This window comes from Schistocerca americana, chromosome 5 (assembly GCF_021461395.2).
Source record: "Schistocerca americana isolate TAMUIC-IGC-003095 chromosome 5, iqSchAmer2.1, whole genome shotgun sequence".
Taxonomy (NCBI): Eukaryota; Metazoa; Arthropoda; class Insecta; order Orthoptera; family Acrididae; genus Schistocerca; species Schistocerca americana.
Genome location: NC_060123.1, coordinates 462,647,647 through 462,791,825, shown reverse-complemented (window position 1 = coordinate 462,791,825; position 144,179 = coordinate 462,647,647). Strand labels below are relative to the sequence as shown.

At 41.8% G+C, this 144,179-nt stretch overlaps 1 protein-coding gene across 1 annotated transcript; it reads left to right on the top strand.

Moving 5' to 3' along the window:
* The first annotated feature begins 25,037 nt into the window (after window positions 1-25,037).
* On the top strand, window positions 25,038-126,183 carry LOC124616434 (probable cytochrome P450 304a1). Its single transcript, XM_047144741.1, has 9 exons — window positions 25,038-25,119; window positions 37,039-37,290; window positions 42,290-42,453; window positions 55,968-56,258; window positions 59,581-59,698; window positions 74,699-74,879; window positions 93,966-94,083; window positions 105,728-105,869; window positions 125,146-126,183. Exons 2-9 carry the CDS (start codon window positions 37,125-37,127, stop codon window positions 125,316-125,318), a joined length of 1,353 nt encoding a protein of 450 aa, XP_047000697.1. The 5' UTR covers window positions 25,038-25,119; window positions 37,039-37,124; the 3' UTR covers window positions 125,319-126,183.
* Window positions 126,184-144,179: the final 17,996 nt, after the last annotated feature.

The following is a 144,179-nucleotide window of genomic DNA, read 5'->3' as shown; positions in this document are numbered from 1 at the left end:
TCTCATCCCTTTCTCTGTCCATTTCCTCCTTCCTCTCTGCCTCTTCATTTCCACTTCCCCCACCTCTACGCCTATCTCTCCCTCGCCGGCTTCTGCCCATCACCTTCTCTTTCCCCCTCTCTCCATCTTATCAAACTCACCCTAATAGGAGGCTGATGGTTCTTATCCCTACAGTACTTGTTTCCAGATTGTAACTAATATGTGTACTAAATTTGATTGAAATCATTCCAGTGGTTTAGAATGAGCTTTTCACCCGTGGATTTTCCGCATACGGATATGTGAAATATATTTCATATATATTTAACGTATTTCACGCGTATTTGCACACACATTTCTCCTATTGTCTACTGAATTACACTTTGCAGGTTTCTTTTCACGCAGCTCTATATTTATGACGTCTTATCTCCTGAACTACACTATGTGATGGAAAGTATCCGGACACCTGGCTGAAAATGACTTACTTGTTCGTGGCGCCCTCCGTCAGTAATTCTGGAATTCAGTATGGTGTTGCCCCACCCTTAGCCTTGATGACAGCTTCAACTCGCGCTTGCATAAATTCACTCAGGTTGTGGAAGGTTTCTTGGGGAATGGCAGTCCATTCTTCACGGAGTGCTGCACTGAGGAGAGGTATCGATGTCGGTCGGTGAGGCCTGGCACCAAGTCGGCATTCCAAAACATCCCAAAGGTGTTCTAAGGGATTCAGGTCAGGACTCTGTGCAGGCGAGTCCATTACCGGGATGTTATTGTCGTGGAACCACTTCGCCACAGACCATGCATTATGAACCGGTGCTCGATCTTGTTGAAAGATGCAGTCGACATCCCCGAATGGGAAGCAGTTAGGTGCTTAAAACATCACTGTAGAGCTGTGCTGTGGTAGTGCCACGCAAAACAACAAGGGGTGCAAGCCCCTCCATAAAAAACACGACCACACTATAACACAACAGCCTCCGAATTTTACTGTTGGCACTACACGCGCTGGCAGATGACATTCGCCGGGAATTTGCCATACCCACACCCTGCCACCGGATGGTCACATTCTGTACCGTGATTCTTCACTTCATACAACGGTTTTCCACTGTTCAGTCGTCCAATGTTTACGCTCCTCACACCAAGCGAGGCGTCATTTGGCATTTACCGGCGTGTTGTGTGGCTTATGAGCAGCCGCTCGACCATGAAATCCAAATTTTCTCACCTCCCGCCAAACTGTCATAGCACTTGCAGTCTATTCTGATGCAGTTTGGAACTCCTTGCGATGGTCTGGATAGGTGTCTGCCTATTACACATTACGACCCTCTTCAACTTTCGGCCGTCTGTCAGTCAAGAGACGAGGTCGGACGTATGCTTTTGTGCTGTACGTGTCCCTTCACGTTTCCACTTCACTGTCACATCGGGAACAGAGGGCCTAGGGATGTTTAGGAGTGTGGAAATGTCGCGTAGAGGCGTGTGACGCAAGTGACACCCAGTCACCTGCCCACTTTCGAAATCCGTGAGTTCCGCGGAGCGCCCCATTCTGCTCTCTCACGATATCTAATGACTACTGAGGTCGTTGATATGGAGTATCTGGCAGTAGGTGGCAGCAAAAAGCACCTAATATGAAAAACTATGTTTTTGGTGGTGTCCGGATACTTTCGATCACATAGTGTATATGCTGTAGAATGATATAATTTTGCAGGTACGTCCTGTGGTACAAGTGCCTACTGCCTCTAAATGGTGTTGTGAATAAAGGTAGTAGTAGATAAGTAATAAATTAAAACGTTATGCATGATGCGGCAGTTGCGGACGTACCCTGTGTTTATGATGCTGCACGGAGTGGTCGCGTGGTTTGAGGCGCCATGTCACGGATTGCGCCACCCCTCCTGCCGGCTTTTCGAGTCCTCCTTCGGGCATGGGTGTGTGTGTTGTTCTCAGCGTAAGGTAGTTTAAGTTAGTTTAAGTAGTGTGTAAGTCTAGGGACTCATGACCCCAGCAGTTTGGTCTCTTGGGAATTCACACACATTTGAACATTCGTGTTTATGACGTCATATCTCCTGAAATAAGTAATTGTTTGGTACATCCAGTGGTGTGTGTGAGCACTGTCTGCAAAAAGTGTCACGAATGTAGTTAATTATAAGGAAATAATAAGAGTCATGCTTCAGGTGGCATTTTTACTCAATGAAGCGCGAAAAGATAGTAACGACAAATCTTTTTCGTTTTATAATTTTGTGGGGGTTGTCAGCGAAAAAACTTTCGTGAAAGTTAGAAATTACTTGTTAAGTTTGTTGCATGTCTCTAAGTACTGTCATACTCAAATACTGGATGCTTAAAGTAGGGATAGTCTCGAGTCGTGAGCAACAATGTTTTTGCACACCCACTCGAGTCCTTTCCATAGGTGGTCGATTCTTACCCTCCACAGCGATCCTTTACAGACAGTAAACGATTTTTGTATCAACTTTGGTTGAAAACGGTCCAGTGGCTTAAGAGACGTGGAACATACATACATACATACAAATATACATAATTACATTCATATTGATAATTCTATGGATTTAGAGTTGTTTAAATTAGTCATTGGCTGTTTTTCGAACAACTAATGTAAACAACAATAAATGTAATACAAACGTGAACAGCCGCCTGAAGATTAACTTGTCGGTTCGAAACTAGTAACAGCACTATTTGTGTAAATAAATATTACTATTAACAGTGGCTGGTTGCTGTTTCCTTCTTCGCAAGAATCAGCTTACTTTATTTACACAACCATGGTCTCCAAAATGTCAGTTTTCGACTCACCGCCAGGAAGAAAGTGCCGTTAACACTGAGGCGCTACATTTTGTTTGTGATAATACATTACAAAATGCGGCTTTAAGATTTTACTACCACATCACGATATTACTGATCTTGATCTTCCGTCGCCGTTATCAGAAAAAGGCGACAACGCTACAGTAAACAGGTACGATGGCGAATAAGGAAAACACGTCGCTCTCTCAACGTGTTGTTTTCGGTTGTGAGTATACAACTATGTGGTTCAGCTTATCCTCGTGCTATATAGTGCAGTGCCTTGTTATCCATAATCATAAACACCCCTGGAAGTGGAAAACAGAGGTAGATGTACAGAAAGTGGACAGATTGGGGTGAAAAAGAGCCCATATTCAAAGTTATCCGAAAGAACAGACACCACGCGGAATCCGCAGCTGTGAAATATTATATGTAAAGTGAAGAGGATCACTGCTGTAAGCTGCAGCAAGACATTACGCGGAATCAGCGGCGACGAGCGAAAGAGTGTACTGGACCTGTCTTTCGGGATCTCTTGCTGAGCACACAGGTGCGTTAACCACTTCGCCATCTGGGACACAGAGTTATCGCAACTGCGCGGATTATCTCTGCACGCCTCACAGCCGATTCACATTCCTACCGGGTGCAACCTATACGCAGTCCCTGTCCATTTTACTCACTGTTCGTTGCTCTGAGATTCCCACAGGATATCGGACGTATTCGTACATCCGCACTGAAGAAAGTGGATGCGTTGCGCATCTAGGCATGTCAATTATACATGAATACGTGGTATCTGTTCTTTCGGACATGTCCACTTTCGAATCCATTTTCTTCAGTACGGATGCACAAATACGTCCGACCACCTGTGGGAAACTCAGAGTAGCGAGCAGTGAGAAAAATGGACAGGGACAGCGGATAGGTGGCGCTCAGTGAGAATGTGGATCGGCCGTGAGGCATGCTGAGATAGTCCGTGCAGTTGTGGTAACCCTGTGTTCCGGATGTCGCAGTGGTTAAAGCACCTGCCTAGTAAGCAGGACATCCTCTGTTCGAATCCCAGTCCGATGCACAATTTTGCTCGTCGTCGCTGATTCCGCGTAATGTCCCGCTGTAGCTGACACCAGTGATCGCCTTCAATTTACATATATTGCACATGTTGACAGCAAAAAAACAGAATGAGGTAATTTTACCTTCACAGAAAGCAATATTTCGGGCGAGAATAGTAGTATGGTAATCAGTAAGAGGAGTAAAATACGTTTTGGCAGCATCTAAGAAAGCAAAAGAAACCGGGGACAAAATTAAAACTCCTAGAAAACAAAAGCGTTCTAGGCAAGTACTTTCTCAAAGTGACTTCGATAAAACTCTTACTGGAACATAATTTTTGCAGTACTATGAGCAGAAAAAGAAAATCTCAGCGTTGAGAAAGCTGCTTATATTTAAAAAAAAAAAAAAACTGAGATGAATGTTCAGGGGAGAAGGGGAACATTTCAGAAGAGTTTGACAGAGATGAGACTTAGTTTAAAAAATGTAAAAATAAGAGAGCTGTCCTAACAGAACGTTCAGACATTGTTCTAAAGCGTGCGGTACACTTAAAAGCAATTAGAAATAATGAAAACGGGCCAAATAAACCAGTGGAATTCACGGATAAAGCGTTGGTGCATGTGCGTTATATTGGCAGCATGAAGAAGTTCCCGAAGTAATGCTGGTACTAATGCAGACGAAAGAGCTCTCATAAAGGGAACAGAGTTAGTTTGTGATTCGAAATCCAAGTCCCAGGATTATCACGACGTCATGAATGGGGATAATTATCACAAATGGTTAGAAGGGAAAGTGATTCCTAACATCCCAACTGGTAGTATTGTTTTTCTTAATAAAACTGTTCAGACAAATAAATCTCCCGTTGCTGCAACTCGCAAAAAGGACATCGCTGAGTGACTGATTCAGAACGAAAACAGTTCTAAACCGAGCTTAACAGGAAATGAGCTGTTAAAAATTGTGCGTTGTAATAAGCCAAAACCTGTTTTCAAAGCATATACAGTTTTAAAGCGTAAGGGATAAACTGTTCAGAGGCTTCCACCATAACATTGTGATCTGAAAGCAATAGAGGTAACTTGGAATACAATGAAACAAAAAATTGCAGAAAAATATTTCTTCAATTAATTTAACTTCCGTAAAAAAAAACCATGGAGTTTTTATCTAAGATTACCGAACATGAGTAGTTGAAAGCTTTTGATCATGTACAAGCAACTGGTAATGAATATCAGGATGCGTTAGTGGAAGAAGTAATTGGGTATGTTGATCTGGAGAGTGATGATGAATATGTAGAGCATGACGGTGACATTGAAATGAAAAGCGACACAGCAGATGAAACTGGAACGGATGCCTCTGCAACAAATACAGCAAACGAAATACATGGTATCTACCCTTTGCGAGATGGGCCATGCATTTCATAACTCTTATCACCAATTGTAACGCAGTTTTCATGTCATAATTGTAGTTCTACCACGCTTCTACACCCTGAATGACACGCGGATTCCTGATAAACCGACCGAAGCACAGCCACTCACTTGCAATAAAAGTGGAGTCGACTAATAGTTAAAAGAACTGTAGTCAACAAAAAACATTTCTCGTGCACTTTAAATTTTGGAACTACAGAGCGGAGCTCAGCTTGGCACAAAGACCGTACACATGCAACTAGCACATGTTTGAAAGACTTTCTCCATGGTATGGATTAAGGCTAAGGCCATGCAACAGAGTACTTGGAACACATTAACACTGAAAGAGCAATTTATGGGAAAATAACACCTAGAATGTTTTCCATTTCGACTCATCAGATGTTGAGTCCTGCCGACGGAATGATCATCATTGTCAGAAACATTAGGCGGAACTGGGCTGTACAGCACTAAAGTCTAGGGACGAAGGGGACGCAGGAGTATCATAGTTAACTGTGGACAACGGGCACCATGAATCAAGAGATACATTTCAATCATGAGTTTTTTTAATAAAATGAAACTATATGCTTCCAGAGACGTGTTCAAGTCTCAAAGGACTACGGTGTATATAAGCAGACTGGAGCGACGAATGAAAATTCCGATGCTGGCCTTGGTACAAATTTTCATTCGTCTGCATATATACATCATGACTGTTTATTTGAAGTTTAAACAGGCACTATGAATCGAGAAGTCGCAGGTGTGTTGATCCTGCGTATGGAATTCCCTGCTCAACAAGTTTCTATAGACAAACGTAGTCGCATTTACGCAACACACCAGAATGTTATGCAGTTGCTTCAAAGAAGATGAATGACAGGGAACATATTTTTGTGTACATTTCCTAATAGAAATACGGAGTTTCATGGCATGTGGCAAAGTAGTTTTGTATGTTATCAATTTAGCGATATTTTAGAGGCGCTCAGTGGTGTATCTATAATACAATGTGGAATTTTGTATTCAATTATCATTTCAGTAGAAAAGTCTACCCTGAAAATGTAATTTGATTGCTATTCACATTTCAGATGTTATTGGAGTTATTGTGGTTTTTCATGTTTCGTCTAGTAAACGTTAAGTATACTAAAAATACTAGCATCACAGTAGACATCTTTCAGCCTAGAAAAAGTAACGTGCTGTGACAAGCTGGAGCTTTTTAAGTGCTAAAGATATTTTACAAGGTGTTTCTCAGAGTAGCCCGATCCTTTTTCAAATTATTATAGGCTTTACCGGGAATAATTCTCTTTTGTCCCAATCTTAATATCTCGGAGTAGCACTTGCAACATGCGTGCTCAATTATTTGATGGTGTATTCCAATCTCTGTCTTGTTCTACAGTTTTTCCCCGCTGCAGCTTCCTCAAGTAACATGGACGTTATTACGTGATGTCTTAACAGATCTCCTATCATTCTATCCCTTATTCTTGTCAGTATTTTCCATATATTTCTTTCCTAGCCGATTCTGTAAAGAACCTCCTTCTTTCTTACGTTATAATTCCACCTAATTTTCAACATTCTTCTTTAGCATCACACCTCAAATGCTTCGATTCTCTTCTGTTCTTGTTTCTCCACAGTTCAAGTTTTACTACCATACAATGCTGTACTCCACATGTACAGTCGTGCTCAAAAGTATCCGAACGACCTGAATTGCATTTCGCCTGATTCGCATACAACCCTCATAACGCAGCTCTCTGGCAGGTCCTCTAATCGCTCCTCGGTACAGTCGTTTGACTATTGAAAATGGATCCAACAAATCACCACTAGAAAACTTGCTCTGTATCGCAATAACTCAAGAGTGAAGTAATACCACGATACAACAAATATCAGGGAACACCTAACCACAGATAAGACTGTCCCTAATGCTTGTAAGCTCACATTTATTACAATAAATGACATACCTGAAATGTTACCACTCTCATTATTACGTCAGATAGATAACGCACGTAGCAAGTTCATCGTATTCATGATTTCTTCTTCAAAGTAACATATCGAACTTATTTTTTAACACAAAATTACATTAAAAATTTAACTTTTTCACGAGCTGCTAGTTGAGAATATGTATGAACTTCAAATGATACGGCGAACCGTCTCGTTCTGCATATGGATTCAAACCCACGTCATGTAGACTAAGCAAAGATTTAGTGACTGACGGAAACTAACAGTCATTCCTGACTAGGCATACAGAGAGTGATATACCTCGATTTTAGACAATATCAGTTAGGAAATATCAACTTTAAATTACATAACGTAAACATTTTTGACGGACGCGAATTCCTACCCAGCATCTATTGTCCCTGTTAACGAACTACAAGAGACATTAAATATTGCTTCTTCACAAGTAACTTACTTGAAATGCCGTGAGGTACAGCATTGTGTTGGACAGGGATTCTAACCCAGAACCTAATCGAATTGTTATCGAAGCACAATCACTGTGACATATCGCATTTTATCGGCAGTAGCAAGATGTTGAAACTGAAGTGACGAGACAAACCATTAATTTTTTCCTTCCCACGACTCCAACCCGCCACCTATCGCTGTTATATTCTAGAGAAAACGAACGTTAAATATGGGTTTGTTACACCAGTAGCGACACGTGAGCATTTTTGAACTAGAAATAATATGACGAAGAGTTCAGTGCTGGCTGGTGATCGAACCCCACACATATCGTTGTTGACTAAACACAAAGAGACGTCAGCTACCGAATTTTTCTCTGCCAGCAGCTCGGAATAACATCCTTGAACTTACAGTGATCTCGCAAATAGTTCTGTGTCTCACTGGGAGTCAAAACCGTCAGATATCGTTAGTGATGACAACGAATGAAAATACATTAGAACCAAAATTATTATCCACCAGCAGATAGGTGTACTCATGCTAGAGCTTGGGCGTCAAAGACATCAAGAAACAATGCACTGCCATATATATGGACCGAATCCGCAAAATACTGCAGACACCCCACCCGACAATTAAGAAAACGTTATTCAACAGGTTAGCCCCAACGAGCAAAAAGGCCCCATTCGATGTTGGTCGCATCAGCGCTCAACTCGATCACGTCCGGACTTACTACCTGGAAATGAGCTATATTCAAGATACTTCACAGCTGCTTAACACCAGAAGGACCTATTACCACCTCACGAGACACCATAGGCAAAACGCAATGGAAGCGAAATATCCAGCGGTCAGCTGGAGTAACGTCTGGAAAAACATTAACAATCCCATCCTCCACTCCAAAGTAGTGTCCACATGGTATGACATTGTAAACGAGAAGGTCCCCACAGGTGAAAAGCTGCACAATATCAAAATGAAGCCGAGTCCATACTGCGATCATTGCCATACTGTAGATACCTTGGCACACATTCTCATTTGCCGAGACCAATACCACATACGGAACTGGACCAGAAAAAAACTCGCAATAATTACTAGAACTACAGACACTGCCATAACACTTAAAGATGTACTTCAACCAGAATGGAATTTCTTTCCTGCAACAAAGCACAATAGCTACACTTGGATTGTTTTGCATATTTTGCATTTACGAATACGGATGCGAGTATAGACGAGTACATACAGTATATAATGGAAGAGCACCACAACCTTAAAACGAGTCGAAAATACAAAGTTTTGTTTCAAAATTTCTTACTTCACACTTTGCCATAATGAAGCGGCAATTTTTGGTTGATGCACAACACTACAGCGAGTCGATACTAATTTTGCTTCATTATAGTTAAGTTGGCATTTATTTATTTTTGTAGTACGGCAGTCAAAGTGTCTCAGGAAAACTAATTTTGCCAGAAGCTGTAACATAAAACAAATCAGAAGTGCTTGCTTGATTTCGTGTTCTTCTGTTTCATGGGTATTGGACAGTTTGTCACGGAAAGAAGATTTATTTCCGTTTTTTTATATATTATTAAAAAAGAGAGAGAGAGAGAGTAGGTTAAGTTAGGGTGAAAGTGGTGGTGGCAACAGATTGTTTCTTTTTTTATGTTAGATAGGATTTTGGGGGTGATAAGGGTGATAGGGCCAACGCCTGAAGTGGAAGAGGTCTAGGGGAAAAAATAGCTCTGTGGCAACGTGCTACCTGAGAGAAAGCGTCTGTTACGGTTTGCGTTTCCAGTCTTTCTGACTGTAACGTAAAAAACTGAAAAAAGGGGTAATCGTCGAGAATGCTGAACATACAGTCGCGTGTTCGCGTCTAAGTGTATTTTTTTTTTACCACGTCTGGCCACTAGTCAAAAGTTACGAGTCTGGAAAAAAAATAAAAATAAAAAAAAACTTTAATTGTAGTGCACCGTAGACTAAATGCCGCGAGTTCGAATATATTCACTGCTACATTTTTTAAAACGCAATTCTGCTGTCTGCTGAAGTTATCAATCTAATGGAACTTTGAACATAATTCATTTCACTTCTCAACCCGAAATAGTCGCATGTGTAAAATGTGCCAACTACTGCGACATTTCGTTCTTTTCAGGTTTAATAGACGGCCAGGCAGCAGATGCATCTCGAAACTTTTGTATTATGTATGGGGAGAGCGCATCGTGCCAAAATACGTCAGAAAGTATTTTCTACATTAGCTGTCATGTGGTAGTGGCATTTTATCCTCCTTTAAACCTTGTTTGACAGCTTTAACTCAGGACAAGTTCCTACATGTAATCAATAAACTGCATGTGCATTGTCAGACTGTTATAGATAACATCAGAAAATTCGGATATATCGTTGATGAATAGTTTCTCTCTCATGTCTACAATTATTTAAACAAGACTAAAAGAAACCCTATGAAAATTTGAGGTGCATTATAAGAAATGAAATAAAACTACCCATGAAAACCTTACGACGAAAGTCTGTTTTGATAAACCTGAGTATCTGTGCACAAGCGTGCCTCTACCAGACCGAATTATTAAAATACTACTCACTTAGATTTCGATTGGGTCTGCGTTTAATTGGTATACCGTGTCGCACTCAAGAGGTATGCAAATGTAGCATTTCATAAATAAAGTTCTGTATTCCAAGAATCCCAAAATCTGCTTGTCAGCAACTGAAAGAGCCATTACCAGTTGTGCAGCATTGTAAGTTTTTCACAATTGCACTACGAGCCGAAAGTATTTTCTTGAGTTTTCCTTATCGATGTTTGATCTGACTGCTTGTAGCTCTTTCACAGAAGGGATAAAAACGTCACAGTCAGCGAAACTTGAACTGCGAACCAGAACAGACGCTTATTTACAGATCAGCATGTTACCACAGAGCTAGAGAAGTGGTGTGGATCTAAAATTCCTGTTACGAGGCCAGTAGTGACTAGAACTCGTAAATCGCTATTTAAAGAACAAGATTAGTTTGGATTTCCACGTGCAGTGACTTTCCTGGGCCGAAAAACGTAAATTTACAAACTTTTGTTACACCTCAAGCGATAATAACTCTGATTATTCAATGGAAATGAAAGGAAAAATCAAGTGAACTTTGAGGCCTAATTCCGCGCACACCAGGAACTAACTCGTCGATCACATAGTTGCCAAACATACCTTGCCTTGTTGTCAAATCTCGGTTACAGTACCAGCAGCAAGAAGACGAACCGATGTGTTCCTACAGAGGGCTGGGAAGTGACCATAGCTGGTATCTCAAAGACGCGGCTGGCACTGCCTGGAATACGTAATGGGTCTGATTCGCACTTCTGTAACTAGGTTTAGGGACTGGAACGCAGTTACTAATAATACTCAGAACTGACTGTAAACTAAGCATCATAAATCAGTAACAGTAAATAGTTGTTTTTATATTTCTTTCGTAAGTGTACTCAAAACTAAGAAACTCATTCATGGAAGTTTTCGTGCCTGGCCGGTGGTCGAGCACAACAAGAAATAAAAATAAAAATCAATGTCTGTGTGTGTGTGTGTGTGTGTGAAGAGAGAGAGAGAGAGAGAGACAGTGAGAGAGAGAGAGAGAAATATAAAAAAAAGAATGGGAGAGAGAGTAAATGGAATGCAAAGAAATCTTTCATTAAAATGTAAAATGACACGTTCCATATCATTACGAAATGTCACATTCATGATGTATGGAACAAATATTAACCGAATCAAATCCAATATAATCATATTGCTGACTAGCCATGAAGAGTCATGAATTACAGAAATTTTCGCCAATATCAGTAACCAAATCTAAACTTGAAAATAAAAGACCACGAAAGATGTCTGATATACCTCCATTCAGAAGTTACAAAGTGAGCATGCATTTAAAGACGAGGCGCATGATGTGAGGTTCTGTGATGGAGATCCGAACCCAACACATTATCGGATTGTTAACTAAATAAAATCAAATCTTATGTATCGGTTTTGCTTACCAGCTGCTAGGTGCTGGAGTCTATAATAAGGATAGAAGATTTTGTGCATGAGAGACAATCAAACCGCACAACTACCGTCCTTCTTTATCTTCCACGAATATAGCTTAAGTATGAATTGGTTACTCACCAACAGTAAGATGTGTGCATGTCTGACCAGAAATAACGACACCTATTGCGAATGTTGGCAACACATGAACACGCATTAAAAATGCATGTTAATTTTCACGAGCAGGCAGGTGTGCACGTGATAGGGCTTGAAATGAAATTATAAATATTTTTGTACTGGATCAGTATTCAGACTCATATACTTACCTTTGGAGGATACCTAGAGATTGCAGTCTTGGGAAAAGGAACGAAATGATTGAACTATACTGTTGCGAGCGATTCAGATCCTCGAGGCAGGAGACACGAATTCAAATCACAGTCTACCACCAAATTTTTCAACGTCTGTAAATCTATCAAGTACAAGTAAAATAAGTGCCCTGTTCCTTTAAATGGCTATTGGTTCATCAAATAAAATAAAACTTTTTAATGTAAGTAAGTTTACACTGGCGATAGTATTTCTGTCTACCATGACATTCGCCTGTGTCATTACCCAACGTAAACCGGCTCTGCCCAGTTGGTAATGAAGGAACGCGATGTTTAATGCGGATTCTGAATTATAACGATTTTCTCTTGAGGTTAGCAGAGGTAAAGTATTGCACGCATTGCACCTCTGATAGTTCGTTCCACCAGACCATTGTGGCCACATTTCCCAGCCCCAGGAATGTGTTGTAACGGATCATATGTTTAGCTTACAAAAATAGCCACGGTGGAAAAAATGCGAGTCTATTAAATGGTTAAGTAGAAGCAAGATTCTGACGTGGAGATTAATCTATTCTCATGTCAGCAGGATGTAAAGACTCTTCTAGGTATCACAGCCTGATGTGAAGCCATTTGAAATTTTCACTAATTCAGCAAATGTCGTAGTTCGAGTAAATCCACTGTGAAGTGTGAAGTTACCGGATAATTCGATTATTGCCGTCATTATTGCTATCATTTTCTTCATACCGCTACTGGAACATATGTGCTTGAACCTCATTTAATGCCTTTTGGTCATTATAGAAATAGTTGCCCAAGAACAGGTTCTTTCCCTGTCTACGGAACTCTTTTCATGTTAATATCAAACATCAGCAATTACTCGTAGATTACATTAAAACTGAAGTAATTCATGAAGTCGTCACTTGATAACAAAAACGCGCTGTCTTCCTTCATTTACTTGCGCCTGTAAATGGCTGTCGAATACTGCTAAACCGAAAGCCAAGGGATCTTACTGCCGCCAGGTATATGTCGCTGACAGTTCTTAGATATGATTTGGTCGACGTGACCTTTTTCAAGTTGTGTATGACAGAGAATGTTTTAGAAGATCAATTGTTTACCTTTACAATAAACAGAAAGATTTTCATTCTAAGCTATCCAAGTTCAAAATATTCGCAAAATTAGCTCAAATTTAATATTCACTTCTATAATGTAGGAAAGTATTTCACAGTTGCAAAACCGTCATCCGACTCATTGTCCTTACATTTAGTCGCTGACCATAAATTCTAGCTCAGTGTGACACCAGTTTAAGTAACCTAATGTAGCAAGGACTGTTTGCCAGTGCTCTTTCTCACCGGAAAATACGCAACTTACCCATTGGGCCCGTAAGTACACTGTAACAGTAATTTCTGTGTGTATGCAATACATACGGATTGTAGAATTTAGTGGTGCTGTCTCTCCCACTTCTGTGGACAATATGCCTCATCTAACCGGGCTCTTTATCATTACAGGCCCTGGGCAGTGCAACATCATACTGACAACAGTAATGTGCTTTTACTGACAACCTCACTGTTCGTTTTACATCATTTTGTAATCATTTAAATAAAACAACATGACCTTCCAGTGTACGTTTTTTCTCATAAGACGCATAATGGCAATGAAGGTTGTGGCATCAAAGAGAGACCATTTATGTTGTTTAATTCTTCTCCTTTTCTGTTTATGCCAACTTCAAGTCACTACATTCAGTTCTCTTTATTTTGGTGCATGGACGCGCAATTTTTAATGCCAATCAGAAGTCACAGTGGTGGCTACATGGCGACAAAGTGATAAATAGCAAGACTACGAGTACGAAGGGCTCGGCTTCGATCCCTGGCCAGTCCCACAAATTTTATCTCCCATTTTACACTCATTTCCCTTCAGGCAATGTTTGTTGATCTGAAAAGTGGTGAGCTGCACTGTGGTCCGAAAGCCACGTTAAATTGTAGGTTCCCCTATTAACTGTATTGGCAAGTCAACTCAAAGGTCCGAGGAGAGCAACGGCATACCACCTCCAACCGGACCGTGCATATTAAAGCCCTGTTCACCATGCGTTATGAGGCTCAGCGACCAATGTCATGATGAGAGTGGCTTGCTGGCAGCAGTGTGTCCGTAGCCCCGTGCCACCACCAGTATCTCGTGTCGCAAAGACTCAATGGGTCGTTAGATCGAACCGTGGCTTGGATCAGCGTGTGCGAGCTTTTTTTCTGATTTATTTTATGGAGCTGCGAATTTCCAGAAAAAATTCTATAAAGAAATTGGAAGAAAACCTTTACGCATCAAGTCCTCATGGTAGCTCGATACTGCAAGTTGTGTTAATCGTCATAGATTTCGGCTTTCTGACTGCCAAGCTGCTTCACAATACAAGCATCTCTGAAGAAATTCGAATCGACCATCAACGATACGAATTTCAATATTGTTCTTCACTTAAGACTCACATGCCAGGGTGATAAGTATGAAGAAAATGAACCTCTTGATTACTATAGGGCCTCTATGCTAAATTTCCACAGTAGCAATAAGGAACTCTCTGCAGACATTTGGTAACAGCGGCTCTAGCAACACTTTTTCTCTGGGTAGCTTCAAATATGGGCAATTTTGTGGCCTTAAATACAGTTGAATATTTTAAATATCACTTTTGAACAGCGTTCACTTCTCCATTAATTAATGTATGGACCTCAAAACAAGCAATTTGCCTGAGTAGCTATAGAGCACGTTCTGCAAGATATTGACACAATGTTTCGCATCCATTTACCATGCGGAATAAAAGAAAAAACCCAAACACATTACATTGCATTTACTCTCTGTGCCTTGACTAACACATATGAATCCATGACAAAAATAAATTATTTGAAGAATCTCCTGTGAAAGGGAAAAGAACAGGATGTGACGCTTTAATTATAGCACACTGGATCAGGAACAATGAAATTAATTCTTTGCCACTTTGATCTATTGCATGAAATACTCATCAAATAAAAACGGTTTTGTGCCTCCGTTGCCATCAAGTGTGAAACACAAATCATAGACAGATTTTATGGGTCATCACTGAACAACATTAAAGCATGTTACACCGTCAAGAGTGAGGAGTGGAGCAGATGCTGTCGGCAGAAGGCGAGGCAGCGCAGTGCCTCAGCCCCCTCCGGTAGGCAGCAAACAGGTCCCAGAGAACTCAGACGCATGCGCTGTTCAGAGGCACATGGCTGGCAAAAGAAATCTCTCCCTAAAATAATGTTGAACAAAACTATTATTACCAATGTGGCAGAAAGCAAAATATATTGTAGATTCGCTTGAATTACACTTATAGCTTCAGCACCGAGAGGAAAGGGGCGATAAAAGTTTTGTCGATGTGTGATTTCTGTTGCCAGATGTCGTATTAGCTAGTCTCCTGTTTTACCTCAAGACTACGGTCGTAGTCAAGACTGATGTACTCAGACTGCAGTCAAGACTTCCTCTGGGAAGTGCTGTAGTCTACAATGTTGCCAGACTGAGCATATTGGTGGACATTCTGAGGGGACCACGACTGTGTTGTCCACCTTACATGAACGACTCGACGGTCAATTTTTTTGGTCTAAGACTGTATCTACAACACATATTGCAAGCTGAAGACCCAGAAGAATTAAAAAAACAAAATTAGTTTATGAGAGCAACGTTAACAATAGTGTTCAAAGTATTCACAGCATTGTATATGTGTGTGTAAACGCCTTCCAATGCCCACTCAAGCAAGACAAGGATACACGGTCTAGCATCAGTATTATAAATACGCCTCAGTTTCTGAATGAACTAAGTCTTGATTGTAATCATTTTGAATATTTGTAGTACTGTCCCCATTGGTGTTAAACTCGTTTTCAACCAATGATTCCCACAGCTACAAGAACACTACTTGTGATACCTCTTACACAAAATACTTACGCAGTGCTATCAGACGAAAAGATTGGCCCGACACAAACTGTGGGAAGTTTGTTTTACAACCTTCGTACCTGGATAAAGAGCTTTTCTTAATTGAGATATCTGTGAACGTTCCTGCATAAGACAATTTAAGAAGAAACTAAATTCCTTCAGCTACGCCAATGTTTAAAGAAATCGTCTTAACGGCACTAAATCGTGGTTTGTGAATCGTTTACCGGCCGTACTCTGCCGCATTTCGCTGGTTGGAAGGGGAAAAGCTTACTGACAACTTTCACAGAAGGAAAAGGGGGACGAAATGTCTCCCACTGGATGGTCATGTTGTTTTATTTAAATGATTATAAAATGATGTAAAACGAACAGTGAGGTTGTGAGTAAATGCACATTACTGTTGTCAGTATGATGTTGCACTGCCCAGGGCCTGTAATGATAAAGAGCCCGGTTAGATGAGGCATATTGTCCACAGAAGTGGGAGAGACAGCACCACTAAATTCTACAATCCGTATGTATTGCATACACACAGAAATTACTGTTACAGTGTACTTACGGGCCCAATGGGTAAGTTGCGTATTTTCCGGTGAGAAAGAGCACTGGCAAACAGTCCTTGCTACATTAGGTTACTTAAACTGGTGTCACACTGAGCTAGAATTTATGGTCAGCGACTAAATGTAAGGACAATGAGTCGGATGACGGTTTTGCAACTGTGAAATACTTTCCTACATTATAGAAGTGAATATTAAATTTGAGCTAATTTTGCGAATATTTTGAACTTGGATAGCTTAGAATGAAAATCTTTCTGTTTATTGTAAAGGTAAACAATTGATCTTCTAAAACATTCTCTGTCATACACAACTTGAAAAAGGTCACGTCGACCAAATCATATCTAAGAACTGTCAGCGACATATACCTGGCGGCAGTAAGATCCCTTGGCTTTCGGTTTAGCAGTATTCGACAGCCATTTACAGGCGCAAGTAAATGAAGGAAGACAGCGCGTTTTTGTTATCAAGTGACGACTTCATGAATTACTTCAGTTTTAATGTAATCTACGAGTAATTGCTGATGTTTGATATTAACATGAAAAGAGTTCCGTAGACAGGGAAAGAACCTGTTCTTGGGCAACTATTTCTATAATGACCAAAAGGCATTAAATGAGGTTCAAGCACATATGTTCCAGTAGCGGTATGAAGAAAATGATAGCAATAATGACGGCAATAATCGAATTATCCGGTAACTTCACACTTCACAGTGGATTTACTCGAACTACGACATTTGCTGAATTAGTGAAAATTTCAAATGGCTTCACATCAGGCTGTGATACCTAGAAGAGTCTTTACATCCTGCTGACATGAGAATAGATTAATCTCCACGTCAGAATCTTGCTTCTACTTAACCATTTAATAGACTCGCATTTTTTCCACCGTGGCTATTTTTGTAAGCTAAACATATGATCCGTTACAACACATTCCTGGGGCTGGGAAATGTGGCCACAATGGTCTGGTGGAACGAACTATCAGAGGTGCAATGCGTGCAATACTTTACCTCTGCTAACCTCAAGAGAAAATCGTTATAATTCAGAATCCGCATTAAACATCGCGTTCCTTCATTACCAACTGGGCAGAGCCGGTTTACGTTGGGTAATGACACAGGCGAATGTCATGGTAGACAGAAATACTATCGCCAGTGTAAACTTACTTACATTAAAAAGTTTTATTTTATTTGATGAACCAATAGCCATTTAAAGGAACAGGGCACTTATTTTACTTGTACTTGATAGATTTACAGACGTTGAAAAATTTGGTGGTAGACTGTGATTTGAATTCGTGTCTCCTGCCTCGAGGATCTGAATCGCTCGCAACAGTATAGTTCAATCATTTCGTTCCTTTTCCCAAGACTGCAATCTCTAGGTATCCTCCAAAGGTAAGTATATGAGTCTGAATACTGATCCAGTACAAAAATATTTATAATTTCATTTCAAGCCCTATCACGTGCACACCTGCCTGCTCGTGAAAATTAACATGCATTTTTAATGCGTGTTCATGTGTTGCCAACATTCGCAATAGGTGTCGTTATTTCTGGTCAGACATGCACACATCTTACTGTTGGTGAGTAACCAATTCATACTTAAGCTATATTCGTGGAAGATAAAGAAGGACGGTAGTTGTGCGGTTTGATTGTCTCTCATGCACAAAATCTTCTATCCTTATTATAGACTCCAGCACCTAGCAGCTGGTAAGCAAAACCGATACATAAGATTTGATTTTATTTAGTTAACAATCCGATAATGTGTTGGGTTCGGATCTCCATCACAGAACCTCACATCATGCGCCTCGTCTTTAAATGCATGCTCACTTTGTAACTTCTGAATGGAGGTATATCAGACATCTTTCGTGGTCTTTTATTTTCAAGTTTAGATTTGGTTACTGATATTGGCGAAAATTTCTGTAATTCATGACTCTTCATGGCTAGTCAGCAATATGATTATATTAGATTTGATTCGGTTAATATTTGTTCCATACATCATGAATGTGACATTTCGTAATGATATGGAACGTGTCATTTTACATTTTAATGAAAGATTTCTTTGCATTCCATTTACTCTCTCTCCCATTCTTTTTTTTATATTTCTCTCTCTCTCTCTCACTGTCTCTCTCTCTCTCTCTCTCTTCACACACACACACACACACACAGACATTGATTTTTATTTTTATTTCTTGTTGTGCTCGACCACCGGCCAGGCACGAAAACTTCCATGAATGAGTTTCTTAGTTTTGAGTACACTTACGAAAGAAATATAAAAACAACTATGACAGTTACTGATTTATGATGCTTAGTTTACAGTCAGTTCTGAGTATTATTAGTAACTGCGCTCCAGTCCCTAAACCTAGTTACAGAAGTGCGAATCAGACCCATTACGTATTCCAGGCAGTGCCAGCCGCGTCTTTGAGATACCAGCTATGGTCACTTCCCAGCCCGCTGTACGATCACATCGGTTCGTCTTCTTGCTGCTGGTACTGTAACCGAGATTTGACAACAAGGCAAGGTATGTTTGGCAACTATTATGAATCAATGGCCAGGCCATAAAATATATCTACCGCGACGACCCTACACACGTTCTTGAGTTCTGGTGTTATCTCTAATAGTTAATTCCTGGTGTGCGCGGAATTAGGCCTCAAAGTTCACTTGATTTTTCCTTTCATTTCCATTGAATAATCAGAGTTATTATCGCTTGAGGTGTAACAAAAGTTTGTAAATTTACGTTTTTCGGCCCAGGAAAGTCGTTGCACGTGGAAATCCAAACTAATCTTGTTCTTTAAATAGCGATTTACGAGTTCTAGTCACTACTGGCCTCGTAACAGGAATTTTAGATCCATACCACTTCTCTAGCACTGTGGTAACATGCTGATCTGTAAATAAGCGTCTGTTCTGGTTCGCAGTTCAAGTTTCGCTGACTGTGACGTTTTTATCCCTTCTGTGAAAGAGCTACAAGCAGTCAGACCAAACATCGATAAGGAAAACGCAAGAAAATACTTTCGGCTCATAGTGCAATTGTGAAAAACTTACAATGCTGCACAACTGGTAATGGCTCTTTCAGTTGCTGACAAGCAGATTTTGGGATTCTTGGAATACAGAACTTTATTTATGAAATGCTACATTTGCATACCTCTTGAGTGCGACACGGTATACCAATTAAACGCAGACCCAATCGAAATCTAAGTGAGTAGTATTTTAATAATTCGGTCTGGTAGAGGCACGCTTGTGCACAGATACTCAGGTTTAACAAAACAGACTTTCGTCGTAAGGTTTTCATGGGTAGTTTTATTTCATTTCTTATAATGCACCTCAAATTTTCATAGGGTTTCTTTTAGTCTTGTTTAAACAATTGTAGACATGAGAGAGAAACTATTCATCAACGATATATCCGAATTTTCTGATGTTATCTATAACAGTCTGACAATGCACATGCAGTTTATTGATTACATGTAGGAACTTGTCCTGAGTTAAAGCTGTCAAACAAGGTTTAAAGGAGGATAAAATGCCACTACCACATGACAGCTAATGTAGAAAATACTTTCTGACGTATTTTGGCACGATGCGCTCTCCCCATACATAATACAAAAGTTTCGAGATGCATCTGCTGCCTGGCCGTCTATTAAACCTGAAAAGAACGAAATGTCGCAGTAGTTGGCACATTTTACACATGCGACTATTTCGGGTTGAGAAGTGAAATGAATTATGTTCAAAGTTCCATTAGATTGATAACTTCAGCAGACAGCAGAATTGCGTTTTAAAAAATGTAGCAGTGAATGTATTTGAACTTGCGACACTTAGTCTACGGTGCACTACACTTACCATTACACTACTAGTTGAACCGTAACTGAGGCAGCTCCAGGAGTCAAGAACAATTCCTGCAGAACATCCGCATTCCACAGTGTTGTGAGATAATGCATATGGCCGGATGTAGACTTCTAAGAGACAGACAGTTACAGGTTGTTTTTTTTTGCACTGCATGACGTTTTAAACAAACAGGTAGCGCAATAGAGTAGCTCAAGTAGAAAGGAACATTTCTGCATCCTACGCTGTTGGTAGTTCTGTGTAGGTGGCAGTTACATGATTTTATTTCGGTGATTACAAAATGGAGTGGAATGTATGCACTGGGTAGCCGAGGCAAGTAGTTCATGGCAATTTGGTCAACCAAGTAAATGAAAGTACTGAACATGCTGCAAACCACTACAGGAAGCCTGTGTGTCAGAATTCTCGTCCAATGTTGCGCAACGGCGTTGCAGTAAAAAATGATCTACGGAGAAGAGGATTTGGTGGTTTTTTGCATTGCTGATTGATTCATATACCCCTGGCTTGGGTTCGATTCCAGCATCCGCCCTTAATTTTGGTATGGAGAGACAGATTCTATTCTTTTCTGGCTACGACAAATGAAGAACGTATAATGCATTGTGGTCTGAAATTCACATAAACATGATATTCCTTCTCTACCAAGTAGACATTAGGTTAAACCACAACAAAGTCAGGAGTGGCGTCATGTAGAAACTCTATCACCAGTAACCTTTCTTAGTTATTTATTTCTAGTGACGAAACAAACGCTATGTAGGATCACAGAACACTTATTCATCTTATATTTGAGTTTCTGTATGTCGATAAAATTGGTTCTGAGCTGGGTATGCAACTCAGACCGCCCTTAACGCGAAATGTGATCCCTTCGTGACAATACAGCTCGGTTACAATTGTTGTTTGTTCAAAACTGTAGATTCCTCAACATCTCCACATATTGCTCTTGAAAGGGTTGGAATCCTGGCCCGGCACTAAAGTTTTCATTATGTATTATCAAGCGCTAGCATGAGAACACCTATCTGCTGGTGGATAATAATTTTGGTTCTAATGTATTTTCACTCGTTGTCAACACTAACGATGTCTGACGATTTTGACTCCCAGTGAGAGACAGAGCTATTTGCGAGATCACTGTAAGTTCAAGGATGTTATCCGAGCTGCTGGCGGAGAAAAATTCGGTAGCTGACGTCTCTTTGTGTCTAGTCAACAACGATATGTGTGGGGTTCGATCACCAGCCAGCACTGAACTCTTCGTCATATTATTTCTAGTTCATAAATGCTCACGTGTCGCTACTGGTGTAACAAACCCATATTTAACGTTCGTTTTCTCTAGAATATAACAGCGATAGGTACCGGGTTGGAGTCGTGGGAAGGAAAAAATTAATGTTTTGTCTCGTCACTTCAGTTTCAACATCTTGCTACTGCCGATAAAATGCGATATGTCACAGTGATTGTGCTTCGATAACAATTCGATTAGGTTCTTGGTTAGAATCCTTGTCCAACACCATGCTGTACCTCACGGCATTTCAAGTAAGTTACTTGTGAAGAAGCAATATTTAATATCTTTTGTAGTTCGTTAACAGGGACAATAGATGCTGGGTAGGAATTCGCGTCCGTTAAAAATGTTTACGTTATGTAATTTAAAGTTGATGTTTCCTAACTGATACTGTCTAAAATCGAGGTATATCACTCTCTGTATGCCTAGTCAGGAATGACTGTTAGTTTCCGTCAGTCACTAAATCTTTGCTTAGTCTGCATGACGTGGGTTTGAATCCATATGCAGAACGAGACGGTTCGCCGTATCATTTGAAGTTCATACATATTCTCAACTAGCAGCTCGTGAAAAAGTTAAATTTTTAATGTAATTTTGTGTTAAAAAATAAGTTCGATATGTTACTTTGAAGAGGAAATAATGAATACAACGAACTATCTGTGATAAGGTGTTCCCTGATATTTGTAGTATCGTGGTATTGAGTTATTGCTATACAGAGCAATGTTTTCTAGTGGTGTTTTGTTGGAACCATTTTCAATAGTCAAACGACTGTACCGAGGAGCGATTAGATGACCTGCTAGACAGTTGCGTTATGAGGGTTGTATGCAAATCAGGCGAAATGCAATTCAGGTCGTTCGGATATTTTTGAGCACGACTGTACATCCTCAGATATTTCTTCTCAAATGATGGCCTATGTTTGGTACTAGTAGACTCTTCATGACCAGGATTGCCTTTTAGCCAGCGCTAATATGCTTTTTCTGTCCTCCTTGCTCCGTCCACCATGGATCATTTTACTATCTAGGTAGCAGAATTTCTTAACTTCGTCTGCTTCGTGATCCCAAATTCTGAGGTTAAGTTTCTCGCTGTTCTCATTTCTGCTACTTTTCGTTACTTTCGTCTTTCTTCGATTTACTCTCAGTCCATACTCTGCACTCGTTAGACCATTCCATTCAACACATCCAGTAATTCTTCTTCACTTTCAACGAGGATAGCAATGTTATCAGAGAATCTAATCATTGATACCCCTTGAACTTGAACTTTGAAACCTCTCTTGAAACTATATCTTTGAATTCCCACGTTTCTGTTCAGTTGTAGGCACGCACACAATGAACGACAGTCGTTAAATCTGCCGGCCGGAGTGGCCGTGCGGTTCTAGGCGCTACAGTCTGGAGCTGAGCGAGCGCTACGGTCGCAGGTTCGAATCCTGCCTCGGGCATGGATGTGTGTGATGTCCTTAGGTTAGTTAGGTTTAAGTAGCTCTAAGTTCTAGGGGACTGATGACCACAGATGTTAAGTCCCATAGTGTTCAGAGCCATTTGAACCATTTTTTTCGTTAAATCTCTATATGAGCGTCAAATTTTTCCGACTTACTTATCGTGGACAATTTGATAAACACATATGCAAGGGAGTAACAAGTTGTCTGACTCTACTTGGAACGTACGCTCTCTGAGTTTTAAAAATAAACCTCTTTGTGATGTACAACGCCTCTCTTGTAGCGTCTGCCACTGGAGTTTGATGACAACACACGTGCTTATTAAGAAAACCCGTCACGAAACGCGCCTCTCTTCACTTGCACCTTCTCTGTTTATTCTGTTAATCCTAATTGCTAAGAATCCGAGACGACGAGGAGTGCTAAAACGAATATGGAGTCTGCAAGTTACTGCCTTCGGGCATAAATTACGATTATTTAAAAAAAAATCATCAGATGAACCTCAGTTTGACATTTATCTTTGATACAGGTTTTAACTGACGACCAGATCATTTACATATGCCCAAACAGGATAGGGAGCCCAGCAAGCGGTCTATCATCATCTGGTGACGGAGTCTGTGTCGACAGGGTATCGGGGCTGTATTGTAATCATAACAGCACTAGACTTTCTCTACGATATCTGTGCTGAACTTTGTTTATTACGCAAGTGCTCTTGAAGTGCCGCCTCTAATTTCACATGAGATTAAGCCGCAACGGACTCAGAATTTCTACTACTGACAAGGTGCTGAGAATACATGCTTTTCTTGTTTCACAATACGTCTCAGAGAATTAAGAATTTTTCTTCAACGTAATAAAACATTCCACCTGTCATGCTCCGTGTGGCAAGCGAAACATTTTTCTTGAATGACGATGCTGAATAAGTAATCTTTCATTAAAATCTTTTCTTTTAATGCAATCAGATTACTAGCTTTTTACAATGAGTACTCTCAGAAGTGTTGTATTAAATAATTTTCGGGTAAAATTTGTGAACTGTTACTAATACTTAGTTGCGAAGGACTTCTTCTTGTAAACAGCGTAATTTATTTCCAATTTCACTTCGTTTCTTTCAGTGGTGTTATAGTAGGCCCACCAATCCTATCAGCTGGTGATCGTTAGCTATCAACGATCAGATTTTTCGGATTAGAATCAGGTTATGAAAAGGACAAACGGCTAAAGAGCTTACTATTCCCTCTAATTGTACTTGGATTTTTCTTCCATATTTCCATAGGTTTACTGTTTATTTACCAGCCAGACTTCATTTTCGAGAGAGAGATACAATGAATCAGGTGTCGACACACTGCAAGCTGAATCTCGCCGCACTCGGTCGTTGGTAATAGGTAAATGTACCGACCTCTTCAGTATGTCTTGTTCTCTGTCTTTTGATGTCAGATGAAACTAAGGTCCCACCAGAGAGATAACTGTTCAAGTGAGTTTTTAATCGACCGTAAAATACGCAGAGGCAAAAAACTCCAACGCTACAGTAAATCACGAAACCATACAGATTGATTTAGGTCGCAGGCATAGGAGTGTAATATGTCATAGAGAACCACAAGCAGTTGAAAGCGAAGTTAGTAGGAAGAGCTCCCGTATATTCTGGCTAGAAATCATGCAACAAAAGTCACTCGTGGAGCAAAACCTACCTTTTATAGAATAAACTGGCACATATCGAGCAGATTTCAGAAACAACAACACCCCGGATATCGCTAGAATTTTCAGACACTACCGGTACCTTAGTGTATACTGTCATCCGAAACTACGCTTCAAAATGTCCTGTTGGAAACGGCTTACAGCAACAAGAACAGGACGTCAGCTCCCGCCGAAACACTTTTAATTTCTTCTAAATTGTGAAGCTACGCAGTCGAAATTTAATTTCGATTAGACTTCACAATCCGACCCCGACTACGTCACCGCCCACGAAATAGGGAAAAAGGTGGCTCATCCAGTTTCTAAAGAACTTAGACAGTTTCATAGCCTGTGAAAAGGTCTGCGTCAGCCAAAGTGGTACATTTCTCGTATTTAAGAGGTTCTGCACATACGTCGCGAGTCATTTGTGGAGGGCGCGGTTGTTGCGCGTTACGTATGTAAGCGAGATGGTGGGGAGCTATCTCGCGCGCCTACTCTCAATAAGAGCACATCGCCGCTGCAAGCTGGGGAGTCAAAATGGTACTCTTCGCCGTGGTGTTGGCAGCGCTGGCGCTGGGACTTTTCCTGAGCCTGTTGTGAGCCGAGTGCTCCAAGCCTGCCAACTTCCCGCCGGGTGAGTAAATGAAAGAGGAGAACGCGCCCAGGTGCAATGTTTCTCTGCAGTCGTAAGGAATCTGCTGAAAAGATAACCTTTCACAATTCTCTGACGAATTGGCTGATGTTGTCACTCGTTCAACTGTTCGTCATGCGTAAAGACCTGCAAATCGAAATAACACGCGTAAGACTGGTTCCCAAATACGTAATTGCAGACATTCTATCGCTGTTGTTCTTCATATACATAAACGATTTGTCGCATAAGGTGAGAATCAATCTGCAGCTTTTTGCTAATGACACTGACGTGTATGGGAAAGTGCTGTCGCTGGGTGACTTTAGGGGGATATAGAATAACTTGCGCAGAATATCTCTTTGGTGTGATTAATGTCAGCTTCCTCTAACTCTGGAAAATTGTAGGTTAATATAGATGAATAGGCAAAGCATTCCTCTAATGTTCGAAAGCAATGTTAGTGTCAGTACGCAGTTCACTTGCGCATGGTGCAGTTGTTTACCTCAAGTCTCAGTCCGATAATGCTTGTCGAAGTGCACGGTACTACAGTGTTGTTCGTGAACAACGAATACAATTTTGTATAGTGAAAATGATACGGATCTTCGCACATGCAAAGTATGCTGACATGGTGTTTGTCTATGGGTTGTCCAATGGGAATTCCAGAGCTGCTGTGCGAGTATACCAAGAACTATTTCCGAATCGCAGATTGCCAGATAGCAAGGTGTTTAGCAGGGTGTTTCACCGATTGCGTGAGCGTGGTCCGCTTCCGAGCTTAAATGTTGTCTCTGAATGTCCCGTACAACAAACTCTTAATGAAGTTGAGAACATTCTTCAAGTAGTGGAACGCAGCCCTTCTACTAGCTCTAGAAGAATTGCTGCCCAACTTGGTATTCCACAAACACGAGTCATACGCACAGTACATGAGCACGGTCCGTATCCCTTTCATCAAAAAAAATGTTCAAATGTGTGTGAATTCCAAACTGCTGAGGTCATCGGTCCCTATACTTATACACTACTTAAACTAAACTATACTAAGAACAACACACCCACCCATGCCCGAGGGAGGACTCGAACTTCCGGTGGGAGGGACCGCGCAGTCCGTCACTTTCATCGGCAGTGTGAACAACATCTGCATGAATGAGATGCTGAGGCCCAGCTTGAATTCTGTCAATGGATCATTGCCAATGAGCGATTAATTCCACGTATTCTGTTCACTGATGAGTCAACATTTTCCCGCAACGGAATCAACACCACGCGCAACTTTCATGTATGGGCAATTGAAAATGTGCGCGCTACTGTGGAAACGACCTTTCAACGACGTTTCTCAGTCAACGTGTGGTGCGGTATTATTGATGACCAACTCATCGGTCCAGTTGTTTTAGATAACCGTCTTACTGGGACAAGGTATCTTGAGTTTTTACAAAATGTGTTACCAGAATACGTGGAGAATATCCCCTTGGCAACAAGAGCTCGTATGTACTTTCAGCATGACGGAGCTCCTACACATTCCGTATTGCCAGTGACACAGTATCCCAACACAACGTATCCTGGTCGTTGGATCGGCCGCCGTGGAGTCATTGGTTCAAAATGGCTCTGAGCACTATGGGACTTAACTTCTGAGGTCATCACCCCTAGAACTTAGAACTACTTAAACTGTAAGCCATGCATTACTAGACTCTGACGCACAAGTCGTGTGGTATGTGGCTGTCAACAGGAGGTATGTTACACACCCGAACACCTTTGCAAGATCCACCAGGTGATTTCACCCACTTACCCGACAAGCCGTCAGGTGGATACCACCGACGAAAGACTGTCTCAGCTGTGGGTAACTTGTGCGCGAGATTTTAGCCAGTGGCCGGACGAATGCAGTATTATGAATCAATGGCCAGGCCATAAAATATATCTACCGCGACGACCCTACACACGTTCTTGAGTTCTGGTGTTATCTCTAATAGTCCCAGCACCAAGTCATTATGGTCAAATACACTCCTGGAAATGGAAAAAAGAACACATTGACACCGGTGTGTCAGACCCACCATACTTGCTCCGGACACTGCGAGAGGGCTGTACAAGCAATGATCACACGCACGGCACAGCGGACACACCAGGAACCGCGGTGTTGGCCGTCGAATGGCGCTAGCTGCGCAGCATTTGTGCACCGCCCCCGTCAGTGTCAGCCAGTTTGCCGTGGCATACGGAGCTCCATCGCAGTCTTTAACACTGGTAGCATGCCGCGACAGCGTGGACGTGAACCGTATGTGCAGTTGACGGACTTTGAGCGAGGGCGTACAGTGGGCATGCGGGAGGCCGGGTGGACGTACCGCCGAATTGCTCAACACGTGGGGCGTGAGGTCTCCACAGTACATCGATGTTGTCGCCAGTGGTCGGCGGAAGGTGCACGTGCCCGTCGACCTGGGACCGGACCGCAGCGACGCACGGATGCACGCCAAGACCGTAGGATCCTACGCAGTGCCGTAGGGGACCGCACCGCCACTTCCCAGCAAATTAGGGACACTGTTGCTCCTGGGGTATCGGCGAGGACCATTCGCAACCGTCTCCATGAAGCTGGGCTACGGTCCCGCACACCGTTAGGCCGTCTTCCGCTCACGCCCCAACATCGTGCAGCCCGCCTCCAGTGGTGTCGCGACAGGCGTGAATGGAGGGACGAATGGAGACGTGTCGTCTTCAGCGATGAGAGTCGCTTCTGCCTTGGTGCCAATGATGGTCGTATGCGTGTTTGGCGCCGTGCAGGTGTGCGCCACAATCGGGACTGCATACGACCGAGGCACACAGGGCCAACACCCGGCATCATGGTGTGGGGAGCGATCTCCTACACTGGCCGTACAACACTGGTGATCGTCGAGGGGACACTGAATAGTGCACGGTACATCCAAACCGTCATCGAACCCATCGTTCTACCATTCCTAGACCGGCAAGGGAACTTGCTGTTCCAACAGGACAATGCACGTCCGCATGTATCCCGTGCCACCCAACGTGCTCTAGAAGGTTTAAGTCAACTACCCTGGCCAGCATGATCTCCGAATCTGTCCCCCATTGAGCATGTTTGGGACTGGATGAAGCGTCGTCTCACGCGGTCTGCACGTCCAGCACGAACGCTGGTCCAACTGAGGCGCCAGGTGGAAATGGCATGGCAAGCCGTTCCACAGGACTACATCCAGCATCTCTACGATCGTCTCCATGGGAGAATAGCAGCCTGCATTGCTGCGGAAGGTGGATATACACTGTACTAGTGCCGACATTGTGCATGCTCTGTTGCCTGTGTCTATGTGCCTGTGGTTCTGTCAGTGTGATCATGTGATGTATCTGACCCCAGGAATGTGTCAATAAAGTTTCCCCTTCCTGGGACAATGAGTTCACGGTGTTCTTATTTCAATTTCCAGGAGTGTAGTTCAAATGGCTCTGAGCACTATGGGACTTAACATCTGAGGTCATCAGTCTCCTAGAACTTAGAACTACTTAAACCTAACTAACCTAAGGACGTCACACACATCCATGCCCGAGGCAGGATTCGAACCTGCTACCGTAGTGGTCACGCGGTTCCAGACTATAGCGCCTAGAATCGCTCGGCCACCCCGGCCGGCGTGGAGTCATTGCTTGGCCACCGAGGTCACCCGATCTTACCACATTCGATTACTGTTTGTGGGGGTGGCTGAAGAGCGATGTCTACAAGTGGAGAGTGGACACAAGAGAGGAACTTCTTGCTCGTATTTTACATGCTTGTTCCCAGGTAAAAGAATGCAAAACTGAGCTCCGATCGGCGACACAACACCTGTATACAAGAGCAGCAACACGCATTGAAGTTGACGGTGGACTGTTTGAACATCTTCTGTGAGGAAACGTACACAATTAAACAAACCATGACATAACAGTATCTTAATTTACCGACACCCGCACCTTTCCCGTTCCTAGCTGTTTTCATTGGTTTACCATGAGACGGTTAAGAAAAGCGCATATGTTTATTAGAAGTTTTTTGTTCAGAATCACCAATAGTATCACCCGTTAAAGCATGTACCTTTCCTACTGAGTCACCCTGTATTTAAAAATATTTGTGGCTACAAAACCTGAAAAATAATCAGTCAATTAACTTGAAATTTTGACAAAACGTTGCATTCAAATACGTGTGGTTTTTATACACCTATTTTATAAATGTATATAGTATATAAACAAATATATAATATATAAAGCGAAATGTGGAAATGTTCTAGACAGTTTTACTTAATATTTTACCCGATACTCGAACGAACTTTAAGACAGACAGTAGTCTATGTATTTTATAATATATAAATATGCACGTAATATATAAAGTGGATGATGTGTTGCTAAAAATCTGAAAAAGTGCTTGATCGACTTATTACAAATTTTTACACGGTACTCTAATAAACGATTTGCAAAAATCTCTAAAAGTTCGTGACAGGTTTATTTCAAATTTTAAACGATACTGTATTACGCATTCGGACTCAGAAACTGAATTTGCAATAACAATAAACAAGGCTCAAGGTCAGAGAGAGAGGGAAGAGGAGACGGAGAGAGGGGTGGGAGGAAACTGACACAGAAAGCGGGAAGGAGGTGCTTGCTGGAGGAGATGGAATGAGATAGGGGAGAGAGAGGATGGACAGAGAGAGGGGAGAGGAGGCGAAGTACAAAGAGAGGGGGGTTGACAAAGAGAAGGGGAGGCCGTGGAGAGGAGATCCATTTAACCACACTCAGTCACAGCGACGTGTGGCCAGGTACAGCTAGTAAACTATACATGTTTCTTTGGCAATTTGAGAGGGAAGTGTTTCTGTGTTTTTTCGCTTATTGGCGGTTAAGTATATTCCTGTCTTTTTATGTAGAGGCTATTGGTGGAAGTTGTTAGGAGTCAGTTGGAGGCTGTACAGAATGGGTGAACGTAATGCATTACAACGGTAGAACCTTGAAGTCTTTCAATGCAGTTGGATTCCTAGAGGACTTTGATCATGGATATTGAATTAATGAAAAGACTAACCTTGTTTCGCAAGTGAAAGGGAGTTTACTAACCCTTATTTTGATTGATCTGATAGTCTACCAGAGCAGATAATTAATCTGAACCTGCCATAAAAATTTCATACTAAATCCACGGTGTAGTGCCTATGTAACTTCCCTTTCTATGTAAAGAATGACAGTGCTGGAAAAACTCTTACGTTATTTGATTTTCGGGTGTAGTACATATGTAACTTCCCCTTTTTATGTAATGAATGACAGTGCTGGAGAAACGTTATTTGATTTTCAAATAGCTGAGCAAAACTCAACGTACTCAGACAGTTCTCTCTTTACTTATTCTGATCATCACTAAACTGACACACAATATTTTTAGCGCAACGCAATCTGACTTTCAATAATCCCTACAAAAGAATGGTCCTGACTAACAGTAACCTATACCTCTCATGAATCACTTACAAAAATCTTCCTTACTCGAACTACTGTAATACAGCGAGGACCAATGCTGCCAGCTAAATTAAAGATTCTAACTACTGAAGGCGTTAACTACTGATAGGCATAGTTAGCAAATGAAAGATTTTGATAGAGAACAAACAATGTATTTACCTTAATAGTGTTCCAAAGTCATAATATATATATATCAGTTCATGACATACAGTCTTACAAATTTCCTTTCTCTGACGAACACACGTCCAGATCGTCCACTCATAGTAACCTCTCAAAACTCGGGCATCTCTCTCCCCACATCCACCACTGCTGGCGGCTCACCTCCAACTGCCCAACGCTACACACTGTTCACATCCAACTGCCCAACACTACACAAGCGAATATTCCAACAATAAGTCCAACCAGCCACTGACTGCATACAGCGCAGTCAGCGATTTTCATACAGAGCACTACGTGGCTTTACCAAAAAAAAAAAAAAAACCTAAACAGCCTACTTACACATACCGTAATTTGGCTCGGGTGCCACGCGTCGCCAAGAGTGCGTCGATTCTGGCTGCGAACCTGAGAGTGATTTGCTGGGCGCCACGGAAGCTTCGACGGCAGACGAAAGGAACGTTTCACAATCTGTCGGGAAGTTTCAAAACATTGCACACACTCCACTGCAAAGTGAAAATTTTGTTCTGCAAGGTTTAAAATGTGCTTGGGTTTATTTGTCCTGGTATGGGATGCCAGTTATAACGTAAGGTTACTTTGTTAATCTGTCTGTGACTTTTTAAGTGTCAATTTTAACCATTTATTTGAGAAACAGATTTTTTTATCTTTTGCTCATATGATGTCATCTGTCTGTTATGCAATGCCATTGAAAGAATCTGCTACGTGTACACTTCTAATTCTGGTCACTGAAATTCCCGAGTATTTCGTTTTAAAGAGATACTCCACAACAAATGCATATAATCTGCTCTGCGTTACCTTTAAGATGAGAGCGAAATCACTTGGAGTTCGCCTATCTTTCCTTGAAATTATTTCGAATGAAAGTGATTAAAAGAAATGATAGGCCTATAATTATTTCTTTTGAGTAATCACTTATTGTCTTCAGTTTGTAGTTTTTCGCACCAACTGCTATCATACCTCCTTACCATAGTATGCACCACATCACTTCACTCTGTCCTCCACTTTTATACCACAAAACTTGCTCGGCAATTTCCTTATTTAACAGTAACTACTACCTTATGGGCTCAGTATTCTGTCTCAAACTGTTACGTGTCTCAATATTTCTGCAGCGCTCTCACATCATTCGCCGTCTTTACTCTCATGCCCAACCCTTTCGACGTCCGAGGCTGCCCTCTTAACATTTGTGACGCTACCGACAGTGTCGTGATGTTCCCTCCCCAGTGGGTTAGCATCATTACGTCGCACGTTCTGGTTTCCTCCCATTGCAAGACATAACTTCATGTAAGGTGCAGACGACTTCAGTGTACTTCTAAACAAATTCTTAGGTGCTTTTCCTCATCAAACCTCAACAGTAAATAGGGTTAATTCAGGGTTGATTTATTTATTTATACAGTAGTTTTAGTTATTGAGCAGTTAGTAAAAATGTGAGTTTCTCACCAAACATATTTTACACAATTTATGAATATTTAACAACAATTCGATGGTTACGGTCAAACTACATTCGTTATTTTGTACAAACCCGTATTTGGCGTGGAACTGCCACTTTCATAATCCTGTCATTTATGTTCCCATTCATAATTAGCTTTCACGTGCAGAGAATTCGATTCTCACAATGATATTACAGACTTAACTCAGCGCCCTCAGTCGCAGACGGTCTTTAGTAGAGATAGACAACACTCAAGTGTAAAGCAACAACCGGGCAGATTACCCATCATTATCTACAGTGTTCGACGGATGCTGCAGACGCGCAAAAATAATACAGTTGAATAGAACATAAATTACGAGAAATAAACACAGAGTACAGAATCAAAGTTCCAGTTTCAAACCCCTGTAGAAAGAGAAGCACTGTTCAGAATGACGTCAAATTTGATTAGCATCTTATTGCCGCAAGGGGAAACGTAATGGGAAAAAAATATTAACGAAAATTTTAGCAACAGATGGCGCTGTAGGCGGCTTAACGTAAATAGGGTCGGCTACAAATGAAAGACAAATCGCAATACGACTGGTGTGGTTTGAGTTGCACATTACATTATCAGTACTGTTCAATGTATATGACTGCACAAGTTCGGAAGTCAACATTTGTGGCACTGTTGGTTACGTAAGCACATCCACCACGGCAAGATCGTACCACATCGGATGGGAAAATTATGTTTTTAACTGTCCTGAGGCCAAAAATCGCATAGAAAGCAAAATAACTTCGGTTTTTAATTGTCCTGGGGAAACAAAACCGCATAAAAAGCAAAATGACGTCGGTTTCTAATTATAGTGAGACCTTCGCAAGAGGATTGGGTTGCTTGGGGAAGGAGACCAGACAGCGAGGTCATCGGTCTCATCAAATTAGGGAAGGATGGGGAAGGAAGTCGGCCGTGCCCTTTCAAAGGAACCATCCCGGCATTTGCCTGGAGCGATTTAGGGAAATCACGAAAAACCTAAATCAGGATAGCCGGACGCGGGATTGAACCGTCGTCCTCCCGAATCCTTCGCAAGACATGTTCAAATTGTTGTCTACTGTTTTCTGCTAGAAGTTTAAATCGAGGATCGGCATGTTTCAGAACAGATAGAAGTCTCTCGGGTGTCGCATTCAGAATGCGTTGGGCAAGGAGTGCCTTCAGTTCAGCAACACTCGTAATTGGAGCAGTCGATAAACGACAACGCCATCTGCAAACAACCGAAGACAGCTGCTCAGATTGTCTCCCAATCGTTTATTTAGATAAGGAACAGCAAAGAGCCTTTAACACTACCTTGGGGAACGCCGGAAATCGCTTCTGTTTTACTCGATGACTTTCCGTCACTTACTACTAACTGTGACCTCTCTGACAGGAAATCACAAATCCAGTCTCATAACTGAGACGATATTCAATAAGCACGCAATTTCACTACGAACCGGTTGTGTGGTACAGTGTCAAAAGGCTGCCGGGAGTCCAGAAATACGGAATCGACCTGAAATCCCTTGTCAATAGCAGTCAACACTCCATGTTAATAAAGAGCTAGTTGTGTTTCACAGGAACGATGTAGCTCTCATTTCTATTTTGTGTCTTTCCATGTAGAGATTTTTTTCAGCAGTTCAGATTAACTAGGTACCTCAATGTCGCTTTTATAAATCTGAAACAGTAAGTGGCAAATCTTGTTTGTGGCTGTATGGCTTTCCACTGGATTCTGCTTGAAGATATTTGCGCCACTATATGCCATAAAGGGAATGCTGAGGATCATCATCTGTGGAAAGTTTGTGTGAAAGAATATTGCCTATACATGAAAATCGACATTTTGTCACATTTTTGAATATGCGTCCACTGTTACGACCCATGTCCAGCAAAACAAGTTGATATATGAAAAAGCATGTACTATTTAAAAAAATGTTGTAAACAAAGGAACAAGCAAAGATAATCTTTCTTACAGCCTTCTAGACTAATCTGCAGTTCGTTTCGATTGTGTGAACGAAAATTTAACGTGCAAAAAATTTCTAGCGTAGGGAAGGTATGAATCACAGCGTAGAATGAGGGAGCAAGGCAAGCGCAGACGCCCAAACAAATTTTTTTAAAACATATTTTTAGCCAGAATTCTATTATGAAACTTTGTGATGTTACTCTTAAAGAATCAGTCTAATAAATTATGCAGTATAAAAATTCGAATTTTCAATTTCGCCCTACATCTGCCCTTAAGGCACAGTGCAAAGCGCACAGACGAACTTTAAACAAATGTAGTTTCCTCATGAATTATTGTAAGAACCTAATTACACCCACAGACATGGCAATTGATAAACATTTTCTTTAAATAGATAAAATTATGTATTTTTATTTCAGAAAATACCCAAAGTTCTAGTTCATTGTTTATATTCTTATTACACTCATCATTTTTTCCCCTCTTTTGGAAGGCTGGAATGACCCTGGTGAGCAGAAGACTCTAATAGAGTTTACCAATGACAGTACAGGTAACAGGAACCACACGACTCCTCTCCTCGAAAAAATACTGCCCTACGATAAACGATACGTCAACACACACAGCACAGTCACTTTTGCAGAATAAAGTAGTAGCGGTTGGTGTAGGCGCGGATTTTCCGTTGCCCATATTCTGCAGTTCTGGCTATTGGCACGGGATCGCTTCGACGGTGCGAGAGCGTTACGGAGATGCTAAACAAATTCCAGTTGCAGACGCCAGAAGAGAGGCGTTGTGTATCATAGAGAAGTTTGCTATTGAAATTCGGAGATAGTACATTTTGGGTAGAGTCGAACAACATATTACTTACTCCTACATACGTCCCACAAAATGACCACAACGACAAAACTCGAAAAATCAGCCCTAATACGGAGATTTACCGAAGTAATTTTCCCACGCGCCATTCGCAAATGGAACGAGGGAAGTGGGATCGGATAACGTTACCAGACGTAACCTCTGTCAGACGCCGTCAGATGGCTTGCCGAGTATAGATAGAGATGTGTAAGAACCTGTTCCCAATACAGAAATGAATTCAGTCTCTACTCTGTTTCCCTAGAAAATTCTAACAGTACAGCTTAAGTGCTCGTGATCCTAACAGAATGAATACCGGTATAATAGGAGTTCCTTTACGGCTGGAATCGTAAAAACGAACTTTCATTTTTTTTGTGCTGATGGCGCAGCTACTCCGGACGGACCAGTAGCTCAGATAATTGATTTAAGTGTATGAAGACGTAGTTTCCATGCAGGAGTGATCTAAAGTCTTGTTGAACTGCATTTCTCGGTTTGTTGTTCAATTTGTGGTTATGTGATGTTTGAGATTTTCTGGCTTCTCTGTTTGACACTGCTTCTAATAAAAAGGATGAATAAAGATTAGAAGATAGTGTCCCGTCGACGGCAATATTATTAAAAACGGATCACAATCCCGGATGAGAGAAGTAAATCGGCCGTGTACTTTTCAATGCCGCTAACCCGGCCTTCGCCTTAAGTTATTTAGAGAAATCATGAGAGCCCTACATGAGGCCGAGGGGATTTGAACATCTGTTCTGCTGAATATGTGCCCAGCGCTTTACTAACGGGCCACCTCGCTCGGTCACTTGTATTGAGATAGGGACCTCATTCACGGACGAACAAGTTGAGTCAATATCACTATTTAGCCCACCTGTCCCGGCCAGAGAGATCAACAGAACATTATGCCACATACATAACACGAGCTCTTATCGCTGTGGCAAGGTTCCTTCTACAAGTTGAACTGTAAGACAGTGTCACGCCATGACCCAGTTTGAAGCGCGAGAGTGACGGAATTTTCAGGTATACTGACGCCGATTGTCGTGTCGCTCCTAATAATATTGACGATACATTGATTTGTACATTGTGAAGCTTAAAGCTATTGAAAGCCAGCGAGAGACTCCAAAATACTGAGTCAGAGACACAATGCAGAGACCCTCCGAATTGCAGACGCTCTGGGCAGCTGTCCTAGGGAAGAAGTTTCACTTCAGAGAATTAAATGGTAACTCCGTCCACCACCTAGACACTGTTGTAAGGCGTCACAGTGGAATATAATCACAAAAAGTCACATCTTAGCAGAGGCAGCAAGTTCGATACTTGCCCCTGAGAACCGCAACGTCAGTGGGTTTACGCAGGTTAGATTGTTACAGTAGCGGTCCTCACTCACGACAGGCTTCAGGACGGGGTCAACTGATGTAAAACAGTGTTGTTGCTGGCCGCAAGAGGAAGGGCAGTGTCGTTTAGCTTTCAGCTGAACGCTGTTACTACTAAACTTGCAGTTTGTTAATGTAAACAGCAGAAACATCGCTTACCTACCGTTCAGGACAAGGGGAGGAACTGAATATGGTTGGCCAGTTGCGCCTTGGAGGTGTAGAGCCAGTCATCAGATTGGATGAAGCCTGTAAAGCGCCCGTGGATTGGTGAGCGAACTCGTGTCGCTCACAGCCTCGAATAAGCCCCCGACCAATCTACTTCTCTTGGAGTGCCACTCTCATAGTTCGTACTTTGCAATGCTGTTAGTGACTGATTTCTGTTGGCTCTCACCACTCAGACATAATTTCGTTGTGCAATCAGTTGCATCTTTTGCTTTTTCTAATGTTTAGAATTAGCCTTCAGTGCAGTAGTTAGTCTGATAGCAGTTAAATAGGGTTAATCAGACCTCTGAGATCCTTGAACATCCTGCTGCGAGCATCCTATCGAATCCCAAAATCTCCACTGTGACGGATGTTGGCGCTGATACAAGCAACCAACCTACCTTCACTAGAAGGTTGTGTTTCTGCATTTGCTCTTAACCGCTCGGAAATTGCAGACTGACCTAGAACCATCTGTCTTCCCTCTGTCCTGTGTTAGGAAATGACAAGTGAGGCTAACAACACTTACTGACATCTTCTACAGGTCCAGCGTGGCGGCTTCCGGTATGGGGAAATTACCTGCAGCTGCGGCTGGAAAACTTCAAGTTCCCGTACCGGGCACTGGACGCCATGGCGCGGCGCTACCACACCAAGCTGCTCGGCTTCTACTTCGGGCCGTACCCGACCGTGGTGGCTTGCGACTACGACGCGGTCAAGGAGGTGCTGGCCAACCCACACATACAGGGGCGCGCCAGCAACGTCGCCATCAGGGACCGGGCCTACGGCAAGGATCTCGGTAGGTTTCACTGCCCTCTACACTGCGTATAAATCAGAGTGATTCGCAGAGAATACGAAACGAACAGTGGGTGAAACGATTACATTTTTAAATTAATTTCAGTAAGACATTAACCCTAAATTAATTGTTACAGCCAACCACGCGTCAGAATTTATTGGTTGCACTTGTACATCTTAATTTGTACACTGATGTCAAAAAATTATAACCACGTGCTTAACAGCATTTTAGTCCATCAGCTGGCCCACCTTTGGATCAAAATATAGCAGCGATTCTACGTGGCACGCATTCAACAACTCCTTGGTTGGTTCCCGAAGGTTTCGAGTGGTTGTTATTAAAGTGCAGCTACTTACAGCGATCCAATGTGGGGTGTAATTATTGTATGACAGAGAAACTTGGTAGATATTCTAATGCATTAATGAAGGACATATTTACACTGAAAAAAATTCCTATTTTGGCCACCAGGTGTAAATCTGGCGCTGTGAATGCAAGAAAGATGTATAGAAATGTTTCCATATATAATGGATTAGGAGTAGCACATGGGCAGAAAAGGTCAAACATGGGAGAAAGTCATAATGTTGATTTTCTTACTAACCGCCACTTACGCAGTTTGTTCAGTAGGAGCACTAGAGACGTCGACGAGATGCTTTACAGCGCCAGATTTATACCTGGTGGCAAAAATTGGAACTAGATTTTTTCCAGTGTAGATCTGTTTCGCATTAATGTCTTCGCGTTCGAAAGTCTAGCATATTTCGCTACCGTACCATAATTACAGCCCAGCGTGTCAGATGTGTTCTATCGTGTTCAGATCAGACAAAGTTGGTGGCCAAACCTCTACGTGAGTTCCTTATCATGCTTCTGAAGTCACTGTCGCTGGGTTATGGCTTATTACCATGCTGTTGGGTGCCACCATTGTTGAGGAATACAAACAGAAAGCCATAAAGGTGATCCGCAATAATTTTCTCGTAGTCCGCACCTTTCATGGTGTCTTCGGTTACTAGCCCCGGTGAACGTCCACCACAGAATATGCGTATACTGCCCCATCTGGCAACATCCGTGAATGTGTTTATGTTTAGAACAGCCATTCGCCTGAACGATGGCGAATCCGAACACCACTTTCGACCTGACATGACAAGAAACGTGGTTTGTCCGACCAGGCAGAACGTTTTCATTGATCCACTGTCCAATTTCGAAGATCCCGTGTCCAATGGAACTGTAATTGATGATGTCGTTGGGTCATTTTGGGAACACATATGAGTCGTCTGTTGTGGAGCTCCATGTTCAACAGTGTACAATGAACGGTGTGAGCCGAAACACTGGGGCCTGCGCTAGTACTGTAGTCTGCCGTCAGATTTTCCACACATCGCCGCCTGTCCAGCTTTACAGAGCGAGGAAGCCTCCGTGCTCCACGATCTCTGATGATGTGTGGACACCCAAAATCTTGTCACTTAATCGCCGTCACCTTCCTCGGCTGTACGTCGGTAATACAGCATTAGTCCTTCATCCACTTTCCACAGACGCTCACGACAGTAGCTTGTGAACAGAGGACCATCTTCGCTGTTCCCTAGGTGCTTTTTCCCAGGCGCCGGATCATAACAATACTCCCGTTTGTCAAAGTCACTTATGTCAGTCGATTTACCATCTTGAGGTCCATGTGGTTACTAGAATGATTGCCGATTCGCCTCTGCTCTATAAATGTATTTTCCTTGCCGCGTCATGTACACGCGACGCCTACACGCCACAGATACTGTAAGGGGGCCAGTCATAGAAGGGATGAACCCTGTGGTTAACGAAACCGGGCAGACCGGTATTTTAGGTTACAACCAAAGTCCAAACAGACAACAATAAGGAAAAATTGAATAAAAGAAGCTTCATATACACTAAATAGGGATAAAGCTAAGAGTAGTATCAATTTATTTCATCAAAATATCACGGATAAAAAAAAAAAAAAAAGAAGATGAACTGTTAATGTGTTTCGATTATCTCAAAAACAAGAATGGGACTGATATACTTTGTCTGTCCGAACGCCATGTAACAGTGGCGATGGAAAATGACAGTATAAATGGGTATAATTAGCATCTTACACTTGCAGATCTAGCAACGATAAAGGAGGAGTTGCCATTTACACAAAACAAGGGTATAAACACAAAACTGTAGAAGTAAGCAAATTTTGTGTAGATCAGCATTTTGAAGTTTATGCGTGTGAACTACAGCTAGATAATGTAGTGCTGATATTAGCAACAGTGTACAGATCCCCATTAGGAGATTGGGAGCGATCCATAAAACAGTTTGATTCTCTATAATGCTGTCTGTCAGACAAAAAGAAGAAGTTATTAATCTGTGGTGATTTCAATGCAAACTTTCTAAGTAATTGTGATAGGAAAACTGAACTACATGTGTTATTAATGACATATAAGTTAGAATCAGTGATCAATTTCCCTACATGTATAGGTCAAGACAGTAGTACTCTGATAGATAATGCATTTGTACAGCAAGAGGATGTAAAGCTAACACATGCCTTTCCTGTGATAAAGGGACTATCAGACCATGATCCACAATTGATTAACTTACAAAAACTAGCAGGGTGTGCTGTTCAGAAACCTTTAAGTAAAAGTGTAAGGCTGATCAACTCTGTGTCTACAAAGCACTTCAGAGAAAGTTCAAGAAATGTTATTTGGGGGGATGTATATAATGAGCCAAATGTTAATGATAAATGCAACATATTTCTTGATCAGTTTATATCACTTTTTGAACATTGTTACGATAAAATAATTATTAAATGTAACACCAAACAGTTTTAAAAGAAACCTAGGATTACTAGAGATATTAAAACGTCTTCAGAAAGAAAAAGAAAATTGTATGAGATAGCAAGTATTAGTAAAGATGCAGAAGTAATTGTAGTTTATAAAAATTACTGTAACAAATTGAGAAAAGCTGTCAGAAAATCAAAAAATATGTATATTAGAGATGAAATTAACAACTCAGGCAATAAAATCGTATCAATATGGAATGTTGTGAGAAAAGAGATAGGAAAGGTAACAACTGGGGTAGGTAGTATTACTATTAAAGAGAATGAGACGATAATAACCAGCAATACACAAGCAACTAAAGTATTTAACAACCATTTCTTAGGTGTAGGTGAAAAAAGCAGTGTAGTTCGAAAGAAAAAGCTAATCAGTACAAGGAAGCGTCAGTTTTAAGAAATCCTTGTCAGACTAATTTTCATCTAACAACATCTTGTGAAGTAAGGAGACTCATTAAATCTTTGAAAAATAAATGTTCTGTTGGACTAGATGACATCTCTAACAAAATATTAAAACAAGGTAGAGGAGTTACACCTGTTTTTCTGTGTCACATCTGTAATGCATCACTAACTCAAGGTATTTTCTCAGACATGTTAAAATATGCCTTTGTCCATCCTCTCTAAAAAAAAGGAGACACCACAGATGTCAATAATTACTGACAGTAAGCTTGCTTACAGCATTTTCAAAAATCCTTGGGAAAGTAATGTACTCAAGAGTGGTTAGCCATCTCAACAGTAATGGGATACTTAGTAAATCGCAGTTTGTATTTAAAAAATGCTGTTCTACTGAAATAGCAACATGCAATTTCACTGCCCACATAATAGAGTCTTTAAATAGTAAAATTTCACCAATACGAATTTTCTCTGACTTATTTATAGCTTTTGACTGTGTGAACCCTGACATTATGTTACATAAATTACAATTCTATGGTATAAATGGAACAGCATATGAGTGGTTTAAGTCATATCTACAGAACAAGAAGCGAAAAGTTTCTTTATACGGATTAAGTGATTTAAGGAAGTTTCCCACTTCATATAACTGGGGTGACATTATATTAGGTGTTCCACAGGGTTCAATCATGGGTCTCCTTCTGTTCTTGATATATGTGAATGACCTCCCTTCTTATCTGAAACAAGGAGCTAAAATGACACTGTTTGCTGATGATACAAGCATAATTATTAATCCAGTAAATGAAACTCCAATTGAAAATGATACAAATAATGTCTTTGGAAAAGCTATTGATTGGTTTTCTGTGAATCGGCTTGCTCCAAACTTTGAAAAAACACAGTACATACAATTTTCAACAGCAGGGAGTACTGTTCCTTCAATAAATGTAACACATCAACAGAAGTCAGTAGTCAGGATAGAGCACGCTAAGTTTTTGGGTGTACATATATATGAGAATCTTAATCCGAAAATTCATCTTTTGGATCTCCTAAAGCAACTAGGTTCAGTAACTTTTCCAATCAGAATAATTTCTAATTTTGAGGATATAGAAATTAGCAAACTGACATACTTTGCATACTTTCACTCTCTGATGTCATACAGAATAATGTTTTGGTTTTACTCAACGCTTAGGTACAAAGTATTCACTGCTCAAAAGATAGTGATTAGAATAATGTGTGGGCCTCATAGTCGCACATCTTGTAGGCATCTGATGAAATGGTTAGGAATTATTACAACAACTTCACAGTACATTTACTCAGCAATGTAATTTATTCTCAACAACAAGGGCCAGTTTACAAACAACAGTGACATTCATGGTTATAATGGCAGAAGAAAGAAAGACGTACACTATCCTCTACTTAACCTATCTTGATTCTGCTGCTGTAATACTTCTCGATAAATTACCAGATGAAATAAAATGTCTGACAGACAGTAGTAATAGTTTCAAAAATAAATTGACGTCATATCTCCTTGACAACTCCTTCTATACCATAGATGAATTCTTGAATAAGAATAAATAAATCTATATTCATAATATAGGAATTTTGTGCCATTTAAAGGAATGGGGTAGGTAAAAAAAGAATACACTTGATACGTCCCACATCATAACGGTTTCCGTGAGACTGATGAATGGAACACGTAACTAACTAAGTAACTGACATTCAGTTTCACGGTGGACTGTGGTCATAATGTTTTGGTTGTTAGTGTAGTTACAAAAAAGTGTGAAAACAATGTCGTCTGTACTTTTACAGGAGTGTTCTTCGTAGATGGAGGGCTGTGGAAGGAACAACGCCGCTTTAGCCTTCGGTATCTGCGCGATTTCGGCTTCGGACGTCGTTCTAAACAACTGGAAGCTGAAATAGAAGCTGAAGTGAAGGATTTGCTTGAAATGATCCGCGGTGAACGAGAGGGGGAGGTAAGATTTCGAGGACTAATAAATCCCGTAAACAAAGTTAATGTCTCCAAATTAAAATCTGTTAAACGACAGTCAATGAGAGATTTTGTGTGATAACTTGGAGATAAATTGATAATGCTTATTACTAAGGTAATCAGGAAGAGGAAACACGGTTGGCTTGGACACTGGATGTGAAGAGACTGTTTACTGATGGACGCTATGGGAGGAACGGTGAGTGGAAGAACAAGAAGTGATTGTAGAAGATACCAGATGATGGATAGCATAATGATAGAAAAAAATTATGACAAAACAAAGAGGGTAGCAAATGATAGGACTGCATTGACAGCTGCAAGTGAAGACTTGCTCTAGGGCAGAGCAATGATAATAACGATGAAGATGATAATGATGAGCACTAAGGAGCGCAGCAGTTCGGTCGTTTCACTATTGTGACGTATGTGTGAGTACAGACATCTGGCCGTGGTACACGTCGTTGCGTCCGCACGTACAGAGAGATTCCTTGAGGTCGCTGGTCAGCATCGTCATATTTTGACTGAGTGATGTATCTGCCGCTCTCCACCCATCCCGTCGCTCCGTCTTATCCCCTGCCCTCTAGGGCTTTGCGGATAATGCAACAACTGTAATGGATCAGAAGTCGGCCCAGTAACAACAGTTCGCGAAATATAGTTACAAAAAAGGAGAAGCTCCTGTAATGAACAATTTTATTGTTAAGTCCCACGTTTTGATGAGCTTATGCAAATGGTGATAGATTTTTACATGACTCTAAATGAAAAAATGTTAATTACATGTTAACTATGTATAGTGACCTTCTCGTATAGCGTAACACGTAGCATGCTATCTTGCAAGACAGAGAGATACCCCAGACCCGAATCGAATGCATGCAACGGATTAACGACCATGGGCTGGTACACCGGCCAGCATGAGTTTGGTTTTTAGATGGTTTCCTGCGCTCGTTTAGGCAAATTTTGGGCTAGTTCCAAGATTCCACCGCCGTTAAAATGCACACGAATAGATAAAAAACCATGAACTATCTGATGTAAGAAAATATTATTAGATATTTGTTATTAAAATATGATGATTGATTGCAATTTGGTGTTGTAATGCAGATTGTCTCAAAATCAGATGTGGCTCTCTCACGACGTGCGCTCTTGCACACATAAAAATTATTAAGCATCAGATTGGGAAAGGGAAGCAACATATAGTTGCTTGGCTCCTTTTCCTGTTTAGAAAGTGCCGCGGATCATTGTGGAACAGCGAGGCTTTGTGCGAGCGATGTGCGATTTGAGAAGTGTAAGTTTGCTAAGAAATTTCCGGACATCAGTCGCACTGAAAATGTACCTAAGGGCCAGTTTAAAACTGAGTTTGAAGAATACTACGAGGGGGGAGTATAAGTAGTATGTTAACGTCGGCCTAAACTGTTCTGTCCACACAATGACACGTCGGACACGACTGGCATATATATATATATATATATATATATATATATATATATATATATATATATATATATATATATATATCACACATACTATTCTCACATGCAACAAAATAACAGTATTCATCAATAGATTTAAACAAATTACAAATCTTGTAATGACGCCTATGTAATGGTGCGCCAATATTATACAGAAGACAAAAAGAGAGTGATATCGTCCGGCAGCGGACGATGGGTTGCGCACTTGTGTTTGTAATATTCAAATGTCTTCAGAGCCTGCCTTTAATATCGATGTTTTTACATGCGCACTGAATTAGACTATAGTTTCTTTGGCGCGTCACTAGCGCTGGACTCATTTCTCCCTGTAAATTGTCAAAATACATCATTACAATGCTTAGTTAAATATTATACATTGGCAAATAGATGGCTCTTGGCCTCTTTCATTACACAAATCAGTGTTTTATGTGACGAGATGTGGCGGTGTGAAAATACAACATCTCAACTTACAAGAAGTTATGCAAATTAGTCATAAAATGATGTCCAAACAGGTATCGATAGAAAATGGAAAATCGTTAACTTCGGCGGCCGTTGGATGAGTGATTGACGCTGCAGCGCAATTTCACACTGCAGCTGGCAGGGACAGCAAACAGGGGACATGTCGATACCAGGGCATGAAGTTTTTACGAGTTTCATTCCGTGTCCTGAGTAGGACAGTAACTACGCCTGGCAGACAGTCGCGTGAACAATATAAGCATATGTCAGCACTTGAGAGAAAACGTGTAGTTGGGCTGAAAGAAGCCGGTTGAAGTAATTGGCGAATCACTCGACGTTTGAGTGGGAACAATCCCATTATTGACGATGGGAATGGGTGAACGACGGCCGAACACAGCATAAAGAAGTAAACGGTCGGCCTAGAGAGATGGCAGAACGTGAGGGCCGAGTAATCGCGAGAGAGGCACTCAGAGTCCCAGACTCATCATTATCATTGATGTGACTGGTGCTTCAGTGACAGTAACGACCATTAATAGGCGCGTCACAGAAATGGGGCTGAGCGCCTTGAGACGACTACGATGGACTTCTGTACGCCAACAAGCCGTTTGCAGTGGTGGCGGGCATATTCGACCTGCAATCTCACTGAATGGAATAGAATTGTCTTCAGAGATGAGTCCCACTTTGGACTGAGCTCCGATGACCAGTGAAGGAGTGTCCTGAGATGCCCAGACAGCGGTGGGATACCAAGAGATACAGGCCTAACTATCGCCATACGGCACGACAGCCACGAGTGACGGGGTGTCATTTCATTTCATAGCAGGATCCCTTTGGCCGTCATCTGCGACGTGCTTACAGCACAGCGGTACGCCGCCCAAATTCTGGGTCCCGTTTTGTTGCCCTTCATGGCGAACCATCCTTGGCTTACATTTCAGCAAGATAATGCCCACCTACACACTGCTTATCTTCATCGTTGCCAAACCCTGTACTGGCCAGCAGGATCGCCGGATCTCTACCAAACTGAGAATATTTGGAACGTTATGGGCAGGACCCTTGGGAATTTGACGATCTAACGCTCTAATTGGACAGAATTCGGGACGAAATCCCTCAAAGGACATCCAACAACTCTATCAATCAATACAAAGCCGAATAATTGCTTGCATAATGGCCAGAGGGGGACCAACGCATTATTTACTTGTAGAATTTGTGAAGCTCTTTCCTATGGGGAAATCGTCCAGTTTTTCTAAATTGTACTTATTTGTTTTTCGGTACATGTACATCAAAGCTATCGTTTTACAGCCCATTCGGATAACTGCTTCGTCGCGCGTGGTTAGTTTTTGTCTTAGAGTGTACTTCCATCACAATGTTACAACTAAAAAGCAAGGTATTAGAGTATAATTTAAATTAATAAAAATCTCAGAGTCGCGTTCCTAAGTTCTGGTGATGGCGTTGACACAAGCGAAACATTGATAGGCATAATTTCATTGAACTGCTTCAGTACACGCCGTTAACAGGGAGTACTTTGCAGTGTGCAGGTGCCGAGTGGTGGTGACTGAGAGCAGGTAGGCACACCTCGAGTAACAGTTTATGTGTCAAAGGAGGTAGCCCGAGCTAGACTTGGGCCGACGTGTACTGACGCTACCAGCCGAAGGTCGTTGTGCTCTGGACCGGAGTGTTGAACTGCCTGTGAGCAGTAGCTCACCTTAGCTCTCATCTAGCAGTGAGCAAGTATCCACACTAGAAGAATTACCTTCCACTAGCGTTACACAACATTTGCTATGAGTGTATCCACATGTCTGATAATTCACTCTTTATCTTGACAGTTGGGGTGTTTATTAGCACTTTTTGTTTTCTTTGCATAATACGCTCTTTTCTACTACGCTGAAAGAAACACGCTCTTCTCAAGAATGTTCCTTTCTAAAAGAATTCCCTTGTAATCTTAAGTAACGTTTAATTTCGCTTAGAACTGAACATTTCTTCTCTGTTGAGTCATAAATTTTCTTGTTCTCAAGCTGAGGTATTAAAAATTGCTGACCATGTACTGCGCATATCGCATAATGTGGGGTATAGAGCAAATACAAGACCTGAATTAGCAATGGCTTTTCGGAAGGTGCCTGTAGTGTCACCGGCCACTGTGGCCCAGCGGTTCTAAGCGCTTCAGTTGGGAACCGCGCGCCTGCTACTGTCGCAGGTTCGAATCCTGCCTCCGGCATTGATGTGTGTGATGTCCTTAGGTTAGTTAGGTTTAAGTAGTTTCTAAGTCTAGGGAACTGATGACCTCAGACGTTAAGTCCCATAGTGCTTAGAGCCATTTGAACCATTTGAACCTGTAGTGTCTTTGTCCCAATCAGCACCACTCCCCACTTTCCCTGATTCAGATTCAAAGTGGCTTGTGGATCCTTCCCACAGAAACATCACAAGCTTTTAGTAACATTCCCAGATTACTGGGTTTCGAAATGTGTATGAATTCCTAAGAGACCAAACTGCATAGGTCATTGATCCCTAGACTTGCGCATACTTAAGCTAACCTATGCTAAGAACAACACACACCCTCATGCCCGAGGGAGGACTCGAACTTAGATATTCCGTGTCCAGTATTTTACATATCTTCAGCTACTGTACTTGTATATATCGAAATAATCAGTAACCAGCTGCATAAACGAAATTCAGTGTCCTTAACCGGTTTCTGGCACTTAGTGTCCTTCTTCGACTATCGCTTATTTGCGAATGTCAACAATAAGATGCATGCAGCATATTTCTATGCTCATGTGGTTCATAGAGTTTGTACAAAAATGGAATAAAGAAGTCAAATAACAAGTTCAGACATCGTGCCAGTTCTGGTGTAATGTCGGCATTTTGTTTGGTTGTTGTATACAGTTTTCGTACAGGCAACGTGAACCACATGACCACAACAGTAGTCTACATGCATCTTATTGTTAAATCGCAAATAATGCGATACTTACGCCCTTCTGAAGAAGGACGCTAAGTGCCGAAACCGGCTGATGAAATCAAATTTCTGATTGTTTCGATATATTCCGTGTTCAGTTCACAATACAAGGTGTCCCAGGTGCACTGGTCAATATTACGGGGTATGACACCAATGATTACTTAAACAAAAGACCTCTAATAAATATGGTCTCAAAATTGCATACCTTGAACAGTTATGAGAACTTCCTCATTTTCCATACTTCTACATAAATACCTACTACTGCATCCACTTTGCATTTCTTACTATGGGAGGAGCCAGCAATGACCAAGACAAGAAAAAATGTCTTAGAAAAATGGACTCTAAAATGATACCTTAGGAGCCACGAGTATTTGTTCAGCCGAAGACCTGTGTTTCACCGTAGCGAAGATGAGCTAGTGCTCACAGCTCTTAAAGTATGCACATTACAACCCATGTTTAGTGGACTTTTTTCCTTGTTTTGGCCAATACTACCACCTCTTAAAATATTGGAAGCAAAGATTTTGCATTAGAAGAGATTTGTTTCATAGTATCAAAGATGAAGTAGTGATGATGGCTCTTAAGGTGTGTATTTTAGAGTACGTGTTTACTTCAGGTGATCGTTACTGTTGTATCGGTGCATATTGACCGTTCCTCCTGCGACACCATATACAACGCAAAATTCACACAGCTAAATCAATCGATGACGTCCATCACGACACAGGTGGAACAGTGAAGCGTCCTTGCGCGGGATGCTCACGTAGGGAAGTAGCGGCAAGAAGCGCGATCGCTGTTTACATCTACATCTATGCCTCGCAAATCATTCTACGGTGTGCGGTGGAGGTTACTTCGTGTAAAGCTAATACTTGCCCTCTTTCTTCCTGTTCCAGCAGCGAATCAGGTGCGGGAAGAATGAGTGTTGACAAGCCTGTGTACGGGTTCGAATCTTACTTTTACATTCACAGTCTTCTCGCGAGTTGTATGTAGAAGGATGTGGTATGTCGGTTCTTCTACGAACGTCACAAGAATGCTCAATGTTCCTCATGTAGCGTTTGACACTGGAGTTACATTAGCACTTCCGTGGCGCTTTCCTTCTTAAAAAGGCACCAATGAAGAAACGCAGATCCCTTCTTTCAATTTATTCAGTTTCCTTCGTCAACAGTGCATGGTAAGGAACACAACGAGTAGTAATAGTCAAATATGTGTCAAACAATGGTTCTGTAAGGTACGTCCTCCGTTGGTGAAATGTGGTTTCTGCGATTTTCTAACAACGAATTTAAGGTCGGCGTAATCCTTTTCTACGGTTAGGTTCACTTAAATTCGTTGCGTATGCTCCCTTCCTGACATTTAACGGATACGAGTATTTCCAGTAATTTTTCTCCAGCGGTGTAATGAAACAAAAATCGTTATTTCTGTCTGTTTATATGTAACACGTTACATTTGTTTATGTTAAGGGTCAAATGTTAAGCCGTTAACCTAGCGTAGATCATCTGTAAATCTTTCTTCGTTACAGTTGCCACTTTTCTATACATAACAGCTTGATCCGTGGACAGCCTCAAGAAGCCTGCGACAGTATTCATCAGATCAGTTCTATATACTGGGAACAGTAACGAGCCTGTATCACTCCCATGGATTGCGCCCAATGATATTTTAAGCTTTTCTGTCAGGATATGCCCCGGTGCTGTTTGGTAGGAGTGCCTCAATCCAATCACATATTCGTTCTGATATTCAGCTCGCTCCACTCATATTCTGTTCATTTCTTGACAATTTTGAAGTGTGTCTAACGCTTTCCAGCAGCCAGAGAATGGGACGTCAGCCTGAGCGCCGGTGCAGACTTCCTTCTTGGTCTCGTCTGCATCTTTTTCTGCACGTTCCTTGCATTGTGTGGAGGAGGATACTTCTGGTAGCAGTGTCCCTTACCTGTACCAATCGCGAATGGTACTTGGGAAGAAGGACAGTCGATAAACCTTCGTATGAGCTCTAATTTCTCTAATTACGTCGTCGTGGTCATTTCACAAGACATAAATGGGAGAAAGTCATAAGCTTCACGATTCTTCTTCGGTGTGCGCTCTCGGAATTTTAACTGTTATGTTTTACGTGATGCACATTGTCACTTCTGCGTCGTCTGACACTAGAGTTCGTCGAATATATCTTCGCTTACTAAGCAAATCCGTAATCAAGTTTATTGCTCTTCGTTGAATTTTATATATCTCTTACACTAACAGAAGCTGGCTATGTCCCATACAGATGAGCCATACTCCACAATCGGCCTGAGGAGTGTTTTGTAAGCCGTACTGTGGTTAATTAATTATATTTCGTTAAGATTCTCTCAGTGAATCTCAGGCTCGGATCTGTCTTTCCTACATTTAATTTTATATGGAAATGTCATGTTATATCATATCGTTTCATGGAGCGTACAATTGTTTCATGTTTATGGAATCCATGTTGATTCCTACTGACCGGCCGCTGTGGCCGAGTGGTTCTGGGCGCTTCAGTCTGGAAACGCGCGACCGCTACGGTCGCAGGTTCGAATTCTCCCTCGGGCATGGATGTGTGCGATGTCCTTAGGTTAGTTAGGTTTAAGTAGTTCTAAGTTCTAGGGGACTGACGACCTCAGATGTTAAGTCCCATAGTGCTCAGAGCCATTTGATTCCTACTGAGAAAGGCCATTAGCTGCTCTGAGAAAATGACCCACGAGAAATTGTCGGTGCACACGACTCGCCACGCCTCGTCTTTGCATTCCTGTTCCTAAAATCGTTGACCCCATACCAGGAGAAGTATCGGCAGCTACTTTGTACTTCATTTAGTGCCGACTCTACAGTATGAACTACCGCTGTTTGCGGTTTACACAAGTTTAATTTACTGACGTTGTGCTACTTATCGTCTAAGTCTGACTGCCAACATTTGCCGCTAAGACTTGGACACTCGTATTTCGTATACACAGAGGGCCCCCTGTGCCCCTCGCCCTTCTGACAGAAGACATCTCATAGGATAGTCTGTAGTCGCGACAATCTTACTCATTATTGTTATACACAGCGACAGCAACAAGCCAAGACGCCAGCAAGATACACTATGTGATCAGAAGTATTCGGACACCTGGCTAAAAATGACTTACAAGTTCGTGGCGCCCTCCATCGGTAATTCTGGAATTCAGCATGGTGTTGGCCCACCCTTAGCCTTGATGACAGTTTTCACTCCCGCAGACATACCTTCAGTCGGGTGCTGGAAGGTTTCTTGCGGAATGGCAGCCCATTCTTTTCCGGAGGCTGCTCTGAGGGGGGGAATCGATGTCGGTCGACGAGGCCTGGCACGAAGTCGGCGTTCCATATCATTCCCAAGGTGTTCTATAGGATTCAGGTCAGGACTCTGTGCAGCCCAGTCTATTACAGGGATGTTATTGTCGTGTACCCACTTCTCCACAGGCCGTGTATTATGAACAGGTGCTCGATCGTATTGAAAGATGCAATCGCCATCCCCGAATTGCTTTTCAACAGTGGGAAGCAAGAAGGTTCTTAAAACATCAATGTAGGCCTGTGCTGTGATAGTGCCACGCAAAACAACAAGGGGTGCAAGCCTCCTCCATGAAAAACACGACCACACCATGACATCACCGCCTCCGAATTTTACTGGGCACTACACACGCTGGTAGATGATGTTCACCGGGAATTCGCCATGCCTACACCCTGATATCGTATCGCCACATTGTGTACAGTGATTCGTCACTCCACACAACGTTTTTCCACTGTTCGATCGTCCAATGTTTACTCTCCTTACACCAAGCGAGGGGTCGTTTGGCATTTACCGGCGTGATGTGTGGCTTATGAGCAGCTGCTCGATCACGAAATCCAAGTACTTGCAGTGGAGCCTCATGCGGTTTGGAATTCCTTGTGATGGTCTGGATCGTTGTCTGCCCATTACACATTACGACCCTCTTCAACTGTCGGCGTTATTTGTCAGTCAACAGACGAGGTCGGCCTGTACGCTTTTGTGCTGTACGTGCCCTTCACGTTTCCATTTGACTATCACGTTGGAAACAGTGGACCTAGGGATGTTCAGGAGTGTGGAAATCTCGCGTACAGACGTATGACACAAGTGACATACAGTCACCTGACCACGTTCGAAGTCCATGAGTTCCGCGGAGCGGCCAATTCTTCTCACGATGTCTAATGACTACTGAGGTCGCTGATATTGTGTACCTGGCAGTAGGTGGCAGCACAATGCACCTAATATGAAAAACTATGTTTTTGAGAGTGTCCGGACACTTTTGATCACATAGTGTACACTGTTGAATACGGTGTCCGATTAATGCGAATAGCTGAAACTTCTTTTTTCGTCCGTACATCGGAGCTTCCGTGGTGCTTCGCGAACTTGCAGCAGCGGCCAGAATCCACGAGCTCTTGGCTGTGTGCCGCGCGCTCGACAGATGTCGCTACTTAATGCTCTCAGGATTTTATTGGAACGTGTTGTTGACAGACGAGAATAATTTTCTTTTCAGTTCCTTTATCAAACTATTTCGAAGTTAATTCGCTAGCTGCGAATTCCATGACCTTAGCTGTGTTAGGTGTAGATAGATCTACTACTCAATAGTGGCATACGAATGTCTGTGCCGGACCGGCACTCGAACGCGAGCGGTCACCTTAACCACTTCGTCTATCCGTGCACTCTCTCCGGATCGACCCAAACCTCCATGTGTCATACTCTTTAATAAAGTATGATGTAAGGATGTAGGCTGATTTGTCCAATGAACAGTTCCATGCTCAAACTGGCTGCATACATGGCATGCCGGCGTCAGCTATTTCTAGGGTTGCAAACAAGTGTGCACTACCCAATTCTTCCCAAACAACAGGTGCTTCACTGTGATGGGCGAAACTACTGTGAAGCAATAGTGGTTGGTGAGCATCTGATAGTGTCTCGTTATGAGTTACCAGCTTCACTGCCACAGTGTGTGTCGCTCGAATGTTTCACGTTTACTGGTAAAACGTGTAAGGAAATGACGCTGGTAACTCAAGATAATAAGCAGCTTGTATGCATCGATGGCCCGCCGATGATAAGACAAGGCCACTGACCCTTAGGGCCCCACGCTCGCTGCGATCCTCATCACACGTGGAATTCGACTGAGTTTGTGGTAGGAGAAGCGACCATCGCCGTCGACCCTGAAACTTAAGCCATGGTTACCTGCTTCAGGACAACTCTAGCTGTCCCACTGCTTAGAGAGCTGTTCTTTGTTGCGCAATTTCTCGTACACCGTAGATCTTCTTCTACATCTCCATCTACTTCCATGCTCTGCAAACTACACTCCTGGAAATTGAAATAAGAACACTGTGAATTCATTGTCCCAGGAAGGGGAAACTTTATTGACACATTCCTGGGGTCAGATACATCACATGATCACACTGACAGAACCACAGGCACATAGACACAGGCAACAGAGCATGCACAATGTCGGCACTAGTACAGTGTATATCCACCTTTCTCAGCAATGCAGGCTGCTATTCTCCCATGGAGACGATCGTAGAGATGCTGGATGTAGTCCTGTGGAACGGCTTGCCATGCCATTTCCACCTGGCACCTCAGTTGGACCAGCGTTCGTGCTGGACGTGCAGACCGCGTGAGACGACGCTTCATCCAGTCCCAAACATGCTCAATGGGGGACAGATCCGGAGATCTTGCTGGACAGGGTAGTTGACTTACACCTTCTAGAGCACGTTGGGTGGCACGGGATACATGCGGACGTGCATTGTCCTGTTGGAACAGCAAGTTCCCTTGCCGGTCTAGGAATGGTAGAACGATGGGTTCGATGACGGTTTGGATGTACCGTGCACTATTCAGTGTCCCCTCGACGATCACCAGTGGTGTACAGCCAGTGTAGGAGATCGCTCCCCACACCATGATGCCGGGTGTTGGCCCTGTGTGCCTCGGTCGTATGCAGTCCTGATTGTGGCGCTCACCTGCACGGCGCCAAACACGCATACGACCATCATTGGCACCAAGGCAGAAGCGACTCTCATCGCTGAAGACGACACGTCTCCATTCGTCCCTCCATTCACGCCTGTCGCGACACCACTGGAGGCGGGCTGCACGATGTTGGGGCGTGAGCGGAAGACGGCCTAACGGTGTGCGGGACCGTAGCCCAGCTTCATGGAGACGGTTGCGAATGGTCCTCGCCGATACCCCAAGAGCAACAGTGTCCCTAATTTGTTGGGAAGTGGCGGTGCGGTCCCCTACGGCACTGCGTAGGATCCTACGGTCTTGGCGTGCATCCGTGCGTCGCTGCGGTCCGGTCCCAGGTCGACGGGCACGTGCACCTTCCGCCGACCACTGGCGACAACATCGATGTACTGTGGAGACCTCACGCCCCACGTGTTGAGCAATTCGGCGGTACGTCCACCCGGCCTCCCGCATGCCCACTATACGCCCTCGCTCAAAGTCCGTCAACTGCACATACGGTTCACGTCCACGCTGTCGCGGCATGCTACCAGTGTTAAAGACTGCGATGGAGCTCCGTATGCCACGGCAAACTGGCTGACACTGACGGCGGCGGTGCACAAATGCTGCGCAGCTAGCGCCATTCGACGGCCAACACCGCGGTTCCTGGTGTGTCCGCTGTGCCGTGCGTGTGATCATTGCTTGTACAGCCCTCTCGCAGTGTCCGGAGCAAGTATGGTGGGTCTGACACATCGGTGTCAATGTGTTCTTTTTTCCATTTCCAGGAGTGTATTTTGAATAGCAACGCATTGCATTTTACCACAGATTACGTTTTCTTCCTGTTCCATTGGCATAATGAGAGTGGGAAAATGACATCTTAAAACCTCTGTGCAAGCTTTAATTACACTACTGGCCATTACAATTGCTACACCACGAAGATGACGTGCTACAGACGCGAAATTTAACTGACAGGAAGAAGATGCTGTGATATGCAAATGATTAGCTTTTCAGAGCATTCACACAAGGTTGGCGCCGGTGGCGACACCTACAACGTGTTGACATGAGGAAAGTTTCCAACCGATTTCCCATACACAAAACAGCAGTTGACCGGCGTTGCATGGTGAAACGTTGTTGTGATGCCTCGTGTAAGGAGGAGAAATGCGTACCACCACGTTTCCGACTTTGATAAAGGTCGGATTGTAGCCTATCGCGACTGCGGTTTATCGTATCGCGACATTGCTGCTCGCGTCGGTAGAGATCCAATCACTGTTAGGAGAATATGGAATCGGTGGGTTCAGGAGGGTAATACGGAACGCCGTGCTGAATCCCAACGGTCTCGTATCACTAGCAGTCGAGATGACAGGCATCTTATCCGCATGGCAGTAACGGATCGTGCAGCCACGTCTCGATCCCTGAGTCAACAGATGGGGACGTTTGCAAGACAACAGCCATCTGCACGAACAGTTCGACGACGTTTGCAGCAGCATGGACTATCAGTTCAGAGACCGTGGCTGCGGTTACCCTTGACGCTGCATCACAGACAGGAGCGCCTGCGATGGTGTACTCAACGGCGAATCTGGGCGCACGAGTGGCAAAACGTCATTTTTTCGCATGAATCCAGATTCTGTTTACAGCATCACGATGGTCGCATCCGTGTTTGGCGACATCGCGGTGAAAGGACATTGGAAGCGTGTATTCGTCATCGCCATACTGGCGTATCACCCGGCGTGATATTATGGGGTGCCATTGGTTACACGTCTCGGTCACCTCTTGTTCGCATTGATGGCACTTTGAACAGTGGACGTTACATTTCAGATGTGTTACGAACAGAGGCTCTACCCTTCATTCGATCCCTGCGAAACCCTAAATTTCAGCCGGATAACGCACGACCGCATGTTGCAGGTCCTGTATGGGCCTTTCGGGATACAGAAAATGTTCGACTGCTGCCCTGGCCAGCACATTCCCCAGATCTCTCACCAATTGAAAACGTCTGGTGAGTGGTGGGCGAGCAACTGGCTCGTCACAATACGCTTTGATGAACTGTGGTATCGTGTTGAAGCCGCATGGGAAGCTGTACCTGTACACGGCATCCAAGCTCTGTTTGACTCAATGCCCAGGCGTATAAAGGCCATTATTTCGGCCAGAGGTGGTCGTTCTGGGTACTGATTTCTCAAGATCTATGCACCCATATTGCGTGAAAATGTAATCGCACGTCAGTTCTAGTATAATATATTTGTCCAATGAATACCCGTTTATTATCTGCATTTCTTCTTGGTGTAGAAATTTTAATTGCCAGTAGTGTATTTATGCACACAAAATGTTGAATATGTTACATTCAATTGAAAATAAAAGTGTTTGGGTATGTGTCATATTTCATGCCTTATGAGCCGGCCGCTGTGGCCGAGCGGTTCTAGGCGCTTCAGTCCCGAACCGCGCTGCTGCTACAGTCGCAAGTTCGAATCCTGCCTCGGGCTTGGATGTGTATGATATCCTTAGGTTAAGTTAGGTTTAAGTAGTTCTAAGTCTAGGGGAGTGATCACCTCACAAGTTAAGTCCCATAGTGGTTAGAGCCATTTTTTTTAATCATGCCTTATGAATGTGTGTAATCAGGGACAGTCTTCTGGGACACTCGGGAGGTGTCCCGTCAGAGTACCAGGATTCCCAGAGTGTTCCAACAGAAGAAACGTTTGAGGACTCCGCTAACAGTGCGCCGTGTGCCGGCAGGGCGTGGTGCGCGCGTGCCCGGCGTCGGGCGGCCGGCGGCTGCTGCTGCCCGAGGCTCTCTTCACGGCGACCAGCAACTGCCTGCTGCCCGCGCTGTACGGCGGCCGCGCGCCGAGGGAGGCTGATGCGGCTACGCGCGCCCTGGGCCGCGCCGGGCTCGGCTTCGTGCGCTCCACCGACGCCACGGGCGGCTTCGTCACGCTGCACCCCTGGCTGGCCGCGCTCTGCCCGCGGCTCTCCGGCTACCTCGACACCGTGCACAACAGCGACCACTTCCGCTTCCGCTGCGAGGTGAGCTGCGCAGGGCATTGCGCCTGGCCTATACAGGGTGTTACAAAAAGGTACGGCCAAACTTTCAGGAAACATTCCTCACACACAAATGAAGAAAAGATGTTACGTGGACATGTGTCCGGAAACGCTTAATTTCCATGTTGCAGCTCATTTTAGTTTCGTCTGTATGTACTGTACTTCCTCGATTCACCGCCAGTTGACCCAATTGAAGGAAGGTAATGTTGACTTCGGTGCTTGTGTTGACATGCGACTCATTGCTCTACAGTACTAGCATCGAGCATATCAGTACGTAGCATCAACAGGTTAGTGTTCATCACGAACGTGGTTTTGCAGTCAGTGCAATGTTTACAGATGCGGAGTTGGCAGATGCCCATTTGATGTATGGATTAGCACGGGGCAATAGCCGTGGCGCGGTACGTTTGTATCGAGACGGATTTCCAGAACGAAGGTGTCCCGACAGGAAGACGTTCGAAGCAATTGATTGGCGTCTTAGGGAGCACGGAACATTCCAGCCTATGACTCGCGACTGGGGGAGACCTAGAACTACGTGGACACCTGCAATGGACGAGGCAATTCTTCGTGCAGTTGACGATAACCCTAATGTCAGCGTCAGAGAAGTTGCTGCTGTACAAGGTAACGTTCACCACGTCACTGTATGGAGAGTGCTACGGGAGAACCAATTGTTTCCGTACCGTGTACAGCGTGTGCAGGCACTATCAGTAGCTGATTGGCCACCACTGGTACACTTCTGCGAATGGTTCATCCAACAATGTGTCAATCCTCCATTCACTGCAAATGTTCTCTATACGTATGAGGCTTCATTCCAACGTGATCAAATTGTAAATTTTCACAATCAGCATGTGTGGGCTGACGAGAATCCGCACGCAATTGCGCAATAACGTCATCAACACAGATTCTCTGTGGATGTTTGGGCAGGCATTGTTGGTGATGTCTTGATTGGACCCCATGTTCTTCCACCTACGCTGAATGGAGCACGTTGTCATGATTTCATACGGGATACTCTACCTGTGCTGCTAGAACACGTGCCTTTACAAGTACGACACAACATGTGGTTCACCCACGATGGAGCTCCTGCACATTTCAGTCGAAGTGTTCGTACACTTCTCAACAACAGATACGGTGACCGATGGATTGGTAGAAGCGGACCAATTCCATGGCCTCTACGCTCTCCTGACCTCAACCCTCTTGACTTTCATTTATGGGGGCATTTGAAAGCTCTTCTCTACGCAACCCCGGTACCAAATGTAGAGACTCTTCGTGCTCGTATTGTGGACGGCTTTGATACAATACGCCATTCTCGAGGGCTGCATCAGCGCATCAGGGATTCCATGGGACGGAGGGTGGATGCATGTACCCTCGCTAACGGAGGACATTTTGAACATTACCTGTAACAAAGTGTTTGAAGTCACGCTGGTACGTTCTGTTGCTGTGTGTTTCCATTCCATGATTAATGTGATTTGAAGAGAAGTAATAAAATGAGCTCTAACATGGAAAGTAAGCGTTTCCGGACACATGTCCACATAACATATTTTCTTTCTTTGTGTGTGAGGAATGTTTCCTGAAAGTTTGGCCGTACCTTTTTGTAACACTCTGTATATTACGAAATCCCTCAATTTCATTGTCATTAAAATCGCACAAGCTTGGATTAGGGAAGGATGGGCAAGGAAATCGGTCTTGCCCTTTCAAAGGAGCCATCCCAGCATTTGCATGAAGCAATTTAAGGCAATCACGGAAAACGTAAACTGGGATTGCTGGACACGGCTTTGAACTGTCGTGCTCCCTAATGCGAGTCCCGTGTTAAATGCGCAGGAATGCCTAATATTAATGTTGCTATATTCACACATATGTAATTGCTTTAAATAGCACAGCACTTTTCATCAAAATTTAAGTAATAAACTTTCAATGAGTAACCTAATAAGCATTGAAGATCCTTATCTAAATATTTAACATTTAAGCTATAAAAATAACTCAGACAAGATATGAAATAGTTTAAACACTTAGTAATATGTAATCAGAAAATACGCAATCGTTCTCTATTACTACCTATACCTGACCTTAATTAACACAAGCTCGTTTTGACCACACGCCTCTACTTTCGATTTGCGAAGTACACCAGTCACCAGAGTTTTCTGAAGAAGACACGTAAAAGTTTCACTTTACCTTGCGGTGTCATGTTCTCAACAGTAACACCGACAAACAGCATCCATTAATTTGTGAGTGTGAGTCGGCGAACGATTTTTTATTCAAATAATTACCAGCTTTTATTACTGTAAAAATCTTTGGTTTAAAACAGTGAAACTATAAGGATGTTGATTTCGTAAATACATAAATAAACACACGAAATAAGCATTTGATTTATAAATAATCGTATATTATCACTCAACTTACAGTTCTACTTAGGTCATGGCTTATACACGTTTTCCTAATATGGCTTCCCTGCTTGAAGTCTACTTTACGTTGTAGAACGGACAAAATAACACTGTTACTGTCGTAGATAAGTTCAAATAAAACTGTCGAATTTCAGGTGCTGGCGAGATATTTCCAAGCTTCTTTAAAAAATGCTACTGAAATGTGAAGTGGCAGATTAGTATCTGTAGCTCTGAATGCTACAGGATCTTCAGTTGTACCTGTAACCAGCAATATGTCTCTCGCAGCTTGCAGATCCCCGCGATCCACAATACAACTGGCTTTTTATTCCACAATAAGTCAGAGCAAACTTCTCTCTTAACACACAGTTTAACTGCATTTTTTATAAAATAGTACTTCATTCAACAGACACCCGAGGCTGATTTTACCACTGCTCGAATTTCATCACGCAAACACCATACAAGCGCACTGTGCTCACACTACTTCTAACTACTTAGACAATCTTTGTTCGAGGGCTGTCTCTTCTCAAAAAGGGCGGGCTACCACCGCTCAGATTAATATATTAATATGCAGGAAATCCCCTAACAATTATTACATATTTCTAAAGGCATGACTCTTTATAATAGACAATACATAAGTTTACAGTCTTTCTAACACTGTAAGCTTTTTAATAAAATAAACCGAACCTAATATATTTAATGATTTCTTAATATACTTTAGTAAATGTATAACTTAGATTATTTGCCATTTCTATCATGGAGTTGCAGCACGTTACGGTGATTGGATAAATGGATAAATTGAAAGTAGTTATTTCACAGACACCTTCAAAGCTACTGTTTGTATTTCTCGCCATCATTTGCAAACGCAGCGTGTGTTTCATCCGAGCTGCCTCCTAAAATCTATATTTTTTAAGCTTCTGTTCTTTCTCTTACAGCAAATGGTTGATGAACATAAAAATACATTGTGTGACGATGACATGAGAGATTTCATTGATGTCTATCTGAAAGAGATGATGAAGAAACAAAAGACTGAGGAACCAACATTCTTTTCAAGTAAGTACGCATTTCTCTTAAATCTATGAAGAAATGAATGGCATAAAGTTAATTTAAAAGTAATCAATTACAGGAACATATATTTCCCGAGCAGTCTCTCTCTATGTAGATATCTTCGTAGCCATCACTCACTATTCTGAGATACGAATGAACACCATGTTCGAAAAGGACTGAGTGTATAAACTTTCATATCTGCTTTCATATCTGTTGCTGCAGCCCCTAATTAGATTATTTTCCATACATTACAAGTGAAAGAACATGTCATGCTAGTTGTCATAGTGAAATATTGAAGTCTATCTGTAGCTACGCTATAGTTTGCAGGAATTGTAACAACAATAGGAATACACGTGACAGAAATGAACTTCATGCCACAGAGAAGTGGCATGGCAACGCACAAATCATTAACACTGGTGACAAATTGAAGCACTAGTTTCAGTTTTATTTTTTAACACCACGCCTTTGAGCGACCAAGGCCCTTATCCAGTGGTCATTTGGATAAAGCTACATAAATATGTTATTCGCATAACTATCTGAAAATAGCCTTGGAGGCTGAAACCGGTCGCGATGTTAAAAAATAGAATTGCAGCTGGTGCTACAATTTGTTTACAGATAATTACTACCATTCCGAATATAATGAATCATAATGTTCAACATGCTTGACAAGACATTAGAGAATGACCAAAGATTCTGAGAATTCATCTTAGTGTAAATTCCTCCCCTGATGCAATCAGAGCATCTAAAATCGTACCATGGTTTCAAAGAGTACACGGATAAGTTTCCGCTGAGCCTCACTCCATCCGATTTACATAGGAGTCTACAAAAAAAAAAATCATCAGTCGTAGCTGGAGGGCCGTTACGAACAAGCAGTCGCTCAAACATATCTTAGTAGTGTTTTATGAGCGACATTGGGTAGGAAAGATTACTGTATAACGTTCCGTTGGCGGTACTGTTGTTAGCGACGGAACACAGCCTCAGAATGGTGAATTTATGGTTGGTTGGTTGGATGGTTAGGAGTTAAGGAAATAAACAGCGAAATAATCAGTCCCTTGGTCAAGAGTTCGTTTATCTGGAGTTTGTACAGTCTTCCAGGAATGCGATCAGATGAAGAAGTGGGAGTGGAAAAATGGAGGCCCTGAAGGCAATACTGATTCCAGAACTGAGAAACGATTTATGGAGAAGTAAAAGTTGATGAATCAGGACGATACGGAGGTCAGACAAGACGAGTGGTCACCGGGGCTCAGCCATGGCGAGAGAAAACTCATCTGCACAGAGTAAAGAATGCCTTGTGGTCGAGAGATTCAGCATACTAAAAGGGAAAAGATTAAAAATATCATGGAAATCAGCTGGACCGTCAATTGTAAGGCAGCAGGTGGCGTCCCTCAAGGCTGTACGTAAGAAGCCAGTAGACCCTCCCACAGCCGTCCCACCCCAGATCCGCTATAGTCAAACGGAGAAGAGAGTGCGCCAGAAAAAGAGGGAAACCGCCTCAAAAAGAATTTAAAAGAGAGGTGAGTAGAGACGACAGATACAGAGAGTCCCCCAGACCCAGCATGTGGCAGGAGAAGCCCCCAACGCCAACCAACTTGCCCCCGCCCTCGTGAAACTACTAGAGAAGCAATGAACAGGCAGTGGTACGGTTGTTCTCATCAGCTTCGTCAGCAAAGTGACGCCGACAACTTGAGGTATACAAGCCGATGTCGCAAGCAGGATGTAAAACAATAGAGAACATGTATCAGGATACTGAACGGGTGATTCAGCATGTAAAAGGAGATGAAAATCTAATGGAGGAGTGCAGAGCGTTCGTAGATGAAGGAATAGAAGAAGGAATAGAAGAAACAGTTACGGGAGAATATGTTTTCAGTTGCAGGACTGAGAGAGGAGAAAGACAAAGAGTTCTGCAGTTTATCTGAATTAGTAATAGCAAGTACACTGTTCAAAATGGAAAAGACAGGAATACAGCAATATAAATCCTTTACGAATGAAATAAATAGGAAATGTGGAGAAGCCGTGGCGAATGGCTCTAGGAAAGATGTGAAGAAATCGAAAAAGGAATGATCGTGGAGAGGACTGACTCATCTTATGGAAAAGTAAAAACAACCTTCGGTGGAATGAAAAGCAGGGGTGGTAAAATTAAGAGTGCAATGAGAGTTCCACTGTTAAATGCACAGGAGAGAGCGGGTTGGTGGAAAGAGTACATTGAAGGGCTCTATGAGGGGGATGACTTGCCTGATGACTTGGTAGAAGGTGAAACAGGAGTCCTATGGAAGAGGTAAGGGGTCCAGTATTAGTGTCAGAATTTCAAAGAACTTTGTAAGACTTAAGATCAAATAAGGCAGAAGGGATAGATAACATTCCATCAGAATTTCTGAAATCATTGGGGGAAGTAGCAACAAAACGACTATTATCGTTTGTGTGTTGATGTCTGAGGCTAGCGATGTATCATATGACTTTCGGAAAAATTCCGAATATAGTAGGGTAACATAAGTCCGAGAACTATTGCACAATAAACGTAACAGCTCTTGCATCCAAGTTGGTGTCATGAATAGCATACAGAAGAGTAACAAAGAAAATTGAGGATCTATAAGACGACTGTCAGTTTGACTTTAGGAAAGTTAAAGGCACCATTAAGGCGGTTATGACTATGCTTTTGATAATGGAAGCGGAAATGAAGAAAAGTCAAGGTACTTTAACCCTTTCGGTCACGAATTATTTTTTTCCTGAAAAAAAAAAAAATCATGCCTTTGCTATCCAGTTCTTAGAATTAAATTATGATTTTTCAGATGTATAAAATATTGCGAGGTGCCCCCCCAAGGGGGCATACAACGCGTCCCCTGATGAGGACATTGTGTTCAAGTGGGTGCACTATATGCCGAAAAGTCAAAGTATTTTATTTGGTTATATTTCACCAAACTACATAAATTACACAAAGCTTACTTAATGATTATATACATAAACTATGGTTTTACACTTGAGAAGAATTATAATCAAAGAAACAATTTTTTTCTACCCAGACGTAAGTGAATGTTACATTTTACACACAAAAATTTGGTTTTGTTTTTGCAACCCGGTTTCTTGCACCTGTCAAATGATTTTTTGTCACTGACGGCTGGAAGATGCCCAACGTTGTCGAAACGAACTTCAGCTTCTGGGCGAATTTCCTCAATGGGTCGTTTCGTAGTACTTGGACTCTCACTAGTGGGACGCCCCTTTGTCAAGGCAGCTGGCTGATCTATTTTTGTCAGTACTTTGGCCACTCTTGCCCTAAAGTGAAGCAAATTAAGGGTCTTATTTTTAGGAACATTCTGATGCGTTTTTCTTGTACTCAATCCATGCATTTACACATGCAATATCAATTGCATGAGCAAACATGCGTCCACTGTCAGGTTCCAAAACCGACTATAAACCATAGAAAATGGCTGTCGAAATTCGTGTTCAGTCTCAAAAGCAGCTAACTGCATGTTGTCTTCAGGCGCAGAGCCTGGTGAATGCCCAATAGGCGCGGCTGTCGCCCTGCCACGTCCGGATAAAAAGCACGTGAACAGACATCAGACTTACCAATATTGATATTCAAAGCTACCATTCAGTCGGTTACGATTAGAACGGATATTTTTCTTATTCAGCTTTAGGTTGGCTGCGCTGTAACAAATTCGTACGCAACAATAACATTCTTGCTGCTAATGCATTGTCGTTTGGATGGGACGAGTGTTTCGTGATTATCTCAGTGTCACTTATCAAGCGTCTAGGCTACTCAGCTTACAATACACCACATGACATAAAACATCTAACATTACTTCCACCATTGTCTTCATGTTCAAAATTATCACTAGGATCATCGGATAGATCGTCAATTTCAGGAGCTCTATAATTTCTTCTTCTGGAAGTGGCCTTCGTCTGTCTTGGACATGGGGCATTGTGAAATTATCGTAAGATGACTAGAAAGACAGCGAAATAATATCCTAAATTTCTATGCTATTACAACCTTTCAATCACAATGCCCTCATCTGTAGAGATGTATAAAGTCGTAAACATGTCACTTACCTTTCACCTTCAAGAATGCACCTTTCTGTACGCATAAATAATTTTTTTTTACCGAAACTCTGAAGACATTAACCAGCTGATGGGAGGTACAAAGGTTACTGGGAAGCGTCCATGAGACTGTACACATTTAATTTTGTTTTGTGGTTCCACAGATTCACAGGAGTTGTCGACAGTTTTCTCAAATAAACTCTCTGCTTGTGACAATAAGAGGACAGCAATTACAAATGGTGAAATTTAACGAATTTTGATATACTAAGCATTTATTTAGTATGTCCTTATATGAGGACACCCTGACCGAAAGGGCTAATTGGATTTGTCGACTTGGAAAAAGCGTTCGAGCATGTAAAATGGCGCAAAATGTTGGAATTTCTGAGAAAAATAGGATTAAGCTGTAGGGAAAGATGAATAACATATAATGTGTACAAGAACCTGGAAGGAACAATAAGACTGGAAGATCAAGACGGAAGTACTCGGATTAAAAAGGGAGTAAGACAGGGACGTAGTTTTCCGTCCCTAATGTTTAATCTGTACATCGAAGAAGCAGTGACGGGAATAAGGGCGAGCTGCAAGAGTGGGATTAATATTCAGAGCGAGAGTATGTCGATGATAAGATTTGCCATCGTCAGTGACGACGGTGAAGAATAACGAGATCTGTTGAGTGGAATGAACAGTCTAATGAGTACCGAATATATGCTGAGGATAAACTGAAGAAAGGTAAAATTAATGAGAAGTAGCAAGGAGGACACAAAAGCAACCTATCACTGGCAAAGAAAGCATTCATGGCTAGTATGAAACATAACTCCTAATTTGAGGAAGAAATATGCGATTATGTACGTTCGGAGCACAGCAGTGCGTGGTAGTAAATCATGGACTACAGGAAAACTGGAACAGAAAAGAATCGAAGGATCCGAAATGCGGTACTGCAGAAGAATACTGAAAGATGGGTAGATTGGTAAGGTAAGAAATGAGGAGATTCTCCACAGAATCGGTGAGGAAAGGAATATTTGGAAATTAGTGAGTAGAGTAAACGACAGGATGATAGGGCATATGTTGATACATACTAGCGGGAGCTGTACAGTGTAAAAACTGTTAGAGGAAGACAAGGATTAAAATATATCCAACAAACAATTGAGAATTAGGATATGAGGATAAAAACCACTTTCAAGCAGTTCACCTGTCCATGAGTCGTCTTCCAGAACGAGAGACAAAGAATTCCAAAGACCTAGTTGAGCACGAGAGGTAGAAGGAGGGGGCTAGAGACAGTTTAGAGCCTAAATGGTCCAAGCCTCTGCTTGGGGCGCCAAAGTGAGAGAGGCGCAATAGGCGCCGTAACTATGACATTTACATACAGGACGCTTCACAGTCACTAGCAGCCGCTTACCTCGCTATGTTGAGGGGGACGTCAGGGGCGCCCAATTCTAAGATTTGTATACAGTGCGTAGGGAGAAGAGACAGAGGTGAAAGAGTACGAGTGAAAATGGGGAGAACGGTGGGCGGGACGCCAAATAATAAGTCAGTTAGCCGGCCGGGATGGCCGAGCGGTTCTAGGCGTTTCAGTCTGGAATCGCGCGACCGCTTGGGTCGCAAGTTCGATTACTGTGTGTGATGTCCTTAGGTTAGTTAGGATTAAGTAGTTCTAAGTTCTAGAGGACTGATGACCTCAGAAGTTAAATCCTATAGTGCTCAGAGCCATTTGAACCAATGAGTCAGTTATGTGGAAAAATGGTCTCGAACCGGATATATATAAACCTGGATATGAAGAACCTTCTGTAGGGCCCCACAACCACAATACGGGATGTTTCGCTGTCTAAATAAATTATGGGTTTGTCTGGTACGACAGATCCGGAATGGAATACCATTGCAGGTTCCTTCCTGTAGGAGGGGGGGGGGGGGGGAGAGAGGGAAAGAGGAGCATCATGTAGTAGTTGTCTCCCTGATAGTGCAGAGTTTATTTGTGGAGGCAGTAGCCCACCAAATGTTGGTCCATCTCCGAGTGAGCAGAGACGTTATTTGCCCCAGCAAATCCGCACTTGGCATCATCAAAACAAATATGGGGAGAGTAATCGCCTCTCTAGATAAACGGCCAACCAGTTGATTCCCTGGGATACCCGCATGACATAATACCAGAACAGGCGGTATAACGAATTTTTAGAGAGAAGATAATGAATAGCAGGTAACACAGGGTAACAAGAGTAGTATGAGTAAGTGGCCTGAAGTCCTCCCATTGAGTCAGTACACATTAAAAAGCGACAAAGGAGGCCCGTTTAATAAAACAGAGGGCTTTCTTAACGGCTATCAGCTCCACTCGAAAAATGCTAGATGTTTCTAACAACGAATGGTGTTCCTGAAAGGCGTGAGACGTAAAAACATATCCCGACCTACCCATGGTTTCAGAGCCGTCGGAGTAAAAGATGGTAGCAACCTGACATTCCCCAAGAAGTGAAACGAGCAGACGCCGAAGGCCCATGGGGACTTTAGGACCTGAAACTTTAGGACCTTCAAAATAGAGTGGTCCTGTTCGTGTCTTGGGTACCAACCACTGCTCACTGCTCACTAGGCAGATGCGCTAACCACTACGTCACAGTGGCTTTGCACAGCTGCATGGACTACCCTAGCATGACTCCCTCCTCTATACAAATACTCATTCACACCTCACACCTTGGTATTCCACTTAAACTCGAACAGCATTGCAGAGGCTCTCCAAATGTATTGGAATGGCATCTCAGCATTGAACGAAATGGGGAAGCCTGCCTGAAACCCAGGCACAGATGTTCGAATCAAATTAAATTATACACATATATATATATATATATATATATATATATATATATATATATATATATATATATATGCAGCTTGTAGTGGAGCAGATCGTAGTGGAAATGACAAATGAAAATTTGTACCAAGGACGGGATTTGAACCCAGGTCTCCTGCTCAATAGGCAGGTAAGTTAATCACTAGACCAACCTGGCACAGTGACTTTTCAGAACTGCAAAGACTACTGTAGAATGCCTACCTCCTCAGTCCAAATTATATGTTGAAATAATGTATGGTAAAGGTGTATCCCAGTTATTACGGTGCCTGTTTACATAATGGCTCAGTATCTTCCCTGTTATCCACTGATATGTCTCTGTTCAACCACTCACTTGCAGAAGTAATACACTTGCTCTCAATTTACAAATACATAATAAGTGACAAAGCCGGTGATTGTGCAGAAGGGCTGGCCGGTGTGGCCGAGCGGTTCTAGGTGGTTCAGTCTGGAACCGCGCGACCGCTACGGTCGCAGGTTTGAATCCTGCCTCGGGCATGGATGTGTGTGATGTCCTGAGGTTCGTTAGGTTTAAGTAGTTCTAAGTTCTAGGGGACTGATGACCTCAGATGTTAAGTCCCATAGTGTTCAGAGCCATGTGCAGAAGGACCTAAGATATCCACACCAATCGTTTGAAATCGCTAACCTACAATAACCTTTACCGTGGAATATGCTGATGGCTAAATTTAGCCTGCTATGCATATGGCACACAGTTGTTCATATATTGTTCCATATACTGTCTATGTTTTCACCATCAGTAATGCTTGGCGATGTGCTATTTCTGGTTCTTTGACCATCATGCACAATGAACTGTGGCTGCATTGTAAATAGTTAACGGTCCACATCAGGTTGTCGTGCTTTAGCCACGTCAGAATGGTGTGACCCATTCTTTGTAACATACAAAGTTTTCTACTGAGACCATCTTGCATTCCCAAGGTTCATGCAAGATTGATGAAGTACCACAAAAAATAATTAAGTCAACTTCAATGCCCAGCACATTAATCTAATTGATGGATCCTTCAATCATTGTAACCTCTTTGATGATGTGTAATAAGCTATTACTTTAAATTTTCTACAGTGTAAATAATATTCGAAGTATGTTACGCCATATATGAAGCTCAGCATTTCCTTCTCCATTGTAGAATAATTCCTTTCTGATTTAATTAACTTACAAGAAGCATAGGCTACCAGCTGCTCCACTCCCTTTACTTCTTGACTTAATACACAGTCAAGTGCATGATTAGTTGCTTCACATGCCAATATGAACTCCATCTCATAATTTGAAAAAAATCAATACCACCCCACTTGTCAATTATTCTTTTGGTCTTCGGAACACATCTTTACACTCTGATGTCCAAATGGAATTTCACTCCTTTCTTGAATAAGTGAGTGAGAGATCATACTATTTCTGCAAAATTCAGGACAAACTTTCTATAATAATTTGTTAAACTCATGACAGACTGAAACCGTTCTCCTTAAGAGGTTTAGGCAATATTTTGTAACCTTCACTAAACTAGGATCAGTTGAAACTGCATCATAACTAATCACATGGTCCAACTATCATCCTTCCTGTACTGTCAATTGACACCTCTCTATACTAATAGTTAAATGTGCCACATGTTACCTGTTAAACAACTCCTTTAGTTATAGTGCATGTTCTTATATATTCTTCACAACTATGTTGTCCAAATATACTATATAGTGCCTCAGTTCTAATCCTAGCAGTACTCCACTTATCAAAACTGAAAATTGGCTCGTACCTAAATGGGATACTATGATACTGATAGTGCCCCAGATGAACCACAAATGCCATTTTCTGTCGGTCCTCTGGTGCTACTTCTAGTAGATGATTTCCACTTCTCAGGTCCATGGTGCAGAAATATCTTCACTGCCTGTTGTGGTAACCTCTTGTTCACCTTGTTTGCTCAATATGAAGTCTGTGACTTCAACAATAGGCCAAAAATACAACTTGGAAAAATAGCAGAGGAAATAACTTAATACCAATATCACTGTCGCACTTCCAAACATGAACACTCTTGGTCCTTACACTCGAGTGCCAGCTGTGTGTGTACTCTGCATTCCCTGGTATAATGCCCAGGCCTTCTACATGAAACACATCACTGCTAAACTTTGGGTGCATGGAGCACTGCGCCCCATTAAATTTGACTGCCAACAACGAAATTTTTGGAAATCAGATAATGGTTTTCTTCAGTGCACGCCTCTAAACTCGTTCAAATCACTACCTGTGACCACCTACATGAGCCAAACTTTCCAGACGAACCTAAAGTCGCCGCGCGGGATTAGACGAGCGGTCTAAGGCGCTGTAGTCATGGACTGTGCGGCTGGTCCCGGCGGAGGTTCGAGTCCTCCCTCGGGCATGGGTGTGTGTGTTTGTCCTTAGGATAATTTAGGTTAAGTAGTGTGTAAGCTTAGGGACTGATGACGTTATCAGTTAAGTCCCATAAGATTTCACACACATTTGAACATTTTCTTGAACCTTCAGTCCAACAAAACAACCATTATCAACCACTCAAAAGGACAGTAGTCAGAAGAACGGTTTGTTCTCATTCACTACACTGAGGTGACAATGCCCGGCATCCACCTGCAGCAACAGCAAAACAAGACACGTTGTACCAGCACAATACTGAGGCAGTCACAGCTGTGATCACACCATCGAGTCGCCACCATGAACCCCTGTATAAGCGTGTTACTGAATAAAGAATGTATTTGTTAACTGCGCTCTTCTGATGATACAACTATTGTGCTGCTGATTCTATGCAACCCATCGACCTGCACACGCCTTTGTGACCTACAGACAACCATCTTGGCTAGATATTACACTGGTGTCGGAATATGGTCAGTGCACTGAGGAAAACCATTATCTGATTTCCAAAAATTTCTTTGTTGGCAGTCTAATTTAATGGGGCGCAGTGCTCCATGCACCCAATGTTTAGCAGTGATGTGTTTCATGTAGAAGGCCTGGGCATTATACCAGGGAATGCAGAGTACACACACAGCTGGCCTTGCCCGCATCTCGTGGTCGTGCGGTAGCGTTCTCGCTTCCCACACCCGGGTTCCCGGGTTCGATTCACGGCGGGGTCAGGGATTTTCTCTGCCTCGTGATGGTTGGGTGTTGTGTGCTGTCCTTAGGTTAGTTAGGTTTAAGTAGTTCTAAGTTCTAGGGGACTGATGACCATAGATGTTAAGTCCCATAGTGCTCAGAGCCATTTGAACCATTTGAACCACACAGCTGGCACACGAGTGTAAGGACCAAGAGTGTTCATGTCTGGCCGTGTGACAGTGATATTAGTATTAAGTTACTTCCTCTGATATTTTTCCAATTGTAATTTTATCCTGTGCCTCAATGAAGTGGCGGCGAGAGTGTGTTGCCTTGAGGATGTGAGATTGACATCAGGCATTTTGGAGGCGTTGGCACATGTGTCCTGGACAAGTGGCTACTCCAGCAGTTGGTCAGGCATGTGGTGTGCTTATTGCACAGGCCCGAAAAAAAACCTATTGAAAACTTCTAGAGACTGGATGAAGTCACTCTGGAGGTGGCCCTCTTGGTTGCTCCATCAGGTTGCGTCATCAGGTCTAGCCACAGCTAGTAGACAGTATGAAGTGGCTAGATGTAGGGTACCAAGGCAGTGCACTGTTGGGCCACACATGTGGTAATTTATCTCATCATTGTGGTGGGCCATACTCTACGAGCAATATTCGAGCCCTGGCAGCCGGATCTCACTGTATCTGCTAGCCTGCCTCGCCAAAGTTATGAAGACTGCATGGAGGGTTGTTGTCGCAACAACAATTTCTACACACTGCTGAGTCACCCAAAGAACAGAAGTATCAAGAAAATATATTAAAAAAAGAACAGTTATTTTACGAGAAAATTCCTACATATCAACGCAAGAAGCAATGTTTAGAAGACAGTAAATATCCCCTTTTTACATTACCATCAGCACCTTGTTCCTCTTTCTGTCAAATAATGACAAAAAACTGCACTTTTGTCCATCAATGTTGATGAATATTTCACTGTTCCGTGAAAATCAATTTGTGTTCTTCTTTATGGTTAGTGTATGCTTTTCTTTGTTCAGATGTTATGAAACCAACATATTTTTCGTTCTTAGATACTGGATCTCTTTTGTGGGAGAACAGTCGAATGAAACATGTAGTCGTCATGCAGCCTATGCAACACGTAACACATACAAACCAAGCAATAACGATTATGAAGTCATAACAGTATGAGATATTGTACCGGTACTATAGGCGCGGAAATGACGGCTTATATTTCGATGATAACAGACGACGTCAAAATTTACTTTCTGAGAAAACTTGATGTTAACGCTTAGTACTATTCCATCCCCCTGGTGATCTAATGTAGTCATTAGAAATGCTATATGGAATGTCTTTATGTTCCGTTCCGTGGCGTCCAACGTGAATGGACCTTTACAAGTCATTTAGTACACTTCGGCCTACCATGGTATTTGCAGTCATTTAGTTCACTTTGTTCAACATCTTTCGCGCATGTAGCACTGAATTTACAGTAGCCTTACACACGGCGTGTGCTCAGTTGCGGGTCTTTGTACCCACAGCAGTATATCCCAAAGTCAGCTGGTCCAATGTAACGCACAGTACACAGAATGTAAACGATATCTGTTTGCAACGGACCGCAGCGGTGTAAGGGAACTCGAGACGAACAATTTGATATAAGACACTTGTGGTGTCGAGAATAACCGAAATTGGCCTACAAAAACCATCCAAGCTACCGTACGTCGCGCTAGATTTTCAATATTCTCTCGCTCTCTTCGCGCAAACTACACACGTCAAAAAACGTTTTGCATCACCTCGGTTCCGAAAGTTCCGGAACCTGTACAGAAAATTGGAATAGGGATCAACATAAACATCATTTCCGCCCTTTTTATTGCTCATAAGAACCACACATTGCATGCTGTACCACCATACAGCGAGATCTTCAGAGGTGGTGGTCCAGATTTCTGTACAGACCGGTACCTCTAATACCCAGTAGCACGTCCTCTTGCATTAATGCATGCCCGTATTCGTCGTGGCATACAATCCACAAGTTCATCAAGGCACTGTTGGTACATATTGTCCCATTCCTCAGCGGTGATTCGGCGTAGATCCCTCAAAGTGGTTAGTGTGTCATGTCGTCCATAAACAGCCCTTTTTAATCCATCCCAGGCATGTTCATTAGGGTTCATGTCTGGAGAAAATGCTGGCCACGCTAGTCGAGCGATGTCGTTATCCTGAAGGAAGTCATTCACAAGATCCGAATGCCTCGCCAATATGCTGCCGATATGGCTGCACTATCGGTCGGAGGATGGCATTCACGTACCGTACAGCCGTTACGACACCTTTCATCACCACCAGTGGCGTACGTAGGCCCCACATAATGCCACCACAAAACATCAGGGAACCTCCACCTTGCTACAGTCGCTTGACAGTGCGTCTAAGGCGTCCAGCCTGACCGGATTGCCTTCAAACACGTCTCTGACGATTGTCTGGTTGCAGGTATAGGTGACACTCTTCATTGAAGAGAACGTGATGCCAACCCTGAGCGGTCCATTCGGTATGTTGTCGGGCCCATCTGTATCGCGCTGCATGCTGTGGTTGCAAAGATGGACCTCGCCGCAGACGTCGGGAGTGAAGTTGCGCATCGTGCAGCCTATTGCGCACAGTTTGAGTCATAACACGACGTCCTCTGGTTGCACGAAAAGTATTATTCAACATTGTGGCGTTGCTGTTAGGGTTCCTCAGAGCCATTACCCTTAGGCAGCGGTCATCCACTGCAGTAATAACCCTTGGGTGGCCTGAGAGAGGCATGTCATCGACAGTTCCTGTTGCTCTGTATCTCCTCCATGTGCGAACAACATTGCTTTGGTTCACTCCGAGACGCCTGGGCACTTCCCTTGTTGAGAGCCCTTCCTGGCACAAAGTAACAATGCGGATGGGATCGATCCTCGGTGTTGCCCGTCTAGGCATGGTTGAACTACAGACAAAAAAATGGTTCAAATGGCTCTGAACACTATGGGACTTAACATCTGTGGTCATCAGTCCCCTAGAACTTAGAACTACTTAAACCTAACCAACCCAAGAACATCACACACATCCATGCCCGAGGTAGGATTCGAACCTGCGACCGTAGCGGTCACGCTGTTCCAGACTGAAGCGCCTAGAAGTACAGTCAACGCGAGCCGTGTACCTCCTTCCTGGTAGAATGACTGGAAATGACTGGCTGTCGGGCCCCCTCCGTCTAATAGGTGCTGCTCATACATGGATATTTACATCTTCGGGCGGGTTTAGTAACATCTCTGAACAGCCAAAGGGACTGTGTCTCTGATACAATATCCACAGTCAACTATCTTCAGGAGTTCTGGGAACCGAGGTGATACAAAACTTTTTTTGATGTGTTTATTAGCTGTAGAGCAAAAATAAGTAGGAACCTATTTTTTGTGTGCAAATTACGTTTTCGCTAGAAACAGCAGTTTCCGAATTATTCAAGAAAAACGTAGAAAATTGACCTCAAAACGCACTCCAACGTCCACACTCGCTCCATACCGGTCGGAATTTTTTCTGTGTTCTTCATGACACTCCCTGCTACCACTGTACAAAAATTTGCAACCACACAGACTATTTCCCATATTCGATCTTTCTTGGTTTTCATCGAATTGGCTATTACCCCACTGGCTTAGTCGGTTATTTGATCAGTATCGTTATTTTAAACTTTCCTGTGATGATAATAAAAGGAAAAAAGGCATTTGCAAACATTATGCAAAAATCAATTACCCTTACAAATCGATCTACAATTAACCCTTACAAGTACATTAGTTTCGTAGTTAGGTCAGACAAACAAAACTATGTAATTTTTAATTTCATGCTGTCAAAATTCACACAATTGTGATGTAACTTTTACACAATCGTTGGTTTTAGAGTGTGTAAGTTCACTGCAAAGCCAGTGGTATGATAGCGCAGTTAAGGAATACCAAAAAGGTCGGATATGGAAAATGATTTGCCGGCCGGGGTGGCCGAGCGGTTCTAGGCGCTACAGTCAGGAACCGCGCGACCGCTACGGTCGCAGGTTCGAATCCTGCCTCGGGCATGTATGTGTGTAATGTCCTTAGGTTAGTTAGGTTTAAGTAGTTCTAAGTTTTAGGGGACTGATGACCTCAGAAGTTAAGTCCGGTAGTGCTCAGAGCCATTTGAACCACTTTGAAAATGATTCGTGTAGTCGCAAATTTTTGTACATTGGCAGGATGGAGAGTCACAAACAACATACTAAAAATTAAAAATCCTGAGCGGTGGAGGAGAGGGTGAGTGTGGAAGTGAGGATGAGTTTGAAAATCATTTTTGTACGGATTTCTTGAGTAACTCTAAAAGCACTTTCTCTTGCTTATATGTATTCTATTACAAAATTAAAGTGTAGTATATTTCCTACAAATAATATCCTATTGATTAATTCTCTAGGCCGCGCGGGATTAGCCGAGCGGTGTAGGGCGCTGCAGTCATGGATTGTGCGGCTGGTCCCGGCGGAGGTTCGAGTCTTCCCTCGGGCATCGGTGTGTGTGTTTGTCCTTAGGATAATTTAGGTTAAGTAGTGTGTAAGCTTAGGGAATGATGATCTTAGCAGTTAAGTCCCATAAGATTTCACACACATTTGAACATTTTTTTGATTCTCTAGGACTAACAGTTTAAGCGAAGAGAGTGAGAAAGCATGCATGTATACAGTAGCTTAGGTGGTTTTCCTGTGCCGATTTGAGGTAGTTTCCCGACTTTATAGACCACGAATGTCCTGGATCAAATTATTCTTCTCGGCTTCCACTGCAGCTCTACGGGACATGCAAACGTCGTTTACACCTTACATAACAAATAGGTGGCCATGTCTAATTTTTTTGCTTAAAGAGACGGAATGGTTATGTTTTATCGCTAACTGATGCATCGTGAATCGCTGGTGGTAATTTGAAAAGAGACAGCATAACTGAGGTTATTTTTTGCTGGCGGACTAAATAGCAAATAAAAGCAGGGGATACGTACAAGTACAGGCAAGGATTAATCGATTTTGAAAAACTGAGCCCAAATCTGAACTGAAAGGCGATATCAACGAGTAAAATGTTAGCAAGCACTGGACTGTTTGGCAGCTGAGCAGCTGGTGGTGACGATGATGGACTTCATCATCCCCACCACGACGTCGCTGGCCGTGGCCCTGACCTGGTACCTGATGTGCGTAGCGCACCACCCGCGCGTCCTGCGGCGCATACACCAGGAGCTGGACTCCGTCGTCGGTCGCGGCCGCCTGCCCTCTCTCGATGACAGACCGAGGTGAGTGCTGCTAATTGTCGTGTCCGTCGGCGTAGCGAGAAGGATGAACACTCCAGAACACATCAAACATTATCGAATGATTAAACCGTAAATGTATTTATTTACAATATACGCAGTATTAAACACACATAACTCTGTATTCTTGAATCTCTCTGCAGTCACTCTCCGTTCACTAGTAGTGGATTATAATATTCACTAGCAGCGGGGGCTGCTATAGCGTCTTCTTAGATTCTTAATATTTCACTGACGTGGTACTACGCACGTAATGTTCGCTGTAATATCTTCCGAAAGCTCGGCGTGACAGAGAAATCTGAGGATAATCTGAAGCAGGTGCTTGAAAAGACGTGCGGTCCAGTCACAGTTGCAGGCAGTGGGGTGATACGAATTCGGCGTTCTCTGGTGACGTGTGTAGTGCCACTTGGTGACTTTGTAGCGAGTCGTCAATAGCAACGGCTCTCGGCGGCCGGTTTCAATATCTCTCCTGCGGAGGTGTGAGCGATGTGTAACGCGTCGTGTGTGGTCGATAAAGACACTGTCGATACTGCATTAATCGCATGATGCCTACTGATCATTTCATGACTGAAGACAATGGAAAACAAGATCTTGGGGCAATATAACTCATTCGCTGTAAATTCTGTACAGCTGATGTGAAATTTTATAAATGTCACGCTAAGACTACTGCTATGTCACTTCTCATGGGCGCCAGTCTTACGTTAAAGCTAAGGTGAATATTGATCGATCATGTGAGAAGTACACTGCGAAACTGCAACAACTTACCAGCCTTCTAAATGTGTCGGTTGTAGTGGCTTGCCGACGTAGGTTATCGCTAAAGGAGCAGGCTTTCGTAGCTTCGTGTCTCCATCTGCAGAGTCCAGCAGGCCAGGTACCTCTCAACTGCAATTCCTTAATGATCCCATTTTTCACGTATAATCCCTGCTGTCAGATTCAATCCTTATGCTGAATATCCTTTTCCTGTATTGCAGATCTGGTTGAAACTGCGGGCAGTTGCGCCTTATTGAAACAGAGCTCTTAGTTTCAGTACCAGAGTAAAACTACGTGTTACCAGATAGGTGTTCAATCCCCCCCAACTGGTGCTAGCGTCCGCTCCAACCGCCAGGACCGCAACTGATATGTGAAATGGGACGAACTAGTTCCATCAGATATTCGGGCACATCGCTACTCAAACCATACGCTGCTGTTTATGAAGCTTAGTAATTTCGGAAGAACAAATTTAGAGTTTCGTCTTCCTTCCTGTCATCCTCCGTTACAATGCTATTATTGAAATTAAGAGTCTGGGCAGATGGTTTTGGTCCATTTCTTGATTTAACATAATACCAAAACTTGTTATTTAGCAGCTCTGGAATGCTGACTATAGGATCACTGTGTTTTGGACTCTTTCGTCGCCAGAGGACTATTCACAACAGTTGCCAATCGTCCGTCGAGGTCTAACCTCTCTCATTCAGACTGGTCATTTGCTGGCCCATAAACCTTCCTCAGACTCATTAGCCTATGTAGCAGATTGCGATGGTCCCTTTCAGCCGGCTAATGCGGAACTCACAGGGTGTTCTGGCTAACAGAGCACTGCAGACGCCTGCCCGATCCGCCTGATGTTCACTCGGCTGCGCTGTGCGAAAGAGCGGGCGAGTAAAGTTCGTACATCAGTCACGATGTTGCAATGTGTGCATGCTCGATGACTTTCTTTACGCGTCACGCTGCGGTATGACGTAGGTAACCGCTATGTTTCCTTAGCCCCGAGGATGAGGTCAGGCACCTCTTGCATCACAATCGGAGAGTGTTCGCACTCATGCAAGCTGGTGAGACGAAACAGAATGGATACCACATGATAGGGATCACTGTTATTCACTCGGCTTTGGCACACAAATGCAGTGCTCGAAATCATGATTAAAATTACTTAATAGTTGAGGTTTCGAGCGGTCTTCCACTAGTCAGTACACTTAACTTTTCCAGTTCCTTGTCTGTCCTTTCTTGATGCGTTGAATCCTTAATCCTGGCTCTGGCCCGTTCATTTATCAGTTCATCAGACATGATATCCACATATATATATATATATAAGTAGCAGATTGTACGCCCATATATATATATATATATATATATATATATATATATATATATATATATATATACCGGGTGATCAAAAAGTCAGTATAAATTTGGAAACTTAATAAACCACGGAATAATGCAGATAGAAAGGTAAAAATTGACACACATACTTGGAATGACATGGGGTTTTATTAGAACAAAAAAAAAAAAATTGCTAGACGCGTGAAAGGTCTCTTGCGCGCGTCGTTTGGTGATGATCGTATGCTCAGCCACCACTTTCGTCATGCTTGGCCTCCCAGGTCCCCAGACCTCAGTCCGTGCGATTATTGGCTTTGGGGTTTCCTGAAGTCGCAAGTGTATCGTGCTCGACCGACATCTCTAGGGATGCTGAAAGACAACATCCGACGACAGTGCCTCACCATAACTCCGGACATGCTTTACAGTGCTATTCACAACATGATTCCTCGACTACAGCTATTGCTGGGGAATGATGGTGGACATATTAAACATTTCCTGTAAAGAACATCATCTTTGCTTTGTCTTACTTTGTTATGCTAATTATTGCTATTCTGATCAGATGAAGCGCGATCTATTGGAAATTTTGTGAACTTTTGTATTTGTTTGGTTCTAATAAAACCCTATGTCATTCCAAGAATGTGTGTCAATTTGTACCTCTCTATCTCCATTATTCCGTGATTTATTCAGTTTTCAAATTTATACTGACTTTTTGATCACCCGGTATATATGGGCGTACAATCTCCTACTTAGCGGGAACCATGTGAAGCTGCTCTTTCTAACAGTACGTTGTTCATGCTCATATCTCAAATAACACAATAGTTACAATTTTTCAGAGTGTACACCCACTTCAGTTCTAGTAAAATTGGTGTCGGGACAACAGAAAGCGTTCTGTGTTCTACGTTTTGCGCAGTGCAGGTCATATTAACTGTACAGCGTGAGTTTTGTTCTAGGTATGATGTGGATCGTCCTACAGCACAGAGCATTAGACGATGGCATTAACCATTCCGAGAAATTATTTGTTTGTGCAAAGGCAAATCGCCGGGCCGTTCCCGAGTGTCTGACACAGAATCCGCCATAGTTTCACAAGGAGGCCGCAGAAATCCGTTCGCCATGCATCCTGACAGCTCAACATTCCCCTGCTGTCCGTTTGGCTTGTGTTGCGTCGAAGTTTACACATGAAAGAAAACAAAATTCAGTTACTGCAGGCTCTTCGTGAAGGTGACAAACAACAATGTGTGGAGTTCTGTAATTTCGTTCTTGGCAAGATGGAGGATGACAGTTTTCTTCGACGCTTAGTGTTTAGTGACGAAGCAACATTCCATTTAAATGGAAACGTGAACCGTCATAATGTGATAATATGGGGTACAGAACAACCACATGAAGTTGTACAACGTGAGAGGGACTCTCCAGAATTTAATGTGTTTTGCGCAGTTTCGCGGGAGAAGGTATATCGCCCATTTTTATTTGCCGAGACCACTGTTACAGGAAGCACATATCTCGATATACTTGAGAACTTTCTTTTCCCTCTGCTGGAGACTGATTCGTACGACTTCATTTACCAGCAGGATAGGGCACTGCCACACTTTTGTCTGGAAGTGCGGAAATTTTTAAATCAAAGGATTACTGAACGATGGATCGGTCGTGCTGGATCAAATGATTCAGCCTTACGTTACTGGCCTCTAAGGTCACTGCACCTGACTATATGTGATTACTTCTTGTGGTAGTTTATAAAAGACTCTGTTTATGTGCCTCCGTTTCCAATAACTGTGAATGAGCTGAGACATCGCAAGACAGCAGCCGTGGAAGCTGTAACTCAAGAGATGCTCGCTGCAGTGTGGAAACAATCTGAATACCACATTGACATGTGCCATGCATCTCAAGGGAGGCATATTGAACGTCTATGAAAAGGTATGAAAAACTTTTTTTTGAGTTTCCCGTTCATCAAAAAACAAAATTCATTGCATATGTTTATTAGTTTCAGAAATACAGACGTGCTAAATCGGATGATTCTTTTTGATACAATATACTCCAAAGCAACAGTCTCTCTCTCTCTCTCTATCTCTAAAAGATGATAAAGAAATACCCCCATTTCGTACACAGCACCACCCACATACTACTTTCGCACAAGACGCTGTTCAGCGTCTCATATTCAGTTATTATCATCAAAGTGATTGGTCTACAATGCTTTATAGATAAGCTTCGTACGGAATGAATGAGGCCAAACTTTTTGAAGGCAGCTTATCGGCATTGGAACTCGTCTTATAGAAGCATAATTAGAACTCCAGCTATTACAGTGGTTCTATAGCGCAGTGGTTAACGTGCAATCCCTATGTGCAGAAGGTGCGGGTCAGAAACTAATCAAGTGACGTCATTTCTTTTTCATTTCATGTGTAGAACTTGAGCAAGTTCGCATGTCGCGTTTAAATGAGCGGCAGACGATGTGGCAACATTGTAACGGCAAGAGACAAACGTCAACTGTCAAGTAATTTTAATCGGATTTAGTCGCTATGCCGTATTGTAGCGGTCATATAGCAAGCGCTGGAAGCTATGTCTGCGATTACAATGAAGCATTCATCTGATCCACATTTTCTTATATAAGTAGTAATACAGTTGTGTGAAACTTATAAGTGTAGCACAGAACAATGTTTCATAACCATTTTGCTATAAGATAATTAATCTGTCATAATGTGTAACTGGACATTCGGCTATATTTTGGGCTGTCAGACATAGGCGTGGGTTTGTTAATACGGCCAACGTGCTTCGTTCCTAAATCAATTTGACCATGTTGCTCAATATGAATACATGTCTCTTTACTCCACGAATGTTAAAGTTATTCATATTAAGTAGAAATATATTGCTTCCAAAGGATAACAATCCAACTTCATTTTACTTAATTTATTGTCTTTGCCGAGACCCACATGTGATGTTATTAGCATTTTACGGTATTCCACTTTCACACCGAAGTTTGCTCTTCCTGCATTGCTCTTCCGAATTAATCTTTCAGGTTATAAATGTCTATGGTAGAATTTCAATACTATTGAAATAGTAACGTTTTCCGTGATCGTTTGACACGCAAGTCGCCGAAGTGGCGCCAAATCGAAAGACTTGCATCCGGCAAACGGTCTACCCGACGGGAGGCCCTAGTCCCACGACAACTACTACAACACGGGTGGTACTGTTTCCTCTACTGGCTTCACATATAATTGCGTGCACCTTCCGCGAATAAACGGTAGCAATGGACATAATGGTTCAAAACTTTTAACTCTTTACTTTAGCAACTATTTGAATAATTTTGGTGCAATGCATCTGTAGAAGTCCATTCTACCGGCATCACGAACAATGATCCCCTTCTGGCATACTGATGCAGGACTGGTACGTTTTGGCATTATTGAACATTACTAGCAAGACTGTGGCCATACTGGAAATAGGCACGCTCAGCTGCAACAGTTCCAGAGAACCAGCACCGTGTAGGGGGTACGATTTACTAAGTGACATATCAATAGTAGTACCCGTTACAAGAGATATTTCCTTGTTGCGACAGCGGAAGCTGCAAGCTTCCGAGCATATTGGATACTGTCATGAATTATATTTCGTTCAAGTCGAGTATTACTTGAAACATGGAGAGAACTACGCCAATGAAATAGCGAACTGTGCAGGGTGAAAGCGAACTGCGTCGACAAAATGTATTAGGCTATTCAGGGATATTTTCTATGTACTTTAGTGTAAGAGATGCCTTGTTACAGAGTAATTGCATTTAGTTTGCTTTCTTACTCCATTTATCTTTGTGTCTGTATTCCAATAGAAAGATCTGCACAAAACTGAAAATGCCTCGTTTGAAGACATTCCATTCACTCACAATATATCTATTGACAACAGATGCTCTCAGCCATGTACCGAGTACTGCTCGGTTCGGTCAAAGATGGATTTACAGATAAAGAGTTGGACGATACGTTCCCTGTGTATCGGTCACTGAATGCATTAGAAGAATGGCACAACAACGCTATGCTGAGCTGTTACCGCAGTGACAGCAGCCGAATCACAGCACTTTTGGGCCGCACGGGGTACCCGCGCTGTCTCAGGCGTCTTGTCACGGTTAGCGCTGCTCCCCCCTTCGGAAGTTTGAGTCCTCTCTCGGGCATGGGTGTGTCCATAGCGTAAGTTATAGCGGGATACCAATTCGATTCTACAGAGAGTACGCGAAAGTACTTGCCCCCCTTCTAACAGCCGTGTACCGCAAGTCTCTAGAGGAACGGAAGGTTCCAAATGATTGGAAAAGAGCACAGGTAGTTCCAGTTTTCAAGAAGGGTCGTTGAGCAGATGCGCAAAACTATAGGCCTATATCTCTGACATCGATCTGTTGTAGAATTTTAGAACATGTTTTTTGCTCGCGTGTCATGTCATTTCTGGAAACCCAGAATCTACACTGTAGGAATCAACACGGATTCCGGAAACAGAGATCGTATAAGACCCAACTCGCTTTATTTGTTCATGAGCCCCAGAAAATATTAGATACAGGCTCCCAGCTCCCAGGCAGACGCCATTTTCCTTGACTTCCGGAAGGCGTTCGATACAGTTCCGCACTGTCGCTTCATAAACAAAGTAAGAGCCTACGGAATATCAGACCAGCTGTGTGGCTCGATTGAAGAGTTTTTAGCAAACAGAACACAGCATGTTGTTCTCAATAGAGAGACGTCTATAGACGTTAAAGTAACCTCTGTCATGCCAAAGGGGAGTGTTATGGGACCATTGCTTTTCACAATATATATAAATGACCTACTAGATAGTGTCGGAAGTTCCATGCGGCTTTTCGCGGATGATGCTGTAGTATACAGAGAAGTTGCAGCATTAGAAAATTGCAGGAAGATCTGCAGCGGATAGGCACTTGGTGCAGGGAGTGGCAACTCACCCTTAACATAGACAAATGTAATGTATTGCGAATACATAGAAAGAAGGATCCTTTATTGTATGATTATATGATAGCGGAACAAACATTGGTAGCAGTTGCTTCTGTAAAATATCTGGGAGTATGCGTACGGAACGAGTTGAAGTGGAATGATCACATAAAATTAATTGTTGGTAAGGCGGGTGCCAGGTTGAGATTCATTGGGAGAATTCTTAGAAAATGTAGTCCATCAACAAAGGAGGTGGCTTACAAAACACTCGTTCGACCTATACTTGAGTATTGCTCATCAGTGTGGGATCCGTACCAGGTCAGGTTGACGGAGGGTATAGAGAAGATCTAAAGAAGAGCGGCGTGTTTCGTCACAAGATTATTTGGTAAGCATGATAGAGTTATGGAGATGTTTAGCAAACTGAAGTGGCAGAAGGTTTCGAGAGGGTGCGTTTCTGGATGAGGTATCGAATATATTGCTTCCCCCTACTTATACCTCGCGAGGAAATCACGAATGTAAAATTAGAGAGATTCGAGCGCGCACGGAGGCTTTCCGGCAGTCGTTCTTCCGGTGAACCATACGCCACTGGAACAGGAAAGGGAGGTAATGACAGTGGCATGTAAAGTGCCCTCCGCCACACACCGTTGGGTGGCTTGCGGAGTATAAATGTAGATGTAGTTTTAGTTAGATTACGTAGTGTGTAAGCCTAGGGACCGATGACCTAAGCACTTTGGTCCCATAAGATCTTACCACAAATTTACAAATTTTACACCTATGAATCTGTGCATAGGCGTCGGCAAGAAAATGGTAATGGTACATTACAGCCTTTTTCACTGTCATGATGGCACAAAAACTAGAATATCCCTGAACGACCTGCGAAATTTTCTCTGTGGATATCGCGTTCGCTCTGTACGTTGAAACGACCATGTAATGACTGAGGGTGGACTGCCACTACAGAGGGTGGTGGAATTGGGTTGTTAGCGACAGGAAGCCAGTCGCAGACCACACTGAACGAGACAGCGGTTGAGTGTCAAATCTAAAAGCCGTAAATTCCACTAAATACCTAGATATTACTATTACGAACAACTTAAAGTGGAAGGAACACGAAGAAAATGTTGTGGGGAGGCTAACCAAAAACTGCGTTTTATTGGCAGGACACTTAGAAAATGTAACACACCTACTAAGGAGACTACCTACGCTACGCTTGTCTGTTCTCTTTTACAATACTGCTGCGCGGTGTGGGATCCTTACCAGATAGGACTGACGGAGTACATCGAAAAAGTTCAAAGAAAGGCAGCACGTTTTGTATTATCGCGAAATATGTAAGAGAGTGTCACAGAAATGATACAGGATTTGGGCTGGAAACCATTAGAACAAAGGCGTTTTTCGTTATGAGGGAATCTCCTCACGAAATTCCAATCACCAACTTTCTCCTTCGAATGCAAAAATATATTGTTGACGCCGAGGTACATAGGGGGGAACGATCACCACGATAAAATAAGATAAATCAGAGCTCGTACGGAAAGATATAGGTGTTCGTCTTTCCGCGCGCTATACGAGATTGGAATAATAGAGAATTGTGATGGTGGTTCGATGAACCCTCTTCCAGGCACTTAAATGTGATTTTCAGAGTATCCATGTAGATGTAGATAAAGTAAAATCCCCAAGTATATGTATTCCTGTGTTTTGTCCTTTGTAATAAAACTGGATCGCACGAAGTGGATGGAAAACTAAAGTGATTCTAAGTTATGTCGATCCTAATTTGGTCGCGCATGGCAAAATGTTTTCAATAATTTGGTGCTGTGAGATGCTGATTTTATTACAACTGTGTTATTGTCACTTGTATTAATTAAGTGACAATACGAACAGGCTAACCAATTTTGCTCAAATGATTCTAAGTATGTAAATGTTTTGTTGATGAGCATACGTACGCACGCAAAACACTTTGGATTTGTGTAACAACTGTGTATTTTGTTATTGTCACTCATTTCATTGACTGTAATTATTAGTAAAGGTGACTTGATGCCTTCTTACTTAAAGCGCGTCGCGCCCGTTGTCCGCAGACACGACCTTGAATTTGAGGGAAGACACTAGCGCCAACCAGTCGGTTTGAAACTAGTCTCTAAAATGTATGTACTGCAACTGTGGCAAGTTTGTAACAAACACTTCGCTATGACATATAGTTAAATGAGGAACTACCTTGAGCAACAGACGTATCGACAGATTAGGAACTCTAAACAGGAAACCTAAGCGACAATGCAGTTTCTTTGCGGTAGGAAATAAAGACAAATTTCACTTATTTCTTCTTAGTTGTAAAACAAGTGGCAACGTCAGTGAATGCCACAGTTATTTTTATGAAAATTAAGTCGTATATAGCATACATGAATTAATGAAAGTTACTACAGGAATTGCCAGCAATGGTCCATGATGAAGTATTTTTTCGGACCTTTCCGATGGTTTCGAATTATCGCACGATGTTGACTTAATAGCGAAATGGCGCTGTTGTTAAAACAGTGGACGCTCGTTTGGGAGCGCAGGGATTGAGATACAGGTTTTGTAAACTTGATACAACACTTGATTCACTCGAATCGTGCAATAGTCTCAGATATTTGGTTTCCTTGGCGAACATGTGTCGAATCCGTAAAGTCGAAAATCGTGTGTTCACTTCGTGGGTCCGCAGTTAGCGACTTCGGGCCGCCACGAAGACCAACGTGTTCCTGACTTGATTTTTCATCTTTCTCTTTAAAACTAGACCTAAGTGGTGTCAAAGTGTGTGTTTTTTGCCGAGCTGTTGAAACCTGAAATTATTTCGATAGAAACGGTCGCTGATTTGGGTCCGATTGCTTGTACGCATCTGGCATTGATTTGAAAAGACGTTACAAAAAAAAAAAAAAAAAAAAAAAAAAAATCCGATGCGGTATGCTTACTAGTGACAATCCATAAAGCCCCTTGCGATGGATGGAGCGAGGTTATACGGCGCTTAAGTCACTAGACTTGCGTTCGTAAAGAGTGGAAGTTCAAATTCCGTCGTTGACACAAAGACTTAGGCTACTACTCGCATTTCGTTTAATGCATATTCCTGGGCGGTTCCATCAGAAAGGAAAATACGTATTTCTTTCACTACCAATGTACACACCAAGTTTCTAATCAGTCTTTAATAATCTCCACATTGGTGGATGTAAAACGCTAACATTGCTTCTAACTTTCCTGCTTGGCAACCCAGCGGCTTGACTGGGCAAACTTTTGATCTACATACCGGTATGAGAATGTCTTAAAGACTTTTTTATATGTGATGGGGGCAGGAACAAGGATGGACTCAGACTGATGATCGCACTAACCAACAAGTTCGAGATGCTGTTTTTCTTTGAAATTGAAAGAGAGTCTATGGAACCCATTTCACCTGTTGAAGAAACCTGTTTTATCCTGTGTCAAGAGGAGGCAAGCACAAAACGGTAGGAGTCTGGTAAACATCGGCAGTTTAAATATGTGACGAATTATGGTACCCGTTAGGGAAATGGCAGATAGAGCAGGGAAGAACACCAGGTGCACTCAATGCGCATGTCTCAGAAACTGTTCCGGCAGAGGTAACAGGGTGTAGCCAAATGCAAATTGTAGCACAAGTTGGAACAAACAATGCCGGTCGGCTGGGCTCTGACGTCATACATGGATCATTTGAGCGATTAGCAGAGAAGGTTGAGAGGACCAGCCTTACGCAGAGTTTCAACTGAACTCGTAGTTTGCAGCATTTTTATCGAAACCGATCGTGGCCCCCCGATTCTAAGTAGAAAGGATGGGCTGAACCAGAAACTTCGAGTCTTTTTGTGACAAGCTAGGCTGTGACTTCCTGGACTTGCGCCATAGGGTTGAAAGTTGTGGGTCCACCTAAACTGGTAAATGGGTGAAGTGTGCCTATACGTCACAGGCTGCTACCCAGGTAGCAGGTTTAGGATAGTCGATTGTCCATCCACTACAGATAACGACATCTGTAGAATACACAAGTATAAGATGCAAAATGACTGCCTCCCACAGGTGAGAGTATTACAATTCAAGTAGTTAACTGCCGACACATCTGCAACAAAGTGTCAGAGTTTGAAACACTCCTAAAAGGTAGTGAAACTCGCAAAATGCTAGGTACAGAAAGCTGGTTGAAACATGAATTTAGTACTAGTGAAATTTTTGCGAAAAATTTATGTGTATATGGGTAGTATAGGCTAGCTGGAAATGGATGTGGTGTATTTCTTGGAGTAAAAGAAAACTCAGATCTATCGAGATAGAAATTGAAGTTGCATGTAAGATTGTTTGGGTGGGTACGGCCATGAAATGGTAATCAGATCCTTCTATCGCCCACCAGACTCATCTGTAACCGAAAATTTTAGAGAAAACCTCAGTTCACTTTTACGTAAGTTCCCCAATAATACTATCATCTTCGGTGGAGACTTAAAAATATTCAGATGTGTGTGAATACCTAAGGGACCAAACTACTGAGGTCATCGGACCCTAGACCTACACACTACTTAAACTAACATGTGCTAGGAACAACACACACACCCATGCCCGAGGGAGGACTCGAACCTCCGGCAGGAGGGGCCGCGCAATCCGTTGTACGGCGTCTCAAACCGCGCGGCCACTCCGCGCGGCCAGACTTAAATCATCCATCAATCAATTGGGAAAATTACAGTTTTGTTAGTGGTGTGCGTGACAAGAGATCCTGTGAAACTACCTAGAACAGCTGGTTCGAAACTCCGGTCATGATGGAAATATATTAGATATTCGAATGGCAACAAATAGACCTGACCTCACGTTAAAATTGACATCAGTGACCATCGCGCGGTTGTGACAACAAGGATTACCAAACTACAGATGGCAGCTAAAACATGTAGAAAGATATCTGTGTTCAGTAAACTAGATAGGAAAAGCGGTAGACCGAACGAGAGGGTGCAGTGGTTAGCACATTGAACTTGGATTCTGGAGGACTACGGTTCAAACCTACATCCGGCCATCCTGATTTAAGTTTTCCGTGATTTCCCTAAATTACTTCAGGCAAATGCCGGGATGATCCCTGAAAAAGGGGCACGGCCGACTTCCTTCCCCGTGCTTCCCCAATCCGATGAGACCGATGACCTTGGTGTTTGGTCCCCTCCCCCGAATCAACCAATGAACCAAAAGCAGTAGACTCATATGTTAATGAGGAACTTGAAACTCACCACACAGTACAGGAGCACATGGAGGATCTATGGCTTAAGTTTGAAAGAGTAGTTGACCATGAGCTCAATGGATATGTACCCAGTAGGACAGTTCATAATGGGAGGAACCCTCCGGGGTAAACAGTCACCGTAAAGAAATTTCTAAAGAAACAGCTATTACAGCAGAATAGGTCTAAAACAAATCACAGGCGCGCGGGATTAGCTGAGCGGTCTTGGGCGCTGCAGTCATGGACTGTGCGACTGATCCCGGCGAAGGTTCGAGTCCTCCCTCGGGCATGGGTGTGTGTGTTTGTCCTTAGGATAATTTAGGTTAAGTAGTGTGTAAGCTTAGGGGATGATGACCTTAGTAATTAAGTCCCATAAGATTTCACACACATTTGAACATTTTTGAACAAATCATAGTGCTACACACAGAGAGATGCTGAATGTGTTTGGCTATCAAGAGAGGGATTCGAAAACCTTCAATGAACCATAGCAGAATGCTGTCAAATTATCTTTCACAAAACCCAAAGAAATTCTGGTACTGTGTAAAGGCTGTCAGTGGCACAAGAGTTAGTCCAGTCACGTGCGATTGAGATAGGAACTGACACTGAGGGTAGTAAAACAGAAGCTGAAATGCTTAACTTCGTTTTCAAATGTTCCTTTACAAAGAAAGATCCTGAAATAAGTGTCAGAGTTAGTGGTGTTGAGAAAGAGTTGAAATAATTCAAAATGGACAAAGAACCATGGCCCGATGGAATCCCTACCAGATTCTGCACCAAGTTTGCCGCTGCTTTAGCCCCTGTTCTAACTGCACTCAGTCATAAATCCCTGTGACAAAAAACAGTGACCAATACTTGTAAGAAAGCGCAGATGATACATCTACATCTATATTTACATGGATACACTGCAAATCATATTTAAGTGTCTGGCACATGATTCATAGAACCACCTTCTCAATTCTCTATTATTCCAGTCTCGTATAGCTCGCTGAAAGAAAGAACACCTATATCTTTCTCTGATTTTCCCTATTTTTCATGGTGATCTCGTCTTCCTATGTAGCTCGGCGTCAACAAAATATTTTCGCATTCAAAGGAGGAAGTATGTGACTGGAATTTCGTGAAAATATCGCTCCGCAACAAAAAACGCCTTTGTTTTAATGATGTCCATACCAAATAATGTATCTTGTCAGTGTCACTCTCTGCCCTATTTCGCGATAATACAAAACGGGCTGCCCTACTTTGAACTTTATCGATGTACTCCGTCAATCCTGTCTGGTAAGGATCCCACACGACGCAGGAGTACTCTAAAAGAGGACGGACAAGCGTAGTGTAAGCAGTCTCCTTAGTAGACCTGTTACGTTTTGTAAGTGTCCTACCAATAAAACGCAATCTTTGGTTAGTCTTCCCCACATTATCTATGTGTTTTTTCCAATTTAAGTTGTTCGCAATTGTAATTCCTTGGTATTTAGTTGAATTTACTGACTTGAGATTTGACTGATTTATTGTGTAACCGAATTGTAATGGATTCCTTTTCGTTATTTAGGGTCAACTGCCAATTTTCGCACCATACATATCTTCTATAAATCTTTAAAGTCAGTACCGCCATTAGACTGTTGTTTTTTTTTGTTTGCCTTGTTGCATTTACACGATCATGATTTCGGCTTAAAATGCCATTATGAAGTGTTTTAATGTTATACAGTGCCTAAGATGGCATACTGTCGTATTTAAAATACACTATTAGACACATTGTCTAAGGGTTAATATTTCTGGTAAAATCCTACTGCTATGTTTTATCAGTGAGTATACCATCTTGACTTTTAAATACGACAGTGTGCCATCTTAGGCACTGTATAACATTAAAACACTTGATAATGGCATTTTAAGCCGAAATCATGATCGTGTAAATGTAACACTGCAAATAAAAAAAAAACAGTCTAATGGCGGTACTGACTTTAAAGAAATATATTATGACTGTGGCCCCACATTATAAGAAAATTATTAAACTTCTATAAATCGTTTTGCAATTTGTTTTGGTCTTTTGATGACTTGCAAAAAATGGCTCTGACACTATGGGATTTAACATCTGAGGTCATCAGTCCCCTAGAACTTAGAACTACTTAAAACTATCTAACATAAGGACATCACATACATCCATGCCCGAGGAAGGATTCGAACCTGCGACCGTAGCGGAAGCGCGGTCACAGACTGAAGCGCCTAGAACCGCTCGGCTACTGCGACCGACTTGATGACTTTACTGATCGATAAATGTCAGCGTCATCTGGAAACAGCCTAAGACGGCTGCTCAGATTGTCTCTCAAATCGTCTGTATAGATAAGAAACAGCAAACGGCTTATAACACTACCTTGGGGAACGCCAGAAATCACTTCTGTCTTATAGGAGTGGAGAGCCATCGTCAAATGTAGACGTTAATTTCATAATGGAAGTATGTTGGGACCCTTGTTGTTCATGCTGAGTATTAATGACCTTACGGACAATATTAATAGTAACCACAGAATTCTGAGGGACATGCAGTTCTCTATAAAGCGGTACTGTCTTAAAGAAGCTGCATAAATATTCCGGCAGATATTGATAAGATTTCAAAGTGGCGCAAAGATTGTCAACTTGATTTAAATGTTCAGAAATGTAAAATTGTGCCCTTCACGAAACGAAAAACCGTAGTATCCTATGACTGTAATATAAAAGTGTCACAGTTGGAATCGACCAGCTCATACAAATACCTAGGTGTAACACTTTGTAGGCATATCAAATGGAATGATTTGTTTATTCTATCCAGATATGTTTTGGGTGGCCTGTCTTATCTGATTCTGATTTGTCTTACGTTGCCTGACAAAAAAGTGAGGCACCATTGTCGGATGGAAAAGTAACATCATACAGGTTCACACCGTGGCACCAGCCTGCATTGGTGTTGTTCATGTATAGTGTCGTCACCAGGCCTTGTTAGAGAATGTAAGAGACGCTATCAGCGACAGCTGTTGAGTCATCACTGTGAAGGACTCGGAGATGCCACGTACTCGTTTGAAACAACATTATGAGCAGCCTCCAGAATTTGAATGTGGCCTAGTTGTGGGTCTCCAGTGACTGGACGGTCGAATCGTGCAATATTCAGATATGTGGGGCGTTTGGATGTGACAATGGTTCAGTGCTGAACTGCATAGGAATGTGAGGTCATAATTGTCAAGGCGGCGGGCCACATCTGACCGCCAAAAGGGAAGATCGCCCTGTTGTGCAACAAACACGTCGTATCCCCTTCACACGTGCACCTGCCATCTGAGAACAAATATTTGGTTACTTTTAACAAACCGTGTCATCTCGCAGCGTTGGTCAGAGACTAGCAGCAGACTTCGAATTAGGGGATTATCATCCCTTAAGCAGGCCATCGTCAAGATCATAATACAAACGGCTGTTTCTGGAGTGGTGCCGGATCCGACAAGGATGGAATGCTGATGAATGTCGTCACTCTGTGTTCAGTCATGAATCATGGTGCTGCACTGTCACGGATGACCATCTTTAGCGGGAAGGGGTCCAGTTCAGCCAGCAGTGTTTTATAGAGGTACAGCGGTTTTAAACTCTTTGCTTCATGGTGTGGGGAGCCGTCGGGTATGGCTTCAGGTAATGACTGAGGGTAACTGACAGCACAATGGTACGTGACGGACATCTTGTATCCTTATATCTTATCTGTTATGCGACAGGATCGTAGCGCTGTTTTTCAACAGCACAGTGCTGGTACACAGACGTGGGGTGCTCCATTAGCAGTGAGATTCCGACACCAGTCCCCGCTAGAACGTTCGTGGGAAAGGCTCTGGCGCCTTCGTCTCAGTGCCGGTATGCATAATGAAAAGCACCACTTACAACAGCTGTTTGTCAGCTTAGCCTTGGAACGGGTGCGACAGCTTGGACAACCTTCCAAACCGAATCAGTGACTGCATCCACGCCGGAGCTCATAGTGCCAGGTTCTTCGTAAATTTGATTCGACTGACATACTCTCTCAACAGGTGATGTTCATTTTCTGCTCCCCTTCTGTGTGCATCACTATTTTTTAGACGGCAGTTTGTTTGACAATAAAGCTAACCAATTCTAGTTGGAAACTGAATTACGAGGGTAAGTCAATTATTATCCGCAAACTAGTTACAAAATTTTATTGTAATGAAATAGGAAACTTACAAGAACATCATTTTTCCATATAGTCTCCTTGCGTTTCAACGCACTTGGTCCATTGTTGTACAAGCTTCCTGATGCCCTCACAAAAGAAGGTTCTCGGCTGAGCTGCGAGCCAGGAATGCACCGCTTCTTTTAATGCTTCGTCCGAGGCAAATCGACGGCCCCATAATGCCTGTTTGAGTGGACCAAACAAGTAATAGTCAGGAGGGGCAAGATCGGGACTATATGGAGGATGATCCAGTGCTCTAAATTTGAGTTTCTGGAGCGTTTCAGCAGTGTGGGCAGCAGTATATGGACGGGCATTGTCGTGCAACACCTTTTGACAGCAATCATCGGCGTTTGCTTCGAATTTCGGGCTTTAGCCTGGAAGTAAGCAATCCACTGTAACGTACGCTGTTTATTGTTGTGCCCCTTTCCCCATAATGTTCCTGACCTTGTGCGTCCCAAAAAACGGTAAGCATCATTTTTCTTGCGGGTGGTTGGGTCTTGAACTTTTTCTTGCATGGCGAATTTTGATGTTTCCATTCCATACTCTGCCGCTACTCTCCGGCTCGTAATGATGGATCCATGTTTCGTCACCGGTAATGATCATGTATAAGAACTTGTCCCTTTCGTTACAATAGCGATAGAAATGTACGTTGCAGATGTCCAAGCGCGTTTCTTTATGCAACTGTATGAGTTCTTTTGGGACCCATCTTGCACAAACTTTATGAAACCCAAGTCTGCTGTGGATGATTTCGTAGGCAGAACCGTGATTAATTTGCAGACGATGTGTCACTTCATCAATAGTTAATCGTCTGTCTAAGAGAATCATTTCACCTGAACGCCCAATGGGGTCTTAATTTGTGGCGACAATGGATCGTCCGGCTGCTCGTGTAACCAAAAACAACAGTTTAAGTAAAAATTATGGAAGATAGTCTGAGGAACGGGGAGGGGTACCAAACCATAGCAGCCGGATCTTGATGCCTCTGAACTACCAAGTGATCAAAAAGTAAGTATAAATCTGAAAACTTAATAAACCACGGGATAATGTAGATAGAGAGGTAAAAATTGACACACATGCTTGGAATGACATGGGGTTTTATTAGAATAAAAAAAAACAAAGTTCACAAAATGTCCGACAGATGCGCGTCATTTGGAGATGATCGTGTGCTCAGCCGCCACTTTCGTCATGCTTGGCCTCCCAGGTCCCTAGACCTCAGTCCGTGCGATTATTGGCTTTGGGGCTACCTGTAGTTGCAAATGTATCGTGATCGACCGACATCTGTAGGGATGCTGAAAGACAACATCCGACGCCAATGCCTCACCATAACTTCGGACATGCTTTACAGTGCTTTTCACAACATTATTCCTCGACTGCAGCTATTGTTGAGGAATGATGGTGGGCATATTGAACATTTCCTGTAAAGAACATCATCTTTGCTTTGTCTTACTTTGTTATGCTAATTATTGCTATTCTGATCAGATGAAGCGCCATCTCTCGGAAATTTTGTGAACTTTTGCATTTTTTTTGTTCTAATAAAATCCCATGTCATTCCAAGCATGTGTGTTAATTTGTACCTCTCTATCTACATTATTCCGTGATTTATTCAGTTTTCACCCGGTATATCAAGTCTTGCACTGGACTGGTTGTGCAATTCTTAGATGCGGCATAATACCTACTACTCTTATTATCAACACACAGCTATGTCCCAGCCTACGAAAACCTATCCTTGGTTTCCCTGCTGGAGGCATCGCTACTGAATGATCATGCATACAGCTAATGTTAGTGAACATGCTAATGATTTATTATTATAGCTAGCTTTTACACAAAAAAGAAAGAAAGGAAATGGAGAAATCTGTAGGACTGGTTTGGTTTTGAATGTAGTCCTGCTGTACGTTTGGTGAAAGTCCTGAGACGTTTCTACGTTGCATACAACTGCACAGTCCTCTGTCGCTTGGCGTGATAGTGGTATCGGGTAATGCAGCAGTAATATGACTGGCTGCTGATGTCGTAGAAACCACGTACCCCCTGTCGACACTTGACTAAATGTCTGAATGTATCCGATACACGATTCCATCGCACCACAACACCTCATTGAGGAAAATATTGTACTTTATTTGAGGTCTCCTGCAGCGTTTTCTCTCATGCTATTGCTGAAGGTTTACAAATATCGGACAGGCGATCAAAGAGTAGAGTTCACCAGAGTGTTACTGATTTGATCTGTCATGTGACTTTGATTCTCCAGAGCTGCGTCAGCACTCTTCGCCTTCTGTCAGTGGTTCGTCGACTGATGGCTCTGTGGATATGTTCGCCTTGGGGGAGAATCCAGGAGACATATTTGCAACATAACAACTTACTTGTTTACGCCCTTTCGCGTACAAGAAATCAACTGATGTTACCGGAATCTTCACTGTACTGTTCTTACTAATTACGATCACTAAAGATGGATTTAATTATACTGCAAATGTGTCTTGCACGAGTGAATTCAATGATCCTGTCCCCACACAGTTCGAAATTTAACGGTAACCGAGTACGCCGCGAGGAATGTAGAAGACCAGAGCGATATATATATATATATATATATATATATATATATATATATATATATATATATAAATTATTTGCCAGTCAAATTTACACGTTTATAATCTACATTATAAAAACAACTTAACTATCACTAGGTTCTGTAACCATGACCTATGATTTTCTAGGTACTGTTATGTAACGTATATAGAAATACTTAATTTTTAATGTTGTTTCCTCCACAGGACGCCGTATTTTGAGGCCAGCATACGAGAGTCGCTTAGGCTTTGCACTCTCACGCCAATCTCAATTCCTCATAGAGCGACGCAGGACACTACGTTGAAAGGATACTTTATTCCCGCGGTGAGTTATAGCATTTTATCTACAACTGCTTATAAAATGCATAATATTTCATCCAGAATATTGTGATTAGTTATCTCTGCCCACTACTGAGGCGCTGAAGAGCTATAATTGGGCATGATATAGGTCGGTCAATGCACCGTACGGGAATGGGGAACTTAGTACTGGATTTTAGGATAGTTCGTGTGCTCCTTGCCTCAACACCAGTCCAGATATGTGCAAAGGTGCTGACATACTAGGGAAAATTTTGTGGACCATGATATCAAGTTGAAATCATCATTATCGTTCTTCAGTTAGCAGTGCACGATTCAAATTAGGTAAAAAGTACAACTTCTTTGTAAAATTTTGATGTTCGACAGTTAGTAAACAATCAGCAAACAGTCGCAAAACAACAATAGAGTCACAGGAACCACAGATCAATCTCATCGTAGCGCAATAACGTTACCATCGGAATGTGTACGTCTCTTGGTGCACGTATGATTCACTTCCTCCCCTGTAAGAATTTATATCCTGGAATGACCTTGCAAGGGGGCTTAATTAAAAAGAAAAGACTAATATTAATGAATAAATGCAATAATTTTACTAGCTGTGTGACCGGTTACGAAGTCTCCTAACCGGTTGGCCCTGACTATTACTAGCACACAATCTGACTGCATAAAATAAAAATAAAGAATGACAAGGAATTTCCATTAACACAATTGATTAATTAAGTTCCCTGCAACTATAAAAGCTACGAAACAACAAAGCACAAGTGTAACTGTTCTGTGTGTGGTAGTGTGACTCAACGTACATGTATCTGGCTCGGTTCTTTCTCAATACGACAAAATATTTTAAACACCTTTTACAATGAACTAATTGAAAAACCAGAAATACTATTAAAAATGGTTCAAATGGCTCTGAGCACTATGGGGCTTAACTTCTAAGGTCATCAGTCCCCAAGAACTTAGAACTACTTAAACCTAACTAACCTAAGGACATCACACACATCCATGCCCGAGGCAGGATTCGAACCTGCGACCGTAGCGGTCGCGCGGTTCCAGACTGTAGCGCCTAGAACCGCTCGGCCACCCCGGCCGGCGAAATACTATAATTGCACATAGAAACCAGAATTACAAATCTAATAAATGAACACGAGCCAGATGCTTTGTTGACTGTACCTGTGAGCAAGAGGGATTGTTATTAAAGAAAACTGTAATACCTTTTTACCTCATTATACAGGGCGAGTCACCTAACGTTACCGCTGGGTATATTTCGTAAACCACTTCAAATACTGACGAATCGATTCAACAGACCGAACGTGAGGAGAGGGGCTAGTGTAATTGGTTAATACAAACCATAAAAAAATGTACGGAAGTATGTTTTTTAACACAAACCTACGTTTTTTTAAATGGAACCCCGTTAGTTTTGTTAGCACATCTGAACATATAAACAAATACGTAATCTGTGCCGTTTGTTGCATTGTAAAATGTTAATTACATCCGGAGATATTGTAACCTAAAGTTGACGCTTGAGTACCACTCCTCTACTGTTCGATCGTGTGTATCGGAGAGCACCGAATTACGTAGGGCTCCAAAGGGAACGGTGATGGACCTTAGGTACAGAAGTGACTGGAACAGCACATTATGTCCACTTTACGTCAACAAATCAAGTTAGCTACAAGAAGCTTAAGTGGAAATGAAATGAGCGTTTGGCGTCATTGGCCGGGAGGATTCTTACGGGGCAGGTCGGGCCGGCTTGGTGCAGGTCTTATTACATTCGACGCCACATTGGGCGACCTGCGCGCCGGATGGGGATGAAATGAGGATAAAGACAACACAACACCCAGTCCCTGAACGGAGAAAATCCCCGACCCAGCCGGGAATCGAACCCAGGCCCCTTAGGACGGCAGTCCGTCACGCTGACCATTCAGCTATCGCGGCCGACAGAAGCTTAAATGATCCACAGAAATAAAACAATCAAGAATCTGCTAATGTGGTTCAAATGGCTCTAAGCACTACGGGACTTAACATCTGAGCTCATCAGTCACCTAGACTTAGAACTACTTAAACCTAACTAACCTGAGGACATCACACACATCCATGCCCAAGGCAGGATTCGAACCTGCGACCGTAGCAGCAGCGTGGTTCCGGACTGATGCGCCTAGAGCCGCTCGGCCACAACGGCCGGCAATATGCTAAGACTACGTGGGAAATTCAGTAAGGGATTCAACACTTTTTTTTCTGCAAGCAGGTTGGTTTTATTCAGGTTTCCAGTAGACCATATTATTTCCTGCTCATTTGGAGAAAACAGTATTTTTCAATATAATCTCCGTTCAATGCGACGCCGTAACTCCATCCTCATGCTGTCAGTTAGTTGGTCGATGTTGGAGTCAACGTCTTGCTGCATCAGTTACCTCCCAGTCATTCATGTACTTCCTCCCGCGGAGTGCATCCTTCATTTGGCCAAATAGATGGACGTCGAAAGGTGAGAGATCCGGGCTGCAGGGTGGCTGAGGACGAGCAGTCCAATGACGTTTTGTAAGCTCCTCTTTGGTGCGAAGACTTGAGTGAGGCCTTGTAATGTTATGAAAAACGAGAAGTTACTTTTTAAATTTTTAGTAAGTTCCTATGGAACCAAACTGCTGAGGTCATCTTTCCCTAGGCTTACACACTACTTCATTTAACTTAAACTAACTTACGCTAAGATCAACACAGACACCCATGTCCGAGAGAGTACTCGAACCTCCGACGGGGGAGCCGCAAGGCGCCTCAGACCGCAGACAAGGAGAAGTTCATTTGCATTATTGTGGCGACGAGGTGTAGCACAATACATTTCACAGTTAATCGTTGCACCATGAGGAGGGACATAAAACAGAACAACCCCTTCAGAATCCCAGAAAACTGTCACCGTGACTTAACCGGCTGAGGATGCGGCTTTGAACATTTCCGTCGGAGGAGAGGTGACGTGGCGCCTCTCGATAGATTGCCTTTTTATTCCCGTTTCGAAGTTACGAACCCATTTTTCATCATCTGTGGCGTTGTTCGACAAAAAACTGTGGCTATCAGCCTTGTAACGCGGAAGCAATTCCGCACAGATGCTCCTCCATTACTCTTTATGGTCTTCTGTTGGGCGGCGAGGAACTCAGTGAGCATGCACCTTTGTGTACCGCAACAGGTGGACGAGTGTATCACCAATACCAACGTCCAGCAGAGTAGTGAGGTGTTTCTTTGTGATCCGTCGATCAACTCGAATGAGAGTGTCCGCACGTTCTAACATTGCAGAAGTCACAACTGGTGTGCGGCCGGCTGACACGCGGGAGACCCGACAGGTTTGCGCGACCTCGTTGCGACTCACCGCGATTTTGTTCATTGTCAGGTCTTCGTAGCCATTACGCGAGAGCCTATGAATATCTGCGACGCTCTGGTTTTCCACCAAAAGAAACTCGGTGAGAGCTCTCTGGAGCGCGCCTCTTTCAGACGTCATTTTGAAGGCTACGAATAACGTCGCCAACTATAGGAGCTGAAGAGGGAGCGTTCCACGATATACCACAACAGATTCCACATTTTTTCAAGCGAAACTGTCACAGCAAAAATGTGTTGCGTTAGTCATTGAACGACCCTCGCATTTAATTACAAAACAGAACCAAGCCTCATATGCAAAGGCTATCTAAGTCGACAATACACGATCAGGTGTGGTATTAGAGAAATAGATGCAAAGGAATCTACACTCCTGGAAATGGAAAAAAGAACACATTGACACCGGTGTGTCAGATCCACCATACTTGCTCCGGACACTGCGAGAGGGCTGTACAAGCAATGATCACACGCACGGCACAGCGGACACACCAGGAACCGCGGTGTTGGCCGTCGAATGGCGCTAGCTGCGCAGCATTTGTGCACCGCCGCCGTCAGTGTCAGCCAGTTTGCCGTGGCATACGGAGCTCCATCGCAGTCTTTAACACTGGTAGCATGCCGCGACAGCGTGGACGTGAACCGTATGTGCAGTTGACGGACTTTGAGCGAGGGCGTATAGTGGGCATGCGGGAGGCCGGGTGGACGTACCGCCGAATTGCTCAACACGTGGGGCGTGAGGTCTCCACAGTACATCGATGTTGTCGCCAGTGGTCGGCGGAAGGTGCACGTGCCCGTCGACCTGGGACCGGACCGCAGCGACGCACGGATGCACGCCAAGACCGTAGGATCCTACGCAGTGCCGTAGGGGACCGCATGGTCGTATGCGTGTTTGGCGCCGTGCAGGTGAGCGCCACAATCAGGACTGCATACGACCGAGGCACACAGGGCCAACACCCGGCATCATGGTGTGGGGAGCGATCTCCTACACTGGCCGTACACCACTGGTGATCGTCGAGGGGACACTGAATAGTGCACGGTACATCCAAACCGTCATCGAACCCATCGTTCTACCATTACTAGACCGGCAAGGGAACTTGCTGTTCCAACAGGACAATGCACGTCCGCATGTATCCCGTGCCACCCAACGTGCTCTAGAAGGTGTAAGTCAACTACCCTGGCCAGCAAGATCTCCGGATCTGTCCCCCATTGAGCATGTTTGGGACTGGATGAAGCGTCGTCTCACGCGGTCTGCACGTCCAGCACGAACGCTGGTCCAACTGAGGCGCCAGGTGGAAATGGCATGGCAAGCCGTTCCACAGGACTACATCCAGCATCTCTACGATCGTCTCCATGGGAGAATAGCAGCCTGCATTGCTGCGAAAGGTGGATATACACTGTACTAGTGCCGACATTGTGCATGCTCTGTTGCCTGTGTATTTGTGCCTGTGGTTCTGTCAGTGTGATCATGTGATGTATCTGACCCCAGGAATATGTCAATAAAGTTTCCCCTTCCTGGGACAATGAATTCACGGTGTTCTTATTTCAATTTCCAGGAGTGTATAAATAATCAGACTTCATAAGTATTTGAATAAACAACTGTCCTTTTATTGTGAATATTCTTTAAAGCGAAACTTTAATTTTGCAAGGAACACTGCTCAATCAAAAAACTAATTACGAAGTTCCTGCATGTAACAGGAACCATCCTGCCACTTGTCTGACGTAGTATAGGAAAACCGCGAAAAACCTGTATTAGGATGGCCTAATGAAGATCGAAGCCTCCACAGTACCGAATGCAATGACAGTCTGTTTAAAACAGTGCTGCCTGAATCACTTTATCCACAGCGTACAGTACTGTTTTACAAAGAAGCTACTTAATAATGTATAGAGCTAGCGCTATACTATTCACTCATTTCACATTCCCAGTGACTGTATACAATACACACCCTACATACGCCGCTTCAAAATGTGACTCTATCTCTATAACGAGTGTGATATTGCGTTCAGAAAGAGGTCTTTTTAATTTTTATTTATTTATTATTTATGTTTTTGAGTCATCAGTCTTGTGATTGGTAGGATGCAGCCTACCACGAATTCCTCTCCTGTGCCAACCTCTTCATCTCAGAGGTACCACTTGGCAACCTATGTTCTCAATTAGTTGATGTATATATTCCAATATCTGTCTTCATTTAGAGCTTTTACCCTCTACAGTTACCTCTAGTACCATGGAAGTTGTTCCGTCATGTCTTAACAGATGTCCTAACATCCTGCCCCTCAATCTTGTCATTGTTTTCCTCTCCGATTCTCCGGAGAACCTCCTCATCAGTCCACCTAATTTTCAACATTCTTCTGTAGCACATGCTTCGATTCTCTTATGTTCGGTTTTCCCATAGCCCATGTGTCACTACCATACAATGCTGTGCACCAAACGTACATTCACAGAAATTTCTTCCTCAAGTTACGTCCTATGTTTGACACTAGCAGACTTCTCTTGGCCAGGAATGCCCTTTTTGCCAGTGCTGGCCTGCTTTTTATGCCCCCCTTGCTCCGTCCGGCATGGGTTGTTTTACTGTCTAGGTAGTAGAAGTCTTTAACTTGTCTGCCTCGTCAGCCCCAATTCTGATGCTAAGTTTCACGCTGTTCTCATATCTGGTATCTATCATTACTTTCGTCTTTCTTCGATTTACTCGCAGTCCATATTGTGTACTCATTAGACTATTGATTCCATACAAGAGATCCTCTAATTTTTCTTCACTTTAACTGAGAATAACATTGTCATCTGCGAATCGTATCATTGATATCATTTCGCTCTAGACTTTAATCTCACTCTTAACTCTTTCTTTTATTTCCCTCATTGCTTCTTCGATGTGTAGACTGACAGTAGAGGCGCAAGACTGTACTCACGCCTTACAGCCGGCCGGTGAGGCCGAGCGGTTCTAGGCCCTTCAGTCTGGAACTGCGTGACCGCTACGGTCGCAGGTTCGAATCCTGCCTCGAGCATGGATGTGTGTGATGTCCTTAGGATAGTTAGGTTTAAGTAGTTCTAAGTTCTAGGGGACTGATGACTTCAGATGTTAAATCCCATAGTGCTCAGAGCCATTTGAACCTGCCTTACACCCTACTTAATTCGAACACTTCTTCCTTGGTCTTACAACCTTATTGTTCCCTCTTGATTCCTGTACGTATTTTATATTACTCGTCTTTACCTATAGCTTACTCTTATTTTTCTCAGAATTTCGGTCGTCTTGCACCATTTTACATTGTCGAATACTATTCCTATGAACGTGTCCTGATTTTTCTCTCCGACCTCTGTGATTGCTCTTATTAAAGATGTCGATTTCTCTTCAACTGAACTGCCTACTGAGCTATTCATTATCACAGCATCCGTAGCTTCAGTGAATTTCAAACTAATCTATTCATTTCTGAGTTCTTCCGTATCCCACTTCTTTGAGCATTGATTCTTCCTGAAAAGTCTCTTAAACTTCAACCTACTCTTCATCATCACCAAATTGCGATCTGAGTCTAAACCACCCCTGGGTGCACCTTACAATCCAGTAATTGATTTCGGAATCCCTGCCTGACCATGAAGTAATCTAACCGAAATCTTCCTGTATCTCCCTGCCTTATCAAAATATACCGCCTTTTCTAGTGATTCATAAAGAGAGTATTCGCTATTTCCATCTGAAATTTATTGCAGAACTCAATTAGCCTTTCTCCTCTGTCGTTCCTACTCTCAAGCCCATATTGTCCCTTAAACCATTTTTTCTGTTGCTTCCCTCACAACCGCGTTTCAAAGCCCAATGACTATTAGATTTTCACCTTCCTTTACGTATTGAATTACCCGTTCAATACCCGTATATACTTTCCCTATCTCTTCATCCTCTGCTTGCGACGTCGACATGTACGCCTGAATTATTGTTGTCGGTGTTAGTTTGCAGTCGATTCTGATGAAAAGAACCCTATCACTCAACTGTTCACAGTAACTCACTCTCTTTCCTACTTTCATACTCATAACGTATCCTACTTCTGTTATACCATTTTACGCCTATGTTGATATTACCCTAGTGTCATCTGACCAGAAATCCTTCTGACTTCCCTGACTCCCACTCTAACTGGACTGGGCGTTTTCAGAGTCTCTAGCTTCACTACACGTTCGAACTTCTGACACTCCACGCCCCTACTCTTGGAACATTATCCTTTCGTTGGTTTTTCACTTATTTTCTCATGGTCATATCCCCCTTGCCAGTCCACTGCGGAGTTGCGAAAGGGGGCTAGTCCGGAATTTTTTGCCCTTGAAGAGATCATAATGACACTTTTTCAACTACAGGGCACATATCCTATTGATACATGTTATGTGTCTTCAGTGCAGTGGTTTCCATTGCCTTCTACGTCCTCATGCCGTTGGTCATTGCTAGTTCTTTCGGCTTTAGGGCCAGTTTCCCAACCCAAGAGCAAGAGAGTGCCCTAAACCTCTGTCCGCTCCTCCGCCCTCTTTGACAAGACTGTTGGCAGAATAAGGGTGACGTCTTATGCCGGAAGTCTTCGGCAACGAATGCTGATGATTTTTATTGAAAATTTTAATGATGGCGGGGTCGAACCCTATAACGAGGACGTTTTGATTACTAAGCACAGTTTCTATCTCTAGAACGCTGGTAAGTATATACATGAAACGATAGATGTTGTATTATCGCAATTTTTTTTAGCAGAGGTTGAAAATACCGCTTCAGTTGTAAGGTTCTTCTTATTTTCAAATGCTTAAACAACGGCCGTTGTCGAGCTCATTCATGCCCATAGGTGTGACTGGTGTGACACTGAAAATAAACAAGCGACCGAAGCTAATAATAAGCTTTATAAGCAGTAGTATAAATGAGAAAACATAAAAGAAGTTCCATAAATCATTTTACAAAACAGCGGTCGGGCTAGGTGCGGTAAAACCTAAGTCAACAGGAAAACGACACAAGACAATACAACGGACGATGCTTTTGTAAAGAAACATGCAATGAATACCGGGACACTTACTCTTTGTGCTGTGACCCGTAGCGCTGCGATGGACGAGTATAGGAGGCGGTGTGTCGCCTGCGGCCGCAGAGCACGGAGTAGAGTACAGGAAGAGGGAGCAAACTGGCAAACTAGATTGTCAAGAGTACTGCCATCTTTTGACGGGAAAAAACAACGTGGGACAAACTAGCCCGGCCGTTCTCAATTTTAAATAGTGGTTTACATGCAAAAGGGGGAAGAAAAACATACAAGATGGTTGGATGAAAAGTGTTAAAAGTACATTATGAGTGGTACAGGAAAGTATTGAAGAGAGGCAGTCCAGAACTAGTTTTGTACTGCATCTGCTTAGTGTGTTCCTTTACCATTTTCAATGTACTTTTAATGCTTTTCATGCAAATATATTTTAACTTTTTTTACATGTACCCTGGGAGGCATCCTCCGCCAGATTGAAGTGGCCATTAGAGGAGTCATTGGCAGCATAATCTGCAGTCATTTATATTTTCCGGACCAAATACATCTGTCGCCTGGGTTGTGAGACGATTCTTAGCCCTTCCTGAAGATTTGCGAAAGTGGTAAAGGCTGCTGGCCTCTCTCGTGAGGTCTTTGCACAGCACATGATTTGTAGCATCTTTCCGACAAATGACCGGTACCCTCTAGTCTGGAGCTGAGTGGAGGGTCTGAACCAGAGGCTTCGCTAGTTCAGCGACGAGATCGGCAGTAGATTCCTGCACCCACGACATACACTGAAGACTTGTAAAGTCTCTCTGAGTAGGTCGGTGAGCTTTGTACTCCAGAAACGGTCGCTCGGGTTGCCGAGTACGTGTGGAATGCGTTCTGTATATCATGAATTTGTAAAATAAGTCCCTATTGGTAAATTTTCACAAACAACAAAAGGCTGTTTTCTTACTAAAGCTAGTATTGCATTAAATTACTGTATGGCATTACTTAATACTGTCAGAGAAAGAACATGACCTTGCTCCCTGTTCATGTTCAAATTTTATTTGAAGAATGGAGGTCTTCAGTCATTTTCCAAATTAACTTTAGTTGTGCTCTTTATGTAACAAAATTCTAATATTTAAATACATAATGTACATTTTGTTTATTGAGAAACACATTCAGAATACATAGATCAGTAATTCATCAGGGAAATAAACATAGCGAAAAACTTACCAGAATGATTGCAATTTTACTGATTTGTCTTTGTATCCCAACGGATCCTGAACTGAGAAACCTAACACAGCTGGCCACGACACTGGAGTCAGCATGACTCCACACCTCTGTCGGTAGCTTCCAGAACCTCGCTGACTCTTTTCTTGAGCGTCTCGCAGCTGTCCGCGCTGCATGATGTGGCTATTAGGCGGTCACGTTAGCGTGTAAACTGTACACTGCACACGCCGGCAGCTCTGCTGTTTTACACTAAACGAGTAGTGAGATGAAGCTAAATTTCTCTGTAGTATTCAGCCATGTGGTATGATTTTAGGTCCAGAAACATGCTGACAAAATTGTTGACTCGCTTCAACACTGATTTTTGCGACCTCCTTGACACACCGAAAACACATATAAGAGATCAATTGCACTTTATACTTTTTAAATATTTCAAGTCAGCTAAATACAGGAAATAAATGCCGACAGATCACTTTAGAACATTTTTACGTACAACTCCCATCTCATCCCCATCACTATCCTAGACGTAATATGGGTATCTTAGACCCAAAGTACTTTTATGCAAGAACTGGATCAGATATATAACAAATTTGATGGAAATCGCTCCTGACTTACGCTTTCATGTCGCCCCTTTTAACCCCCACCCTCAACCGGTTGCATATGAAACGTGAGCATACTGTGGCGGAAATTGCCTTAGGTGTTACAAAGATGACCTGATATGTCACTGTCGTTGAAGGCCACACTCCCTCCCCTCCCACCTCCCCGCACCCACACGTACACACCTAGCCTGGACGTTGTCGTAGCTGGTATGTGGTCGGTGTCGATGGACTTCCTTCTCGACCAGCATCATCCACGCATGTGGGGCGTTGTTGAAACTGTTTGGTACACATACCCCAGAATTTACTGTGAATATATGTGCAGTTTAAACGTTTTGCCCACAAGAATCGTACTGTGCTGGGTACTACCTCTATGGAGTACGTTTCCCGTTGCCAGTCCATTTCACTACCAGTCTGTATTGCATCTGCTATCCGTAACGCAGTAGAATCGTATCTGCAGGAAATCCAGAACATGTATTCTCTGCCGACAACACGCCACTCCTGTTGTATGATGGTCTTGGCGTGGGATGATATAATTACTTCCTTTATGAATTTTGCAACTTCTCTTTGTATTACTTAGCCACCGAGTTTAAGCATTTCTATTGGAACACCATCTCCAGGCACATTTCCTTACTTTACACTTGAAATGACTTTATACAATCCATTTCGCTTGATAGAGAAATGTCATTAATTTTGCTACTAACAAGCAGTTTTTCCAACTCGTCTCTTGCACTATAAAAATATTTAAAGAAACTCTGAACTGTTCGAAGGCAAATTTCCTTCTCTCAGTGATTAGTGTGCCCTCTGCCACCTTAACAGATGAAATGTGACATCTACCTAACGTAAGTTTATGGGTAGTCATCATCTTACTCTTACTTTTTTACATAATCAGCAATGATGACAAAATGAAGATTATTTCAAGCACAAGAAATTTTCATTAATTTCTCCGTGTTTTGGAGAACGCTGCTGCTCCGCAACTGCGTACTGAACAGGTTAGTTAAAAAGTTGTTAATTTTAGTCCATGACCGATTTCGGCGTTTTTGCTGAAGTCATTTCCTAGTTGAATCTAGAACTGACATTGTAAATGCAAACAAACGTTTACCATTAGGAGACGAATATTTGAATACTTTAAATATCAGTAATGTGGGAGTTTTGACACGAAAAAAACTAGAAGTTTACAAACAAACAGTATAAGAACAGAAAAAAGAGGAATACGTCTTACATTGAGCTACGCTGAAGTAAAGTCAGGTAATTACGAAAGTTACCATCGGGTAGATATAAAAGTTATGTTCCTAACAATACAATAGGAAAAATGGGCGTGACATTGCTATAAAAGCTTCACAGTTTGATACGTTGAAGGTGCTGGCTTGCCTCAGCATTAAAGGGAATTATATTTTGACATGTTCTAAATTTTAAATTACAGTGAAAAGCTGACGATAGTTGTTAAGATTTAATTAAATTCTACATAATTGTAATTTTACAATTCCAGTACAGGAGTAATGTCTAGTTATTACAATTGTAGAATATACTGTAATTATATTTTCTCTCTGTGATTTCCAGAATACCACTGTTATAACGAGTCTGTGGAGCGTACATATGGATGAAAATCTGTGGGGTGATCCGAATAATTACCGACCAGAAAGATTTCTGGAGAATGACGGCACGCTTACTAAGAAGGACTACAATCTGCCATTTGGTGCAGGTATGTTAGTGATAACGTTTTACTATTTATTTACTCATCAATTTTTAAAAATATGTCCATTGTAATAAAGTTGTGTCTGTTAATATTAGATAATATAATGAACATCAACCAGCACTTTTCCATCTGATACAAACATCATGTGCATTAATTTACAGTCGCAATTCGCTAATCGCCTTCACTTCCAAGTTATTAGTTTTTAGCAGTTTTTTTGTTTTATTAGTGGCGTATCAAACTGAAAAAACTAATAAACATAAAATCAAGCAAATTTTACAATTTCCATTGTTCAGTTGAAAGGTGACAAGAATATCGAATTTAGTCACGAGGTGGCAAACAGGTGCTCCTATTTGAGAAGAGTTGGATCAAAATCGCTGCAGAGCCAGCCGTCTTGAATAACTTTTCGCCTCAGATAACTGTTTGGAAATTCTACAATGCTTTCCTTACTGAATATCTTAAACATCAAAATTAGCGTAAGCGATTTATAGATTTTAACCATTAATTTGTCCCTCTACAGTTTGGAGCATCGCAAATGAAAGGTTTTAGAATTTAGTGTCCTAAACACTGACAATCAAATTATGTTTATACAGGCTGGCCTGTGAGATGCAATACTTTTTGTGCCTCAGATTATGTAATATTATTAATGACAAACTTGAGCGCATTTGGAGATATCAGTTTAGGGAAAACGTCATATATGGTTGTGAAGCAGTTTTTTAAAACTGTGAAGTAAGTGAGTTTGGACTATCATTTGTTTTTGTGTCAACTCGCATTTGTTACTGACTTCGTCACCCAATGACAAATTTACTGTTATACCGAAGGAAAACTAACTGTATAAAGTGCAAAAGAAGAACATCGCTGCGGAAAGAAATACGTTAAAATCAGCGCGGGTCAAGCATGTACGTAAACGTTACAATCAGTAGCTATTTGTTGTGCCAATTCAGTGACACTACAAAAGTAACTACGGCGAATGTTTCTTTCGGAAAAATAACATTCCGTCTTTGGAGAAGACTGACATACTATCCTATTCTTTTAATTTTTGGTAACAAACACATCAGCAATATGCTAAAAAATATTATCAGTTTCGGCCGTGCACTTGCCATCTTCAGTTTCTGTACATCATATACGGCATGTGGAAAACAATTGACAACGAATTACTTACCAAATGTGACCTATGACACGTACAATCTGGAGTGCTACTGTATGGCCGAAAGCGATAATGATTGCTGTCCCAATTATAAATGTGATTGTGTCTGAAACAAAGAGAATGGTTTGTAATAATTGCACAATAGCTTCGCGAATGAGGGATTTTGTAAGGATTGCCAGCGGTATTATCTTACTTACGAATACCCATAGAATTATATCCCATACTGTTCTCAACCCTTTTCAGTTATTGATTCATAGTCATTTCACACAGAAATGTATGCTAGAGAAAATGGAGAAACAGGAGTAATTAGTTTCACAAAGATTCCAACGTAATGGAAGCCCTATCAGGTGTGTTTCAGTAAGCCGTAACTGGCAATGTTTCAGTGTAACAGGTCACAAGAGAGGATGATTTTTAGTTCCTTTTTGGAGAAATATTCTTTTTACGCTGTCTCGTACAAATTATGCACGTGACACATGAGGAATTACCTGTGGAGAAATATGTTGCATTTCGTTTTTGGCAGGTGTTCAGTAGGCGTTCAGGCAGTCTTTCCTGAGCTTAAATGCGTGCTTACTACTGTGGGGTCATTTTTTCGATCTCGTGATCGGTTTGGTATCACATGACGGAAAATGCACTAAAGACCGCAATAAGCATTTTCCGGCATTCTGTATTGTTTCCGTTGTTGTGAGACATGAGGTTGTGCTATGTGCAGAGTTTTTGAATATTACAAATTCTATATATCTGAGTTCTGTGTACTATATTAAAGCTGTTTGCAAGATACTGTTAACCCTTCAGAGTTTCATGGTGACTAAAATGCTGCATATTCTTATAACTGGTTACGTAACATACGGACGATTAAGCCATACTTAGTCAGTCGTACACCATATTGTTCCATGACATGAAAAGGCTTTTACCATGGAACACGTGATATTTGGAAATGAACTGAGTTTCTTTGATGTCAACAATTTCACCTGTATTGAAAATGAAACTTTGTGTTACTTGGCAATAGCTTCTATTTCAAAACAGATTTAACTTTAACTTGTTTTTCGTCATAGTTCTTAAATTGACTTCACTTACTGATTATTGGTGTGTAGTAGAGTAATAATGTAATACATAGATTATTAAATAGAGTCTTGGCATGGTCTTCTCGGTTGCAACGATTTTAAATTTGAACAGAATACTTTTTCCTAGGTACATGACCGTATTGTACCTTGAAACAGTTTTTCACATAGATAAACCTCACTTTTGTGGAGTAATTTTTATAATTTCTGAAAAAAGTCTCTAGGCGCTACAGTCTGGAACCGCGCGACCGCTACGGTCGCAGATTAGAATCCTGCCACGGGCATGGATGTGTGTGATGTCCTTAGGTTAGTTAGGTTTAAGTAGTTCTAAGTTCTAGGGGACTGATGACCCGAGCAGTTAAGTCCCATAATGCTCAGAGCCATTTGAACCATTTTGAAAAAAGACTGAATCATACATACACGGAGGTAAAAAGCTCATGGGATAATATGGTGTTGGACCTTCTTTTGACCGGCGTAGGGCAGCAAATCGACGTGGCATGGATTCAAATAGTCGTTGGGTGTTTACTGCAGAAATACCTAGCCATGCTGCCCCTATAGCTGTTCATAATAGCGAATTTGTTCAAATGTGTGTGAAATCTTATGGGACTTAACTGCTAAGGTCATCAGTCCCTAAGATTACACACTACTTAACCTAAAGTATCCTAAGGAGAAACACACACACCCACGTCCGAGGTAGGACTCGTACCTCCGCCGGGACCAGCCGCAAAGAATAGTGAATTTGTTGCCGATGCAGGATTTTCTACACGAAGTGACCTCTCGATTACGCCCCATAAATGTTCGGTGGGATTCAGGTCGAGTGATCTGGATGACCAGATCATTCGCTCGAATCGTTCAGAATGTTCTTCAGACCAATCGTGAACAACTGAGGCCCGGTGACGTCGTGCATTATCATCCATAAAAACTCTATCGTTGTTTGGGAGCATTAAGTCCATGAACGGCTGCTAATGGTATTCATCTATTCGAAAATAATAATTTATAATCAAAGATCGGCTCAGTCGGACCAGAGAACCCAGCCCAATCCACATAAATACAACCCACACCATTGTTGAGCCACAATCTGCTTGCACAATGCCTTGTTGACAACTTGGCTCCATGGTTTCGTCGGGTCAGTGCCACACTCTAATCCTACCAACAGCTCGTACCAACGCAAATCGGGATTCATCTGACCATGCCAAAGTTTGCTCTTTTATACCTTGTGTATGTGATACTACTGCCATCTTTATACGTGCATTTCGCTATCCCATGACTGTCCTGTCATCTTAGTGTAAAGTGTGTGTTATGATCTGAAAATGGAAAAAAAACTATTAAACATCTGTTACGGGGCTGGCTAGAGACGAATGTTTGAAAAGTGTTCTATGGTAAAACACTTTCACCTACGTTTAGTGTTGTGAAACGAATAATTGAATCAGGTCAAAATCTCAACTCTAGTGATAATTGGAAAAATGTGCACCACACTCTTGACATGCTTCCAAACATATAAAGAGTTAAATCAGGAGAACACGCTAGCCACACTACAGCTCCTGCTCGACTAACCCAACATCGCCCAAAGACGACAGTTAGGTGTTTCGCGCATCAGCAATGTAATACTGGGGTCTCCATTGTGCCTCGCAGCTTTCAGCTCAGTGTCCAGCAATTTCCCTATTGTGGTACACAGAAACCGATGGTAAGCTGGCTCAGTTGGTTGGTAGTAGAAGTACGGAAGATTCTTATAACCATGGGAACCTTACTGCAAATAAGCCCATTTCCTGAGTCAGTGTGCATGACATGGCTGTATGATCGTACACAGCGAGTCAAACAATATCCTTTGTCCTCCAGGGCATTGATCACGGACGGCTATTGAGGTCTAGCGTGTCAGTGAGTGTGGTCCTGCTGAACTCTATATAACTTATCTCTGTTCACACACACACACACACACACACAAAGGCTCTCTCTCTCTCTCTCTCTCTCTCTCTCTCTCTCTCTCTCTCTCTATATATATATATATATATATATATATATATATATATATATATTGCCACTGCACTGTATGAAAAGGAAATAGGTAAACGATAATCTGCACAAGAGACAACAATTTTTTGGGATGGCCCATATTTTACAAAACTTTTATTTTATTTTTTTTTACTTTATTGAGTTTCGTGTCCCCTCGAAGGGGACAGGCTGGCAGCAGCTTAGTACCCCGCTCTTCAGCCTACAGAATTTATTTAAAAAGATGAAGATAATAAATAATAAAAGCAGACGATAAAATCGGTGACTTAAATGGTACAGTGGTGAAAAAATTGTGGAACTTAAAATAAAGAGAAAGAGCTGATGATGCTAACAAAATACACAGGAAGCAGACAAGTAAAATAATAGACAGGGAATTAAAAAACACAGCGACAGTCTACTTTCTGTTCGCAAGAGATATAAAATTCACACCCAGTGACAGCATGATTTCTGTTCGCAACACTTTGGAAAGACGCACAACACTGAATACTCACCTGAACGCTGCACTAAAAAGTTGGCACAAATATGACATACCACAGCCAAGGGCAGACAGGGGGAACCAGGACAGATTATGGGAAAGAAAAGGGGGGGGGGAAGGAGAGGAAAAATGAAGTGGGGGAGGGGGGGAAGGAACCTACGGAGGACGAGGACTCATAAGAGGGGGCGGGGGTGCTGGGCAGACGCGAGAGGGAGTGGGGAAAGGCAGAGTAAGGGAATGCAAAAGGACTCGGGGGGAGGGGGGGAGAAGGGAGGCAAAGAGAGGGTAGGTGGGGAAACATACAACCATTCTTTTTCTTTATTGTGATTTCATTCCCCTGCCCTGCAGGGGAGGGCTGTCAGCAGCACAATCCACCGCTCTTCACCCGAGTGATATGACAAGTAAGACAAGAATAAAATGTTACATGTAAGGCGATAAAAAAGGGGGACATAAAACAGAGTAAGGGGAGATAATGGAGGTAAAAATAAACTGACATGAAGACGTTCATGGGGGTACATTTAAAAAAGGTTGACATAAAGTTAAAAAACACAGTTGACGAATCTTAAAACATAAAGAAGACAATGATGGCACACACACAGGTTAAAAGTCGGCCACAGTATTAAAAACACTCCAGAAAAACACGCTTAAAACCCACTTGGAGCACACACAATGAATAATAAAACTACCAGGTGGGACCTGGCGAGGGAGAGGCCAGAGAGGATGGAAAAGGAGGGGGGAGCAAGGGGCAGCAGGGGAGGCAGCGGGAGGAAAAGAGTAGGGGCGTCAGTGGGTACACTAAGAGGCAGGAGACTGGTGGGGTAGGAGATGAAGAGAGAAGGCAAGGTAGGAGGGAGTGCAGAGACACTGAAGGGGAGCACAAGAGATGGAGGGGGAGTAGGAGGGGAAAGCTGCTCAGGAGAAGGAAGGGGGAGGAGCGGAAACCCTGAGGAGGAGGCAGGAGGAAGATGGGGTTAGAGCTGGTAGGAAGGGTAGATGTCAGGGGGACGCTCATCATCTGGAAGGGGTAGATGGTGGAAGTTGCGTTGGGAAAGGAGGTGGAGGGTGTAGAGATGGAGAGAGGGTGGGACACAATGGTAAAAGCGCGGCAACGGGCTGGGGGTGGAGAGGAAGGGAGACACCAGGGGGATCAGTGTGGCGGACAATATATATTGTGTGGATGTGTTCAAGGAAAAGGAGAAGGTGGGGGAAGGGTATGAGGTTGTAGAGGATGCGCATGGGGGACGGAAGGCAGAAATGGAAGACGATGTGGAGCGCATGGCGTTCTAGGATTTGGAGGGATTTATAGAACCTGGAAGGGGCGGATCCAAGCTACACTGCCATAACAGAGGACGGGGCAGATCAAGGATTTGTAGGTGTGGACGATGGTGAAAGGATGCAGACCCATGTCTGGCAGGACAGGAGTGTCAGGAGGCTGAGTCTGTTGTAGAACCATTTTTCTGGGATGACCTAATTTTTACAAATCTTTTGCATAGCTTTGAGAATACGTTCATGTACAAAGTGTAAATACATTTACAAATCCCACATTTGTAAAACAGAATGCTCCCAGATGGGTTGTCAAATGAATAATAGGTAAGAGTACAACATCCTTAACACCAGCAGAGGTAAAACTACATGCTATGCCGACGACCTCACGTGTACTGAACTGAGATGCTGCAGAGCCCTTGTGACTTACCATGTAGACGTCAGGTGGCGCCATCGTATTAACCGGCGATATATTGAAATCATGAAAATTTTACTCAATATAAAAAGCATATTATGTACTACACAAATGACAAAGGTAAATCTTTACACCTGATTCACATATACAGATATGGCGCATTTCACCAACATAAATTACACATATGGAAAAACATAATGGTAACGAACGTTTGTAATCCTCCTAGATTATCATTATGTGCTACAATATGCTCAGTGCACCACAATATCCAATAAGCTCGCCCACTGCACACGACGATCTTTTTATTTACACCGTATACTTACTATTGGCAACGGCCGTGCCGCAGTGGATACACCGGTTCCTGTCAGATTACCGCAGTTAAGGGCTGTCGGGCGTAACCGGCACTTGGATGGGTGGCCATTCGGGCCGCCATGCGCTGTTGCCATTTTTCGGGGTGCACTCAGCCTCGTGATGCCAATTGAGGAACTACTCGACTGAATAATAGCTGCTCCGGTCAAAGAAAACCATCATGACGACCGAGAGAGTGGTATGCTGACCACGCCCCTCCTATCCACCGAGCGAGGTGGCGCAGTGGTTCACACACTGGACTCGCGCTCGAGAGGACGACGGTTCAATCCCGTGTCCGGCCATCATGATTTAGGTTTTCCATGGTATCGCTGTGTTCCTCCTTCACACCTGAGACATGAAACAATCTCTCATCCAGCGCAAAGTATCAAGGGATCGGAAAAAAAGCATAACTGACTCCCTTATATAGCAAGGGGAAAATAACGGACCCATAAAATTGAACGTCTGTGTGCTGCAGTATTCTTGAAAATATTCTCAGTTCGAATATACGAGGAACTTATCTATCCATAAATCAGTGCGGATTTAGAAATCATTTTGCATATGAAACTCAGCTTGTCCTTTTCTCGCGTGATTTCCTATTCCATATTGGACACGGTTCTCCACTGCAGACTGTTACAGAAGGTACGAGATATGTGGGTGGCTCGAAGACTTCTTAAGTGATAAAACCCATTACGTTGTCCTCGAGGGCGGGTGTTCATCAGAGACAAGGCTGTCGTCAAGAGTGTGCTAGGAAAGTGTGATAGGACCGCTGCTGTTTTCCGCATACATAGATGGTCTGCCGGACAGGATGGACAGCAATCTGCAGCTATTTGTTAATGATCCATTCAAAAGAGGGTGTTGTCGTTGAGTGACGGTAGGGAGACACAATATGACTTACAGTTTCTAGTTCGTGTAATGGATGTCAGCTTGGTCTAAATGTAGAAAAATGTAAATTCATGCACATCAGTAGGAAAAAAAAATACCGCATATATATATATATATATATATATATATATATATATATATATATATATATATATATATATATCATTAATTGTGTTCAGCTTGACAATCTCAATTCGATTAAATACCTTGGTGTAACACGGCAAAGCGATATGAAATGCAACTAATGCGTAAGGATATTGGTAGGGCAGGTGGATGATATGGTTGACTTCCTTTAAATGCGAACATTTTAGTTTAGGCTTTACTGTGACTGTTATTGACATTATATAAACGGAAATGTCGTGTGGCTAGGGCCTCCCGTCGGGTAGACCGTTCACCTGGTGCAGGTCTTTCAATTTGACGCCACTTCGGCGACCTGCGCGTCGATGGGGATGAAATGATGATTAGAACAACACAACACCCAGTCCCTGAGCGGAGAAAAATCTCCGAATCGAACCCGGGCCCTTAGGATTGACAGTCTGTCACGCTGACCACTCAGCTACCGGGGCGGACCGTTGTCCTACTCATCATCATTTCATCCCCATCGACGCGCAGGTCGCCGAAGTGGCGTCAAATCGAAAGACCTGCACCAGGCGAACGGTCTACCGGACGGGAGGCCCTAGCCACACGACATTAAATGAAACAACAAGTTTACCGTTACCAGTTAAACGAAACAAGTTTGCAGTTACCAGTCACTGTTACCAGTGACTAGTAACATTAAACTTGTTGTTTCATTTAATGATTGACTTCCGTATATTGGGAGAATTTTAGGAAGGTGTGTTTCATCTGTAAAGGACACCACATACACAACACTCGTTCTTGAGTAGTGCTCAAATGCCTCGGATCCACACCATATCTGATTAAAGGAAGACATCGAAGCATTCCAGAAGGAGCCTCCTAATTTTGTTACCGGTAGAGTAGATCAGTATGCGATTATCACAGAGATGTTTCGTAAACTCAGGAGGGAATACTTACGCAGAAGACGACTTTCTTTCCGCGGAACGCTATTGAGAAAATTCCGAGAACCAGCATTTGGAGCTGACTGCTGAACGATTCTACTGCCGCCAACGTACACTATTGATGAAAAGTATCCGGACACCTGTCTGAAAAGCCGGCCGCGGTGGCCGAGCGGTTCTAGGAGCTTCACTCCGGAACCGCGCGACTGCTACGGAATCCTGCCTCTCGCATGGATGTGTGTGGTGTCCTTAGGGTAGTTACATTTAAGTAGTTCTAAGTTCTAGGGGACTGATGACCTCAGATGTTGAGTCCCATAGTGCTCAGAGCCATTTTTGAACCAGTCTGAAAATGACTTACAAGTTCATGGCACCTGCCATCGGTAATGCTGGAATTCAATATGGTGTTGGGCCACACTTAGCCTTGATGATAACTTCCACTCTTGCAGGCATACGTTCACTCAGGTGCTGGAAGGTTTCTTGAGGAATGGCAGCCCACTCTTCACAGAGTGCTACACTGAGGAAAGGTATCGATGTCGGTCGGTGAGGCCTGGCACGAATTCGGCGTTCCAAAACATCCCAAAGGTGTTCTATAGGATTCAGGGCAGGACTCTGTGCAGGCCAATCCGTTACAGGGATGGTATTGTCGTGTAACCACTCCGCCACAGGCCGTGCATTATGAACAGGTGGTCGATCGTGTTGAAAGATGCAGTCGCCATCCCCGAATTGCTCTTCAACAATGGGAAGCAGAAAGGTGCTTAAGACATCAATGTAGGCCTCTGCTGTGATAGTGCCACGCAAAACAACAAGGAGTGCAAGCCGCCTCCATGAAAAAGACGACCACACCATAAGACCACCGCGTCAGAATTTTACTGTTGGCACTACACACGGTGGCAGATGATGTTCACCGGGCATTCGCCATGCCCACACCCTGCTATCGGATTGCCAAATTGTGTACCGTGATTTGTTACTGCACACAACGTTTTTCCACTGTTCAATCGTCCAATGTTTACGCTCCTTACACCAAGCTAGCCGTCATTTGGTATTTACCGGCGTAATGTGTGGCTTATGAGCAGCCGCTCGACCATGAAATCCAAGTTTTCTCACTTCCCGCCCAAATGTCATAGTACTTGCAGTGTATCTTGATGCAGTTTCGGATTCCTGTGTGATGGTCTGGATAGATGTCTGCTTATTACACATTACGACCCTCCTCAACTTTCGGCATCTCTGTCAGTCAACAGACGAGGTCAGCCTGTATGCTTTTGTGCTGTACGTGTCCCTTCACCTTTCCACCTCACTATCACATCGGAAACAATACATCCAGGGATGTTTAGGGGTGTGGAAATCTCGAAGTCCGAGAGTTCCGCGGAGCGCCCCATTCTGCTCTCTCACTATGTCTTATGACTACTGAGATCGCTGATATGGGGAACCTGGCAGCAGGTGGCAGCACAATTCACTTAATATGAAAAACGTGTGTTTTTGGGGGTGTCCCGATACTTTTGATCAAATACTGTGCGTATCGATACCTGGCTTGTGGAGTATGTATGTTGATGTAGATGTTCACATACATCAGTGAAAAAAAAAAAAAAAAAAAAGAAAAAGAAAATATGATGGTCTACGAATTAGCTATCTTTTCTCGAAACTGATTGAATCTGCTCATAAGAAGGAGTCTAAGAGGAAGCAACAATATAGTGTCACGCATCGCTGTTTGAATTCGGGGCTCAGGTGTGCGATGAACACCTCGCACACTCTTTTCTCTTCCTCAAAACATTCTGGAGAATATGTTTCACTTGATTTAAAGATGTTCTTCCATTGCGATTTGTGGCAAAACAACAGTAACACACTAAGGCCGCACGTCCATTGCTTCACCCTGCCTGCTCACATCTGACTGGTCTAATGTGGCAGTCAGCTGTTTACTAATAACTGTTACTTCAAGCTCCCACCGCAATTAGTTCGCTGAAGTTGCTTATACGCCAGGAATATAATCAGTCTCGAGTCTTTTTGGATGGACTGTACAGTTTTAGTAGTAGATAAACAGGTAGAAGACGGGTTGATTGACACGAAAATGAAATCAGCCTACAAAGGAGACTGGCTATTAAACACTGGTGCGTCCCATCTTGGAATACTGCTCAAGTCAGTGTAGATAGTACTAAGAGGAAAGGTGAGAATGTAGGTCTCGCGGGAGGCGTGCGCGAGATAGTCCCTGCAGTCGCATTATCCTCTGTGCCCTCGGTGGCTCAGCGTGTTCGGTCAGAGGGTTAGGTGCTCTCTGTAATAAAAAAACTGAGTTAATGGATCCACGACGAACTGAAACGGGTGTCTTACGACGTCTGCCCCGAGCAGATAAAATGAACAAAATGAGGTTTTTTTTTTTTTTTTTTTTTTTTTTTAAAGGATGGATAGAGGGTCTGCCAGGTAAGCGGGAGATCCTGGGTTCGAGTCCCGGTCGGGGCACACATTTTCACCTGTGCCCGTTGATATATATCAACGCCCGTCAGCAGCTGAAGGTGTTAAATTAATTCTAATTTTGATCCTGCACTCATCGGCGACGGCAGGGCTGGGCGTTGTCGAGCACGACACCGCTCTCCCAGCGTCCTCCAAAACCAAAGCGTGCGTTTGTGTTGCAGTGTCCTCGGAGTACATACGAGTGGTATTTTATAGGCAGCCATCATCTGTTGGTGTTAGTCGCCGTGGGCGATCATTACAAGGTTTTGTACCTCACGATATCATCTTCCCATAACCCTTTCCCGTTCGGCTTGTATTATACGGGGCGATCAAAAAATTTCCGTTTGAGGTCATTGCTGCAGCGAGTATGCAACCCAGCATGCCTCTGATGTGGATATATAAGCACCCACATGGACTTAACAGATCAGTGTGGCCTCCGAACCGAAACCTTTTGATCATCCCTTATGAATCTTTCCTGTGTCTTAAAATGAATGTAAAAGCGAAACGTCTTCTTAGATGGCTATCGGAATTACCAGACATATTTATAAAAGCGTTACCTACCTGACATATACGCATGAACATTGGGTTACATTGATTACAACATAATAGTTGGAGTTGGAGGACACCCTACTACTCTGCGTAACACAATTAAAGGATCACTTTTTCGAAACTCCGTAAATTTCTCTCATGCAAACACAGAAGTTTTAAATTTTGCTCAAATGCGTGTACAACCTTCCTCTGTCTTGGTGCAAAGGCATGGATTCCTGTAACGTCACTCTCGGCCGCGAGCACGCTTCAGACAGCAAGGTGTCGACACATGCGAAAAAAGGCCAGCGCTCAGAAGTTTGTGTGATATGTAAGATGGGTTAATTGATATCACGTTGCCAAGAAATTTCTCTGCAGTTCTGGCGACCAGCAACGTGGAGATGTCACGCTGTGGATAGGTCGTCAGACTCCCTTTTACCCACATTTAGCCCCTCGTTTTGACTCCTCTGCCATGGAAGTCAGATCCGCGACCCGCGGCGTTGAAATCACGGGATTTTCTTATGGGTGGACGAGGAAAACATTTCAGACACACCGCTGATCAGTTTTGTTTTTGGTCATCAGTCTACTGACTGGTTTGATGCGGCCCGCCACAAATTCCTTTCCTGTGCTAACCTCTTCATCTCAGAGTAGCACTTGCAACCTACGTCCTCAATTATTTGCTTGACGTATTCCAATCTCTGTCTTCCTCTACAGTTTTTCCCTCTACAGCTCCCTCTAGTACCATGGAAGTCATTCCCTCATGTCTTAGCAGATGTCCTATCATCCTGTCCTTTCTCCTTATCAGTGTTTTCCACATATTCCTTTCCTCTCCGATTCTGCATAGAACCTCCTCATTCCTTACCTTATCAGTCCACCTAATTTTCAACATTCGTCTGTAGCACCACATCTCAAATGCTTCGATTCTCTTCTGTTCCGGTTTTCCCACAGTCCATGTTTCACTAACATACAATGCTGTACTCCAGATGTACATCCTCAGAAATTTCTTCCTCAAATTAAGGCCGGTATTTGATATTAGTAGACTTCTCTTGGCCAGAAATGCCTTTTTTGCCATAGCGAGTCTGCTTTTGATGTCCTCCTTGCTCCATCCGTCATTGGTTATTTTACTGCCTAGGTAGCAGAATTCCTTAACTTCATTGACTTCGTGACCATCAATCCAGATGTTAAGTTTCTCGCTGTTCTCATTTCTACTACTTCTCGTTACCTTCGTCTTTCTCCGATTTACTCTCAAACCATGCTGTGTACTCATTAGACTGTTCATTCCGTTCAGCAGATCATTTAATTCTTCTTCACTTTCACTCAGGATAGCAATGTCATCAGCGAATCGTATCATTGATATCCTTTCACCTTGTATTTTAATTCCACTCCTGAACCTTTCTTTTATTTCCATCATTGCTTCCTCGACGTACAGATTGAAGAGTAGAGGCGAAAGGCTACAGCCTTGTCTTACACCCTTCTTAATACGAGCACTTCGTTCTTGATCGTCCACCCTTATTATTCCCTCTTCGTTGTTGTACGTATTGTATATGACCCGTCTCTCCCTATAGCTTACCCCTACTTTTTTCAGAATCTCGAACAGCTTGCACCATTTTATATTGTCGAACGCTTTTTCCAGGTCGACAAATCCTATGAAAGTGTCTTGATTTTTCTTTAGCCTTGCTTCCATTATTAGCCGTTACGTCAGAATTGCCTCTCTCGTCCCTTTACTTTTCCTAAAGCCAAACTGATCGTCACCTAGCGCATTCCCAATTTTCTGTTCAATTCTTCTCTATATTATTCTTGTAAGCAGCTTCGATGCATGAGCTGTTAAGCTGATTGTGCGATAACTCTCGCACTTGTCAGCTCTTGCCGTCTTCGGAATTGTGTGGATGATGCTTTTCCGAAGGTCAGATGGTATGTTGCCAGACTCATATATTCTACACACCAAGATGAATAGTCGTTTTGTTGCCACTTCCCCCAATGATTTTAGAAATTCTGATGGAATGTTATCTATCCCTTCTGCCTTATTTGACCGTAAGTCCTCCAAAGTTCTTTTAAATTCCGATTCTAATCCTTGATCCCCTATCTCTTCTAAATCGACTCCTGTTTCTTCTTCTATCACATCAGACAAATCTTCACCCTCATAGAGGCTTTCAATGTATTCTTTCCACCTATCTGCTCTCTCCTCTGCATTTAACAGTGGAATTACCGTTGCAGTCTTAATGTTACCACCGTTGCTTTTAATGTCACCAAAGGTTGTTTTGACTTTCCTGTATGCTGAGTCTGTCCTTCCGACAATCATATCTTTTTCAATGTCTTCACATTTTTCCTGCAGCCATTTCGTCTTAGCTTCCCTGCACTTCCTATTTATTTCATTCCTCAGCGGCTTGTATTTCTGTATCCCTGGTTTTCCCGGAACATGTTTGTACTTCCTCCTTTCATCAATCAACTGAAGTATTTCTTCTGTTACCCTTGGTTTCTTCGCAGCTACCTTCTTTGTACCTATGTTTTCCTTCCCAACTTCTGTGATGACCCTATTTAGAGATGTCCATTCCTCTTCAACTATACTGCCTACTGCGCTATTCCTTATTGCTGTATATATAGCGTTAGAGAACTTCAAACGTATCTCGTCATTCCTTAGTACTTCCGTATCCCACTTCTTTGCATATTGATTCTTCCTGACTAATGTCTTGAACTTCAGCCTACTCTTCATCACTACTATATTGTGATCTGAGTTTATATCTGCTCCTGGGTACGCCTTACAATCCAGTATCTGATTTCGGAATCTCTGTCTGACCATGATGTAATCTAATTGAAATCCTTCCGTATCTCCCGGCCTTTTCCAAGTATACCTCCTTCTCTTGTGATTCTTGAACAGGGTATTCGCTATTACTAGCTGAAATTTGTTACAGAACTCAATTAGTCTTTCTCCTCTTTAATTCCTTGTCCCAAGCCCATATTCTCCTGTAACCTTTTCTTCTACTCCTTCCCCTACAACTGCATTCCAGTCGCCCATAACTATTAGATTTTCGTCCTCCTTGACATACTGCATTACCCTTTCAATATCCTCATACACTTTCTCCATCTGTTCATCTTCAGCTTGCGACGTCGGCATGTATACCTGAACTATCGTTGTCGGTGTTGGTCTGCTGTCGACTGATCAGAACAACCTTCTGCCCTACCTTCCTATTCATAACGAATCCTACACCTGTTATACCATTTTCTGCTGCTGTTGATATTACCCGATACTCATCTGACCAGAAATCCTTGTCTTCCTTCCATTTCACTTCACTGACCCCTACTATATCTAGATTGAGCCTTTGCATTTCCCATTTCAGATTTTCTAGTTTCCCTACCACGTTCAAGCTTCTGACATTCCACGCCCCGACTCGTAGAACGTTATCCTTTCGTTGATTATTCAATCTTTTTCTCATGGTAACCTCCCCCTTGGCAGTCCCCTCTCGGAGATCCGAATGGGGGACTATTCCGGAATCTTTTGCCAATGGAGAGATCATCATGACACTTCTTCAAATACAGGCCACATGTCCTGTGGATACACGTTACGTGTCTTTAATGCAGTGGTTTCCATTGCCTTCTGCAACCTCATGTCGTTGATCATTGCTGATTCTTCCGCCTTTAGGGGCAATTTCCCACCCCTAGGACAAGAGAGTGTCCTGAACCTCTATCCGCTCCTCCACCCTCTTTGACAAGGCCGTTGGCAGAATGAGGCTGACTTCTTATGCCGGACGTCTTCGGCCGCCAATGCTGATTATTTATCAAAATTTAGGCCGTGGCGGGGATCGAACCCGGGACCGAAGACGTTTTGATTATGAATCAAAGACGCTACCCCTAGACCACGTTCTGATCAGTATCGACGCGATAACACCCTGGGGTCGGCATAAAGGGCTTCAAGGACACACCCCTTTCTTTGGGGCGTTGATTCTCACACAATGCCTTGACACCCCTCCGATTCCAGATGTCTGCCTGCAGGTGTCTAGGACTTCTTCGAGCCTGTTTTTGTAAAGGTACAATTTTAAAATTGTCAGTAAATGTTGATGGGTGCTGAATTGGGGGTCTTGGAGGGGAACTCTTTGCTGCTTTACCAAGCGTTTGTCAGTCATCCCCTCCCCCTCCCCACCCTCCGTGATCAAGCCTCGATGAAAATCAAGCCACTGGAGGGCGACAAACAGGAAGGCTGAAAATTCGTAAGCACCCTTTGCTGCTACAGATCACGTTGAGAATTCGGCGATTGGTTTTGAACGGCCGTTAGTGGCTCTAGGATTTACGCGAGAGGAAAAATTGCGTTCATGTTGCGTTCATGTTGCACTCCAAACGGGTGCCATCACGTTCACTAGGGACGCAGGCCCACTGTGTCCTTAGAGGAGATGGAAACGTCTGGGCGTATCTGTAGTTTCAAAGGTTGTCAAGAACGTTGTCCTATCGCTCGTCGCATTGAGAACTGTCTTTTCCGATCGTGAAATGTTTGAGAATCAGGGGAAGGGGTGTTTTCATCGACGGCCCTTAGGCCATCCCCTGAGGCTTTTTAGTAAAGATTCTAAGCTGCGGTTTGACTGAGATTTTATCCTCGCCTACCCACAGGAAATCGCGTGATTTCAACGCTGGGCGTCGCGGATGACGTCCATCGAACAGGAGATAAGTTTGTGGCGGGCAACATCAAACCAGTCAGAATAGTAACAACTCCCACTGTGTCACTCAAGCTAAGTGCATCTCAGGACCCAGCCGGATTAGCGCCAGTTTATTACTAGAGGCGGCAATTCGTACAGTTTATACTCCTTTCCCCTACCCCCCAAAACATCACCTGAACACAAAATCATGTATTCTTCATACTACACTGTACTAACAAAATAAGTAAAACTTCCTTATTTTCGATATTTTTGTTTTGTTTTGTAGTCTTAAATGTCCAGTCGTGTAGATGAAGGTGAACAAGTATAGCCCACCTTCCTATATTTTAGAAAGGCATTCAGTTCCGTACCATTTCATTGAGAAGGTCTGATTCTAGAGAATATTTATATAAGTATTTACCAAGCGAGAACAATTTTTAACTGATAGCACTTTGTGTACCATAAGGGAAGAGCAGTCATTGAACAGAAGAAAGACTAATATTCGATGTTCCCCATGAAAGTCTAATAGAGTAGCCAACGTTCTCCACATAGGTTAAATATCATTTAACAGCTCTCTCGGACAGTTTGCCGTCGATATTAATGTCTACAGGAATGAATCATCACTTGAATGTTGCCCGAAAATGCAGGATGACTTAGAGAGGATGTTCGTTTAGTGTTCTGGAAGGCAGCTCTAATTAAATGTGAATAAAAGCATCGTAATTCCTGTCACAATGAGAAAGAAGTCAATAGTAAGTGGTAGTTTTCTGGAGTCTCTTACAGAACTTGAATATCCCGGGGTAATATTACAAAGAAACATAAAATAAAAGAAAAATGTGAAATCAGTAGTAGAGAAGACAAAGTCAAGTCTTATGCGAGACGGAAAGATTCTAGGAGAGTATAGTGCCTGTATGTGAGGGCACATTTACCCTGCAGCCTCATTTCTGGCAGCTCTCTACTACTAGCTGCTGGCACGTCGCACAAAGCTGCTCGCAGTGGGCCTTATTACATTTACGCTGCAGCCCTTTTGTTCTCTCCTCACCGGGAGTCAATTACGCTACACTTGTTCACGTAGCTAGCCCAGCCAAGCACGGCACTTATCAGCGTGACCTTGAAGCAGCCAACTACGGTTGAAATTTGAGGACATGCAGCGATTGTCGCGCGAGCAAACCACAAAATTGTTTATCGTCGCGTGGCGAGAATCTTAGTGAGCAGAGTGGCGAGCGGTGATGGTGCAGGTTAAATGGACCAGTGGGCTTGATTCACTATCGCCGGGCCATGTCGGCGAACATCGAGGTGGCAGCGTAAACGCTCTCTGATAGAAGACGCCTACAGAATGCAAGCGTGACCTGTTCTTCAACGGCGCTCCGGATTATGGAATCATTATCAAGCACGTCTAACAACGGATATTGATGAGATTCAAAGATGTGTAGCTAAGATTATAATTGGTCAGCATTGCCCATGTGAAAGTCTAACAAAAGTGCTTAGGAAGTTTTGATGGAAGTCACTGGAAGAACAGTGACTTCCTTGTCAATATTCCCTTTTGGGTTATTTTAAACAAGTAGTCTTTGAAAACTGGTGTAGAACTGTTCTCCTGATACTGTTGTAAATTCTTATAGTAACCGTGAGAATACGATAAGAAGGACGAGGGCATGAAATGAGGTATATAGCCTCGCTCCTTTCACACATGAAACAGGGCGCGGAATGGTTAAACCTGGGAGGAAGCTACCTACCCCAGCCACTATACGATGGCTTGCATAGAACATGTATAAATATAGGTGGAAAAGACAAAAACTCTACAAAGTTAACTTCTCATGGTTGGGATTCACAGTCATATAATATTTCTTAAAAGACATCATAGTCGCCGTTGACTGTACAAAATTTTTATTGTTACTATTGCAATTTCGGCCTTATGGCCATTTTCAAGTAACACTGCAAAGTTACCTAAACACAAAAATACAAAAGTGAATCACGGGGTGTATATACATAATTAAGCAAACATTTCATTTAGAAAGTAGCTCAATTATAAAAATTGGAGATAAATGTACATTACTTACATTCTTACTATCTGACATGAGTACATGTCGTCGTCAAAATGCAGCCTTTTGACTGTGAGAGTCCCACAAGATCTGATGAGTACGACAGTTATTACATCGTAATATGTTGATAAATATTTACTGAACTGTCGATGTTACCATCGTTCTAATAATCTATCACACATACAAGTTCAGGTGCACTGACAACATGTGGAGTTAAGTCAGTTGGCGCGAAAATACAGTTACTAAAGATACTGCCTGTGCACTTTAGTACGTCTGAGAGTGCTCTCGCTTAATATCAGGCGTTTGTATTGAACTATTCAGTTATCTAAGAATTACACTGTCATTAAATTTTACTTGTAATGGTAAACTTAATTAAACTGATTGAGTGTTATCATAACGTTGATGAAGAATCAAACATTCATCTAAGGTAATAACTGCACCAGTTTATAGGTGATTTATAGAAACTCTTTCCCCTCTGATTTCAGATTGTCCCATTTAAAAAGTAACAATGACTGCAATAGCCCATTATTATGTGCAAATTGTTACGTATTAAATGAGTTTTATATAAAAGTTCAATTGGTCTCCATACAGACACGAAACGAGAAAAACACTATAGTAGCCTAAGCAAAAAACTTTGACTTAATTTGCATGTTCAAATGGCTCTGAGCACTATGCGACTTAACTTCTGAGGTCATCAGTCGCCTAGAACTTAGAACTAATTAAACCTAACTAACCTAAGGACATCACACACATCCATGCCCGAGGCAGGATTCGAACCTGCGACCGTAGCGGTCGCTCGCCTCCAGACTGTAGCGCCTAGAACCGCACGGCCACTCCGGCCGACAATTTTCATGTACTTGTCATTCTGCTCACATGGAAATTTACTTTTCTTTAGAACATTGCTACTACATTTGTAAGATCAAGTTCTCTGTATACTTACAGTATTCAGACATTGAAGTACAAACTCTAATTTAACTGTGTGCTATGACTAATGTCTGACATCTATTGAATGTAGTAAAGTGATAATCAAAATAAAAGGTCATTGTATATTACAGGCAAACGGCTGTGCCCTGGAGAGACATTTTCCCGCCAGAACTTCTACCTCTTGTGTGGCGCTCTTCTGCAGAACTTCACAATCGAGCCAGATGGCGTACCGCCATTAGATTCCAACATACCTGGCTTCGTTGAGACTCAGCCGTCCTTCTGGGCCAGGTTCACTCCTCGTTGATGAGGGCAGGATCTGAAATGGAGAAGAATGATTGCTGACAACCAAACTGTATTTGCTTACATTGAGGCACCTTCCAACAGTCTCATGGAAAGGTGGTTATTAAATACCATCAATCACTTTACTATTTCCTTAAACTTATCACAAATGTAGAGGTATTTAATTACACACATGATTTCAGAAATTGCTGTAGACTCTTGTGGCACTGGCTAAAACAATGAATGGACTGGAGAATTTTATCAAGTGACACTTGATTTCAATACATTTCCTTTGTCACCGTTCTTTAAAAGGATTTACGAAGAGTGGAGACAGAATCCTCCATCCACCACTGGTGGCCTTATGGGCACATATCATATATGAGACAGTAAGTTCTATCTTACTCATAATTGTCAGTCACGAAAGTGAGAATGTTATTCTTCGCTTCACGCTTATCAGCTTCAAAAGTCGAGACTAGCGTGCAGATATATTCAATGTTATTGAATTTTAAGTTCTCTTATAAACTGACAGATACCAATAACAGCATGTATTACTAAAATACGGATATAAATTCTCCTAGAAGTAAGCAAATACAGACAGAGGTTTAATGTGGCACTGTGCCTACTAGTGGATTGAAGTATTTTCCTGAAGTCTTCTAACTTCTGCTGATTAACGACTAGTCAGTGACAAGAAAAGGAATCGTGTGTAGATGGCGTATAAAGGAATGGAAGAAGAAGTCAAGATTCTTGTCATACTCAAAATGATGAAACACAGCACATTCATTCTATTCAATAAATTTGCCATTTGATTTTATCATAAATTATTTTTACGAAATTTATATTTACATTATAGTAATATATGCCATAGTTAATGTCTGCCTGTTTATAAGACAATTTCAAATTCTTTAACATAAAATATATCTGGACGCCGTTCTTAACTTTTGAAACCAGTAAGCATGAAGAGCAGTAGTACTGTTTTTATGCAATTTAAATTCCCAGATTGCGATAAAATTCAGAAGATTTCAACAAAATGTCGAGTGTCGTACACTCCTGATTCTACTCGATATTTTGTGTTATGTTCTCATATATTTGCATTCAAAATCAGTGATTAATCTCTTAACAGGGTCCTTTTCTTCTTTACATATCTTTGTGTAGCATTCATTGTTCTACAGGTTCTGTACCGTCTGTGGAGCACAGTGCACTGTATTGTTTATCTCTTACTGAAAGATTATCGCAGTCCTTCTTTGTATATGTAGACAATTGTTTGTATTATTGGGATTCTTGTCATATGATGAAATAAAACCAATCCATCCTAATCATAAAGTGTGCCATTTGATTGTATTACAAATTGCATTGTAAGGCGTAACTGAACTGAGTTGTGTGTGTTTAAAGTAATGCAATAAATGACTCTTTTGATAAACTCTGTCAGTTTTAGCTCAGGGTCTTTGCCTTTCGAAATCAGTTCTTTAAAAAACACATCAAATAACATCCCACAGTTAAACTCAGACCTCTAGCCTTCCACCACCTCTATCGAGTGTGTTATTTTCTATGTAAAAGGAGCTCTGTGTGTTTACATTTCACTTGAGTATGAGTTATATGAAATTCGCCTGAAGAATACCCACTGATGTCACATAAGTTACTCTCAGAGTAGTCAGTATTCTTTCAGGCTTAAGCATAACATCCACTACTATCACAGGTAGCACAGACCTGTACCTATCCTCACAGTCTATCACTTAAGGGAAAATCAGAGTCATTAGCTTGAATAAACCATAGCAACTTCGTGCCCTGTTCTTGTGCTATCCCAACTCATATTCCTGACCGCATGACCTCGTCACCAAAAAAATGTTAAACTCCTTCCTTATCTTTAGTTTAATGCAAACAACGTTGTCTTTGCAAATACAGGTGACGCAAATGTATGTAAAAATTGGAAAATTTAATAATTCACAGAATAATATACGTAGAGAACTTAAAATTGACACACTTGCTAGAAATGACATGAGGTTTTATTGAAACCAAAAAAGTGCATAAAATGACAAAAATGGTTCGCTACGTTTGATACAAAAGCAATAATTAGGATAACAATTGGGTTTTCGCAATGATAGTGTTCTTTATAATCAATGCTCAATGTATCGGCCGTCATTCATGAAGAATACATGTAGTCGAGGGACAATGTTGTGAACAGCACTGTACTGCATATCAGGACGTATGGTGAGAAATTGCTGTGAGATGATCGCGGTAGACTTGCGACTTCAGACAACCTCGCAACCAGTAATCATACGGATTGAGGTCTGGGAAGCTAGGAGGCCAAACATGACTCAGTACACGATCGCCACCAAACGATGTGTTCAAGAGGTCTTTCACACGCGTACCAATATGGGGTAAGGCGCCATCCTGCATAAAAGTCATAATTTCTAGCCAAGCTAGGGATGATGCGATCATGTAACATGTCGGCGTACCTCACGCCCGTCTCGCTGAAAGTTTGAAAAACAGCATCCAACATATCCTCGAAGAAAAAAAGAGTTCGATCGCAATTGATGTGATAAATCCACACCACGCCGTGATCTCATCATGCAATAGGGATTTCACGACAACTCTAGGATTTTTGGTAGCCCAGATTCTGCAGCTGTGTGTGTTCTCATTCGTCTTCACTGACGTGTATCTGTCCAGCGCAATCTGTTGGCCGTTTTTTGCACTCGTTTTCGGTTTCGAGAACACTTCATGTGATTTAAGGCATGTGTGTCAATTTTTACTCTCTACCTACATTATTCCGTGAAATTGTGCATTTTCAAATGTTAAGGACTTTTGGGTCATCCTGTACTTAGAATTTTGATGTAATATGATTTTCAAAATAAGTAACAACGAAAATGCAATCAACATATATTTGTGACTGACCTTCCAAAAAGACAAGTTTTAGGAAGCTCTACAGTAGAAAACGCTTTTCTTATTGCAAGGTAGGTCATGTTTCAAAGCATTGTAAAATTGGTTCGTTTTGAAATTGAAAAGGTCATCGGTCAAATGTATCTTCTAACATACACAAAAGAGAGGCATGTGCAATGTTGTCAAATTGTAAGAAATACATGGAACTTTCAATGATAAACAAATATGTATAAGTGGAACGAAAGTTGACAGAGATCTGCAGACCACTCTCATATCTTCTTGCTTTTTCAAATTGTTCATTGCCTCTTGCCACTTGATAAATGTTCACAAAAATAACCAACCTTTTGAAAATAAGTGTGGCATTGTTTTCTTTTGGTTCGGAAGTTTGATAAATCACGATCCGGGTCCGAACTCCTGACTTCCTTCTTAATCCAGCTAATGTGAAAATCCAGTCTCACAGCAAATGACAAAGAGGAACATGGGATGATGCTGACGTCTCAATATTTGCATATTGACCGAGATATCTGTCTGCTGTGATTAGAAGTCTGTTAAAATTGATTTCCACCAGAAATTTCAGTGTGAACAGAGCAGAAACAATTGCAATGAATCTTATAATTAGTTCCTTTGATAGAATCTAGACAGACGAGTTGACACTCCTCTTAATAGGTCAAGTAATAAGCAAGTCAGATGTCGCTGAAATAACAGTTTTTCATTTGTATGAGATGATGATGGGATGGCCGAGCTTCACACTCCTTTGCGGCAAAACAGTCTTCCTTGTGTACTCAGACAATGCAGAACCTTCGCGTAACACATTTAGGTGAGGCGCTGCCCTAGGCGGTCGATTTAAATGCACGGTATGCGTTCTTCATGGTCCTTTCTCAGAGGTACCCACCGAGGTGGACATTTCACTTATTGACACGCCATTTGCAGACGTGGTGGCTTTAGCGCCGAAAAGACAACTCAGAAACTGATGACTATATACCTCAAGGCGACATAATGACGCCAGTAGAAAGTTGACAATCTGGAGATTAGCTAGGAAGTTACTCCCACAGCAGACGTGCCGATGCCAACAGTGTTCACCAAAACTGTGGGAAGAGTAAAGACGCTTTCGAAAAAATTCAGGATGGTAGGGGGAGAAACGAGGATTTGGTCATTTCTCGTAGGCTAATGCCAAGACTAGAGCTCTCATTGGCCTCTAATATGATGCATAGTTTTTTCTGGAGCTCATAAGATGAGAGGAGGGGTCTCGAGTGTAAACTTTTCTCTGTTTCGATAGGTCAAACAAATTGTCACGAGCCCTGGTTGGCCGAAGCGAGTTTTTGGCAGAATTATTTTGTTGAGGCACCAGAGTTAGAGGCACGAAAAGCACGAAGAACATTCTGTTTCAAAGAACTGTGGAAAGAAGATTCTGTTTCGGAGGGTTGTGGAGAACAGCGAATGTTGGTATCGGAGATTGGTGGAGAGCAGGTGGCTTAATTCGACATCCAAGGCGGCAGCCAGGATAGTGAGTATTATCGCTGCGAAGATTGGATTTAACTAAAGCTGGTGTGAAGTTTAGAAACCATGCGACCAATTTAGAGTCGGTTCACAGCCGTAGTCATGATTTTTAACTTTCCATGTCAGTTCTTTCGCGCTTTGGTACCAACATTTGTTATAGCGAATCTTGAGTTACCATTGTCTTGCACGTGAACTCGGATGTTGCACGTATTACTTTTGGTCCATGTCTTTCTTTTTCTTCCCTTCTACACCTCCCTCTAGTATCATGGAAGTCAGTCCCTGATGTCTTAACAGATGTCCTATTATCCTGCCTCTTTTTCTTGTTAGTGTTCTCCATACATTCCTTCCTCGTCGATTCTGCGGAGGATCTCCTAATTCCCTATCTTATCAGGGTACCTAATTTTCAATATTCTTTTGTCGCACTACGTCTCAAAAACTTAGTTTCTCTTCTGTTTCGATTTACCCACAGTCCACGTCTCACTGTCATACATACGATGCTGTGCTCAAAACGCACGTTCTCAGAAATTTCATCCTCCAATTAAGACCTTTGTTTGATACCAGCAGACTTCTCTTGGCCAGAAATGTCATTTTTGCCATTGCTAGTCTACTTTTTATGTCCTCCTTGCTCGGTCCGTCATGTATTATTTTACTACTTAGGTAGCAGAAATCCTCATCTTCATCGACTTCATGATCTTGCATGAATGAAAAATATAACACTTTTGCTAATAAAATGCTTACCTTATTCGAACACTGTTTTCCCCCAAAACTTACCAAGGTTAGAGCAAAGTCTACAAAAAAGCCATGGATTACTCGAGGAATAGGGGTATCTTGTAAAACAAAAAGAAAACTGTATCTGTCAATCCGAAACAGTTCCAATGTTGATGCAATAGCACATTACAAGAAATACTGCAAAATATTAAAGACTGTAATACAGATGTCAAAGCAAATATATTACAAGGAAAAGATATTCATATCAGATAACAAAATAAAGACAATAGGGGATATAGTTAAGGAGGAGACCGGTAGAACCAGACATGAAGAGGAACAAATAGCATTAAGAGTAAATGATACATTGGTGACAGATGTATACAGTGTTGCAGAACTGTTTAATCAACATTTTATAACTGTTACTGAAAAGATGGGGTTGTCAGGTTCGGTAGATGCTGCTATGGAATACCTCAGACCATAAATTTCAAGCATCTTCCATAATATGAATTTGACCCTCACTACCCCAACAGAAATAATGTCCATCATAAAATCTTTAAAATCAAAAACATCTAGTGGGTATGATGAAATATCAACAAAGTTAATTAAAGAATGTGATTCTGAGCTAAGTAACATATTAAGCTATCTGTGTAACCAGACATTTATCAGTGGAATATTTCCTGAATGGCTGAAATATGCTGAAGTTAAGCCACTGTTTAAGAAGGGAGATAAAGAAATAGCGTCCAATTTCCGTCCAATTTCACTCTTGCCAGCATTCTCAAAAATTTTCGAAAAAGTAATGTACCCAGAATGAGATTTTTCACTCTGCAGCGGAGTCTGCGCTGATATGAAACTTCCTGGCAGATTAAAACTGTGTGACCGACCGAGACTCGAACTCGGGACCTTTGCCTTTCGCGGGCAAGTGCTCTACCATCTGAGCCACCGAAGCACGACTCACGCCCGGTACTCACAGCTTTACTTCTGCCAGTATCTCGTCTCCTACCTTCCAAACTTTACAGAAGCTCTCCTGCGAACCTTGCAGAACTAGCACTCCTGAAAGAAAGGATATTGCGGAGACATGGCTTAGCCACAGCCTGGGGGATGTTTCCAGAATGAGATTTTCACTCTGCAGCGTAGCCTTAGAAAGATCAGCTAATAAAATGTATGTGGACGTTAATCACTGGTTCCTTACCAATTCTTTGTCACTAAACTTTGAAAAAAACACACTACATGCAGTTCAGAACTTGTAAGGGGTGTCCCATGAGTATATGTGTAACATACGATGACAAGTAGATAGAAGAAGTGGACAGTGTTAAATTCTTGGGATTACAGCTTGATAATAAATTCAACTGGGAAGAGCACACCACAGAATTGCTGAAGCGTCTTAACAAGTCTCTCTTTGCAATGCGAATTTTGTCATACATAGGGGATATAAAAATGAAAAAGCTGGCATACTATGCTTACTTCCATTCCATAATGTGATATGGGATTATTTTTTGGGGCAATTCATCAAGCCAAGCTAAAGTTTTCCGGGCACAAAAACGTGCAGTAAGAGTTATATGTGGTGTGAACACAAGAACATCCTGCAGTAGCCTGTTTAGGGAACTAGGGATACTAACTACTGCTTCCCAACATATTTATTCCTTAACGAAATTTGTCATTCAAAATATATCACTTTTTCAAACCAACAGCTCAATTCATGGAATCAATACTAGAAATAAGAATAATCTTCACAAGGATTTAAAGTCACTTAGTCTTGTACAAAAAGGTGTGCATTATTCAGGAACACACATTTTCAATAACTTGCCAGCAGCCATAAAAAGCTTAACAACCAATGAAATTCAGTTTAAGAGAAGCCTAAATGATTTATTGGTGGCCAACTCCTTCTACTCCATTGATGAATTTCTCAGTAAAATCAGCTGATTTGTATATATACATATATATATATTTCTGTGCATTTTCAGTGCAGTAATGTGTTCATTGTAAATGTGTGTGTGTGTGTCTGTAAGTACAATCTAACTTCTGCACCAGTTCAGTGCAGTAATGTGTTCGTTGTAAATAAGTATTATAGTAGTTGTATTACATGTTTAATACCTTATAAATAAATAAAAAACTTTTTTATTTTAAATTCAGTACATTAGTATTTGTAAAATGACTTTCATAGAGTGTTCATTAAAAAATGACTATCATTCCACTTGGGACCTGTGGAATGGTACATTAGCTTATTTGTTTTAATTGTAACTATTTGTCATGTATTGTTTTTCTGACATGTTCCACATCCTGGAGGGCCTCCTCACTACGGATCAATTGGAATGAAAGTAAATCTAATCTAATCTAATCACCAACTCTGATATTAAATTTCTCACTGATCTCATTTCTGCTACTTCCCATTACCTTCATCTTTCTTCGATTTACTGTTAATCTATATTCTACACTCATTAGACTGTTCATTCCATTCAAATGATCCTGTAACTCCTCTTCACATTCACTGAGGATAGAATCTTGTTACTGATATCCTTCACTCTGAATTTTAATCCCACTCTTGAACCTTTCCTTTATTTCCGTCACTGCTTCTTCTAAATATAGGTCAAATAGTAGCAGCGAAACACTGCATCCCTGCGTTACACCCTATTTAATCCGTGAACTTCGTTCTTGGTCTTCCAGTATTATTGTTCCCTCTTCGTTCTTGTACATATTGTGCATTACCAGTCTTTACCTCTGGCTTACCCCAAATTTTCTCAGGATTTCGGAAATATTGCACCGTTTGACACTGTTGAACACTTTTTCCAGGTGAAAAAACCTATGAAAGTGTTTTTATTTTTCTTCAGTCTTAATGCCATTATCAACTGCAAGGTCAGAACTACCTCTCTGGAGCACGTCTAACCTCTCTTCAATACCACTGGTAACGCAGCTATTTCTGCCCCATAATTTAAAGTCTATTCAATCGCGATTCTGGAAATAACGTCTCTTTTACATTGTGTTTCTCAACACCCTATGGTCCCACCAGACGTGCATTTCTTATGACTGAGACGGTTTCATACTTCATGTATTTCTGGTTCTTTTTAAGAAAGACGTCCGAAATGTTCAGCTTTTTCTATGTGTGTTGATCTTTGTTAAATAAGTATGTGGAAATTGAATTCTTCTTGAGATTATTTCGATAGTGAATGGATTCTATGTCATTTGGATATACATTTACCAAAGCCATACTTATATTTGAGGGATATTGTTTCCTATGATAATTCTGAGGTTCAAACCTTCTTTTAAATGACTGAAAGTTTACGATCAACCTACAGAAAATGTGATATATTCCTTCATTTCGAATTAATGATTGATGCACAGGCATTCGATGACCCTTGTATTAACTCGTTAGTAGAATGTAACAGCAACAGGATACTAAGTACCTCCCCACCTACCCGATAATAGTAGAACTCTTTCATGTAGTTCACACTGCCAGAATATCTACACATTCACTGACAATAGTCCGCGTCCGGTAGCTGAGTGGTCAGTGCGACATAATGTTAATCCTAAGCGTCCGGGTTCGATTCCCCGCTGGGTCGGAGATTTTATCATCATCATTTCATCCCCATCGACGCGCCAGTCGCCACTGTGGCGTCCAATCGAAAGACTTGCACCCGGCAAACGGTCTACCCAACGGAAGGCCCTAGTCACATGACATTGCTCGCACTGATAATAGAGATCTTTCAAGATGAGGGTCTATGACTACAATTATTTTATAAATGTAAATAAAATACAGAGTGGTACATTGCTAGTGGTACAACATATCACACTACAAATTGACGAAATTGGTACACTACTTACAACCGTTTGAAGCTCCAGTGAAATTGAAAAGTGCCAAACCTAGTATACAAATTGAAGCATTTGGAAGTTTGGGATGGATCTAGTCGATGTGCTGCTCTTTGACATATGCAACGATATTTCAAAGACATTAAGTTTTGTCTTGATGGGACATGTAACTTATTTCCCATGAAGAAAGCTGGACAACAGCGAGCAAATAACTGAAGATGATGGTAAATCATGGGTATTTTTGAAGAACAAAACCGTAATTGCTGTTGATGTCTTCAGTAGTGAAGGTGAGCTTCATCGTTTAAATGCGAAGGCGGCAGGCTATGAAGATGGCATAAAATATTTGGCCATCAGCATAAATTTTGTGTGCAACAGTTCTTAAAAGACTGTGGTATAGAAACAATGATTGATAGCAGCCTCTGTTAAGAGTGTTTCACTGGCAAACAAAGTAAGCCGCTGTTTGGTGAGGAAGTAGCCAAACCTGGGGAAGTGGTCTGTGCAGATATATGCAGACTGATGGAAAAAGTGATTTTCAAGGCAATCAGTAGTTTGCTGTAGGTAAAGTGATTTTCCCAGTTACATGGTCACTTATCTCTTGCAGTTCAACGATGAAAATAAATAAAAATTACCACTGTTTACTAAAATGATAAAGATACTAGCCGATATTACTGTGAAAGAAATATACACAGATGACTGCAATGAGTTTTTTTAATCAAACCTGCACATCCATCTGCTGACTCGACTGGACTAAAACATTCTGTCACAGCACCATATACTTCCCAGTATGATGCAGTAGCCAAGAATCCCCTTGTGGGATGGCATGTTCTTGCCACTGCTTTTCTGAACATCTACCATAAGCATTATAAGTTGAAGCAAATTTGCTCCAACCTGTATTCTGAATTAGTCTGGATCTATGAAAACAGAAGGTGAAAGTACAGTTGAAATATTCTTAAAGAAAGAAGGTTATTTCTATAATTTGGCAATATAGTTTAATGCTTGGGTTCCAACTCGAAAATGTAGTTGGTTATGACGATTGTGGATATAAAGTTTATTTTCCTGAAAAATGGTGTGTGTGTGAATGTAGAAATATAAAATTTAACTCCAAAACATTACAGTTCCCACCTAATATTCTTATTAAGAATGTTGTTGATACCTCAGATGCAGAAGGTGGGAAGTGAAATTGTCAATTTTGAAGAAGCCAGTCAACAGGATTGTATTATCCAAGATACTGTCAATGAAGTGTTAGCAACCACTTGCATGATACTGTGTTACACAATGAAAGGACTTAAGAAGCAAGAAATTAAAGAATGGAACCTATAATTTACATGACTGATGAAGTTAGAAGAAATCATTATGTTGTTGTTACAGTGCAGTGAAGATTCAGCTCATCAACAAAAGAATTATTTCCTCACATGAAGCAACAAGGAATTATCTAGCAGAAATACAGTCAACATAATAAAAATTGAGAAATGGGTGACAGTGAAAGAAATGAATTCTCCACAGTACAATAAACTATAAGAATTAGTTAATAACCTATAAGAATTGAGACAGTTGATAGGTGAGTTTTTGCTGTGATATTAAATATCGATAGTCAAGTGGTTTGACAGAAGTCTCAGTTGTTGGCAGAACAATATACACAATGATAAATTAAATCATGTACCTGTAGCAAGATGTAAGACAATGAGCACTGTTTTGACTGTTTCAGTTCCATGTAATAGGTGTGTTAAATAGTTTCATGTAAACACTGCACATCTCAGTGTTATTTTGAAGAAGAAAATTTACATCCACAATCAGAGAGCAATGAAGAAGCTACAGAACATGGCTTGAAGTAAGCATCATGATGATGGCATAAATGTCTTGTTACATTTTTCTGTGAATATAATTTATGGGATAGTTATGCTGATCCAAGAATGTTCTATAGTAAAAACATGCCACTGCTTTTTCATGTTGATGGTCAAAGGATGATGGACTCTACTGAATCTGTGAGTAAACTAACTGAACAGTTCGCCAATAGTTTACAAATTCAGCTACAGTATTGGAACAAATAACTCTCTACCAGAAAGAGATTTTATATTAATATGTCATATTGGATGCCAAAGCATTTTCTTTACCAACTGAGTGAGAATGGATAGCAAGTGAATCACATGCTTGTCATATTACTGAGTGGTATTAAGAAACAGTTATATTTTTGCACATTTTTTGTCAGCCATAAGTGTACCAACTATCACCACACCAACAACAAAACTATAATTTGCAAACCACCATGAATGGTAGCATAGGACCTTTTGTGTAATTTTGGTGACATTTTCACGTGTATGGCACCTTGCTTTGGGTAAACACTCAATAAGTCTTTTTAAACTGAAACTAGTTGTGTAGCTAAGAAGAGGTAATAAGAAATATAGACCCTAACTGAAAAAAAATATTGGCTCAATCAATCACTGTATAGCTGTAGTGCCTGGTATGAAGAACACATTGATAAATTGTTGAAATTTTGGTTTAAAGTTTCCCTGACGTAGCTACATTTTACATTGCTAAAACGAATACTTACATATATGACATTAACAATTGCAGATGGAATTAAGTTTGAAAAGAGAGAAGACTGAACTTTTGTAGCTTTTAGTGATGCTGATAAAGCTGGGAACACTAACAACCACAGATGGGATTAAGTTTGAGAAGAGAAAAGATTGTAGCTTTAAGTGATGGTGATAATGCTTGGAACTAAGAAAGTCCAGGGTGGAAAAATAATTATGTTTTTGTTTGTACTTCTTTGGAGCTATGTTCATCCAGTAAAGATGATGATGCACTTTGTTACAGACTGATTTACATAGAACTGAATTGAGTAGACGTTAAATTCTCACATTCAAATAAACAAAATTCTTCAATAGCAATGTTTATCCACTATTCATTTGGGTCTTGGTTGGTGACACTTACCCTACAATATCCTGAGGTAGCCCTAAATGGTTGGTGTAGTGTTGGTAGCTCCATGCTGCATTTGCTGTGATGTAAGGATGCTGAGGAACTCCAGCCACTCCATGCTGCCCAAGAAGAACCTTGAACAAATAATACAATACAAATCAAACATTCCCACTAATACAGAATATCCTCTATACTGAAATGATGTCTGAGCATATTCCTTAAACCTCACCATCATTGTAACAATATTAATTGCAGATATGCTTGCTCATTCATTGATGATCCAGATGCAGAAAATTTCGTACCTCTAACACTTATGGGAATTTAATTCTGCAAAACTTCTGTTCTCTTGCACACACCACCCACAGAAATGAGTAATTGTGTTATTATTTTCCACAAAATTTAAGTCAAATATTAAACATCACAACTATACTCATTTTTCATTATTATGCAACAGTCATAAGTCATTTTTGACTTATTTTCATTACTTAATTGTTATTTTACTTCACACATTCATACCATTCTTGGTTCTGCTTTAGAAAACATGAAGTAACTACAAGTACTTACATTTTTCATAAGTATTATTATTCTAATTTTTTATTTCAAACTCAGTTACTTGTATAGTCTTTCATAAGATAACTTCAATTAATTATTATTATTTCATTATACATTAAATATATTGGAATAATTTCTGTTAATACCACAGACTAGCCTTGGCTTGATATTGAATCTTAAAGCATATTACACGTAACTACATTCTATTTTAAGACAATTGTTATTTCTGATCCATTGCAATCTTCCATTTGTAATAACAGTAACTACTAATAGCGTTTTAATGACTACTATAGACCATATATGTAATTTCTTTCACTTACATTTTTGCATCACATATTTAGTCCATATGTGGTATTAAACAGTCATTAAGTTCATCTGAGGAAAATAACACAAGAATAGTTTATCTAGAAGCTACATAGACATTTTTCCAAAGTACCTTTCATATAAACAACTCTTAAATTTATTAAGTGTGAACAAGATGGGATGAGCTTCACTATCCATACTGTAGTTAAGCTAGTTATTTTTATATAAGTTTCTAAACTCATCGATGCAATCGTTCAGTAAATTCAAAATGGTGCAACTACCTTTGTGCGAAACCAACATCGATTAATATTACTACCCTGTAGAAACATGTACAAACCCTCACCAGATCTTCGCATTTAACGACTTAAACCTAAAAAACCTCCTGATACAGAAATAACCATTACATTGAAACGCTCCTTACTTTAGAACACTTACCTTAACCTAAGAACTTGTCAGGGAACTGATACCTTCATTTAATTAGAGCATGTCTCTTATAATGGGCGTTTCTTGAAGTGTGTTCTGTTTTTCTCCAACACTGCAAATAACGGCATTTCTATTTCTGGAGGAGTCTCCAATCTGAACAAAATACCAACTAGAAAACTGGTACTTCCCTTCAGCAAAAAAAAAAGTTATTGCTTCTCCACACAGAGGAGAAAGGAAACAAATACCAAATTAATGACTATTAAATTGATGCTTCCCTATAGCAAAGAAAGGAAAGGTATTTTCTTGCACAGAGGACTGAGGGTGCTAAAACCATGGTCACTGTTGCTAGGCCCACCAAGAGTGCCCACTGCTTCACACTACAATATGCAACACAAAGGAACCCACTGATTAAAGGAAAAAGAAATGGTTCCTTGACCACAATATTAATTAATACTACAACTCTTCATGGGCTTTTATGTAACAATCTATCACAACACACCAGAATAGCTGTCAACTCACGTCAAGTGCAAAAAAGTGTCCTTATACCAAAAATGGCATTTTCATAACTACACACACAATACTTGCATGTAAAAAAATCAAGCTCTAATTCATTTTATACTAATCAGCCTTCGTACTCTTCACACTATGAATACCCAAACAGTTCATTATCCCATAGAAATCCCCTACAGTTAACAGAAAAAAGTGTTATTTCTGAGACTTTCTGAGGAGTACCTTCTTAAATCATTAGATTGCCAAATGTTTATTCCCCCCTGAGTGATGAACCATATTTTGAAGAACGTGGAGATACTACAATACTCAAAATTTTGAAACTAAGTACAAGGACCTTTTGATAAGCTTTTCTTCATATTAGTGTCCCTTTCTATAATAAATTTATTGTCATTATAGGCATGTCACATCTTTTAATAATTCTTGTCGCTAACTGTGTATACATTACACAAATGCACACCAGAGGAAGTGCTTGCCATTTACCATGGGCATGAGGCACTAAATTACTGTGGTCCACAGCCAGAGAAATGGCCAAAGAGCTTCTGGTATTACTATATATAGAATATTATGTATAGCTCTAGTATCTACTCTCACTTCTTAACATATGCTATATGTTCCCACTGTCTTCTTTACAATGCTAAACATAATCTAGAAGTAATAACATTTATTCTGCTATAGTACTTCTTTGGACGGACAAACACATCAGTTAAATGTATAGTCAACTCACATGTAACATATTACAAGTGTAAGTAATTACTAATATGTGAATTATGTGTAGTAGACCTATTGCTCTACAAAGTTAATGAGGTTCCAACCTCTTCTTGTACAACAGTAATGTAAGATGTCGTTAATAACTGTAGGTAATCAATTTTCAGCAGTGACTTCTTAGTGATAAAATAATAAATAAATTTTCAGTAGTATCATAAGTTGGTAAATTCTCAGTACTAATAGAAGACAGTAATTTGTCAATAGTAACTGAACACCATAACTTGTCACTAGTGACTGAAGACTGTAACTTGTCTATAGCAATATAACACAATTACTTGTTAGTAGTAGCTAGGTAGTATTTTGCCCAATAAATCTCTATCATAATTAGTTCCTTCATTGTGAGGAAATTTCACAATAGATTCTATTTGCTCTAAAAATATTTCATATTATGTGTAAATCCTGTAATCATTTCTAAATTATTAGTTATTGCATGTTCTAATGTGCCTTTGGTTTCTATTAATCCTGCTTATAACAAATGATCTGTATTCACTGGAACATCCACAACTGCTCTTGGGGTACCTAAGTGTTCAATATTGCTTTCTAACATTTCTTCCTTGAAGTATAGTATCTAAATTGTGTGCCTGTTTATAATCTCTGTTTGATAGTCCTCATTTTAACTGAGAAAATGTGTTATCTATTTGAGAAAATCATTTGTCTATTTTTGCCTTCAATTCTGATGTCTTGATTAAAATCATCTGTTTCAATACTGCTGCTTGATTTAAAATTGCACGTGTCAGTGCCAATGATTGCTGACAGTCATCTACATAATTGTTCCTAAGGCAATATTTCCATCTACGAGAGCTGTTTTCATTAATTTCCTAACAAATATTAATTTAAAATTGCAGAATGCTTATTAGTGAGAATTAAATGCCATATTTCTTAAATATTTCTCCATACAACTATTGTGTATTCAAAGTTATTCCAATGGGGATTCAGATGATTGTAAAATGTAGATAAAGACTCACAATAATGAAACTACACTGCTCAATTTTTATTTGCACACAAATACTTCAGCCTATCTTTCATCTCACTGGATATGTTGATTACGTATGAGAGTGTTACAGTTCAGTACAATTCATATAATCTTTCATTGAAAACATAAAAATTAATTTTAAATATAATGAAATATATTAGTATTTTCTGTTTAAGAAACAATTCATGGTGTCTTTTGTACAAAAACCCACCATATAACAATTCAATGTAATAAAAATATTAGTAAGATTAGTCATTCAATAATTGTAACTGTAATGAAGAAACAATTTTTAAGTACTGTCATAGATACACATATCCTGCTTGATCAGACATAAACTTCACATATTATATTATTGTGCATAATTAATTGATACATACTGATTAACTTGTTTGTTGAACTGTGACACAAGTGATATGAAACAAATATTTGTAGTTCTAATCCATCAAAAACTGTAAATGGAACAGTATGTGAGAAAATTTACAATTGTTAAAAGCCATATAAACTTGAACAAGTGAGTTCTTGAAGTCATTGTTAATCACATCACATTTTCTCAAAGTCAGTAATAGTTTGAATGTCTTTGGGCCATATCTATATGTGTTATATTAAAATGTTTTGCTAAAGTTTGATTGAAATGGATCCGAAAACTAAATTTCAGTATTACCTTTGCATTACTTTATGTAAAAATTGTCGAATCTATCTGAACCTAGACAGTTATTAGTTTTCGACAAATAGTTATAAATTCCCAGTGTCAACAACAGGATGAAATGCAAGTACTGAAACTAAACATTGTAAAATTCATTGCTAAAATTTTAAATTTAAGTCTTAAATGCTTCATAAATCATTGTACAAAGAAACACAACATGAAATCATTATTTGTAATTTCCTATATTGAACTGATAAGTAACTAAAAATGTTACACCATGAAGATTGCCTGTGAAGATTGCCTGCTTGAAATAAATAGGCATAGACAGATGTAAAAGTACCCTAATTACCAAAGGTCATCTGCAGAAAATTTCAAAACTTTGATGTTACCTATTGAAGGGTGTGTGTTCGAAAATGTTTTATCAAGAAGGTGAAACTAACAAGAAAGCAAAGATGGTGTTAATAATATATGTCATTATTTGAAGATTGCTGTTCCTGTCACAAATAACATAGAAAAACTCTTAAGTAACATGGAATATAAGGAATGTATCATTGTTCCTATGGAGTCACATAGAACGTAAATTCCAATGTCAGACTGTTCAATTTCTCTGACTCCAGTATCTTAGTGTCCAGATCTGAGAGAGATAGCTAATCAGGAGGTAGGGGGCAGGGGTTGGCAGTCTCTCAGGAGGAGGCGCCACGCCACCACACAAGAACAAGAAGATGCCACCATAGGCTGCACTGTACGTCCTCAGGGCTGCCAATCGCTTTGTACATGTGATAAAGCACGTGGACCATATTAATATTAAAACTGTCATGGTTACACACCTATGGTGTTTAACATTGAGACTTATGAAAATGAATATTGACTAAAAGCTATAGTTATAATTTTCAAACTTCTCAATACATAAATGGAGTTTCCTGAAAGTAATTAAGTTTTAAAACAGGAAACGAAACGTTAATTTAGTACACATCAATTAAAAAATTCATGGGAGGGGGTGTTGAGTCTTGATCACAACTGCACATCATTCTTGTTCATTACAGAGGTCCTAGACTGTTTTATATGCTTTATGTGACTACGAGATTTATACTTTTTGAAAATGTTTTTGATACATAAGTATCAACTTTTCCAATTTGTTAATAATTTTCTTTTCTATCTGCATTGTAAAAACTTCCTTACCATCTCAACAGCTGAACAAAATCTACACCCCTTTGGCCCAACTCCAACTCTTACACAGATTAATGACAATGCATACTTTTATGATATTGTAGTAACTACACTTAGTGTACATTACAGTGAGGAGAAATATGTGCTAATTGATTTACCGGTGGCAAAATACTCAACATAAATAAAAATTTATTTCAAATAAATTGTTAGCTTTTCTGTGCAAAATTTCGTAAAATGAACTACTGTTGAAGTATGTCCAATTCATTAAAAAGAAATGGGTATTGCAGTTCTTTATACTTGTAGCAACTTTAGAGCTAAAGTTTTATCACATTACACAGAAAACAGTATTTCAAGTTGTACTGCAGGCAAGTAATGTAATACTTATTTACGTTTCCAGCACCTAATTGCATCACTGTATAAGACCTGGTTGTAAATTCTATCAAAGTATGTTCTGCTGTAGATTACATATTATTTCAAAACTTGTTAAGCAATTCGTATATTTGAAAACCAGAAATGATCATAAAAATGTAATTACATAATAAAAATTACGATATATCAAGATGTTTAGAAGACATATGTGTTGTATACTGCAATAGGAGAATCTCAATCTGTTACCTTACAAAGATCGATATTATGCCAAAAGTTTATGGTCTGAATATCTGACAACGTCATTTCACTGTACTTTCTGGTAACTTACATTAAATCATTCTATGTATTTTATACAAAAATTGCATTACATGAACAGATTTTACCTTCCATATTTGGAAATATTGACATGACAGAATACAAACCTGCATGCGCAAATTGACAGTTTTTATGTAATCATAATTGTTTTAAAGAAATTAGATAATGAACTTTTCTACTGCAGGGTATTAAATTATTTCAAATGGTGTTAAACAGCGATTAACATATGGGGCAGACACACACATAATTACACAAAACACAATGAAAAATATAAGGTATAGCGTATTTCAGTAAAGTGTGTTTCACCTACTTGTCATCATCTGGTACATTTTCTGTCCAATGGCCAGGTCTGTTTGGAACATAAACCCCTCCATCATGCTCTGTCTTCCCACCACCTCTTCATGACCACCTTGATCGAGTCTTCTCCTTCCTTTTGTAAGCAGTCGTTCACTCCTTTGTGGCTCCTCCTGGAGATGTGTTCAACTTTTGATGTTCAGCAGGCTTTTTACAGTACAGCAGTAACCCTGTACTCGATTAAATGCCTCCGAAATGGTACACTGGCTACTAGTGGTAACTGTTATTACACACCAAGGAACACTGCTGCAGAATGTGAAATGGCTTGGGGAGGATCCAATCGTTATGGAGTTGCACAAAATGATTAATTTTAGCAAAACTGTTGTGACTTGTTGGAACGTGTTAGATCTATACACTAATCAGTTAAAAGGAGAGTAAGGGACTTATGGAGCGACTGCTGTACACAAAAGAAGTCTGTGTAGAGCTGCAAAATACGTCTTTACTCCTGAATATGCGAAGACAGTGTTTGTTCCGCTTAAGAGGTCCCTCAAAAGCCGCACGTATTTGATCAAAAGTCTCTGGACAACCATTAGTGACCATTAATATGGGGTACGTCCACCCTAAGTTTATAAGATGGCTTGAAATCTGCTGGGGACAATTTCAATGAGATGTATGAATATATGGGGAGGAATGGCAGTCAATTCGTTTTCAAGACACGAAACCAGAGAAGGTTGTTGGGCACTGGGGCTTGAGCGAACTTGAATTCTAACTCATCC

What these genes read in the sequence shown, in the direction of transcription:
- LOC124616434 (XM_047144741.1), top strand. Translation starts at nt 37,125, where the DNA reads ATGGCGCGGCGCTACCACACCAAGCTGCTCGGCTTCTACTTCGGGCCG. An exon ending in ACTTCCGCTTCCGCTGCGAG is followed by an intron (nt 56,259 to 59,580) that starts GTGAGCTGCGCA and finishes TTTCTCTTACAG; the next exon opens with CAAATGGTTGATGAACATAA. An exon ending in GGAACCAACATTCTTTTCAA is followed by an intron (nt 59,699 to 74,698) that starts GTAAGTACGCAT and finishes ACTGTTTGGCAG; the next exon opens with CTGAGCAGCTGGTGGTGACG.